At 39.0% G+C, this 144179-nt stretch overlaps 6 protein-coding genes, 1 long non-coding RNA gene and 1 other non-coding gene across 12 annotated transcripts; 5 read left to right on the top strand and 3 right to left on the bottom strand.

The window, feature by feature from the left end:
- The first annotated feature begins 11104 nt into the window (after positions 1–11104).
- LOC133560879 (uncharacterized) lies at positions 11105–20127 on the top strand. Its single transcript, XM_061913894.1, has 4 exons — positions 11105–11662; positions 12864–12995; positions 17862–18185; positions 18519–20127. The coding sequence occupies exons 1-4, from the start codon at positions 11213–11215 to the stop codon at positions 19578–19580; spliced, it is 1968 nt and encodes a 655-aa protein (XP_061769878.1). The 5' UTR covers positions 11105–11212; the 3' UTR covers positions 19581–20127.
- Positions 19689–29484, bottom strand: LOC133560876 (uncharacterized). 3 transcript variants are annotated; one of them, XM_061913889.1, is made up of 3 exons: positions 25722–29484; positions 21526–21681; positions 19689–20472 (listed from the first exon to the last, which is right to left on the bottom strand). In XM_061913889.1, the coding sequence occupies exon 1, from the start codon at positions 29482–29484 to the stop codon at positions 26665–26667; it is 2820 nt and encodes a 939-aa protein (XP_061769873.1). In that variant the 3' UTR covers positions 19689–20472; positions 21526–21681; positions 25722–26664. The 3 variants fall into 3 exon arrangements, with proteins under 3 accessions (XP_061769873.1, XP_061769875.1, XP_061769872.1); XM_061913891.1 differs by lacking the exon at positions 21526–21681; XM_061913888.1 differs by lacking the exons at positions 19689–20472; positions 21526–21681 and adding an exon at positions 25429–25484.
- A 2411-nt stretch (positions 29485–31895) lies between these two features.
- LOC133560883 (uncharacterized) lies at positions 31896–39485 on the bottom strand. Its single transcript, XM_061913897.1, has 2 exons — positions 38609–39485; positions 31896–38498 (listed from the first exon to the last, which is right to left on the bottom strand). Exons 1-2 carry the CDS (start codon positions 39483–39485, stop codon positions 38470–38472), a joined length of 906 nt encoding a protein of 301 aa, XP_061769881.1. The 3' UTR covers positions 31896–38469.
- Positions 39486–40700: 1215 nt separating this feature from the next.
- LOC133560881 (uncharacterized) lies at positions 40701–44896 on the top strand. The gene is made up of 2 exons (XM_061913895.1): positions 40701–42261; positions 43518–44896. The coding sequence occupies exons 1-2, from the start codon at positions 41011–41013 to the stop codon at positions 43545–43547; spliced, it is 1281 nt and encodes a 426-aa protein (XP_061769879.1). The 5' UTR covers positions 40701–41010; the 3' UTR covers positions 43548–44896.
- Positions 44897–47581: 2685 nt separating this feature from the next.
- trnas-uga (transfer RNA serine (anticodon UGA)) lies at positions 47582–47663 on the top strand. Its single transcript has one exon. It is a non-coding gene; the product is annotated as a tRNA-Ser (tRNA).
- A 7575-nt stretch (positions 47664–55238) lies between these two features.
- On the bottom strand, positions 55239–56934 carry LOC133560887 (uncharacterized). The gene is made up of 2 exons (XR_009808538.1): positions 55447–56934; positions 55239–55388 (listed from the first exon to the last, which is right to left on the bottom strand). It is a non-coding gene; the product is annotated as an uncharacterized LOC133560887 (long non-coding RNA).
- Positions 56935–77783: 20849 nt separating this feature from the next.
- Positions 77784–85797, top strand: LOC133560882 (plasminogen activator inhibitor 1-like). Its single transcript, XM_061913896.1, has 8 exons — positions 77784–77998; positions 78603–78847; positions 80222–80446; positions 82439–82633; positions 82706–82904; positions 82990–83090; positions 84552–84638; positions 85503–85797. The coding sequence occupies exons 2-8, from the start codon at positions 78604–78606 to the stop codon at positions 85625–85627; spliced, it is 1176 nt and encodes a 391-aa protein (XP_061769880.1). The 5' UTR covers positions 77784–77998; position 78603; the 3' UTR covers positions 85628–85797.
- A 3316-nt stretch (positions 85798–89113) lies between these two features.
- LOC133560884 (tetraspanin-5-like) lies at positions 89114–138135 on the top strand. 3 transcript variants are annotated; one of them, XM_061913899.1, is made up of 11 exons: positions 89114–89512; positions 97541–97591; positions 103699–103845; positions 103923–104093; positions 118857–118982; positions 119112–119159; positions 123548–123664; positions 123740–123801; positions 125334–125406; positions 125703–125743; positions 130869–138135. In XM_061913899.1, the coding sequence occupies exons 1-9, from the start codon at positions 89432–89434 to the stop codon at positions 125398–125400; spliced, it is 870 nt and encodes a 289-aa protein (XP_061769883.1). In that variant the 5' UTR covers positions 89114–89431; the 3' UTR covers positions 125401–125406; positions 125703–125743; positions 130869–138135. The 3 variants fall into 3 exon arrangements, with proteins under 3 accessions (XP_061769883.1, XP_061769884.1, XP_061769885.1); XM_061913901.1 differs by lacking the exon at positions 125334–125406 and having other exon boundaries at positions 89115–89512; XM_061913900.1 differs by lacking the exons at positions 125334–125406; positions 125703–125743.
- The last annotated feature ends 6044 nt before the right edge of the window (positions 138136–144179 follow it).

Below are 144179 nucleotides of genomic sequence, written 5' to 3'. Positions count from 1 at the left end.
TTGTGCTTTAAACTATGAAATCATATCAGATTATGTTGTATGGATCTTTGACTAACCACCTGAAATTAACTAATGCATTTGACCTGCTTGTGCACTTTTTTACTTCAGACTTCTGAACTGCTACACCTAAAAGCAAAAAGGAAGAGCAATGAATCTTTTTGAAATATTTATTGCAGTAATCATCTGCAAATTTAACATCTACAAAAGTAAAACAAAAAATAAAGCACCCCTACATCTCTGGGTTCTTTTATATTATTTAATTTCCATTTATGGCAATGTGGCTAATCCTATTTCAGATACACAAAACTATAAAATATACACAAAACAATAAAGCCACAGTAGTATAATAAATGAACAACTGTTGTGTGTCTGTTCAGGGAATCATTTTCTGTGAAGTAAACTGTAACGTCTTGTTTTCATTTTTGCAAAGTGGTCAATCATTCTGGACAGACACGGAAATATTACAGTAACTGTTATACAGTTGACCAGTGGTTCCCAACTGGGGGGTCGTGACATAGAAGTGGATTGTGTGTCATTTTCAGTGAGTCACAGTCACATGTGTGCATGAAAAAAAATAAGTTTAGGGAGAAAAAAATCAAATTGTGGCAACAAAACCAGATATTTTTAGCCATTTTTCTAGTGACTATTAGTGAGTATTTTAGCAAAAGGCAAACCGACTAACAAGTTGGCGGAGAACTCAGGACAGACATGGAAATATATATTTTTAAAAATCTAAATGGGGCAACAAAACCCGATATTTTCAGCCATCTTTCTGAAAACAAATACAGAAATGTTACTATTTTTTCTGGAAACAAAACCAGATGCTTTAGCTGTAGCCATTTTTCTGGTGACAAAACAAGATTATTTTAGTCAAAGTCACACCGATTAACAAGACAAGTCTACTGTGCTATTTTTCTGTGAAATAAACTTGAATGATTTAAAAATTTGGCTCACGACTTGATGATATGGAAAAATGTTTTTCTTCCCGAAGATAAACCATTTGCGGAGCACTCAAATCACACATGCTCACTCCAAATCATCATTGATGCAGAACCAGCAGACAATAACCAACATTATGTTTCATGTTTATTGGAAATTCCTCCGACAGCTCGAACAGCAAATGAATATGTTTGTCTTGATACAAGGAATAACGTTAGCTAACTTAGCATGAACTTAAGACAATGATGTTGCCTAGCTAGCTAGGACTTCACTTACAGCTCTCATTCCTCGCTGCTTCTTCTCTGCTGCGGGCGAATAACTTTCTTAAATCCATCTAGGAGTTACAGTTTGAGTCAAATCAAAATCAAAATAATGTAATTAACAAATTGTTGTTGGCTAACGTTACCTACCTCAGCAGTGATTCACATCCTTTCTCTCTCTCTCTCTCTCTCTCTCTTTCTCTTTCCCTCTCTCTCTCTTTCCCTCTCTCTCTCTCTCAACCAAAGTCTCATCCACACGTGAATAAATTACCATATTAATTAGCCATGTGCTCATTGTTACGTGGAGTGAAAACAGTAGCAATCAATTACCATACTAAGTAGTATGTGTGCTGTTGTCTATATTTAATCCATTAAAGATTTGATTTGATTATATTTGTCATTAAATTAGCAAAATGCGCAAGTCAATCAACCTATCCCCAGGTGCATGTCTTTGGAGGTGGGAGGAAGTCGGAGTATCCGGAGGGAACCCAGGCATTCATGGGGAGGACATGCAAACTCCACACAGAAAGATCCCGAGCCCGGGATTGAACCCTGACTACTCAGGACCTTCGTACTGTGAGTCAACGCACTAACCTCTCTGCCACCGTGAAGCCCGAGTTGGGAAATTGTGTTGGATGTAAATATAAACGGAATAGAATGATTTGCAAATCCATTTCAACCCATATTCAGTTGAATGCACTACAAAGACAAGATATTTGATGTTCAAACTCATAAACTTTGTTTTTTTTTGGGAAATAATAATTAACTTAGAATTTCATGGCTGCAACACATGCCAAAGTAGTTGGGAAAGGGCATGTTCACCACTGTGTTAAATCACCTTTTCTTTTAACAACACTCAATAAACGTTTGGGAACTGAGGAAACTAATTGTTGAAGCTTTGAAAGAGGAATTGTTTCACATTCTTGTTTTATGTAGAGCTTCAGTCGTTCAACAGTCCGGGGTCTCTGCTGTCGTATTTTACGCTTCATAATGCGCCACACATTTTCGATGGGAGACAGGTCTGGACTGCAGGCGGGCCAGGAAAGTACCCGCACTCTTTGCTTGGCATTGTCTTGCTGAAAGAAGCAGGGGCGTCCATGAAAAAGACGGCGCTTAGATGGCAGCATATGTTGTTCCGAAAGCCGGATGTATCTTTCAGCATTAATGGTGCCTTCACAGATGTGTAAGTTACCCATGCCTTGGGCACTAATACACCCCCATACCATCACAGATGCTGGCTTTTTAACTTTGCGTCGATAACAGTGTTGATGGTTCGCTTCCCCTTTGGTCCAGATGACACAATGTTGAATACTTCCAAAAACAATTTGAAATTTTGGACTCGTCAGACCACAGAACACTTTTTCACTTTGCATCAGTCCATCTTAGATGATCTCGGGCCCAGAGAAGCCAGCCGCGTTTCTGGATGTTGTTGATAAATGTCTTTCGCTTTGCATAGTAGAGGTTTAACTTGCACTTACAGATGTAGCGACAAACTGTATTTAGTGACAGTGGTTTTCTGAAGTGTTCCTGAGCCCATGTGGTGATGTCCTTTAGAGATTGATGTCGGTTTTTTATACAGTGCCGTCTGAGGGATCGAAGGTCACGGTCATTCAGTTATGGTTTCCGGCCATGCCGCTTACGTGGAGTGATTTCTCCAGATTCTCTGAACCTTTTGATGATATTATGGACTGTAGATGTTGAAATCTCTAAATTTCTTGCAAATGCACTTTGAGAAACGTTGTTCTTAAAGGCCTACTGAAATGAGATTTTCTTATTCAAACGGGGATAGCAGGTCCATTGTATGTGTCATACTTGATCATTTCGCGATATTGCCATATTTTTGCTGAAAGGATTTAGTGAGAACATCAACGATAAAATTTGCAACTTTTGGTCACTAATAAAAAAGCCTTGCCTGTACGGCAAGTAGTAGACGATGTGCGTGTGACGTCACGGGTTGTGGAGCTCCTCACATTGTTTACAATCATGGCCACCAGCAGCGAGAGCGATTCGGACCAAGAAAGCGACGATTTCCCCATTAATTTGAGCAAGGATGAAAGATTCGTGGATGAGGAAAGTGAGAGTGAAGGACTAGAAAAAAAAAAGACGAGGGCAGTGGGAGCGATTCAGATGTTATTAGACACATTTACTAGGATAATTCTGGAAAATCCCTTATCTGCTTATTGTGTTACTAGTGTTTTAATGAGATTATATGGTCGTACCTGTAAGTCGGAGGGGTGTGGCCACGGGTGTGGTGACCGGCAGCGTCTCCGAGGGAAGCCACGTTTCTCGACGAGGCGAAGGCAGCCGGGCTGAGATATTTTTTTTTCCCCCTCCTCCACGGTGTAAGCATCCGACGGTCGGGGGCGGCCAGTGGGAGGAGGCAAGAGAGTCCACAGCTGCAGGAGGAACGACGCAAGCTCTCCGCTCATGTCTACGGTAAAAGCCGACTTATTACCACCATTTTCTCACCGAAACCTGCCGGTTGACATGTGGTAGGGAACCATGTTCGCTAGACCCCTCTGTTCCATAGTAATGCTTCACCGTCATCTTTCGGGAATGTAAACAAGGAAACACCGACTGTGTTTGTGTTAAAAGGCGGCCGCAATACACCGCTTCCCACCTAAATCTTTCTTCTTTGACGCCTCATTATTCATTGAATAAATTGCAAAAGATTCAGCAACACAGATGTCCAGAATACTGTGTAATTATGCGATTAAAGCAGACAACTTATAGCTGGGATCGGTGCTGGAACAAAATGTCCGCTACAATCCGTGACGTCACACGCACGCGTCATCTACGCGTCTGTATAAATGCTCTTGCTTGGGTTCTTCTGGATCAGGAATGGCAGCACACTCCAGGCAGCGTTTACAATGTTTTAATCTTGTTACACACACATATAGTGATGGCTTTTTCAGCCCGTACTCGCAATCAACCAGTGTCACTTTTCGCTCCACCCATGCAGTCGGCTATTCAGCCGCTCGTCCTCCTCCGCGTGTCTTCCGCGTGTCTTCCGCGTTCTCCCTCTCCTCTCAAGGTCTCCCGTGCCGCTAATAAAGGAACAGGTGATTAGATAACTCGTTCCAGCTGAAATTTACCACTCACCTGTCAGCTGCTTCATGGCGGATCGCTGCACACACACCGCCCGCAGGGAACGTGTGGACCACACCCCGTGCCACATGCCTCCACCGCCAGACTCAGGCCGGACACCCATCTGGCCGCGCCCACTCCCCCCCTAGGCGAGAGAGGAAGTCGGCCACGGCCATCTGCGCGCCCTGGCTGTGGACCACTCGGAGGTTGTAGTGTTGTAATGCAAGGTACCAACGGGTGATCCATGCATTGGCGTCCTTCATGTGGTGGAGCCATTGTAGCGGTTTGTGGTCTGAGCAGAGACTGAAGGCGCGCCCCAGCAGGTAGTAGCGGAGGGCCCCGACCGCCCACCGGATGGCGAGGCACTCCCTCTCCACTGTGCTGTACCTCGCCTCCCAGTCTGAGAGCTTCCGGCTGATGTAAAGTACGGGGCGGTCGACGCCTCCCACCCGCTGCGACAGCACCGCCCCCAGTCCCCGGCCCGGCGCGTCCGCCTGCAGACAGAAAGGGTTGTTAAAGTTTGGCATGTGCAGTACCGGCTCCTCACAGAGTGCTGTTTTCACCTTCTCAAACGCCCGCTGGCACTGCTCCGTCCACTGGACCAGTTCTGGAGCACCCTTTCGGGTGAGCTCAGTCAGTGGGCTGGTCCAGTCCGCGAACTGAGGAACGAACCGGCGGTAATAGCCCGCCAGTCCCAAAAACTGTCTCACCTCTTTTTTCGTCTTGGGAGGTAGACAAGCCGCAATGCCCGCCGTTTTGTCCACTTGGGGCCGCAGCTGTCCCACCCCACAAGTGGTACCCCAGGTACTGTACTTCCCTCCGGCCAACGGCGCACTTTGCCGGGTTGGCGGTGAGCCCCCCCCCCCGCCTTAGGGACTCGAGCACCGCCCTCACCCGCCGCATGTGATGTTCCCAGCTGCCACTCTGGATGATGACGTCATCCAGATAGGCAGCCGCGTATGCCGCATGGGGTCGCAGCACTCGGTCCATGAGACACTGGAACGTAGCAGGCGCACCGAACAAGCCGAACGGAAGTGTTACCAATTGGTATAGATCAGGGGTCACCAATGCGGTGCCCGCGGGCACCAGGTAGCCTGTAAGGACCAGATGAGTAGCCTGCTGGCCTGTTCTGAAAATAGCTCAAATAGCAGCACTTACCAGTGAGCTGCCTCTATTTTTTAAATTGCATTTATTTACTAGCAAGCTGGTCTCGCTTTGCTCGACGTTTTTAATTCTAAGAGAGACAAAACTCAAATAGAATTTGAAAATCCAAGAAAATATGTCAAAGACTTATATTATATATTTTTTATATAGCGCTTTTTCTCTAGTGACTCAAAGCGCTTTACATAGTGAAACCCAATATCTATGTAACATTTAAACCAGTGTGGGTGGCACTGGGAGCAGGTGGGTAAAGTGTCTTACCCAAGGACACAACGGCAGTGACTAGGATGGCTGAAGCGGGGATCGAACCTGCATCCCTCAAGTTGCTGGCACGGCCGCTCTACCAACCGAGCTATACCGACTATAAAGACTTGGTCTTCACTTGTTAAATAAATTAATTTATTTTTTTTACTCTGCTTCTTATAACTTTTAGAAAGACAATTTTAAAGAAAAAATACAACCTTAAAAATGATTTTAGGATTTTTAAACACATATACCTTTTTACCTTTTAAATTCCTCCCTCTTCTTTCCTGAGACTTTAAATGAATTTTCAAGTAAATGTATTTGTTTTATTGTAAAGAATAATAAATACATTTTAATTTAATTCTTAATTTTAGCTTCTGTTTTTTCGACTATGAATATTTGTGAAATATTTCTTCAAACTTATTATGAATAAAATTCAAACAAATTATTCTGGCAAATCTAAAAAATCTGCAGAATCAAATTTAAATCTTATTTCAAAAACTTTTGAATTTCTTTTAAAATGTTTGTTCTGGAAAATCTTGAAGAAATAATGATTTGTCTTTGTTAGAAATATAGCTTGCTCCAATTTGTTATATATTCCAACAAAGCGTAGATTGGATTTTAACCTAGTCATCAAAATTCTAAAAAAATAATCTTAATCAGGAAAAATTACTAATGAAGTTCCATAAATTCTTTTTTAAATTTTTTCAAAACTATTCAAATTAGCTAGTTTTTCTCTTCTTTTTTTTCGGTTGAATTTTGAATTTTTAAGAGTCGAAATTGAAGATAATTGTCATTTTTTCTCCTCTTTTAAACCGTTCAACTAAGATTTTTTTCATCATTTATTCTCTGCAAAAAACCTTATGTAGAAAGAAATAAAATGTACGACATAATGACAGACAGAAATACCCCTTTTTTTCTTCAACATTTATCTGTTTCTATATATATCATTAAGATGATCAGTGTTCCCACAAAGATGAATATCACTAATTATCAACAATAACATAGAGTTAAAGGTAAATTAAGCAAATTATTTCTGGCAATTTATTTAAGTGCGTATCAAACTGGTAGCCCTTCGCATTAATCAGTAACCAAGAAGTAGCTCTTGGTTTCAAAAAGGTTGGGGACCCCTGGTATAAACCTTCCGGAGTGGAAAAGGCTTGTCCTCCTCCGCGTGGCTTCCGCGTTCTCCCTCTCCTCTCAAGGTCTCCCGTGCCGCTAATAAAGGAACAGGTGATTAGATAACTCGTTCCAGCTGAGATTATCCACTCACCTGTCAGCTGCTTCATGGTCGATCGCTGCACACACCCTGCCCGCAGGGAACGCGTGGACCACGCCCCTTTCCACAGCGTCATCGTACCGCGACGCTTTCAGCAGGGTAGTTCGGGCGAAATTTAAAATTGCTATTTAGTCAACTAAACCGGCCGTATTGGCATGTGTTGCAATGTTAATATTTCCTCATTGATATATAAACTATCGGACTGCGTGGTCGGTAGTTGTGGGTTTCAGTAGGCCTTTAAACTGTTTGACTATTTGCTCACGCAGTTGTGGACAAAGGGGTGTACCTCGCCCCATCCTTTTTTCTGAAAGACTGAGCATTCTTTGGGAAGCAGTTTTTATACCCAATCATGGCACCCACCTGTTCCCAATTAGCCTGCACATCTGTGGGATGTTCCAAACAAGTGTTTGTTCCTCAACTTTATCAGTATTTATTGCCACGTTTCCCAACTTCTTTGTCACGTGTTGCTGGCATCAAATTCTAAAGTTAATGATTATGTGCAAAAAAAAAAATGTTTACCATTTTCAACGTCAAATATCTTGTCTTTGTAGCATATTCAACTGAATGTGGGTTGAAAATAATTTGCAAATCATTGTATTCCGTTTATATTTACATCTAACACAATTTCCCAACTCATGTGGAAACGGGGTTTGTACATCCATCCATTTCCCACTGCTTTTACCCTTTGAGGTTGCGGGGGGCGCTGGATATAATTTTAATTAATTTTTTTTACAAGGGGCTCTGTGCTCTTGTTTCATCATTTTGTGTTCCTGATGTCCCCCTCTTGTTTTCATGTGGGGTTTTTGTTTGCCTTTTGGTTCGGGACCCTTTGGTACTGTGTGACAAGGAGTAGCACTTTGGTGACTTGTGCAGTGCTTTTTTGTGAACGTTTGAATCTGCCTTCTGGGAGCTTTTTGGCCATGGAGACCAGCTGCTGGGTCTCTGCCACCCCAGAGTCCGTTCGGTGAGACTGGAGGAGATGCGGATGAAGAGACAGGACTGCACAGCGCCGGGACGGACAAGCTTCTCAGTGTCTTGGCTGAATGAGCAGGTACAGTGGGGCAAAAAAGTATTTAGTCAGCCACCGATTGTGCAAGTTCTCCCACTTAAAATGATGACAGAGGTCTGTAATTTTCATCATAGGTACACTTCAACTGTGAGAGACAGAATGTGAAAAAAAATCCAGGAAATCACATTGTAGGAATTTTAAATAATTTATTTGTAAATTATGGTGGAAAATAAGTATTTGGTCAACCATTCAAAGCTCTCACTGATGGAAGGAGGTTTTGGCTCAAAATGTCACGATACATGGCCCCATTCATTCTTTCCTTAACACGGATCAATCATCCGTTGCATCCCAAGAACACCATAACTACTGTGAAGCATGGGGGTGGAAACATCATGTTTTGGGGATGTTTTTCTGCTAAGGGGACAGGACGATTGATCCGTGTTAAGGAAAGAATGAATGGGGCCATGTATCGTGAGATTTTGAGCCAAAACCTCCTTCCAGCTGTGAGAGCTTTGAATGGTTGACCAAATACTATTTTCCACCATAATTTACAAATACATTTTTTTAAATTCCTACAATGTGAATTCCTGGATTCCACATTCTGTCTCTCACAGTTGAAATGTACCTATGATGTAAATTACAGACCTCTGTCATCATTTTAAGTGGGAGAACTTGCACAATCAGTGGCTGACTAAATACTTTTTTGCCCCACTGTATCGCACCTGTCTCCTTGTACGAATCCTCGCTCATCCATGCAGACTGGACACTTGCCGAGAGTTGGTGGGCGTCTCTCTTGGTTGCTTTGTTGGGTCTGCTCCTGTCTCTGGCCATGCTCCCCCCACCCCAGCAGACAATGGCGTGGAACAACACAGAGGCCACCACGGTGGATATATTTTTTTTTTTTAACTTTTGTGGCTGTATGTAGAAATGGCTGGTTGCATCAGCTCTGCTCTTTTAATTTCTTTAATGTCTTTTGATGTGTCTGTGATGTGCTATGTGATTGAGTAGGCTACTTTGGATGTGGAATGCTGGTCTGATATCTTCTTAGGACAAGGACTTCGGCCAGAGAGTAGGGCACAGAGGGACTTGCAGGCAGTCTTTAATGGTGAAGTTGGACAAGTGTGGTATAGGTGTGTGTGATCTAAAGGGAAAACATACAAAGAATGATTAAGATACATTTACGCAATATAATATGTAATAATACAACAGGATATGTATAATATATACAATATACTCTACAATATGTTATAAAAGAAATATAGAAACAAATGTACATGGCCTATTAAAGCAGTCCATTAGAGATAAAAGGAGAATAAGCACCGTTGATTTAGACCAGGGGTCACCAACGCGGTGCCCGCGGGAACCAGGTAGCCCGTAAGGACCAGATGAGTAGCCCGCTGGCCTGTTCTAAAAATAGCTCAAATAGCAGCACTTACCAGTGAGCTGCCTCTATTTTTTAAATTGGTTTAATTACTAGCTAGCTGGTCTCTCTTTGCTCAACATTTTTAATTCTAAGAGAGACAAAACTCAAATAGAATTTGAAAATCCAAGAAAATATTTTAAAGACTTGGTCTTCACTTCTTTAAATAATTTCATTTATTTCTTTACTTTGCTTCTTAAAACTTTCAGAAAGACAATTTTAGAGAAAAAATACAACCTTAAAAATGATTTTAGGACTTTTAAACACATACGCCTTTTTATCTTTTAAATTCCTTCCTCTTCTTTCCTGACAATTTAAATCAATGTTCTAGTACATTTTTTTTTAATTGTAAAGAATAATAAAAACATTTTGATTTAATTCTTCATGTTAGCTTCTGTTTTTCGACAAAGAATATTTGTGAAATATTTCTTCAAACTTATGATCAAAATTCCAAAAAATGATTCTGGCAACTCTAGAAAATCTTCAGAATCAAATTTAAATCTTATTTTAACGTCTTTTGAATTTATTTTAAATTTTTTGTTCTGGAAAATCTAGAAGAAATAATGATTTGTCTTTGTTAGAAATATAGCTTGGTCCCATGTCATCAAAATTCTAAAATTTATCTTAATCAGGAAAAATTACTAATAATGTTCCATAAATGATTTTTTTAATTTTTTCAAAAAGATTTGAATTAGGGTTAGGGTTAGGGTTGGGTTTAGGAGCCCCTAAAGGGACATGGGGATTTTTTTTTTTTTTTAGACATGTATCTCGTGCGCATGAGAAACTTTTTATTAAAAAAAATGTTTAAAAAAAAAGTTTTTAAATAAAAACTATCTCGTGGCCACGAGAAAGTTTCTCGTGCGCATGAGAAAGCATTGGATGCGTGCACGTGGTTTGAGGTGTGTGTTAAAATGGCAGTTTAGGAGTTTATGCGGCTCTATTTCCAACAAAGACGTTCCCTCGCCCATAATCTCCCGTTGCTCAGCAGTTTTGCTACCTGTTATTAAACAAAGATGGCTGCAGTAGATTTATTCATGTTCCTTCAAATGCGGAATATACCTGAAAGTGTCATCAACAAACTAAAAGAAGACAAGGTGAGGATACTTATTAACTTTTATATAAAGTAAGAAATAGCCTACTTTTAATGTTGCTATTTTACTGTAGGAAATACCCTTTAGCAAACCCATCCATCCATCCATTTTCTACCGCTTATTCCCTTTCGGGGTCGCGGGGGGCGCTGGCGCCTATCTCAGCTACAATCGGGCGGAAGGCAGGGTACACCCTGGACAAGTCGCCACCTCATCGCAGGGCCAACACAGATAGACAGACAACATTCACACTCACATTCACACACTAGGGCAAATGTTTTGCTTTTTACAGATCGACACCAATGTCATAGGCATTATGACGGATAAGGAGTTAAGCAAGTATATGGGACGGCGTGGCGCAGTGGGATAGTGGCCGTGTGCAACCCGAGGGTCACTGGTTCAAATCCCACCTAGAACCAACCTCGTCACGTCCGTTGTGTCCTGAGCAAGACACTTCACCCTTGCTCCTGATGGTTGCTGGTTGGCGCCTTGCATGGCAGCTCCCTCAATCAGTGTGTGAATGTGTGTGTGAATGGGTAAATGTGGAAGTAGTGTCAAAGCGCCTTGAGTACCTTGAAGGTAAAAAAGCGCTATACAAGTACAACCCATTTATTTATCATTTATATCGAAAGATATGGGGATCGACTTGCGCTCAGAGCATTTTGCCGTCAAAGAACTGTGACAAACGAAGAGTCGGGTGGAGCCGAGACAGTGAAGTCCTCCCTCATGCAGAAATTAAGAGACAGGTTAAGAACTCCTAATACTGTACAAGGCACCGCTACTGGCCAAAAAAATGCAGCCAAAATCACCCGGCGGGTTGAAATGGGATGGCTCCACTTTGAGAGTGGAATGTATCACCAGGTTAGAACGAGAAAAGGAGGAGGAACACGGAATCTGTCGGTCCAGAAATCAGTGACTATGGGTGAACTGTTGGAGACAGGCAAATGCTTGTTTTTTGCAAATGGGCATTCATCAAAAGGACTGATAGAAGACTTCGAGTTTGACATTTGTGATTACAGTCCCAGTCCTGTGCCCCGTGAAGTCACGGTGGGCCAGCTGTACGAACAGACTAAACTAAAAATGCTACGCGTCTACACTGCCACCAAGTCTAACAACATTCTACTTCTCTCTGATGAATCATCGGACATGGAGCCAACACAGAAAACGCCGCTGAAGGTAATTATCCTCTGCCACATTTGTGATATCAATACATAGATTACTGTAGGTATTCTATTTATATTGATTGCATGCGTCGCCAGGCTCTGCTTTTTATCCACAGACTTATCAGATTTAATGTTTTATTATCTCTAGCAGGGGTGTCAAAAGTGTGCCCCGGAGGCCATTTGCGGCCCACAGCTAATGTTTTAAAGGCCCACGTCACATTCTAAAAATACTAATAAAATAAACAAAAAATAACAAAAGTGGAATAAAAAGTTTAGAGGTGAAATGTAATTTAGAAAAAGGTGCAATGTTGACTAATAAAACAAAGCTGTTTTTTCTTTAAAACTGTCATTGCTCAAAACATAATATTGAATGAAAATTTATGTTTTTATGAATTATTGACCTATCCTAGGCAGCTGAGATAGGCTCCAGCACCCCCTGTGATCCGGAAAGGGACAAGCAGTAGAAAATGGATGGATGGATGGATGTTTGTTTGCCACAAAAAAACATAGTTTTGTTTGACAAAAGGGTATAAAACAAACAAACGAAACAACATTTTAAAAAAAAACTTAGAAATGAGGGATAGATCTGAAGTTAATGTAGACTCTAGAGATTTAAGCGGAAATAAAAAATATATGTATGCCCTGGCACACCATTATCATCATTTCATGACCCAAGCAAAAAAGGGTTTACACTTTTATACTGAAATAAATACACCTACCACTTATTAAATATTAATACAGAAACAAATTAAGTTAGAATCCATGAAGGAAAGAAGAATGTGAATGAATGTTTATAACTGAAGACATTTACATATGCATTAAAATGTGTTTTCTTTTGTATTATTTGTTTAATGGATTAAGTAACGTCAATAACAACCTTTTTCCAAAACACAATACAGAATGTGAGATATAACAGGATAATGCATACATTTATCATTTGTTTTAAAAAGCTTACAAAAAAGTGGAACCCCCAAAATTTAGTGTGGGGCCCCATTTTGAAAATTCCTAGCGCCAATACTGATTATGGTTGTGTACCACACCTGTCTCATATGACGGATATGATGTTGATATTCACCTTTGCTTTCTTACCTGTGGTCTTATTCAATGTGATCTGTACTTTCACAGATGTCTTTTTTTTTTTTAGGATAAATCTAGTGTCTTATTTCTTTGTCAAGTCTGTATAAGCTCACAATTTGCTGCTCACCGTTTTATAGGCTAGGTCTAGGACAATGAAGACACGATCCTTGAGGAACAAGACCAGGAGACTCAATGAAGTGGATCATCCAGAGAGCTCCTCTGATTTAGATCTATCTCCAAGTGGCTCAATGCAGCAAAACCATGAACAAGTAAGCACTCGTATTGCATTTTTATGGAACCAGTCCGTGCTAAACAGTACTGAACTTGTGTTGTCTGAAGATTTTATTGTACCAAAATGTTCGGTATTCTTTAAAATTCAAACATATTTTTATAGTTATAGTTTCCTGTAGTGTCATTTAAATTAAATCCGCATGACACAGGAGCTATGTTTATTATAAATCACAGGTGAAATATATGAGGGCACAGAAATGGCCTTTAAGAAACCATAATTTATGATTGCATTACATCCGGAGATGCTTTCTTCTTCATTCACCTTAGGTGAATGGAGCCTTGGCCAGGAGAACTTGATATCTTCAGACGGTGTCCAGCGGTCATTGGGTGTTTCGACCCTGAACCGTAACACCCTACCGCTGGTGGGCCGGCAGTGGTGGCCAAGTCACTGCCTATCTCCTCCTCCTGGCTTCCAGCTCATCCCATCTCTCCTGCTCCATAACCAGCAAGAGGCTCTCTCCGCTGCCTCCCCCATCCTGCGAGCTGCTGTCTTTCTCTCCTTCCCTGTTATTCCCAAAGCTGTGAGCATTCTCCATACCGACTGGGCAGGGAATCCTCTGCAGCCGACCTCGACCGGGAACAGCCATGCCTGCCATCCTTTTCCCCTGCAGTCATTTAAAAGGTCCTGGTATTTAGCACTTTTCCTTTCAAAGGCTTGGTCGCAACCTTCTTCCCATGGGACTGTGAGTTCAATGAGAATTATCTTCTTTGCCTCTTCAGACCACAGCACCACATCCGGTCTCAGGGTTGTTTGTACAACCTGGGGGAACTGCAGCCTTCCTCCCAGGTCTACTTTCATATCCCAAGACCGTGCCATTTGCAGTAGGCTCTTCCTTGCTGTTGCTGTGGTTTGTGGCTTTTCTCCCTCCCTCACAAACTGGATGGATTTTGTTTTCCCTTGGGGTTGCTGTTTCTTGCATCTCTGCTGCTCCAGGGTGTTAGCCAGTGTCATGAGCACCTTGTCATGACGCCATCTGTATCTCCCTTGGGTGAGTGCTGTTTTACACCCTGACAGAATGTGTGCCATGGTACCCTTCTGCCCGCAAAGCTTGCATAGTGGATCCCCTCTCATGCCCCATCTGTGCAAGTTTGTTGGAGTCGGGAGTGTGTCATACACTGATCTCAGCAAGAAAGAGATGCGGAATGGTTCCAGCTTCCACAGATCTGCCCATGTGATCTTTCTCTTAGGGAGGTCCCATTTGGTCCAAGCTCCCTGGGACGCTAGTTCCACTGCTCTTGATATCCGACCTTCCTCTTCCAGGTTTCGTACTTCCTCCTGGACCATAGCGCTTCTTTCCCTGGGTTCTGCCTTACTCCATTGTTGGACATGGGAAGTTCCAAGACCCTGTCTCCCTGTGCATGGCATCCCTATGATGTCACGTAGCCTCAATATGCTCTCAACTTGTGCAACAGTTGTGTCAGCTGCCCACTTGCGTCCTGATCTTGTAGTGACGCCTGCGTGTCTGACTTGTTCGTCCTGGGTGTCTCTGTATGTCCTTAAGACTCTGCACTTTGCTACCTTGAATTCCTCCACCACGGATGACAAGGGAAGCTGGAGCTGTCCTGATCTTATGTAGGCCTACTGATGTGAAGCTTGGAGGGATTCCCAGCCATTTTCTGAGGTTCTTGTTGATCTTTCTTTCCACTCCTTCTACGCGTGTCATAGGGATGTCATACACTGTCAACAGCCACATGAGTCTTGGTAACAGTCCATGTTGGTAGAGCCATATTTTAAATTTACCAGGGAGTCCTGATTTTCCAATCTTCCTCAGCCACTCCTCTGTCTGTTTCTCTGTACTGGTGATGTTGTTCCTGTCAGTAAGTGAGCTGTCAAACCACTTTCCGAGGCACTTTATAGGGTTCTCCTCAATCGATGGAATCACTTCTCCTTGCACTTGCAGCTTGAACCTGTTCGTCAATTTACCTTTCCGGATCACCATGCTCCTTGATTTTTTGGGCTTAAACTTCATTCTGGACCATGTTGCCTTGTGGTCCAGAACTGTTAGCACCCGTCTCGCCTCCACATGGGTTGTGGTCGTCAAGGTGAGATCATCCATGTAACCTCTTATTGGGGGTTGTTGAATGCCTGATTCCATTGCTGGTCCTCTGGCTTCTTTCCCAGCAGCTGTTATGAGGAGGTTCATACCCATGATAAAGAGGATGAGGGAGATTGTGCATCCAGTTACGATTCCCTTTTCCAGGTTTTGCCACTGAGTTGTGAAATTGGCTGTCTTGAAACGTATTTGGATGCGCCCAAAGTAGCTGGTTATCATTCCCTTGATGTGCAGAGGGATGTGGTAATGGTCTAGTGCAGTGTGAATGAGGGCGTGAGGGATTGATCCGTAGGCGTTAGCCAGATCGAGCCAGACAACAGTCAGGTTGCCTTTGCTTGCTTTGGCCTCCCGGATCATCTGACTGAGAACTCCGGTGTGTTCCAGGCATCCAGAGAAGCCTGGTATCCCACCTTTTTGGATAGAGGTGTCAACATATCCGTTCTCAGTCACGTATAAGGTCATCCTTTTTGCCAGTACAGAAAAGAAGATTTTGCCTTCTACATTTAGAAGTGATATTGTACGGAATTGATTTATGGTTGAGGAGTTCTCTTCCTTTGGCACAAAACAGCCTTCTGCCTTCTTCCGGCATGATGGAATGGTGCCCTTTTTCCAGATTCTCCGGAACAGCATCCACAGCCTCCGAAGGAGCATCGGGCATTTTTTGTATACCTTATAGGGTATACCACTGGGGCCAGGGGCAGATCCTGTTCTGGCCTTTTTCACCACATCTTGGATTTCCTTCCAGGATGGTTCACCGATGTTGAGCTCCTTTCTTGGTTTTTCCGAGCTGCCGATGTTATGGTTGGCACCCAGGGCCTGGTTTTTGCGGATGTCATTATGGGTTTCCCTTAGGAACGCCTCCACATCTTCCCTAGAGCTGGTTAAGCATTCCGGATTTTGCTTCACCCAGTAGTTTCCTGGTGAATCTGAAAGGGTTTTGGGTGAACTGTGCTCTTCTGTTCTCCCTCTCCTTCCTCCTCTTCCGAATGTTTTCTGCTCTACGTAGTCTGCAAAGACGTTCCCGAAGTTGCTTTGTCAGATCCTTGATGCCTTCCTTTTCCTCGACAGTGGCTCTTTTGAACTGTTTGTTTAGAGTTTTGATTTCCTTCCTTAGGCGATGGATTTCTCTTTCTCTTCTGATTGGCTGATGCACCAATTTGGTGTAAACCTTCTTGTCCTCCATCCCAAAACGCTCCCTTGCCAGATTGTATGTTATTGTTGTGAGTGTATTGACTTTCTGTTCAGCTGTTCCTGCTAGAGCGGCTTCTAGCACTTTGTCAAGGTCTTCGTCTAGTTGGTTCCATTCTTTGGTGTCACTCATCTTGGGCCACTTAATTCGTTCTCTCGCAGGGTGGGTTTGGTTCTGTGAAGAGGTATGGGGTGGATCCCGCCTGAGGTCTTGAGGTGGCACCGGTACTGAGAGATCTCCAGTGCTGTGGGGTACTTCCTGACTAGAGCTCTCCTGCGTCTCACCAGGTGCTACCGCGGTGCGCTGCACCTGTGTCTCCCCTTTTCCACATGTGGTCCTGGCTTGGTGTATTTTAAGCCCTCTTGTGTTTTTGCAGGTCTTTCCGCAATGACACTTTACCTCCAACACCTCTCCAGTTATTGATGTTTGGGTGAGCCGTCTCTTTGTCCGTGATCCTTTCCTGGCTGTTACCGTTGTGTCCGTCCCATTGAGTCTCTCATCCTCCCCCCCTCTCGGGAGACTCTGGGGGTATTGCTCTTTATTGGTTTCCGTAGCTTGGGTTGGTGCCCTCTTGCGAGTGGTGTGCATGAGGTTGCTGGCCTCATCCACCCACGCCAGTCTTTCCTGGAGGTCATCTGTCTTTCCAGAGTCACCGAACTTCCTCGGTTGCCATCCAGGCTTTCCTGGAAGTTACTGGTTTCCCAGATATTTATGATTGCATTACATCCGGAGATGCTTTCTTCTTCATTCACCTTAGGTGAATGGAGCCTTGGCCAGGAGAACTTGATATCTTCAGACGGTGTCCAGCGGTCATTGGGTGTTTCGACCCTGAACCGTAACACCCTACCGCTGGTGGGCCGGCAGTGGTGGCCAAGTCACTGCCTATCTCCTCCTCCTGGCTTCCAGCTCATCTCATCTCTCCTGCTCCATAACCAGCAATAGTTATAGTTTTAGTTTTAAATCTGCAGTTAAGATGGAAGTCTGCAAATGCTTTAAATTTTATCCTACATTAAGTAAAAATGCATACACCAAATAATTTACTCAGGTGCAGAGTGTTATAGTCACATGAATATACATAGCAGCTTCCATCCATCCATCCATTTTCTACCGCTTGTCCATTTTGGGATCGCGGGGGTTGCTGGTGCCTATCTCAGCTGCATTTGGGCGGAAGGTGGGGTACACCCTGGACAAGTCGCCACCTCATCACAGATAGACAGACAACCTTCACATTCACACACTAGGGCCAATTTAGTGTTGCCAATCAACCTATCCCCAGTGCATGTCTTTGGAAGTGGGAGGAAGCCGGAGTACCCGGCAGCTTGGATGAGATTATTCAAACTATAGATTATATGATAGGTTGATTGGCAACCATAAATGGTCCCTAGTGTGTGAATGTGAGTGTGAATGTTGTCTGTCTATCTGTGTTGGCCCTGCCATGAGGTGGCGACTTATCCAGGGTGTACCCTGCCTTCCGCCCAATTGTAGCTGAGTAGGCACCAGCGCCCCCCGCCACCCTAAAGGGAATAAGCGGTAGGAAATGGATGTATGGATGGATAATACATTTGTTTGTTTTCTTGTTTTTTATATGAAATGATCAATAGAGAAGAGAGACAATCAGCCAGTCAAGATCAGCAACTCCTGAGATGGGTAACACAGAGCTCCTGCATACACAACCTACTCAGGATGTTGGCAGTCATACTCAGCAGTCAACAAGAAGGCATGGATCTGAAGATGACTGTTTAACGCCTGTGCCAAGTCAAGATGCAGACCAGTTGTTAAGTGATGTCTCAGATTCCCCTCTTAATCCTTCCATTCAACAATCTCTTGAGGACTCTGAAGTGAAGTTTGGACCCATTGTTGGTGATGATACTGATTCTCAAGACACCACACTTCCCTGGAATCCACATGACTTGAGCAGCATGCAGGTACAATGTAGCACTAACGTCTTACAGTCCTGTAAAATTGTTACATTTTACATTTTTAAAATGTACAAAAACTGTAACATTACCATCCGAAGATCTTTCATCCTAAGCATATGTTTTTAGATTCATTTTTCATCCAAACATTCCAAAACTCATTTGTAATTTAATGCATCGTAGTATGAAATAGAAAAGCGGCAAATCTAAAACCACAACATTATCACCTTTTTTGCATGCTATTTGATACATTGATTGTCAAAATCTTTGATTCTTTTCTGTTCACAAAAGGATTAATCAATCAATAATCACACCTAATTACCTTTTTAAAATATCTTGCAGCATTCCACATTCAATGATGGTCCTGTATCATCAAGCTGTCTTCCAGCATCACCAGATCCATTTGACAAAGAAATCCTTATTTTGAAATTAAGACGAGTAAACATAGTTGATGATGTCCTTAATGTCTTCATGGATCCAAAAGTACTGAATGCTAGTCTAAGAATAGAGTTTACAAATGAGAAAGCTATGGACAGTGATGGTGTGTCAAGAGAAGCGTACTCCGCATTCTGGGACCACTTCTTGGACCAGTGTGAGGGGGAAGATGAACGAGTACCCAGGCTACAACCAGACTATTCTGAGAAGAAATGGCAAGCGCTCGGAAGAGTGTGGTTGAAAGGATACCTGGACCACAAAATCCTACCAAGCAGACTGTCACCAGCCTTTGTTCTTGCCTGTTGTAAAGGAGTTAGCTCAGTGGATGAAGAACTATTAATGATGTCATTTGCCAGATTTCTTTCAGAAAATGAGCGTGTGTCGCTTGAAAAAGCACTACAGGGTACCATTGATGAAACTGTTGAGGAGGACTTACTTGATGTCTTCTCCAGAATGAGCTCACACTGCCTGCCCCCTAAAAACAATTTACGGGCTGCTATTTTAACAATGGCCCACAAAGCTCTTCTTCAAGAGCCAAAGTTTATAATTGACTGTTTCCACTCCAGTATTCATAATGCTATGCCAACGCTCATAACCAAAGACAACATAATGGAGATATATGAATCTAAGAGGCCAACTAACAAGAAAGTGGCCCAGATGATAAAACCATCACTTGAAAGCCTAAATCCACAAGAGCAGACTGCTCTTAACCACCTGCTACGGTATGTGAGAAGCATCGACCAAAGAAAATTGGAGATTTTCTTACGCTTCTGCACAGGATCTACTGTGCTGTGCAAAGACACATTTGAAGTCATTTTTAACACATTGTGTGGTTTAAGTCGCAGGCCTGTAGCACACACATGTGGAGCAGTTCTTGAGTTACCATGCACTTACATCACATACCCTGAGTTTTGCAAAGAATTTGATAATGTCTTGTCTGGTGACTGCTTCACAATGGATATTGTGTAGTGAATGGAAAGCACATCTATCTTCTACACTGAGGTTATTATGGCATTTGTCTGATGCAAAACTGTTTCTACAGATTTTCATTTATTGTTTTTATTAAAACAGAGACCGTTTACATTTTTTGAATTGTTTTATTTTCTTATTTTTTCTGTAAATTGTTAGTACAGTGAGATTCAGTTTTTTTCCACAAGACAGTTTAATAATTTTGATAAGTCAGCAGGGTCTGTTCTCATAGGTAAATGTCCCTTTTTGTACAATTATTACATTTTTATGTGCATCTTTTATACAATTGTTATTCTGAATAATGTTCAGAATTTATGTCATCATTCAACAAACAAGTTCATGTTCAATGCAAGTACAATACATTTCTAATGGTTGTTTAGTTCTGTTCATTTCCTCTTTCATGTCCTGCCTTGCTTCTCTTTGCAGTCAGTGTGCATATAGTGACATATCAATCCTATTTGCACCTCAGTTTTGCTGCAAAATGTTCTTAATGTTTGTGGCATAGCACTGTTCAAGTGTAGTCAGTGTGGACATGTTTTAGCTCTGAATAAAAATCCATCTCAAATTAGAGAGTTGATGTTATCTCATTCCTCAAGTGAAGGTACAAATCCAATGCCTGATAAGCATCACCTGGAAGATGCAGCTGTGACTCTGCCATCAGAAATTTGCAAATGTTGTAGATGTCCGTGTCACATGGCACTGCTAGTTGAAATGTGCAGTTACTCTGACACAACTGTACATCAGCTCTGTCCACTGGGGAAATGCAATCACAAGTTGTGTAGAGTTCTGGGAACATGTACATGATTCGGGGGCGACCACTGGGCACCCTGTCATTCTTTGATGGTCTGATGACATGTGCATCCCACACATTGATGGTCTCGTCTAATTCATCCTGGAAAAATAGTACAGAGAGAAAGAAAAGTACATTAATATGCAATTTGTTATTCTCATCATGTACTCTTTAATTTAGTTATGAGATGACTTCAAATAAATTATGTTAAATATTGAGGTTTTTGATGACGTTAGGAGAAAATGAGTGGAAAAGGCCAAATATAAATATATAAATTAATAAACATAAATGAATAAAAACAGTTTGCTGCCCACTTCAACTTCAACACTTTACTGCAACTTCAACACTTTACTAATACCCTCCTCCATTCACATCCCATCTCCCCGGATTATAAACAACTCAAATGTACTTCTAATGTATATACTTGTTCTTATGCTATCTGAAATCACTATTTTCTCTGCTGGCTGTACATATCCCACTAAATAAGACCTACACTGTTTCAATGTCCACATTTCTCTGTTGATGCAATTGTTGATGACTGAAGTTCTGATATCAACCAAAGCTCCTCACCCCCCCCCCCCCGGATTGAAAATAATGTAAATAATTAAATGTACATACTATGATGATTAACTTGTGTGATGACTGTATTATGTTGATAGTATATATTTGTACCATGAATTGATTAACGTGGACCCCGACTCAAACAAGTTGAAAAACTTATTCGGGTGTTACCATTTAGTGGTCAATTGTACGGAATATGTACTGTACTGTGCAATCTACTAATAAAAGTATCAATCAATCAATCACTGTGCTTGTACGGGGGGTTATTCGGGCTACAACCCCCCCCCCGACACTGAACATGAATTAATAGGGTATTGTAAGACACCAATAACAGTAATTAAGAAGACACATAGACATGATGAGACACAAGTGCTAATATTCACACCCACTGTCTGCTCATGGAAGGATGTTAAAAGACAAAAACGAAAATGTTGTAATTCAGTAGTTTTTCCATTAGATGGCACTGTTGTACTGTTGATTCATTCTATCTCTGCAGACCGCTTGTAAAAAAGACATGCACTTGCTATATTACATGTGTGCATGCCAGTAAATAAAAACATCAGAGAATAGATAAAACAATGCATTGTCGCTTACCTGAATGAAGCTCATAAAGCAGAACTGAATTAGACCTCGGTCCAAGTATGTACCACCGAACAAACCACGGTCCTTCAGGTCAGTGAACATAGAGATGTAGAACTCCATTGATTCTCTTCTGAGGAAACCCCACCAACTCTCTATGCGCTGATGTAGCTGTCAATACCAGAACCGTCATCAATGTTGCGACGGAGAAAACGCTGAAAGTCTCTGACTTTAACATTTTCAGTGCCCCGATCGCCTCTGACAATCCTCGGACAACCACCGAATCTCTTCACTGCCTCCATATAGTAGCCTGCAATGATTTTTGGGTCACTGCTGGTCGTAAATGCATTCATCCAGATAATTTTCCGGGAAAATCCGTCAATACAGCCGTTTATACAGATACCAAATGGTTTCAGTTTGTCATAAGAGTCAAAGTGCCAAATATAATTTGGCCCTTTTGCGAAATAGTTTCGACGATGGAGCCGTCTCCTTGCTCTGAGTTAAACACCCCTCGGGTCAAGTTCTTTAAGAATTAAGCGTACTTCTTCTTTCTTGACGTGTAATCCATCCTCCTTGCATTTAGTGTGCATCCACCTATATCCACACAGCAGGCCACTTGTTTGTAACTGCTGCTGAATGAAATCTACCACGCGATCCAAAGAGGTGTATCCTTCGCGCCGAAACAGATTACATGCCTTCATAATTCGTTTTAAATGTCTTTCAGACACAATATACCGATGACGACTTGCAAGCAAAGCAGCAATGTCCTTACAGTGAAGTCCGAGTTGGAAATACAGCCGAATTAACTCCTGAACTGCCATTTTAACACACACCTCAAACCACGCGGCACGCATCCAATGCTTTCTCGTGCGCACGAGAAACTTTTTATTAAAAAAAAAAAAAAAAATCTTTTTTTTTTTTTTATATAAAAAGTTTCTCGTGGCCACGAGATAGTTTCTCGTGCGCACAGATACATGTCTAAAAATAAATAAATCCCCATGTCCCTTTAGGGGCTCCGTAGAATTAGCTAGTTTGTCTCTTCTTTTTATTGGTTGAATTTTGAATTTGAAAGAGTCGAAATTGAAGATAAACTTTGTTTCGAAATTTAATTTTCTTTTTTTTACCTGTTTTCTCATTTTTTAAACCATTCAATTAAGTGTTTTTTCATAATTTTTTCTCTACAAAAAACCTTCCGTAAAAGGATAAAAAATGTACAACGGAATGACAGACAGAAATACCCATTTATATATATATACATACATACATACACACACACACTGAAAAAAGTGACTTTTTGGTGCTGTAAACTCTATTAGAGTAACTGTCATAATTTATACCTAATATTTTTAACATTCAGTAAGAACTAGTTTCTTAAGTAAAATTAAACATTTTATCAACGTAATACATGAATTATGGGGGAAGAGTAAGTTTTACTTATAATTCCTCATACTATTTAAATGTTTAATAGTTGTACGTACATAAACCTAAAAATATTACATCAGCACAGCACAATAGGCTCTGGCCGACTGGCTCCGCTCCGGCCGTTAGGATCACTTCATAGAGCACTGCAAGGTGGCATTATGGGTAATTCTTATCTTGCGTTTATAATGTGTTACAGAGTCGATGTTCTCCAGAAATGTGTTTGGTGTGGGTTCACAGAGTGTGGCACATATTAGTAAGAATGTTAAAGTTGTTTATATCACAACCCTCAGTATAAATGGTATGGCTGTTGAACAAGTATGCATTGCAATCTCTTATGAGAAGCAGCAGGATGCATGCGTCCTTCTGACACGCAGACGGTTACTTGGTATCGATACGCCCAGCCCTAATTCGAAACTTCAAAAACTATTTATCAGTTTGAACATCAAATATCTTGTCTTTGATGCATATTCAACTGAATATGGGTTGAAAATGATTTGCAAATCATTGTATTCCGTTTATATTTACCTCTATCACAGTTTCCTAACTCAGGGACACTTGTAAAACAAATGTCCCTGAGGAATGTAAGGTGGGAGCACTGTAATTACCTAACGTTATATTATTATTTTTCATAACAATATTAACCCGACGTTAAATCAGAACTAGCTATTAATTGATTAGCAATTGCCGATTCATGTAACATTAGCTTAATGCTAAAAAGCCAGGTTACTATCTGTTAAGGTGTTTGAGCTTAAGAGTTCTTTATGCGTGCACATGAACGATACTTTCAACGAGTCTTGAACATCAACGTCCTCTCACCGAGGAGACTTTTATTCTCTTCTTCTGTTGAACACACAACTGCTTCTGTGTTAAACACTACACAGTACCAGAGCGCCCTCAAGGGGATAACATGCGCTACAACATCCTACCTCTATAACAGTCACTGAGTAAGAGCGTGGATATATACAATCTTAACACCCCCACTCGCTATTAGCTCACTGTGTTAAACAATATTTTAAGAACATTTTCCATATCAAACATTTTTCAGATATCTCTCTTGTGACATTTTCACTAGTCCATGTGTTCGTTCAGTCTATTCCTAAGAAATGTTTTAGGATTCCCAAATCCTTCATTTTGAATCTCTGAGTAAACATTCTTTTTACATCCTGCATTGATTTTTCACTTGAGGTAGCTAAAATAAGGTCATCTACCCAAATAATAAGAATTACCTTTTGACCATATTTTTCTCTTGTATATACACAATGATCTGCATCATTTTGCACAAGGTAATTTTCACATAAATGAGTGTGTAGCACTGTATTCCAGTTTCTGCCCGGCTGTTTGAGTCCATACAATGATTTGTTTAGTTTACATACCAGTTTTTCACCAGTGTTAAAGTTTTTCTCGTAACCTTGTGGTTGTTCTAAATAGATTTCGCAGTCGATGGGTGCGCGTAGATACGCGGTCTTCACGTCCATCTGATGTAAGATTAAGTCCTCCTGTGCCGCCTTCTGCATGAGAATTCTTACACTTAACACGTCAGCTGTCGGTGAAAACGTCTCGTCGTAATCAGTTCCTGCTCTCTGGTCGTATCCTTTAGCAACAAATCTTGCCTTAAATTTATTAGATCCATCTATGTCTGTTTTGAGTGCATAAACCCACTTAGCTTTTAAAGCTCGCTTACCTGGTGGTAAGTCAGTCAACTGGAATGTGTCATTTTCCACTAGTGACTTCATCTCCTCATTCATGGCGTTTTTCCAGTGCATCGACTCGGAGGATAACACGGCTTCCTGATAAGTTTCTGGAATGTCACAAACTGCTCGATAACAGAAATCAACGCATGTTTGTAATCTGTCCAATGAATCATCAGTCTCATAATCTTGTAAATAAGATGGGTTTTGTTTTACTCTGAAAGGATTCTTTCTGATTTCTGTTTCGGCATTTGCCGCTGACTGTTCCACATCTTCCTGCTCATTTTAATCCTCAGTTTTGTTTTCAGGTTGAACTCTGTCCTCATCCCTCTGGTCACTGTCACAGACTGCATTGTCTCTGTTTCCAATGGCATGTCCTGCGTATGGCTCTAAAGTTTGTGTCTCTCTCTCTACACTTGTTTTGGTTGCGAATTTCACCAATCTGATCTTTTGGACTTTTTCCATTTCTGGATAATATACAAGGAATGCTGGGCTGTTTTTATCATATCCTATGAAAATGCCCTGCTCACTTTTGGAGTCTATTTTTCCTTTTTCTTGTTTGTAACTAAAACATGTAGACCCAAATTTTTGCATTTGTGACACATTTGGTACTTTTCCTGAAAGTAACTCATATGCGGTTTTCTTTGTCCATCTATTGTAACACCGGTTTCTAACAGGAGCTGCTGTTTGAATGGCATAGTTCCACAAATAGTTTGGTAGTTTGCTTTCTATCTTTAGTGTTCTCGTGAGACGTGTAAAAACGCCAACTCAACACCAAGCCAAACCGGAGTCAATGAAGAGAACGTCGTTGTAAGCTTGACCATTTACTTTTGACAATTCCTTCATAGACAAGATGGTGAAAAACTGAAAAGAACAAGAGACACAACACACAACACACTTATTGCCTCTGTACATATTCGTTTACAATGACATATAAAAATGTAACGGTATTGTCGGAAAATGTCCAGCAGAGGGAGACTCCCGTCTGCCTAAATGACTTGAACACATTGTATCTAGTTCGACAATTATATTTAACATATCGGCACTATTACACTTTTTTAACGTGTCTGACATGTTGTTAACTTATTAAAGACGACTTACGGCATTGCTTCTTCGCCGCTTTGTGTAGGATGGCAACAGAAAGTACTACAGAAGACCACAAAATGTATCTCTAGCTTTCGAACAAATACCGGAAGTCAACCAACAGGAAGTAATTTAGCGGAAGTGACATCATCTAACTGCTGTTTACCGATTATAAAGTACAATAAATATAAACAACTTTAACTCCAAATTAAAGCATTGTAGTTACTAATACAAAATATTATCAAGTAATACAAAAATATTATAATGTAATTACGTAAATAATATTAACAGTTGACTTCAGGACAACACACTCCCCGCCTGGCCTATGTGAGGCCACTAAGGTCACCAAATAACTCTAGTCTTTGGGCAGGAGTAAAACAACTTCTGTTACTGGTCTCAAAAATGTTTTTGGGGTTCCTTGGTCTGTAGTCTTCACTTCGACCTTCCTGACCAAATTGTCGATCCCGGGGAACGTGGCGGTGACCATGGCCATAGGCCAGTAGTTACGTGCAGCTTGCTTGTCCTTGAGGAGAACTAGATCTCCTACTTGAAGGTTTCGCCTTGACATATTCCATTTCTGTCTCTGTTGCAAAGAAGGAAGGTACTCCCTTCTCCATCGGCTCCAAAACTGGTTTGCAAATGCTTGCACTTGCTTCCATTGTTTGGTGTAAAGGTCCCTCTCTGTGAATTCTCCAGGTGGAGGTGGAGCTCCTGCCTTCTGTGTTAGGAGCATTGCTGGTGAAAGAATGAAGGGTTGTTGTGGATCTATGGATACAGGCAGAAGTGGCCGTGCATTTATAATTGCAGTGACTTCCGCCATCAGGGTGCAAAGAACTTCATGGGTTATACGAGTCCCATGCTGCAGTAACATTGAATCCAGGATTCTTCTTGCAATCCCGATCATTCGCTCCCAAGAGCCTCCCATGTGGGAAGCGTGTGGTGGGTTGAATTTCCAAATGCACTACTTTTCACTGAGGAAGTTCCGCACCGCCTTGTTCATTCCAAGCTCTTTGCATGCTCCCGTAAAATTAGTGCCACAATCAGAATGAAGTTGATTTGCTGGACCTCGAAGTGCGAAAAAACGCCTGAGGGCGTTGATACAACTTGAAGTTGTTAACTCGATATGAACAGCTCTCGAACTAAGACAAGTGAACATCATGGCCCACCGCTTGCTCTCTGCTTGTCCTCCTCTGGTACGTCTGGTTAAGACAGACCAGGGTCCAAAGACATCGACTCCCACATACGTAAAAGGAGGGCAGGATTTAAGACGTTCCAGAGGCAAATTAGCCATTTGTTGTTCTTGAACCTTCCCTCGAAGTCTACGACAGATTGTGCATTTGTGAAGAATTGAGTTGATTAAAGACCGTCCACCTAGAATCCACAATCCTGCTGCTCTGATGGCTCCTTCAGTAAAATGACGGCCTTGATGTTTTACCTGCACATGGTGGTGGTGTGTGAGCAACACAGAGATGTGGCTTTTCTTGGGGAGAATTACAGGATTATTTTCTAAAAGTGTGAGTTCAGAGCACTTTAGTCTACCTCCCACACAAATGAGTCCATCCTCCAATGTTGGGTTGAGTTTCAACAAAGGGCTGTTTCTTGAAACTGGCTTGTTTTCTTGTAAAGCTAAAAGCTCTCCTGAGAAGGCTGCCTTTTGTGCTGCCCTCAGAATAATATATTTAGCTTGGGCAATTTCATCTGCAGTGCGTGGTTGGTGACACTTGTGCCAGCCTTTGCATCCATCTTTTTGATTAGACCGTTTGCATGTTCTTGCGACGTGGATGAGGAATGCTACACCCCTCACCAAGGAAGTGAAAGTGGAAAATCGTTGGAAGCGATCTGGGTTGAGTATCTGACGTTCCAGGTAAGTAGCGCAGGTCTGCACTTGTGGTCGGATTTCAGAGTCGTTATCTGGTCCAATGAGCTCAAATCTTTCACTGGTTTGTGTCATCTTTGCAGATGTCTTTCGCAGGAATGCAGGGCCGATAAACCAAGATGTTTGTCCAAGGCTTGATACAGGTAAAGATCTTGACGCATGATCTGCAGGGTTTTCCTCCGTGCACACATAGTTCCACTGATCGGGATTTGAAGATTGACGAATACGCTGGACTCTGTTATGAACGTAGGTGTAGAAACGTTTTTTCTCATTGCAAATGTATCCAAGCACTACCTTACTGTCTGTGTAGAAGCGAACTTCATCGAACTTGAGGTCCAGCTCATCTTGGATGAGATCTGCCATCTCTACCGCTAGCACAGCAGCACAGAGCTCGAGCCTTGGGATAGTAGGTTCAGACTGGGGTGCCAACTTGGCCTTTCCCATCACAAATCCGACTTCGGCCTCTCCATCTTCTTGGACCACTTTCAGGTAAGCCACAGCACCAATGGCCTTGCAGGATGCATCTGAAAACACGCACAACTCTGTGAGCACCGCATCGCACAGTGACTTTGCAGTGTACCTGCGTGGAATATGAATCTTGTTTAAGCCCTGAAGAGACTCTTTCCAAGTCTCCCACTTGTTCTTTTTGGCTTCTGGCAGGGGCATGTCCCAGTCTGCTAGCTCGGAGGTAAGTTCTCTGAGAAGGGATCTTCCCTGAATTGTGACAGGTGCGAGCATTCCTAGGGGATCAAAAACACTGTTTACTGTAGACAAAACACCACGTCGAGTGAATGGTTTGTTTGTTGGTGATGCAAAGTATGTAAATGTGTCAGATGTAATCTCCCAGAGCAACCCTAAGCTCCGTTGTGTGGGTGTAAAGTCTCCACTCAAATCTAAGTCTTTGACCACAGGGGCACAATCTTGAGGGGAGAAGGCTTTGGTGACTTCCTCAGAGTTTGATACAAACTTGTGCAAGCGAAGGTTCGACTCGGCAAGTGAACACTTTGTCCTTTGGAGCAGGTCAATGGCCTCACCTTCAGATGGTAGGGATACCAAGCCATCGTCCACATAAAAGTGCCTTTCTACAAACCTGACAGTATCATCTCCATGCTGCTGTGCACCTTCCCTGATGGCCTTTCGCAGTCCATAGATTGCCACAGCAGGAGATGGTGTGTTGCCAAACACGTGGACCCTCATGCGATACTCAATAACTGGCTTCCTGAGATCATTGTCCTGATGCCACAAGAAACGTAGGAAATTTCGATGATCTTCATGCACCAAAAAACAATGAAACATCTGCTGGATGTCTGCCATAATCGCAACTCTTTCCTTCCGGAAGCGCAGAAGAACGCCCAGCAAGGAGTTGTTGAGGTCGGGTCCAGAGAGTAGCACGTCATTTAGGGAAATACCTGCGTGTTGGGCGCTAGAGTCAAAAACGACTCTGATCTGGTCAGGTTTTCGTGGGTGGTATACGCCAAAGGATGGCAAATACCAGCACTCTTCATCTTTCATCAATGGCGGCACCACCTCTGCATGCTTGTGGGTAATGAGCTTTTCTATGAATGTGACATACTGTTCCTGCATTTCCGGTTTCCTTTGGAGGGTTCGTTGAAGTGACATGAACCGCTTGATTGCCTGGGCCTTATTGTTTGGCAAACGTTGACGTGGTTCCTTAAATGGGAGTGGAGCGACCCAATTGTTGGATCCATCTTTGTAGGTTTGAATGTCCATGATCTTTAGAAAGAGGAGGTCATCCATTGATGGAGCAGGTTTGTTGTCATGTTCAGTTTGGTTGAAAACTGTCGATCCCAGCATCCTTTCTTGTGATTTGCAGGACTGGTTGAAGGTTTGTTGCTTCTTAACACACGACGCTGGTGCAGTGTAGAAGGATGGAATGACGTCCATTTTCCCATACGTTTGTTTTCATTGAATTAATTGTTGGTTTGTGTGTATTGCCTAAACACACTTCTCCCATCACCACCCAGCCTAAATCCAGACGTTGTGCAAAAGGAGCGTCGTGTGGTCCATTTACTTGCTGTCTGACCTTGTGTGCCCTGATTACATCTCTTCCGAGGAGAAGGAGTATTTGTGCTCCGGGGTCCAATTCGGGGATGTGTTTGGCAATGTGATGGAGATGGGGTTGATGCAAAACTGCAGTTGGTGTTGGGATCTCATTCCGATTATTTGGAATCTCTTGACACTCGAGGAGTGTTGGAATGAGATGAGAACTTTACCATCTAGGGACTCAATCTGGAAACCCTCAGCCTCCCTACCATGTGCTTCTACAAGGCCAGAACAAGTTCTGAGATGATAAGTGATTGGTTTGCTGTCCACATTGAACATTTTAAACAATTCTGGTCTTGCCAATGATCGATTACTTTGGTCATCCAAAATTACGTAGGCTTTGATGGCCTTGTCCTTGAAGTCTTTATGGTACATTTTAGTAAGGCATATTTTTGAGCATGAGCGCCCCCACTGACCTTGACCGCAAACATCTGTACAGCTCGTGCTAACATCAGGCATGTTATACTGTTCTTCTCTGTTATACTGTTCTTCTCCCTCCCCGCCATCCTCTTTAAGGGATGGAGGAGCCTTGGCCATTTGAGGGGATTGACCAGGATGTATTGCTGCCTCATGATGAGTGCTTCCACATTCATAACACTTCACAGAAGACTGGCATTGTTTGGCGAGATGTGAAACTGAGGAACAACATTTAAAACATATCCCTTTTTCCTTCAAAAAGGCCTTTCTATCATCCAGGGATTTGTTTCGGAATGTCCTGCATCTCTTAAGGGGGTGTGGTTTGTTGTGTAGAGGACAACATTCATTGGGGTCACTATTGGTTGTTAAAATGTCTGTTTTGTGCACTGTGATGGGTCTGTTGGAGTTAAAACCTTTTGCAATGTGTTTGTCAAGGTTAGCAGCTGTATTGTACTGGTAGGTGAAACTGGGGTCATTTCGTTTCTTTGCCTCGGAGCACACAAAAACACAGAAGTAGTGGAAGGGAGGGAAGCAACTGTTATTATGTTCTTTGTACAAAAACCCAGAAGATGTCCATTTTTCCTGAAGGCTATAAGGAAGCTTGTCCACAATCGGCCTAATTCCACGTGACGTATCCAGATAGGACAAGCCGGTGACATAGCCGTCCTCCTTGAACCCTTGAATTTCCATGAGCAAATCTCCCAGTTCGCGTAGCCTAGCATTGTCCTTATTAGAAATTTTGGGGAAATTGTCCAGTCGATCAAATAGTGATTTTTCAATTATTTCAGGGGCAGCATAACAGTCACGCAGTCTCTCCCATGCTTTGTGTAGAGCCAGTTCTGGGTGGTTTACATACATTGAGCGGATGCGTCTCACATGTTCTCCAGACTCCTTACCAAGCCACTTAGTCATGAGGTCTAGTTCTTGGGTTGTTGTGAGGTGAGCACCGCTGACCGCTGTAGTGAATGACGACTCCCATGCGCGATAATCTTCTGGTTTATCAGCGAAGTAGTACAGTCCTGAGGTGATGAGATCTCGTGTTGCCAAATAGTGGGCCAATGGTTCCACTGAAGACGGTATGCTGGCTTGTGGAACCTGCCGGGGAACATAGGACGGAGCATGTATGTTTGAGCCAGATTTTCTTTTTTCTTCGAAGTTTGTCGTGGCTTTAACTGGTTTATTTAAGTTTGGTGTGGATAAGTGAGATCCTTTATCGCTCTTAAAGTTGGTTCTATTAGGACTGGGTTGCATATATGGAGTATTTTCATCCAGATGCCAGGTGTTGATGGTAGCTTGTGTTAACGGATACGGTTGCTTGTCTATTGCTGGACACAAGGCAGCTGGAGATGACAACTGCTGTTGAAGGTCGATCTGTGATTGAACATATTCACTTGTGCGTTCAATTTTTGCCTTTTCTGATTCAGTTTTCCTGTCATCGCCAGTGGATTGTGCTCCCGAAGCTTCCTCCAATACTTGAGCTTCCGCCTCAGCTGCGTCTGCTTCTCGTTGTAATGTCAGCACTTCTAATTATGTGGTTATTCTCGTTGTTTCCAATTGATTATGAGCCTTTTCTAGTTTTAGCTTAGCTTCTTCCAGTTTAAGCTTAGCTTCTTGGCTTGCGTACGACGCTCGTACTTTCGCGGCTTCTGCTTTAGCTCTAACAAGAGCTGCGCTTGCTGTGGATACTGACGTTTTGCTGCTTCCACTGTGACTAGTTGCCATGTTGATACTTTAGGGCAGCCGGAACTTGCCTTTTTCACTTTAGTGTTCTCGTGAGACGTGTAAAAACGCCAACTCAACACCAAGCCAAACCGGAGTCAATGAAGAGAACGTCGTTGTAAGCTTGACCATTTACTTTTGACAATTCCTTCATAGACAAGATGGTGAAAAACTGAAAAGAACAAGAGACACAACACACAACACACTTATTGCCTCTGTACATATTCGTTTACAATGACATATAAAAATGTAACGGTATTGTCGGAAAATGTCCAGCAGAGGGAGACTCCCGTCTGCCTAAATGACTTGAACACATTGTATCTAGTTCGACAATTATATTTAACATATCGGCACTATTACACTTTTTTAACGTGTCTGACATGTTGTTAACTTATTAAAGACGACTTACGGCATTGCTTCTTCGCCGCTTTGTGTAGGATGGCAACAGAAAGTACTACAGAAAACCACAAAATGTATCTCTAGCTTTCGAACAAATACCGGAAGTCAACCAACAGGAAGTAATTTCTTCTTCTTCTTCTTTTGTTTTTATGGCGGTTGGCAAGCAACCTTCTGGTGTGCATTACCGCCACCTACTGTAATGGAGTGTGGACCGAGGTGGATCCCTACTCTATATTCTTTTACTTAACCCAGTATTTTTTAAATATGTGTATATTGCTTTATATCCTATGTTTTCTGAATGCAATCCTAATATATCTCCCACTTCTAACCTAATATTTTCTTTTGCTAACTTATTTTCCAGTATTTCTCTTTCTCTATTATATTTCCTACATTGTATTAAGACATGGTCAACATTTTCTATCTGGTGGCAAAAATCACACAGCCCTGTAGTATGTTTGCCTATCAATTTTAGTGAACTATTTAGATATGTATGCCCTAATCTCATTCTAGTCATAATGTCTTCTTCCTTCCTATTTCTACCCCCTCCTCTCATTACACCTACTTTCCTCTGGACTTTGTAAAACTCTCTACCTTTTGTTTCCTTATTCCAATTATCCTGCCACTTTTTATTGTGTTCTATCTTAATTATGCTCTTCACTTCTTCTTTACTGTGCTTAATCTCCATGTTTACTTCTGTTTTAGTGGTTGCTTGTTTTGCGTATCTATCAGCTAACTCATTTCCCTCAACTCCTACATGAGCAGGAACCCAGAGAAATGTTACCACACCTCCCGCTTTATTTATTCTGTAGATTGCCTGAACTATTTCATAAACTATATCTAGTCTTGTTTCTGATGTTATGTTTTTTATGCTCGTCAATGCACTGCTGGAGTCCGAGCACACGACTACTTTCCTAGCTTTGTTTTCCTCTATCCAGTTAACTGCCATATAAATTGCTACCAATTCCCCCGTAAAAACAGATAGTTTATCACTAATTCTTTTATTCAACACTATATTTCTCTGTGGGATAACTGCAGCAGCTCCTACTTTACTATTTATAGTTTTTGATGCATCTGTGTATATCATAATATTATCAAAAAACATTTCCTCAATCCGTTGTTCTATTTGGTAACTATTTAAATGTCTATTCTTCAGTAACTGCATGTCTACCTTTGGGTTTTCATACATCCACGGTGGTATTGCAGGAATTGGTACTGTAGGGCTCACTTTAATATTGTCAATTTGTGTTTTTTTACATATATCTCCTATTATCCACCCAAAACTATTCATTTTTTTCTTCCCTTTTTCTTGGCAATTTATTAGCACTTGACGGGTTGGATGTCCTTGCTTGGATCCTTTTAAGTTTGCCCAATAAACTGCTGAGAGTTGATCTCTCCTCATGTCCAAAGGTTTTTCATTCATTTCTACTTGTAATGCTGCCACTGGAGTAGATTTAGTAGCTCCACAACATAATCTTAACGCCTGCGACTGGATCCGGTCTATTTTCTCAAGTAGAGTTTTTGAAGCAGATCGATAAATAATGCATCCGTAGTCGATAACAGACCGAATTAAAGTGATATATATTGTTTTCAATGTTAACCTATCAGCCCCCCAATCTTTACCCCTCAAAGCCCTCATTATATTTAACACCTTTTTACTTTTCTCCATTATCTTGCTGATGTGGGTTGACCAGTTAATATTTTTATCAAACCATATTCCTAAATATTTAAAAACTTGTACCTCTTCTATGTTTTCTCCATAGAGTTTTATTTGGAGCTTGTTTTGTATTTTCCTCTTCGTAAAATGTATGACTTTTGTCTTTCCAACAGAGAATCTTAAACCCCAAGCCGTCCCCCAGTCTTGAACATTATTTACCGCTTTTTGAATCTTCTTTTCTATATAATTTGTATTTCTACCTCTCTTCCACATCACTCCATCATCAGCAAACAATGCCACCTCCACTAACCCTTCCACTTCACTAAAAACTTCATTTATCATGATGGAAAATAGTACTGGACTTATTATACTCCCTTGTGGGGTCCCATTTTCCACTTTGTATTCTCTACTATATTCATTTTCTATCTTTACTAATAATGTTCTACTTGTTAAAAAGTCTTTTATCCATCTGTACATTCTTCCTCTAATCCCAATCCTATTTAGTTTCATCAGCAACCCCTGTTTCCACAACATATCATACGCTTTCTCTATGTCAAAAAATACCGCAATTATACTTTCTTTATTTATTTGTCCCTTTCTAATTTCCTCTTCCAGCTGCACTGCTGGGTCATTTGTGCTTCTTGCTTTGCGAAAACCACTTTGGTAGTTTTTTATAATTTCTTTTGACTCTAAATAATATATTAATCTTTCATTAATCATTTTTTCCATTACTTTGCCCAAATTTGAGGTCAATGCAATCGGCCTATAATTTCCTGCCTCTTCCGGATCTTTCCCTGGCTTGCATATTGGAATTATTACAGCTGTTTTCCACTCATCTGGTAATTTTCCTTCTTCATATATCCTATTATATAATTTCAAGACCACTTCTTTGCCGATGCTACCTAAATTTTTGATCATTTGATAACTCACCAGGTCTTTCCCTGCCGTCGTATTTTTAACTTTTTTTAAAATTCGAACCATTTCATCCAAAGAAAATGTCATATCCACAGTGTTGATAAAACTATTATCGTTGTCTTCCTTCATTTCCTCAATATTTACACTAATTGTTTCTTCTCTCTTTTGTTTTTCTACATTTTTCAAATTATCATTACTGTGCACTTTAACAAAGGTTTTTGCTAAAAGTTCTGCTTTTTCTTTATTTCCTACCACACTCCGCATTCCATCTTTCATCACATGATTTTTATGTTCTTTTCTGAGCCCTGACATTCTCTTGATCATTCCCCACACTTGGCTTAAAGGAGTAGTTCTATTTAGTGTTTCACAAAAAGTTCTCCAATGGTGTTTTCTTGTTTTTTTAATAACATACCTTACTCTAGCTTGATGCCTTTTATACTGGATCATGTCTTGGAAATTATGTGTTCTTCTCAATATTCTAAATGCTCTATTCCGTTCTTGTATTGCATCTGTGCACTCTTGTGTCCACCACGGCACTATCTTCCTTCTTCTCCCTATACTATTCCTTGGTATGCTCTGTTCGGCTGCTTCTATTATGCACTTTGTAATATCTGTATTTAATTGTTCAATATCTTGATTTATATCTACTTCCTTTAAAGTTATGTCGGTAATTTCCCTAAATTTCTCCCAGTCACCATGATTATACTTCCATCTTCCTTCTATCCTAGTGCTTTCTGTCCTATGATTTATGTTTATGTGAATGACGATTGGATAGTGATCACTTCCCATTGTGCTGTATTTATTTACTTCCCACTCCACCTTTCCTGCTAACCCTTGTGACACTAGTGTTAAATCTATTGCTGTTTCTTTACCCGTGACGACATCTAACCTTGTTCCCGACCCATCATTCACACACACCAGTTCTTTTTCCTCCAAAAGTGCTTCCAATGTATCCCCATTCCAGTCATCCCTTTCACCCCACATTGTGCTATGTGCATTAAAGTCACCACACCAAATAATATTGCCACTCCAGTGCTCCATTATTGTTTCTAGTTGGTGAATTTCTAATTTCTTGCATGGATTATAGAAGTTTAGTACTTTGTATCTTTCTTTATTATTCCATACTTCTACTCCTACTATCTCTAGTTCTTGTTTTACTTTTAATATTGAATAATGCATATCTTCCTTAATAAATATGGCACATCCTCCTCCTTGCCCATCATTCCTATCTTTACGTATCGTTATATATCCTTTTATTATAAAGTTTAATTTTGGCTTCAGCCATGTTTCTTGAATACATATTATATGTGGTTTATTTTTCATATTATTAATATATCCCTTTAATTCCTGTCCGTTTGCTATCAGACTTCTGGCATTCCACTGAACAATTAACATGGCGTTGGATTGTGGTAACATGACTCGGTCTCGTCTACTCTCTGTAGCTCACCTTGCACCTGTTCCCAGGATAATTCTTTTAAATTTAAAAACTTTGCTGCTGCTTTGACAATTATTTTGATTTTCTCAGTCTTGTTTCTAGCCTGTTCTGTACAATTTATTACATAAGCCAGGAATACAACTAGTTTATCCATGGAAATTCCTGTATTTGCTGCCTCTTGTTTTTTATTTCTTGAACTATTTTCACTTCTGTCCTGTTCTGCACTTTCTTGATTTCTTATTTTAACTGCCTCTGCATAAGTAATATTTCGTTCAACTCTGATTTGCTGTACTTCTGTTGCCTGTTTTCTTATGATGCAGCCCCCATACGCTGCTGTGTGATTCCCGCCACAATTACAACACTTGACCTGTTCATTTTCTCCACATTGTCCATATTCATGCTCCCCTCCACACCTTCCACATCTCATTTTAGCATTACACACACTAGCTATGTGCCCATAGCGTTGGCACTTGAAACAACGTACTGGGGGTGGCACGTAAGCTCTAACATAGAAGCTTAGATACCCAATCATGATTCTCTCTGGGAGGACCTCCTCTGCAAATTGCACTAGCACGGATTCGCTCTCAGTCTTTTCACCGTTCCTAAATGCCATCAATCTTTTCATCGTAGTGACAGTTCCTCCTTTTATTTCTCTTTTCAGATCATCTAAATTTTCTCCTCTTGGGATTCCTGTCACGACTCCTCTTGCCCCCTTCCGTTCTCCCACTTCGATTTTTTCCTTTATTATTTTGTTGCACAGTTTTTGCAATCGCATTGCTTTGTTCTTTTGCTCTCCATTTTTGCATTTAATCAACAGCCGTCCGTCCCTGAGCACCTTCGCTATCTCCACCTCTCCAATGTCCTTCTTTAATCCCTTAACCAGAGTCATCAAACTAATGTCATTCATATCTTGGTTTGATTTAAATGTATAAATTATCTTATATTCATCCATCATAACCCTTTTCCTCTTATCAACCTCTTCATCGTCTTCATGCACTCTTTTAGTACTCGCCTTTCCTTCACTCCCTCCTCTCCCCTTCTTTCCTCTCTCCCCTCTAGTCCTATCCATTTCCATACTATCCTCATACATCCCGTCACTATCCCCTTCCATCTCGATCCAGTCACAAAACAGCTTATGCTCAACCGCCAAAACAGATTTAGATACTCTCGCCGCCGCCAAATTCACTCCAAATGTTTGGTAGTTCCGCCTCCCACGTCGGAAATGGTGTTGGTTGACGCGGAAGTACAACAACGGAGTGAAAACCCAGGAAGTAATTTAGCGGAAGTGACATCATCTAACTGCTGTTTACCGATTATAAAGTACAATAAATATAAACAACTTTAACTCCAAATTAAAGCATTGTAGTTACTAATACAAAATATTATCAAGTAATACAAAAATATTATAATGTAATTACGTAAATAATATTAACAGTTGACTTCAGGACAACACACTATCAGTAAGCATCTAGCCATGTCAAACAGTGTTCGCCATCCTCTCTCTGTTGTGCCATTTTGGTGTGGCAAATAAGGCGCTGACGTCTCATGTTTTATTTTGTTCTTTGTTAGTAACATTTGGAACTCTGTTTGTAAACTCAGTGCCGTTTCCTGAACGTATACACTTTATATCTCCAAAGGGTGCTACATCTGCTAAGAACTTTTCTGTCGCAGTAACTTTTTGACTTAAGGAAATATACTAATACAGCACCTGAATAGTCATCTGTGAAACATTGTGCGTATTTGTGTCCTTCTATGCTCTCAGTTTTCATTGGTCCTGTTAGGTCTGTATGGATTAACTCCAGGGGTTTGTTTATTTGCTTTAGCATCTAGCTCCCTATTTCTCGTTTGGGTAAACTTGCCTTTTGTACATATGTCACACATCTGATCCGGCTTAACATTTCCCTTGATTACCATACCTTTGACCACAGTTTGGAGTTTGATTACATCGTCATAGTTGCAGTGTCCTAGAATCTCGTGCCATGTTTGTACGTCATGACAAACTTTACACTGATCATCATTCGCATCAACAGTTGGTAGATAATACAGCTTCTCATGTTCGTGTATTTTAAATCTGTTACCATCTTTAGTGATCATGTGGCTCTGTCCTTTCTTGAAAGTTATGGTTGCTCCTCCGTCGGCTGCTCTCGCCACTGAAAAGATGTTGTGGGGATAGGAGGGCATGTACAGAGCGTTTTGTAGTTGTGCCCTGTGCTGTCGTCCATTGCTGTCCACTAGATGTATCGTAGCTGTTCCTCTTCCTTGGGCCATTCCACTGCATCTTGTCCCATCAGCTAGTTCCACTGAATGAGTCTCTGGCTGAAAAGTGTTGTCAAAGTTTGTAAAGTTATTCACATCATTTACAATGTGGGATGTCGCTCCTGCATCCACCATAATGCCTTTCATCTTTATTTTGGGTGCTGACTCACTTTCTCCTTGTGCTGCTTTGAAGAGGTAATCACTGGAATGTTCATCAGTAACCTTTCTGACATTGTCTCGTTTATCTTTCTTTTTGCATATGGTTTCTTGGTGTGTGTTGCTCTTACAAAACTTGCACCACACTTTTCGGATACAATTTCTTGCTCTGTGTCCTTTTAATCCACATTTGAAACATGTCATATCTTCATCTCCACTTCTACTTTGAGTGCTGCTGGTGTACGTCTTCTGGATATTTCTATCCTGTTTTGTGAACATTTTCATCACATTGTCTGTTGGCTCAGCAGTACTAATTTTCTCTGACTCTTTGTAAATACATAATCTCCTTTTGAAATCTGTAAATGTCACATTGTCTTCGTTTTGTGTTACATGTACAGTTAATGGTTTGTAAGCGTCAGGAAGTCCTCCAAGAATCATGGCTATGATCAAACTATCACTGAGAGTCTCACCGGCATCACGAAGTGCTGTAATCAGGTTTTCTGCTCTGATGATGTAGTCCGTAGTCGACTCTTTATCTGCTTTCCGTAGTTTTGTCAAGGACGTGTACAGGTTGATTATTCGTGGCTTGCTTTTTCCTGAGTAGTGCTCCCTCAGCATTTTCAGTGCTTTCCTTCCATCGTATGTAGCATCATGTCTAATTAAAGACAGGCTTTTATCATCGATCAACCTTATGAGCTCTGCATAGCAGTCTGGATTCTTTATTCTGTCCGCTGCTGCTTGCTCTTCTCCAACTGGTTCATTTAGAACCGTGTCTTTCAACTTTAAAATATGTAAGTGTCCCAAAAACCTTGCTTCCCAAAGGCCATACTTGCTTTCGGATCCATCGAAGTACAGTTGCGGGGATACTGCTCCAGTAGTACGAGCCGCCATTTTTGTTTAAGCGCCACACTTTAGCACTGTGCTATGCTAATTAGCTCAAACTTTGCCGCGTGTACTCTTCTTCGAGAGTACACGCTACTTCATTGGCTAAAGTCCCTTTAATGCTCCGTGTAATACTTCACGTTTGCATTACCTTTATCTTTGGTCAAGTAGTTCTCTGTTAGCTCAAGTCCACACCTGCAAACTTCCTTGGCTTCTGTGTCCGTGCGTCGACTCAACGCTACCTTGCCTTGTTTGCTTGCGTTGGCTGGAATCACTGCGGTTCCTGGGGTTGCTGCAGTTCCTGGCGTTCCTGGGGTTGCTGCAGTTCCTGGGGTTGCTGCAGTTCCTGGCGTTCCTGGGGTTGCTGCAGTTCCTGGCGTTCCTGGGGTTGCTGGGCCCATAACCTGTTAAGGTGTTTGAGCTTAACAGAGTTCTTTATGCGTGCACATGAACGACACTTTCAACGAGTCTTGAACATCAACGTCCTCTCACCGAGGAGACTTTTATTCTCTTCTTCTGTTGAACACACAACTGCTTCTGTGTTAAACACTACACAGTACCAGAGCGCCCTCAAGGGGATAACATGCGCTACAACATCCTACCTCTATAACAGTCACTGAGTAAGAGCGTGGATATATACAATCTTAACACTATCACATTCTAGGGCTGGGCGTATCGATAGTATCGACACTTGGTGTGTATCGGTATCGTATCGATACTGGCGTGATAGTATCGATACTTCACCAAATTAAGCAAATCACTCCGATTAAAAAAAAAATGTGAGCGCAGCGCAGCGCTCCTCACCACTCTACCCTCCTCCCTAATAATGGGTCGTTCGCGAACGATTTGTTCATTCGAACGAATCATTTGAGTGAACGAACTGAATCACTTAATGAAATGATTCGTTCTTTTCTCAGTGCATTTGAGTTCAGCCGCGACTGTGTCTTTTGGTGGGTTTACAAGACTCACTGATGTCTTAGTGTTTGTGTACAAGGGTCGCCTGAGCAAATAACATAAATATGAACACAATCAACAGATCATTACAAGTGAACAGACAGCCCAGTCCTCTGTGACACTGAACGGGGAGGGACCTGAGCCTGCATTATCTATTGAAAATAAAGTTGTACTGGTGTTTAATTCATGAATATGATGTTAGACAAGTCCTGTGTTGTTTTATTATCATAATCAATTAATAAAGGCAAAAGTACAAATTTGTTTTGTTGAGTAAATGTGATCTCATTGTTATTAATGCTGTTTCTGTGTATCAAGAGAGAGGCTTGCTGTTGTTGTTTTGCGCCTTCAACAGGTTATATAAGGTAGTGCAGGCTCGCCTGTGTTATCATCACGTGATCTCTTCCGGTTCACTTCGCGCGAGAGAATATGAGAGACTCACAGAAAGAAGCGCGATGAAGTTGTGTTCTATTTTCCACAGTTACCGATGTTTTGTTTCCCGGTGCTGTGAGGCATTGTACTGAACCATCCTTAAAATAAACCATCATCTTTCTTTTATATTCAACTTGAGTATTCATTGAAGATGAGTGAAGAAAGAAGAAACCCAACAGGTTATGGGCCCAGACATGCAACGGGAGGAAGATGGCAGCGCCTGGTCTTCGATGGAGACGAGGACAACTACGAACTTTGGGAAGTAAAATTTCTTGGTCGCATGAAACTTGAAGGTTTAAAGGACACAATACTTTTCTCTGGTGAAGTAGACCCAGAGAAGAATGCAGAATGTTTTGCAGAGCTAATCCAGTTCCTCGACGACAAAAGTCTCTCGTTGGTGATGAGAGATGCTGCTGACGATGGTCGCAAAGCACTACAAATTTTACGGCGCCATTATGCCAGTGATGGTAAGCCAATAATTATTTCCCTGTACAACGAATTGTGTTCCCTGAAGAAAAACTCAGAAGAAACTATTACAGACTACATCATTAGAGCCGAAAAGATTGTGACTTCTTTAAGAAATACAAAGCAAGTAATAAGCGATGAGTTGAGCTTTGCTATGGTTCTGCGGGGCCTACCGGAACCATACAAACCATTCGTCATTCACATGACACAGAGCAACGATGAAGTGACTTTTGTGGAGTTTAAGAGCAAACTACGAAGCTACGAAGAGACAGAGAAATTTGAACACAAACCAAATTCAGACAACGTAATGAAAGTGGACATAGCGTCAGCAACCTGTTATGGATGTGGGAATCGTGGACATTTTGCGAGAAATTGTCCCCACAAAACAACACCAAAGTGGTGCAACTATCACAGAAGCACAACACATACAGACGAGACGTGCAGAAGAAAAACCAAGCCTGACTCTGCTAAACAAACTATGGAGAAAGAAGAAGATTCAAAGGAAAGTGGCACCTCCTTTGTGTTCCAAGCCAGTCATTTGGTGCTTCCAGACGGCATCAAACAAAATGGACTGATGGTGGACTGTGGGGCGACGTCACACATAATCACTGAGAAGAGCAAATTTACACGATTTGATGAGACTTTTAACCCAAACAAACACTACATGGAGTTGGCTGATGGAACAAGGAAGAACAACGTGGCTCTGAAGAGAGGCGATGCAGTGGTTCTTCTACGCAACACGGAAGGTAAAAGTGTCCCCGTCACACTGAAGAACGCCTTGTTCATCCCTATCTACCCACAAGACTTCATGTCGGTGAAAGCAGCCACGACTGATGGAGCTCAAGTGATCTTCGAAGAAGGACAAAACCGGCTCATCACAAAAGAAGGAAACACCTTCAAGTTAGAAGTACACGAGAGACTGTACTACCTCAAAACGGTAAACCATCAAAAACCATACGATGACTCTGTGCATGACATGATGTCAAAAGACAAAGTGAATCTATGTTGTAATGTGAAAACATGGCACGAGATCTTGGGGCACTGCAATGTGAATGATGTGTTGAAGCTTCAAAATGTTGTGACAGGCATGACAGTTACAGGAGATACAAAGATAGAATGTGACATTTGTACACAAGGAAAATTCACTAACACTAGGAACAAATTACCTGATGTCAAAGCTAGTGCACCCCTAGAGCTGGTGCACACTGACTTGGGCGGCCCCTTTGACCCAATTGGATTAGATGGGCATAAATATTCAGTCTCATTTACTGATGATTATTCAGGAGCAGTATTTGTTTACTTCTTGAAGAATAAGAGTGAAACTTCCCTTGCGACGGAGAAGTTCATTGCAGACGTTTCCCCATATGGCAACGTAAAATGTATACGCTCAGATAATGGAACTGAGTTCACTGGAAACGATTTTCAAACACTTTTGAGAGAGAAAAGTATCAGACATGAAACTTCGTCACCTTATTCTCCTCATCAAAACGGTACAGCTGAAAGACAGTGGCGAACACTGTTTGAAATGGCAAGGTGTATGCTATTAGAAAAAGAGTTACCAAAAACATTATGGCCTTATGCTGTTCAAAGTGCCGCTCACATTCGGAACAGATGTTACAATGACAGAACAAAGAACACACCATATTTCATGCTAACTGGAAAGAAGCCCAACATTTCAAAAATGTGGGTGTTTGGCTCGGAGTGTTACGCATACACTCACACTCACAAGAAACCTGAACCAAGGTGTGAGAAAGGAGTATTTGTGGGCTATAGTAAAATTAGTCCAGCATACTTGGTCTATGATCCACAGTCAAGAAAAGTGTCAAAACACAGACTGGTAAAATTCACCAAAAAGAACACTGCAGAAAAAGACACACAAACAAATGCATATGACTTGGACATCCCAGATTGCGAAAGCAATGAAACCAAATTACCTGACACTGTGTCAGAAAAATCAGTGAGCATCGAAAGTCAAACTGTACCTCAAAATGATGTTGACAACCAAACACAAACTCTCGAAGTAGAGGAAGACGTGGTGTTAGATGATGCCACAACTAACATAGAGACTAGGATAGAACAAAGAGGTCGTTACCCAAAGAGAGAGAGAATTGTTCCTCCAAAATACTTAGAGGAATATGTAACAAATATTGATGATATCAATGAAAGCCATGACATTATTGATCACTGTTGCAGGGCAGTGTGTGGAGTCCCACAGACGTATAAAGACACCCTGATGTCATCAGAGGCAGCCAGCTGGGAAAAAGCCATGAAAGACGAATTGGCATCTCTCAAAGAAAATGACACATTTGAACTAACAACATTACCAAAAGGGAAAAATGCAATAGGCGGAAAGTGGGTTTATGCCCTCAAAGAAAACACAGAGAAAGGACAGCTTTTCAAAGCTAGATATGTTGCCAAAGGATACAGTCAAACTGAAGGTATAGATTATCAAGAAACATTTGCACCAACTGCAGACATTACTTCTGTGCGTGCATTGATGCAAATAGCTGTTCAAAATGACCTCACTGTCCACCAGATGGATGTGAAAACGGCATATTTACATGCCCCCATTGATGAAGAGATATACCTAGATCAACCAGAAGGTTTTCAGAAAACATCGGACACAGGTGAAAAACTAGTATTTAAATTGAAGAAATCAATCTATGGCCTAAAACAATCAGGAAGAAATTGGTACAAACTTCTAAATGACCATTTAGAGCAAAACAATTTCAAAAGAAACCTATCTGCTCATTGTGTCTACCGAAAACAAACAGAAAATGAAACAGTCATTGTCATCATCTGGGTGGACGACCTGATCATTGCTGCAAGTAGCAAAGAAGCACTTGAGCAATTCAAAAACATAATGAAAGCCAAATTCAACATGAAAGACCTCGGTAAGATATCTTATTTCTTGGGTATTCATTTTGAACAGAAACAGAATGAAATCAAGATGGATCAAAAGATGTACATACAAAAGATGCTTGAAAGGTTTGGCATGTCAGAATGCAAACCTAGAAGCACTCCTGAACAGAAAGTAGAACTGAACAAAAATCCAGTTAATAGACAGAGGTCCAACATATTGATGTCAAATATCATTTCATTCGTGAGGCACTCACTGAAGGGAAAATTTAATTGGTCTACTGTCCTACAGAAGACATGGTTGCAGACATCTTAACAAAACCTACTACAAGAGCCAAGATTGACAAATTCAAATTATTCTTTTTTGGAAACTAATGTGTTTCACTGTTTCATGGTCATGAGATCAAGGGGGGGGTGTTGAGTAAATGTGATCTCATTGTTATTAATGCTGTTTCTGTGTATCAAGAGAGAGGCTTGCTGTTGTTGTTTTGCGCCTCCAACAGGTTATATAAGGTAGTGCAGGCTCGCCTGTGTTATTATCACGTGATCTCTTCCGGTTCACTTCGCGCGAGAGAATATGAGAGACTCACAGAAAGAAGCGCGATGAAGTTGTGTTCTATTTTCCACAGTTACCGATGTTTTGTTTCCCGGTGCTGTGAGGCATTGTACTGAACCATCCTTAAAATAAACCATCATCTTTCTTTTATATTCAACTTGAGTATTCATTGAAGATGAGTGAAGAAAGAAGAAACCCAACATGTTTTTTAAAAGTATCGATACCCCGAAGTCCCCCATCAGATAACGACGCTTCCGGTATCGGTATTGGTATCGGCTATACTGGCCGGTATTGGATCGGTATCGATACCTGGTATCGACACATTCTGTAACAGACACATAATTTCATGTAGGCTAACGTTACCTAACTTTGTCTTTTTACCCGTTTCTCCTCCTCTTCTTTTCTCTTTTTAATTCCCTGGGCACCTGACAGTTTGGGGCGTTTTGACATTTTGTGTTGATTTTTTGTTGTGGTGACGTCCAAAAAGAGTCATGATACGGGAAGGGAGGGGGTGCACCATGCGGGGGGAGGGAATGGCGGATAGTAATGTTGTAACAATTAATATTTCTATTAAATAGGCTTTACTTTGCATTTTAATTAACGTGGAATTATTTTTTTTGTATTTAGAAATAATTACCAACTTTTTTTTTTTTTCTCCAACATTTTGCGGCACTGGCGTGGCGCCCCCTTAGCATTTGCCTATACGGCCTATGATATTTATCAAAAAAGCAGGGGTCACCAACCTTTTTGAAACCAAGAGTTACTTTTCGGGTACTGATTGATACACACTTAAATAAATTGCCAGAAATAGCCAATTTGCTAAATTTACCTTCAATAAATAAATCTATATATATATATATAGATATATAAAAAATGGTATTTCTGTCTGTCATTCAGTCGTACATTTTTTTTTCCTTTTATCAAAGGTTTTTGTAGAGAATAAATGATGAAAAAAAACACTTAATCGAACGGTTTAAAAGAAGAGAAAACAGGGGAAAAAATGAAAATTAAATTTTGAAACATATTTTATCTTCAATTTCGACTCTTTAAAAATCAAAATTCAACCGAAAAAAAGACAAGAAAAACTAGCTAATTCGAATCTTTTTGAAAAAAATTTATAATTTATGGAACATCATTAGTAATTTTTCCTGATTAAGATTAATTTTAGAATTTTGATAAGAGGTTTTAAATAGGTTAAAATCCAATCTGCACTTTGTTAGAATATATAACAAATTGGACCAAGCTATATTTCTAACAAAGACAAATCATTATTTCTTCTAGATTTTCCAGAACAACATTTTTTTTAAGAAATTCAAAAGACTTTGAAATAGGATTTAAATTTGATTCTACGGATTTTCTAGATTTGCCAGAATATTTTTTTTGAATTTTAATCATAATAAGTTTGAAGAAATATTTCACAAATATTCTTCGTCAAAAAAAAAAAACAGAAGCTAAAATGAAGAATTAAATTAAAATGTATTTATTATTTTTTACAATAAAAAAATTAATTACTTGAATATTGATTTACATTTTCAGGAAAGAAAAGAAAGGAATATAAAAGGTAAAAAGGTATATGTGTTTAAAAATCCAAAATAATTTTTAAGGTCGTATTTTTTCTCTAAAATTGTCTTTCTGAAAATTATAAGAAGCAAAGTAAAAAAATAATGAATTTATTTAACAAGGGAAGACCAAGTCTTTAAAATATTTTCTTGGATTTTCAAATTCTATTTGAGTTTTGTCTCTCTTAGAATTAAAAATATTGAGCAAAGCGAAACCAGCTTGCTAGTAAATAAATAAAATTTAAATAAATAGAGGCAGCTCACTGGTGAATGCTGCTATTTGAGCTATTTTTTAGAACAGGCCTGCGGACGACTCATCTGGTCCTTACGGGCTACCTGGTGCCTGCGGGCACCACGTTGGTGACCCCTGATCTATATATACATATATATATATATATATATATATATATATATATATATATATATATATATATATATATATATATATATATATATATATATATATATATATATATATATATATATATATATATATATATATATATATATATATATATATATATATATATATATATATAACCACACTGTGGATATATACATATACATATAGAAATATTTTTTTTTTTAAATCTTTTTTTAATCTTTTTTTTTTTACTACTTTTTTTTTTTACTACTTTTTTACTATTTATATTACTAACTTATATGCACCTTAGGGGATCCGCTCCAATTTCGTTGTTCTTTAAACCTGTTCACCGTAATAATGACAATAAAACTCTATTCTATTCAATTGCGACTCGAGGAACTGTAGCTTAGCTTAATACATTTTCCAAGAAGCTTGCCCATCACCGCAAATACGACAGTTCATTTGCACTGTATCATAGCAACATCATGTTGCTATGCCAACATGTACGAAGTTTAAATGAAAAAAAAACTGTGGGAAAATCTGTTAAGTATTGAGAAAGTTAGAAAGTTATGATGGAATTGAATGTGCTGACACTTCATCGATCTTGTCACTAGATGGGGATGTTGACTGCTTTAAGATGGCGTCGCTGTGACGATGTCAATGCGGAGTATGCGCACAACAACCGGCTACCGTTTTGCATTTCCGGGAAGAAGTCACGTGACTGAATACAAGCACTGAGCACGGGAAATGGTGTGCGTTCGTGTGTCTCACCCTAATGTTGAACCCATTACTCCGTCCGTGACTTACGGATGAAATTTAACATGACAGTTAAATTTACCGCGACAGTTAAACGTGGATTTACGCCAACCGGGTATTTTAAGGTAGAGAAAATACCTTACTGCTCCAGTGTTACACAGTCGCTGCGATGGCCGAGTGGTTAAGGCGTTGGACTTGAAATCCAATGGGATCTTCCCGCGCAGGTTCGAACCCTGCTCGCAGCGTATTTTAGTTTATGAATATTGGTAAGATTTCAAGCTAAAAAAATAGATTTTTGTGTTGTTAATGTTCAGTTTATTGACCTTAAAGGCCTACTGAAACCCACTACTACCCACCACGCAGTCTGATATTTTAAATATCAATGATGAAATATTAACACTGCAACACATGCCAATACGGCTTTTTTAGTTTACTGAATTACAATTTTATATTTCCCGTGAGTTTCGTCTTGGAAACGTCGTGTAATGATGACGTGTACGCAAAACGTCACACAGCTAAAAGTCGTCTGCTTTAACGGCATAATTACACTATATTTTTGACATCTGTGTTGCTGAATCTTTTGCAATTTGTTCAATTAATATTGGAGAAGTCACAGTAGAAAGATGGAGTTGGGAAGCTTTAGCCTTTAGCCACACAAACACACGGTGATTCCTTGTTTAAAATTCCTGGAGGTGAAACTTTCCTATGGATCAGAGCGCGGTCAAGCGGACATGGATCTCTACCAAATGTCAACCAGCAGGTTTCGGTGAGAAAATTGTGGTTAAAAAGTCAGTTCTTACCGGAGAAAAGCTGCCGTCGACTCCCCTGAGACGGCGTGTCAAGACACCCGTGGATTCACCCTTCCGACTATCAGGTACTATTAAACTCACTAAAACACTAGCAACACAATAGAAAGATAAGGGATTTTCCAGAATTATCCTAGTAAATGTGTCTAAAAACATCGGAATCCGTCCCAATCCAATCGCGTTTTTTTTTTTTTTCTAGTCCGTCGCTATCAATATCCTCAAACACAAATCTTTCATCCTCGCTCAAATTAATGGGGTAATTGTCGTTTTCCCGGTCCGAGAAAACAATGTGAGGACGTGAGGAGCCACCAACATGTGACGTCATTGTCTGCGACTTCCGGTAGAGGCAGGGCTTTTCTCTTAGCACCGAAAGTTGCGAACTTTATCGTGGATGTTCTCTACTAAATCCTTTCAGAAAAAATATGGCAATATCGTGAAATGATCAAGTATGACACAAAGAATGGACTTGCTATCCCCGTTTAAATAAGAAAATCTCATTTCAGTAGGCCTTAAAATATGTTTGTTTTGAATTATTCAAATTATGAGTGTGTTACTTCAATTTTAACATGTATTGTTTCAGTTTTTGATGTTATGTTTAGTTTATAAAATTTGGGGTCATTATTTTCAGGGGTTCATCGTTTTTACATTTTATATTTTAAAGAGTGGAAGGCCTACTGAAATGAGATTTTCTTATTCAAACGGGGATAGCAGGTCCATTCTATGTGTCATTCTTGATCATTTCGCGATATTGCCATATTTTTGCTGAAAGGATTTAGTAGAGAACATCCACGATAAAGTTTGCAACTTTTGGTGCTGATAAAAAAGCCTTGCCTGTACCGGAAGTCGCAGACGATGAGGTCACAAGGGTGAGGGCTCTGTCACGCCAAATTTCTTCCCCCTACAAAAACCTTAACCCCCCCGCCCCCATTTACTTCCGGGGTCATGATTAATACAGACGTTTTGTTAACGCTATATTATAAAAATACAGACGTTTTGTTAACGCTATATTATAAAAAAGAAATAAAAACAATTAAAAAAAACACTTTACAAACACAAGCTATGGGATGATGTTAGAGGAAACGTGTAGAAACGTGACCCCGGAAGTAAAAGCGTCATCCCATAGTTTGTGTTTGTAAATAGTTTTTTTAATTGTATTTTTAATTTTTTATAATATAGCGTTAACAAAACATCTGTATTTTTATAATATAGCGTTATATTTTTTATAATATAGCGTTAACAAAACATCTGTATTAATCATGACCCTGAAAGTAAATGGGGTGGGGAAAGTTTTTGTAGGGGGGAAGAAATTTGGCGTGACAGCTCCTCACGTCCTCACATTGTTTATAATGGGAGCCTCCAACAAAAAGAGCTATTCGGACCGAGAAAATGACAATTTCCCCATTAATTTGAGCGAGGATGAAAGATTTGTGCATGATGATATTGATAGCGAAGGACTAAAAAAAAAATAAAATTAAAAAAATAAAGTTTAAAAAAAAAGGCGATTGCATTGGGACAGATTCAGATGTTTTTAGACACATTTACTAGGACAATTCTGGGAAATCCCTTATTTTTCTATTGTGTTGCTAGTGTTTTAGTGAGATTAAATACTACCTGATAGTCGGGGGGGTGTGTCCACGGGTGTCTTGAGGCCAGTGTCTGAGGGAAGTCACAGCAGAAACAAGGACGGCGCAAACTCCACAGATCTCCGGTAAGAGGCGACTTTTTAACACAATTTTCCGGTTGACAAGTGGTCGGGAACCATGTTTGCTTGACTGTTCTGATCCATAGTAAAGCTTCAACTCCAGGAATTTTAAACAAGGAATCACCGTGTGTTTGTGTGGCTACAGGCTAAAGCTTCCCAACTCCATCTTTCTATTTTGACTTCTCCATTATTAATTGAAAAAATTGCAAAAGATTCAGCAACACAGAAGTCCAGAATACTGTGTAATTGCGCGATGAAAAGAGAGGACTTTTAGCCGCAAATAGTGCTGCGCTAATATTTCCTGACAGTCCGTGACGTCACGCGCACGCGTCATCATTCCGCAACGTTTTCAACAGGAAACTCCGCGGGAAATTAAAAATTGCAATTTAGTAAACTAAACCGGCCGTATTTGCATGTGTTGCAATGTTAATATTTCATCATTGATATATAAACTATCAGACTGCGTGGTCGGTAGTGGGTTTCAGTAGGCCTTTAAAGCTCTGTTTACTGTCATAGTGTGTGCTGAGTAAATGCAATTTGTCTTTATAGGGGCTTACTGTGAATCAGGGGTGTGTGTGTGTCTGTGTGAATGTGTAAGTGTGTGTGTGTAAGGGGAAAAGGTTATGACACTCACTTGTTCAGTCGAGTTAGAGACAATCTTTGTGAGAAAAGCAATGGAAAGTTTTAAGCGCTGCTGAGTCAGTAAGGAGAGGCCAACTTCACATATGTTACTCACAGACACTTCATTATATAATGTCAGCTCTTTTATGGGGTAGACTGTCGCCATGGTAACGGCTCATTTCACACTGAAAACATCGGGACTAACGTAACACATTTTTCCACAACATGTCGACTTTAGTGCCCTAACATGATGCCTTTTGCTTGTAAGACTTACAGCAAGTCTCCTATCATATTTCTCTCATAATAGTACAACTTTATTTTTATGACATGAAAATTGTATCATAATAGTACGTATGTATTTTTTCGATCATATGGTTGAACTGGGTCCCCTTTAGTAGGAAACAACTCAACAACACATACACAGGGCACCTCAAAACAAAAGTATCATGGATGGAAAAAAAAAATAATGCAGTGGGGCAAAAAAGTATTTAGTCAGCCACCGATTGTGCAAGTTCTCCCACTTAAAATGATGACAGAGGTCTGTAATTTTCATCATAGGTACACTTCAACTGTGAGAGACAGCATATAAAAAAAATCCAGGAATTCACATTGTAGGAATTTTAAATAATTTATTTGTAAATTATGGTGGAAAGTAAGTATTTGGTCACTTCAAACAAGGAAGATCCCTGGCTCTCACAGACCTGTACCTTCTTCTTTAAGAAGCTCTTCTGTCTTCCACTCGTTAACTGTATTAATGGCACTTGTTTGAACTCGTTATCTGTATAAAAGACACCTGTCCACAGCCTCAAACAGTCAGAATCCAACTCCACTAAGGCCAAGACCAAAGAGCTGTCGAAGGACACCAGGAAAATAATTGTAGACCTGCACCAGACTGGGAAGAGTGAATCTACAATAGGCAAGCAGCTTGGTGTGAAAAAATCAACTGTGGGAGCAATTATCAGACAATGGAAGACATACAAAACCACTGATAATCTCCCTCAATCTGGGGCTCCACGCAACATCTCATCCCGTGGGGTCAAAATGATCATGAGAACGGTGAGCAAAAACCCCATAACCACACAGTGGGACCTGGTGAATGACCTGCAGAGAGCTGGGACCAAGTAACAAAGGTTACACACTACGCAGACAGGGAATCAAATCCTGCAGTGCCAGACGTGTCCCCCTGCTTAAGCCAGTGCATGTCTTTTTGGTATAAACTCAACTCGTCGTGTTTGGAGGAAGAAGAATACTGAGTTGCACCATACCTACTGTGAAGCATGGGGGTGGAAACATCATGCTTTGGGGCTGTTTTTCTGCTAAGGAGACAGGACGATTGATCCGTGTTAAGGAAAGAATGAATGGGGCCTTAGTCCTAACATAAATAATAAATATAAATAGTTTAAGGTGCTTACTATGAGGTCCGTCACACCGCTGCCTCTATACCTGACTGTTATCTACCGACCGCCAGGGCCCCATTCGGACTTCATCAATGAATTCTCAGAGTTCGTTGCTGTCTCGTGACGCACACCGATTATATAATTGTATTGGGGGACTTTAATATCCATATGAATACCCCATCGGACCCACCGTGCGTGGCGCTCCAGACTATGATTGATAGCTGTGGTCTTACACAAATAATAAATGAACCCACGCGTCGCAACGGTAATACGATAGACCTAGTGCTTGTCAGGGTTATCACCGTTTCCAAAGTTATGTTACTCCTGTATACTAAAGTAATGTCCGATCATTACCTCATAAAATTCGAGGTTCAGACTCATGTTAATAATAATAATAACTGCTATAGCAGCCGCAACATTAATGCTGCCACAACGATAACTCTTGCTGGCCTACTGCCCTCGGTAATGGCACCATTCCCAAAGTATGTGGGCTCTATTGATAACCTCAATAACAACTTTAATGACGCCCTGCGCGAAACCATAGCACTGCTGAAGTTAAAAAAGGCTCCAAAAAAGCGTACCCTGTGGTTTACAGAAGAAACTACAGCTCAGAAATTATTATGTAGAAAGCTGGAACGCAAATGGCGCACGACTAAACTTGAGATGCACCATCAAGATGGAGTGATAGTTTAATAACTTACAAACGCATGCTTAACTTAGCAAAAACTAAATATTAATCAAATTTCATCCACCTTAATAAAAACGATCCTAAATTTTTGTTTAGTACGGTAGTATTGCTAACCCAACAAGGGACTCCTTCCAGTAGCTCCACCCATTCAGCAGATGACTTTATGAAATTCTTTAAAAAGAAAATTGAAGTCATTAGAAAGGAGATTAAAGACAATGCGTCCCAGCTACAACTGGGTTCTATTAACACCGATACGACTGTACTGCCCTCCAAAATAGTTTCTCTCATTTTGATTACATAACATTAGAAGAATTGTTACAACGTGTAAATGGACATGTTTACTTGACCCACCTCCTGGGAAACTTATCAAGGAGCTCTTTGTATTATTAGGTCCATCAGTGCTAAATATTATAAACTTATCACTTTCCTCTGGCACTGTTGCCCCAGCATTCAAAAAAGCGGTTATTCATCCTCTCCTTAAAAGACCTAACCTCGATTCTGACCTCATGGTAAACTACCGACCGGTGTCTCACCTTCCCTTTATTTCAAAAATCCTCGAAAAAATTGTTGCAGAGCAGCTAAATGAACACTTAGCGTCCATACTTGCCAACACTCCCGGATTTTCCAGGAGACTCCCGAAATTCAGCGCCTCTCCCGAAAACCTCCCAGAATAAATTATCTCCCGAAAATTTACCCAAATTCAGCCCACATATGCGGTCCTCTCCAAGGTTTCTCATAGTCATCATTGTCACTGTCACCGACGTCCCACTGGGGTGAGTTTTCCTTGCCCTTTTGTGGGCTCTACCAAGGATGTCGTTGTGGTTTGTGCAGCCCTTTGAGACACTAGTGATTTAGGGCTATATAAATAAACATTGATTGATTGAGTGCTTAACTCTAAACAACAATAAATCAATATTAAATGTCAGTGTCTATCTGTAAATAATAATATATCAAGAATGTATGTTAGTGTTTATCTGTAAATAACAATATATCAATGATACATGTTACTATTTATCTGTAAATAACAATTTATCAATGATAAATGTCAGTATTTATCTGTAAATAACAATATATCAATGATAAATGTCAGTGTTTATCTGTAAATAACAATATATCAATAATACATGTCAGTGTTTATCTGTGAATAACACTATATCAAGAATAAATGTCAGTGTGGTTATATGTAACTAACAATATGTAAATAATAAATGTCAGTGTTTATATGTAAATAAAAATATATGAATAATAAATGTGTTTATCTGTAAATAACAATGTAAAAATAATAAATGTCAGTGTTTATCTGTAAATGACAATATATAAATAATACATGTCATTGTTTATTTGTAAATAACAATATATCAATGATAAATGTCAGTATTTATCTGTAAATAACAATATATCAATAATATATGTCAATGTTTATCTGTAAATAACAACATATCAATAATCAATGTCAGTGTTCATCTGTAAATAGCAATATATCAATAATAAATGTCAGTGTTTATCTGTAAATAACAATATATCAATACTTAATGTCAGTGTTTATCTGTGAATAACAATATAAAAGTAATAGATGCCAGTGTTTATCTGTAAATAAAAATATATACATGTCTGTGTGTATCTGTAAAATAACAATATACAAATAATAAACACCATTGTTTGTCTATAAATAACTATATATACATAATAAATGTCAGTGTTTATATGTAAATAACAATATATCAATAATACATGTCAGTGTTTATCTGTAAATACAAATATATAAATAATAAATGTCTGTGTATCTGTAAATAACAATATATGAATAATAAATGTCAGCGTTTATCTGTAAATGATAATTTATAAATAATAAATGTCAGTGTGTATCTTTAAATAACAATATATACTGTAAATAATAAATGTCAGTGTTTATCTGTAAATAACAATACATCAATAATACACGTCTGTGTGTATCTGTAAATAAAAATATATAAATAATGAATGTCAGTGTTTATCCGTAAATATATAAATTAAAAATGTCTGTGTGTATCTGTAAATGACAATATATAAATAATAAATGTCAGTGTTTATTTGTAAATAACAATGTATCAATAATGTCAGTGTTTATCTGTAAATAACAATATATAAATAAAAAATGTCTGTGTATCCTTAAATATATAAATAATAAATGTCAGTGCTTATCTGTAAATAACAATACATCAATAATACACGTCTGTGTGTATCTGTAAATAATATATAAATAATAAATGTCAGTGTTTATCTGTAAATAAAAATATATAAATAAAAAATGTCTGTGTGTATCTTTAAATAACAATATATCATTAATAAATGTCAGTGTTTATTTGTAAATAACAATATATACATAATAAATGTCTGTGTGTATCTGTAAATAACAATGTATTAATAAGAATTGTCAGTGTTATTCATTATTTTTTTTTCATTTATCTCAGGCAATGACAAAAAAAGAGTAAAAGGTTGACAATACATAATAAAATAAATGAACATAATGCAAAAGGTAATGTACAATATGTAAGCATAATTGTCCAGTGTGGCGATCTCCGACCTCGATTCTCTGTTCCTTTGCAGGAAACACCACACCTTGGCTCAGTGGGTTACACTCTTTTATTATTTTTACAACAGTTTATCGTTCAGAGTTCCTTTTCAGCTTCTCAGCTTCTGTCTCTTCACGCTGAACAGCGGGCTCTTCCGTCTGGCTCTCACTCCCAGTTTGCCAGCCCCGCTCATGGTTTCCAACGCTGCTGATAAAGGAAACAGGTGATTACATAACTCGTCCCAGCTGAGGTATCTGCTCACCTGATTGCTGCTTCACGACCGGCTGCCGCACATGCTCCGCCCGCACGGGGCGCGTAGGACACGCCCCTCTCCACATGCCTCCACCGCCCGATTCAGGCCGGCATATAAATATGTAATTATATTCCAACTCCGGTGTTCTTCTTGGTCATCGCCGCCGCTGCCACCGCTGCCACCTCCCCCGGCGGCCGACCACACCACCACAAATAGATGCCTGACCTGTCAGAAACACTGCAATCCTGCTCCCCCACTCCACCAGACAATTGAGGGACAGCGGAGTTCATACTCCAGCGGAGTTCATACTCCAACAGGCTCCTTCAGCTTCGTTCCCGCACTGTGCGATTCAAGAACTCCTTCATTCCGCACTCCATCCAGCTGTATAATCACTCCCCATACAGCAATAGATAATATCCGTCCATTACCTGACAGCTTCTATGTCAGCTACTTCTCTTTGTTTTTAATGTCTATATTCTATTTTCTGCTGGATCTACTCTCTATTCTATTTTATGCTGGGGCTGCCACATATACTGTAATATTGTACATGGTAATTGGTATATATTGTATATATGTTATAGGCATAATATATCTGTATATATAATATATTGTACACATATTAAGTATACATTGTATATATTCGCAGATATGTTATATTTTATATTGCTGTATCTAGTCTATTTATACCTTTATTGTCATTTCCATCCTTACACTCCATCATTGTAACTGAACTACTGTGTTGAACATTTTCCCTTGTGGATCATTAAAGTTTGTCTAAGTCTAAGTCTAAGTCGAATGAATATACCAACAATGGTAATAGACAACATGGCAATAATGGTAAGGAAACATTGAGCACATGTTAACACTTTGAGACAAGAGTACAACAGCAGGTCAAATTAAAGACCATCATCTCTATATTTCAACCCAACCCAATGTTTGTATAACAATTGAAATCGATTAATAGTTTGGCATTGCTTGTGTTGTAAGTCCAGTTTGTTCCATAGTTTTACTCCGCATACAAACACACAGAAACATTTACGAGTGGTTTAAGCTTTCGGCAATGAGATATATCCAAAAGCCTCTCAAGTTATAAGCCTGCACTCCTCTTACAAAAAAACGTTGTAGATCAGGCGGCAATACTTTGTTAAATGCTTTAAATAAGATCATTAATGTATTATATTTAACAAGGTCATCAAATTTGAACAACTTTGATTGCATAAACAGATTATGAGGATGTTCTAAAAAAAAACAACGTTCTGAATTAGAGGATGAATTGTGTTGTGGTAAGTATTCCTCCATGCGTCAACACAGTATGTAAGGTATGGAAGTACCACGGTGCAGTATAGAGTACAAAGAAGTATACAACACAGTATGTAAGGTATGGGAGTACCAAGGTGCAGTATAGAGTACGGAGTGCATTTTCATTGAGGTATAGTTTTGCTTTGTTTATAATTGAGAGGTTTTAGGAGATTTTGTTTTAATGTGTCTGACATGAGGTTTCTATGATAGTTTACTATCAATTATTACTCCAAAAAATGTATTCTCATTTACGATTTCAATTTGGGTACTGTAAATAACAATATATCAATAATAGATGTCAGTGTTTATCTGTGAATAACAATATATCAAAAATAAATGTCAGTGCTTAACTGTAAACAACAATATATCAATAATAAATGTCAGTGTCTCTCTGTAAATAATAATATAATAATAATAAATGTCAGTGTTTATCTGTGAATAAAAAAATATAAATATGTCATTCTTTATCTGTAAATAACAATATATCAATGATAAATGTCAGAATTTATCTGTAAATAACAATGTATCAATAATAGATGTCAGTGTTTATCTGTGAATAAAAAAATATAAATATGTCATTCTTTATCTGTAAATAACAATATATCAATGATAAATGTCAGAATTTATCTGTAAATAACAATGTATCAATAATAGATGTCAGTGTTTATCTGTGAATAACAATATATCGAAAATAAATGTCAGTGCTTAACTGTAAACAACAATATATCAATAATAAATGTCAGTGTCTCTGTAAATAATATATCAATAATAAATGTCAGTGTTTATCTGTGAATAACAATATATAAATAATATGTCATTCTTTATCTGTAAATAACAATACATCAATGATAAATGTCAGTATTTATCTGTAAATAACAATGTATCAATAATAAATGTCAGTGTTTATCTGTAAATAACAATACATCAATAATGAATGTCAGTGTTTATCTGTGAATAAAAATATATAAATAACAAATGTCAGTGTTTATCTGTAAATAACAATATATAAATAATAATCAGTGTTTATCTGTGAAAAACAAAATATCAAAAATAAATGTCAGTGCTTAACTGTAAACAACAATATATCAATAACAAATGTCAGTGTCTCTCTGTAAATAATAATATATCAATAATAAATGTCAGTGTTTATATGTAAATAACATCCATCCATCCATTTTCTACTGCTTATTCCCTTTTGGGGTCGCGGGGGGCGCTGGCGCCTATCTCAGCTACAATCCGGCGGAAGGCGGGGTACACCCTGGACAAGTCACCACCTCATCGCAGGGCCAACACAGATAGACAGACAACATTCACACTCACATTCACACACTAGGGCCAATTTAGTGTTGCCAATCAACCTAACCCCAGGTGCATGTCTTTGGAAGTGGGAGGAAGCCGGAGTACCCGGAGGGAACCCACGCATTCACGGCGAGGACATGCAAACTCCACACAGAAAGATCCCGAGCCTGGATTTTAACCCAGGACCACAGGACCTTCGTATTGTGAGGCAGACGCACCAACCCCTCTGCCACCGTGAAGCCCATTGATATATTGTAAATAACAATATATCAATAATATATTTCAGTGTTTATTTGTAAATAACAATATATCAATAGTATATGTCAGTGTTTATCTGTGAATAACAATATATAAATAATACATATCAGTGTTTATCTGTAGATAACAATATATCAATAAAACATTTCAGTGTTTATCTTTAAATAACAATATATAAATAATAAATGTTGTTTTTTCGGCAAATAACAATGTCAGTATTTATTTGTGAATAACAATATATAAATAATAAACGTCAGTGTTTGTCTGTAAATAACAATATATCAATAACAAATGTTAGTGTTTATCTGTAAATAACAATAGATCAATAATAAATGTCAGTGTTTATTTGTAAAAAAACAATATATCAATAATATATGTCAGTGTTTATCTGCGAATAACACTATATAAATAATACATATCATTGTTTATCTGTAAATAACAATATATCAATAATACATGTCAGTGTGTATCTGTAAATAACAATATATCAATAATACATGTCAGTGTGTATCTGTAAATATCATTATATAAGTAATAAATGTGAGTGTTTATCTGTAAATAACAATATATAAACAATAAATGTCAGTGTGTATCTGTAAATAACAATACATAAACAATAATTGTCAGTGTTTATCTGTAAGTAACAATATATCACTACTAAATGTCAGTGTGTATATGTAAATGACAATATATAAATAATAAATGTCAGTGTTTATCTGTAAGTAACAATATATCAAAAATAAATGTCAGTGCTTAACTGTAAACAACAATATATCGATAATAAATGTTAGTGTTTATCTGTAAATAACAATATATACATACATTTCTGTGTAGTAATTTGTAATTGTATTATTATAATGAAGACGTGAGGCATAGTTGTGCTCCCAGAAACGCCACAATTAAAGCAGTGTTTACATGTGTTACCGATTATGGGATGACAAATGCACGTATTTTTGTGTATTTTTATCCCACATCTTTGACTGATGAGACACCTCCACCCTCCTCCCGCGCATAATACGTGATCGCATTTTCCGTGTTTGCTTATAAAGTCAGATAAGTAATGACTTGACCCTACATGGGGGTTGCCAAAGGTCGCATTGATGGAAAAAACATGTTATTTTCCTCCGGCAGAAGCTCAGTGAGTCATGGGTTGAGGAATGCTAGTATTCCCTCGATGTCCTGTTTTCATGTGTCACTCCACTCTACCAATGACTACAAAGACCAAGAAACAATGATTCAGATTGGGTTTTTTTATCGTTAGTTTGCCCCTAAGCATCCACACATTTTTGGGGGATGTGTATATTACTATGCATTTTGTGGAGGATGAGGATATTACTATGCATTTTTGGGTGGATCTGTATATTACTATGCATGGTAACGCTAATGTGACTGGATAATCTGTCCATACTGTCCTTGTTTGGAATATAGTTGTTATATGAACTACTGTAATTTTATGAACACTTAACACTAGGAGCTATGTTGTCCGGGGGGCATAAAGGGGCATAAAGCCCCCTGGTAGGGTCTCCCAAGGCAAACAGGTTCTAGGTGAGGGATCAGACAAAGAGCAGCTCGAAGACCTTTATGAAGATGAAAAATCATGGACTCAGATTTCCCTTGCCCGGACGCGGGTCACCGGGGCCCCCCTCTGGAGCCAGGCCCGGAGGTGGGGCACGATGGCGAACGCCTGGTGGCCGGGCCTGTTCCCATGGGGCCCGGCCGGGCACAGCCCGAAGAGGCAACGTGGGTCACCCCTCCAATGGGTTCACCACCAATAGCAGGGGCCATCGAGGTCGGGTGCGATGTGACCTGGGCGACAGCCGAAGGCAGGGCACTTGGCGGTCCGATCCTCGGCTACAGAAGCTAGCTCTTGGGACGTGGAACGTCACCTCACTGGGGGGAAAGAGCCTTAGCTAGTGCGCGAAGTGGACAAGTTCCGGCTGGATATAGTCGGACTCACTTCGACGCACAGCAAGGGCTCTGGAACCACTTCTCTCGAGAGGGATTGGACCCTCTTCCACTCTGGCGTTGCCGGCAGTGAGAGGCGACGGGCTGGGGTGGCAATTCTTGTTTCCCCCCGGCTCAAAGCCTGTACGTTGGAGTTCAACCCGGTGGACGAAAGGGTAGCCTCCCTCCGCCTTCGGGTGGGGGGACGGGTCCTGACTGTTGTTTGTGCTTATGCACCAAACAGCAGTTCAGAGTACCCACCCTTTTTGGGAACACTCGAGGGAGTACTGGAAAGTGCTCCCCCGGGTGATTCCCTTGTCCTACTGGGAGACTTCAACGCTCACGTTGGCAACGACAGTGAAACCTGGAGAGGCGTGATTGGGAAGAATGGCCGCCCGGATCAGAACCCGAGTGGTGTTTTGTTATTGGACTTTTGTGCTCGTCACAGTTTGTCCATAACGAACACCATGTTCAAACATAAGGGTGTCCATATGTGCACTTGGCACCAGGACACCCTAGGCCGCAGTTCCATGATCGACTTTGTAGTTGTGTCATCGGATTTGCGGCCTCATGTTTTGGACACTCGGGTGAAGAGAGGGGCGGAGCTTTCTACCGATCACCACCTGGTGGTGAGTTGGCTGCGATGGTGGGGGAGGATGCCGAACAGACCTGGGAGGCCCAAACGCATTGTGAGGGTCTGCTGGGAACGTCTGGCAGAGTCTCCTGTCAGACAAAGTTTCAATTCTCACCTCCGGAAGAACTTTGAACATGTCATGAGGGAGGTGCTGGACATTGAGTCCGAGTGGACCATGTTCCGCACCTCTATTGTCGAGGCGGCGGATCGGAGCTGTGGCCGCAAGGTAGTTGGTGCCTGTCGGGGCGGCAATCCTAAAACCCCTTGGTGGACACCAGCGGTGAGGGATGCCGTCAAGCTGAAGAAGGAGTCCTATCGGGTCCTTTTGGCTCATAGGACTCCGGAGGCAGTGGACAGGTACCGACAGGCCAAGCGGTGAGCAGCTTCAGCGGTCGCGGAGGCAAAAACTCGGACATGGGAAGAGTTCGGGGAAGCCATGGAAAACGACTTCCGGACGGCTTCGAAGCGATTCTGGACCACCGTCCGCCGTCTCAGGAAGGGGCAGCAGTGCACTATCAACACCGTGTATGGTGCGGATGGTGTTCTGCTGACCTCGACTGCGGATGTTGTGGATAGGTGGAAGGAATACTTCGAAGACCTCCTCAATCCCACCAACACGTCTTCCTATGAGGAAGCAGTGCCTGGGGAATCTGTGGTGGACTCTCCTATTTCTGGGGCTGAGGTCGCTGAGGTAGTTAAAAAGCTCCTCGGTGGCAAGGCCCCAGGGGTGGACGAGATCCGCCCGGAGTTCCTTAAGGCTCTGGATGCTGTGGGGCTGTCTTGGTTGACAAGACTTTGCAGCATCGCGTGGACATCGGGGGCGGTGCCTCTGGATTGGCAGACCGGGGTGGTGGTTCCTCTCTTTAAGAAGGGGGACCGGAGGGTGTGTTCCAACTATCGTGGGATCACACTCCTCAGCCTTCCCGGTAAGGTTTATTCAGGTGTACTGGAGAGGAGGCTACGTCGGATAGTCGAACCTCGGATTCAGGAGGAACAGTGTGGTTTTCGTCATGGTCGTGGAACTGTGGACCAGCTCTATACTCTCGGCACGGTTCTTGAGGGTGCATGGGAGTTTGCCCAACCAGTCTACATGTGCTTTGTGGACTTGGAGAAGGCATTCGACCGTGTCCCTCGGGAAGTCCTGTGGGGAGTGCTCAGAGAGTATGGGGTATCGGACTGTCTTATTGTGGCGGTCCGTTCCCTGTACGATCAGTGCCAGAGCTTGGTCCGCATTGCCGGCAGTAAGTCGAACACATTTCCAGTGAGGGTTGGACCCCGCCAAGGCTGTCCTTTGTCACCGATTCTGTTCATAACTTTTATGGACAGAATTTCTAGGCGCAGTCAAGGCGTTGAGGGGTTCCGGTTTGGTAACCGCAGGATTAGGTCTCTGCTTTTTGCAGATGATGTGGTCCTGATAGCTTCATCTGACCGGGATCTTCAGCTCTCGCTGGATCGGTTCGCAGCCGAGTGTGAAGCGACCGGAATGAGAATCAGCACCTCCAAGTCCGAGTCCATGGTTCTCGCCCGGAAAAGGGTGGAGTGCCATCTCCGGGTTGGGGAGGAGACCCTGCCCCAAGTGGAGGAGTTCAAGTACCTAGGAGTCTTGTTCACGAGTGGGGGAAGAGTGGATCGTGAGATCGACAGGCGGATCGGTGCGGTGTCTTCAGTAATGCGGACGTTGTACCGATCCGTTGTGGTGAAGAAGGAGCTGAGCCGGAAGGCAAAGCTCTCAATTTACCGGTCGATATACGTTCCCATCCTCACCTATGGTCATGAGCTTTGGGTCATGACCGAAAGGATAAGATCACGGGTACAAGCGGCCGAAATGAGTTTCCTCCGCCGTGTGGCGGGGCTCTCCCTTAGAGATAGGGTGAGAAGCTCTGCCATCCGGGAGGGACTCAAAGTAAAGCCGCTGCTCCTTCACATCGAGAGGAGCCAGATGAGGTGGTTCGGGCATCTGGTCAGGATGCCACCCGAACGCCTCCCTAGGGAGGTGTTTAGGGCACGTCCAACCGGTAGGAGGCCACGGGGAAGACCCAGGACACGTTGGGAAGACTATGTCTCCCGGCTGGCCTGGGAATGCCTCGGGATCCCCCGGGAAGAGCTAGACGAAGTGGCTGGGGAGAGGGAAGTCTGGGTTTCCCTGCTTAGGCTGTTGCCCCCGCGACCCGACCTCCGATAAGCGGAAGATGATGATAGACTTAAGTAGCAACAATCAACCAAAATGTTGTCATGTTAGAAAGTTAAAATTCATAAATTGAGAGACATGTTGTAATGTTAGTGAAATAGAGTTGTAATATGAGAAAAATATCGTAATGTTAATAGACTAAAAATGTTATGTTAAAAAAAAAAAATGAGCAAAATGTTGTGATGTTAGGAGAAGAGTCGTGATACTAAGAGAAAATGTCACCAAGTTAGAAGACTCGAGTCGTAATAATACAAAAAAAATGTAACGTTAGAAAAAATGTATGATCTTAGGAGTTAGTAGGAGAACATTTTTATTATGTTAGGGGAAATATGTAAAATTAGGAGATGAAGTCGTAAAATGACAAGAAAAAAGTTTTAGGGGAACAGTCATAATATTTTGAGAACAATGTTGTAGTATTAGGGGACTAAAATATGTAACATTAGGAGACCATTTTGAGAACAATGTTGTAGTATTAGGGGACTAAAAGATGTAACATTAGGAGACCATTAGGAGACTAAAAGTCGTAACAATAGGAGACTAAAAGTCGTAACATTCGCAGACGAAAATCGTAATATTAGGAAACTAAAATTCGTAATATTAGGAACCTAAAAGTCGTAGTATTCGGAGACGAAAAGTCGTAACATTAGGAAACTAAAAGTAGTAACATTAAGAAACTAAAAGTTGTATTATTAGGAGACAATATGTCATAACATTACGAGACTAAAAGTCGTAGTATTAGGAGACTAAAAGTCATCACATTAGGAGACTAAAAGTCGTAATGTTAGGAGACTAAAAGTCGGAACCGTAGGAGACGAAAAGTCGGAACAATAGAAGACTAAAAGTCATAACATAAGGATACTAAAGGTCGTAACATTAGGATACTAAAAGTCGTAAGATTAGGATACTAAAATTCAGAACATTAGGAGACTAAAAGTCGTAACATTAGGAAGTAAAAGTCGTAACATTAGGAGACTAAAAGTTGTAACATTAAGAGACAAAAATTTGTAACATTAGGAGACTAAAAGTCGTAACATTGGGAGACTAAAAGTCACAACATTAAGGTGACAAAGTCATAACATTAGGAGACTAAAAGTTGTAACATTGAGAGACTAAAAGTTGTAACATTAGGAGACTATAAGTCGTAACATTGGGAGACTAAAACTCACAACATTAAGGTGACTAAAAGTCATAACACTAGGATACTTAAAGTCGTAAGATTAGGATACTAAAAGTCATAACATTAGGAGACTAAAAGTCGTAACGTTAGGAGACTAAAATTCAGAATATTAGGAGACCAAAAGTAGTAACATTAGGAAGTAAAAGTCATAAAATTAGGAGACTAAAAGTTGTAACATTAGGAGACTAAAAGTCGTAACATTAGGAGACTAAAAGTCATAAATTAGGATACTAAAAGTCGTAAGATTAGGATACTAAAAGTCATAACATTAGGAGACTAAAAGTCGTAACGTTAGGAGACTAAAATTCAGAACATTAGGAGACTAAAAGTCCTAACATTAGGAACTAAAAGTCGTAACATTAGGAGACTAAAAGTTGTAACATTAGGAGACTAAAAGTCGTAACATTAGGAGACTAAAAGTTGTAACATTAGGAGACTAAAAGTCGTAACATTAGGAGACTAAAAGTCACAACATTAAGGTGACTAAAAGTCATAACATTAGGAGACTAAAAGTCGTAATATTAGGAAACTAAAAGTCGTAATATGCGGGCAGCACGGTGGAAGATGGGTTAGTGCGTCTGCCTCACAATACGAAGGTCCCTTAGTAGTCCTGGGTTCAATCCCGGGCTCGGGATCTTTCTGTGTGGAGTTTGCATGTCCTCCCCGTGACTGCGTGGGGAACCCTCCGGGGACTCCGGCTTCCTCCCACCTCCAAAGACATGCACCTGGGGATAGGTTAATTGGCAACACTAAATTGGCCCTAGTGTGTGAATGTGAGTGTGAATGTTGTATGTCTATCTGTGTTGGCCCTGCGATGAGGTGGCAACTTGTCTAGTGTGTACGCCGCCTTCTGCCCAATTGTAGCTAAGATTGGCAACAGCGCCCCCCGCGACCCCAAAGGGAATAAGCGGTAGAAATGGATGGATGGATAAAAGTCGTAATATTAGGAACCTAAAAATTGTAGTATTAGGAGACTAAAAGTCGTAACGTAAGGAAATTAAAAGTCGTAACAATAAAAGACTAAAAGTTGTAATATTAGAAGACGATATGTCATAACATTAAGAGACTAAAAGTCGTAGTATTAGGAGACTAAAAGTTGTAACATTAGAAAACTAAAAGTCGTAATGTTAGGAGACAAAAATTTGGAACATTAGGAGACTAAATGTCGTAACATTAGGAAACTAAAAGTCATAATATTAGGGGGCTAAAAGTTGTAACATTAGGAGCTAAAAGTCGTAACATTTGCAGACGAAAAGTCGTAACATTCAGAGACTAAAAGTCATAAAATATTAGGAAACTAAAAGTCGTGATATTAGGAAGCTAAAAGTCGTAATATTAGGAACCTAAAAGTCGTAGTATTAGGAGACTAAAAGTCGTAACATTAGGAGACTAAAAGTCGTAACATTAGGAGACTAAAAGTCGTAACATTCGGAGACTAAAAGTCGTAACATTCGGAGACTAAAAGTCGTAACGTAAGGAAACTAAAAGTCGTAACATTAAGAGACTAAAAGTCGTAGCATTAGGAGACTAAAAGTCGTAACATTAGGAAACTAAAAGTCGTAACATAAGGATACTAAAAGTCGTAACATTAGGAGAATAAAAGTCATAACAGTAGGAGATTAAAAGTCGTAACATTAGGAGATTAAAAGTAGTAACATTAGGATACTGAAAGTCTTAACATTAGGAGACTAAAAATCGTAACAATACAAGTAAAATTGTGCAATGGTCGGAGACTAAAGTTGCAATTTCTTTAGAGACCAAATTCGCATAAATATGAGAAAAGAGGGGGTGGGGGGGGGAATTAGGAGAGGAAGTCATTTTATTACAAGAAAAATGGCGTAATGTTAGGAGACTACAGTGTAAGCATTGTAGACTAAAATTGTGATATCATGAGAAAAGTGCCTTTATTTGAAGAGATGACGTTATAATAATAAGCAAAAACTATTGACGTGTCAAAATATTACAGGACAAACGTCTTAACGTAAGGAAACAGGAGTTGAAATATTATGAGATCATGGTAGGACATTGAATTGTAATATTAATCTAAAATATATTAAAGTTAGGAGAAAAAAATCTTAACAATTCAGAAAAATTTTACAGTCCTAATATTGTCATAATGTTGGAACACTAAAGTCGTAATATTAGGAAAAAGGTGTTATTAGAAAAACATCGTAGTTGGGGCCGGGCCAAATGATCGGCTACTGATCAAGATTGTGGAAAAGTATGTGATCGGCCATTGCCGATTAATGCCTTTCAATGCACAAAAGCTGACCACCTCTGGCTGATCCTTTTTTTTATTGTTGGTCCCTCAGCCGACAGAGACGGCTAGCAGCTAATTATGTAATTTTGTTAGACACTGACTCAGATCAAGCAAGAGCAGGCATGCTATTTGCTTAGATAACTTGAAACAACAAAATGAATAGAGTGTCATTCTTTTTCGTTAATGTTTACAAATCTAGGAATAAGTCCCTGGACTTTGAGGGCCAAACCAAAGGATTTCAACAGTAGTAGATAGTAGTTTTGGCTTCTCTTTACCGACGGTGCGCTGCTGACTGCTTGGCTTTCTTCAAACAGCTGTGTGGAATAAAGGATGATCAAGTGCGGGCGGAACAAGCGGTAGAAGACTTGGCACGTAATGACATGAAATACATCTTACATAACACCAGGAATTTTAATCGAAAACTGTTTTGTGAAAATGTGCATCCCCTGCTGCAAGAGTGTGCATCACCTCAGAGGGGGCGGAGCTACAGTAAGTTGTGTCTTTAGACACCAGCCACACTCCTGTGCTTAGTAGAGGTGTAAAAACAAATTCTTATCTGTAACAATTCTTAGTCAAAGAATCAAAAATCGGCCCCCCCCAAAAAATAAAAAAGTATATATATATATTCGAGGTTACTGTGGTTTATCCGTCATACATACATATATATATAGATACATGTGTCTATATATATATATATATATACATATATATATATAGATACATGGGTCTATATATACAGTATATATAGATACATGGTCTATATATATATATATATATATATATATATATATATATATATATATATATATATTGTTACGCCTGTTCGGCATTGTGATGCCGGGTTCGATTCCCTCGAGGATGCGTCGAAAATTGAACACAGCAAAAGGTATGAACTAATGATTTATTTAACAAAAGGTGCTAGAGTATAAAAATACTGGTGTAAAGAGAAAGCAAACAAAAGACGCTAGTGTGTGACCTAGGAAGTACAAACAGACTAACACTTGGCACGAAGGCACAAAATGTAAAACAAATAGAATTAGCATGAGCGCTAAGAAATAGCAGGTGGCTTAGCATATGAGCTAGTGAGAAAATATATACAGTCGTAACGTTGCGTGAAAGCAAGCTAGAGTCCCAGGCAGAAGAATGAAAAGAGGAAGGCTTATAAAGGGAAGGTGATTAACAGAGAACAGGTGTGCAGGAACTGGGAGTAACAGCTGAAACTAATAAGTAACCATGGTGATGGACTAAACGGGAAATAAACGGATCGAACGGAGAATGAGAACAAAGATGGAGAAATAAACAATAATAATAATAAGTTTGGGGCGGCATGGCGTAGTGGGTAGAGCGGCTGTGCCAGAAACCTGAGGGTTGCAGGTTCGCTTCCCACCTATGGACATCAAAGTCGCTGCCGTTGTGTCCTTGGGCAGGACACTTCACCCTTTGCCCCGGTGCCGCTCACACCGGTGAATGAATGATGAATGAATGATTGGTGGTGGTCGGAGGGGCCGTAGGCGCAAACTGGCAGCCACGCTTCCGTCAGTCTACCCCAGGGCAGCTGTGGCTACAGATGTAGCTTACCACCACCAGGTGTGAATGAATGATGGGTTCCCACTTCTCTGTGAGCGCTTTGAGTATATAACAATAGAAAAGCGCGATATAAATCTAATCCATTATTATTATTATTATTATTAAGTGATGATCCGAGTCACGGATCGCAACATATATATATATATATATATATATATATATATATATATATATATATATATATATATATATATATATATATATATATATATATTTATATATATATATCCATCCATCCATCCATCATCTTCCGCTTATCCGAGGTCGGGTCGCGGGGGCAACAGCCTAAGCAGGGAAACCCAGACTTCCCTCTCCCCAGCCACCTCGTCCAGCTCTTCCTGGGGGATCCCGAGGCGTTCCCAGGCCAGCCGGGAGACATAGTCTTCCCAACGTGTCCTGGGTCTTCCCCGTGGCCTCGTAACGGTTGGACGTGCCCTAAACACCTCCCTAGGGAGGCGTTCGGGTGGCATCCTGACCAGATGCCCGAACCACCTCATCTGGCTCCTCTCGATGTGAAGGAGCAGCGGCTTTACTTTGAGTTCCTCCCGGATGGCAGAGCTTCTCACCCTATCTCTAAGGGAGAGCCCCGCCACACGGCGGAGGAAACTCATTTCGGCCGCTTGTACCCGTGATGTTATCCTTTCGGTCATGACCCAAAGCTCATGACCATAGGTGAGGATATATATATATATATATATATATATATATATATATATATATATATATATATATATATATATATATATATATATATATATATATATATATATATACATATACATATATATATATATATATATATACATATATACATATATATATATATATATATATACATATACATATATATATATACATATATACATATATATATATATATATATATATATATATATATACATATATATATATATAGATACATGTCTATATATACATATATGTATTTCCATGTATATATACATACGTATATATATAGCTACATATGTATCTCTATATATAAATATGTATATATATATATATATATATATATATATATATATATATATATATACATATATATACATGTATATATAAATAAATATATATGTATATATGTGTATATATGTATATGTATAAATATATATAAATATATACATATACACACATATATATATACATATGTATGTATATATATGTTGTGTACACGGTGGGAGAGGGGTTAGTGCTTCTGCCTCACAATACGAAGGTCCTGAGTAGTCCTAGGTTCAATCCCAGGCTCGGGATCTTTCTGTGTGGAGTTTGCATGTCCTTCCCGTGAATGTGTGGGTTCCCTCTGGGTGCTCCGGCTTCTTCCCACTTCCAAAGACATGCACCTGGGGATAGATTGATTGGCAACACTAAATTGGCCCTAGTGTGTGAATGTGAGTGTGAATGTTGTCCGTCTATCCATGTTGGCCCTGCGATTAAGTGGCGACATGTCCAGGGTGTACACCGCCTTCCGCCGGATTGTAGCTGAGATAGGCACCAGCGCCCCCGTGTCCCCAAAGGGAATAAGCGGCAGAAAATGGATGGATGGATGTATATATACATATACATATATATGTATATATACATATATATGTGTGTATATGTATGTGCGTATTCTTATATATATGTATATATATATATATATATATATATATATATATATATATATATATATATACCGTATATATATATTTATTAGGGCTGCGAATCTTTGGGTGTAACCACGATTCGATTCAATATCGATTCTTGGGGTCGCGACTCGATAATATATCAATTTTTTCGATTCATCGCCATTCTCGATTCAAAAACTATATTTTTCCGATTCAAAAAGATTCTGTATTCATTCAATACATAGGATTTCAGCAGGATCTACCCCAGTCTGCTGACATGCTAGCAGAGTAGTAGATTTTTTTTAAAAAAGCTTTTATAATTGTAAAGGAAAATGTTTTATCAACTGATTGCAATAATGCAAATTTGTTTTAACTACTAAACGAACAAAAAATATGACTTATTTTATCTTTGTGAAAACATTGGACACAGTGTGTTGTCAAGCTTATGAGATGCGATGCAAGTGTAAGCCACTGTGAAACTATTGTTCTTTTTTATTTTTATAAACGTCTAATGATAATGTCAGTGAGGGATTTTTAATCACTGCTATGCCGAAGTTCTAACCAATATTGATACTGTTGTTGATAATATTCATTTTTGCTTCACTACTTTTGGTTTGTTCTGCGTCGTGTTTGTGTCTCCTCTCAATTGCTCTGTTTATTGCAGTTCTGAGTGTTGCTGGGTCAGTTTTGGTTTTGGAATTGGATTGCATTGTTATGGTATTGCTGTGTAGTGGTTTGTTGGATTGATTAAAAAAAAAAAAAAACATTTTAAAAATCGATTAAAAAAAAAAGAGAATCGATTCGTATTCGAATCGATTTTTTCCCACCCGTAATATATATATGTGTGTTTGTATATATATTTGTGTGTGTATATATATATATATATATATACACACACATTTGTGTGTGTGTGTGTGTTTTCAATTTGTCCTTTCCAGCCACTCAGACACATCATATTGTTGATGTAGATGATCTATAGCTACTGTACAGATTTACTTTGGACAAGATAAGTGTTGGCTACTTTTCTTGTTAACTTATTTGTATTCGACTTTATTACATGTTTGGGAAACATTTTGTAACAAACCAGTTTTATTTATTTTCATATAGAAATTGATCAGAGCTGTTCATCTATCTTATGGAGGAATGTAGTTACTTATAGAATTGGCATGCAATGTTGTAAAAAAAATATGGATTTTGAATCGAGAGTCGATTCTGAATTGAATCGTTACTCACAAGAATTGAACTGAATGGAATCACAGCAGTGCATAATACTATACAAAATGTGATTTGTACAATCATGCCTTGACTGACAAATATGATGTTGTTATTGCAGTGCTTCTCGAATATTTTCTGTTAGGCCCCCCTTAGGCTCCACCGTTTAGTCTATAAAATTGTTATAACTATACCTCTGTATAAAACTGTAAGATTATTAACCTTAAAGTAGGGTTGTTCGGTAAAACGGTACTAATAAAGTACCGCGATGTTAATGAATTGAAATAGGTACTTTACTGCCTTTGAAAAGTACATGTACCGTTCTTTCATCTGAATGCTGCTGTGCGGCGGTGACTACAGAGCCGAGACGCATGATGTTGAGTGTGTCAAAACTTACACACAAAGTGCATACACCAGGGGTCTCAAACATGTGGCCCGCAGGCCAATCGCGGCCCGCGAGACGTTATTATGCGGCCCGCGCTTTGATATGACAATTTAATGTTGGTGCGGCGCACAAGTTTAATATGTACGGCTCTTGACAGGTCATGCTTGCCCACGTCCCCAATTTTCCCGGGAGACCCCTGAATTTCAGGGCACCATTTCGGTCTCTGCTTTTTGCAGATTATGTGGTCTTGATGGCTTTATCCGGCCAAAATATTCAGCTCTCACTGGATCGGTTCACAACCGGAATTGGAATCAGCACGTCCAAGTCCGAGTCCATGGTTGTCTCCGGGAAGAGGGTGGAGTACCATCTCCGGGTTGTGGAGGAGACCCTGCCCTAAGTGGAGGAGTTCAAGTACCTAGGAGTCTTGTTCAGGAGTGGGGGAAGAGTGGATCGTGAGATCGACAGGCGGATCGGTGCGGCGTCTTCAGTAATGCGGACGTTGCATCGATCGGTTGTGGTGAAGAAGGAGCTGAGCCGGAAGGCAAAGCTCTCAATTCACGATGATCTACGTTCCCATCCTCACCTATGGTCATGAGCTTTGGGTCATGACCGAAAGGACAAGATCACGGGTACAAGCGGCCGAAATGAGTTTCCTCCGCCGTGTGGCGGGACTCTCCCTTAGAGATAGGGTGAGAAGCTCTCTCATCCGGGAGGAACTCAAAGTAAAGCCGCTGCTCCTTCACATCGACAGGAGCCAGATGAGGTGGTTCGGGCATCTCGTCAGGATGCCACCCGAACGCCTCCCTCGGGAGGTGTTTAGGGCACGGGGAAGACCCAGGACATGTTGGGAAGACTATGTCTCCCGGCTGGCCTGGGAACGCCTCTGGATTCCCCAGGAAGAGCTGGACGAAGTGGCTGGGGAGAAGGAAGTCTGGGCTTCCCTGCTTAGGCTGCTGCCCCCGCGACCCGACCTCGAATAAGCGGAAGAAGATGGATGGATGGATGGCAATTCTCTCGAAGCCCCTGTTAGTTTTTACCAGATTAACAATAATCAGGGAGTGCCATAATGGCACTGCCTTTAGCGCCCCTTACACCCTGAACTGGCAGCGTGCAAGCCCAGTTGTGTGTTGCATCTGGCCATGAGAGATGCACGTGTGTTATTGCAAGATATATTTTATCAACAGTTACACACGTCACACTGAGGGTGGGCGTAAAAATTTTTTTTAACACTGTTACAAATATGTGCCAGACTGTGAACCCACACCAAACAAGAATGACAAACACATTTCGGGAGAACATCCGAAACGTAATACAACATAAACACACCAGAACAATTACCCAGAATCCCATACGGACCTACCTCTTCTGGGCTACAATATTCACACCCCTGCTATCACCAACCCCACACACCCCAAACCCTTCCTACTTGCGTCGGTTGAGGTGTAGCCCTGCAAGGTGTTCTGGGTATCTGTTCTCTTGTGTTTAAGTTGTGTTAGGGTGTGGAAATTCTCCCGAAAAGGGTTTGTCATTCTTTTTTGGTGTGGGTTCACAGTGTGGTGCATATTTTTAACAGTGTTAAAGTTGTTTATACGGCACCCTCAGTGTGACATGTATGGCTGTTGATCAAGTACGTCTTGCAGCCATGTATGTTGTTCTGCAGAAGTCTCACACAACATGTTGCAGAGCCGGCACATTTGATATGTGATATAAAAGCGTGCGCGATGACATGTTGTGTGGCAGTAATCTTCTTTTGGGGGTGCGCGGACCCCTGGAGGTACTTGAAGGTATGCCAAGGGACAAGTGAGATTAAATAAAAACATTCTAAAAAAACAGCAGCAATTCATAAATACTTTATACATATGTTTATTGAATAATACTTCAATGACGTATGAATGTAAGTTCATAAAGTGTGGAAAAATAATACAACAATCCAACATTCAGTGTTGAAAGCTAGACTTTTTGTGGACGTGTTCCATAAATATTGATGTTAAAGATTTCTTTTTTTGTGAAGAAATGTTTAGAATTAAGTTCATGAATCCAGATGGATCTCTATTACAATCCCCAAAGAGGGCACTTTAAGTTGATGATTACTTCTATGTGTAGAAATCTTTATTTATAATTGAATCACTTGTTTATTTTTCAACAAGTTTTTTTTTTATTTTTATATCTTTTTTTCCAAATAGCTCAAGAAGGGTCACTACAAATTAGCAATATTTTGCACTGTTATACAATTTAATAAATCAGAAACTGATGACATAGTGCTGACTTTTACTTCTTTATGTCTTTTTTCAACCAAAAATGCTTTGCTCTAATTAGGGGGTACTTGAATTAAAAAAATGTTCACAGGGGGTACATCACTGAAAAAAGGTTGAGAACCACTGTTGTAGAGGACGTTAAAGGCAGTGCAGTCACGGCAGCCCTTAATAATGTCGGCCGGGTGAAAATTGGGACAAATTCGGGAGAATGGTTACACCGGTAGATTGTCGGGAGGTGCTCTGAAATTCAGGAGTCTCCCGGAAAAATCGTAAGGATTGGCAAGTATGTTGCTAGGGTGGGAAAGCCAATCATAGAAGGTGAATTCATCAAAAAGTGCATGTTAGCGTTTTTTAAGAAATCTTTTCTCGCGGCCCAGGCTCACCCAGTTTCTGCATCCAGTGGCCCCCAGGTAAATTGAGTTTGAGACCCCTGGCATACCCGCAATAACATCTTGAAGAGGAAGAATGGCAAAAAAACGACAATTATACTGGTTGATAAAGAGGGTGGTGATGTACAATATGGAGGTAGTTGGGCTTCAAAACTAACAATAAAAGGAGGGCGAAGTGTTGCTTTAAAGCGCGCCTCGCCAAAATGTGGCGATTAGTATTCCCGCCTTTGCTTCAAACTTAGGTGAACATTTAATATAATAAGCATTCAAGTCTGCACAAGGAGTTATAAAGTGAAGTGTGACAGGTAATAATGTAGTTGTTACACCTGTACTGCTGTTGGGCTCCCATGCAGACTGTAGTAGAGGAGCTCAGGGCAGACAAAAAGCCCAATGTGTTTAATGCCGTAACACTCTTCACTTTACCCGCCAATCAGTCTGCCAAGCCCAACTTTCCTGTCAGAATGACGACGCCGCCAAGTCGTGACAATCCGCTTGCTTTATTATTAGTTTTGCAGGACACAACTGGACCCATTCATCACTCTACTGCACAGTGCACTCCCTCCCCTCTCTTTACCCGCCCACTGACGTCACTCAACCAACATGTTGACATTCTCACAAAAAACATACAGTACACTAACTACTCTCATTAACCAGCTCCTCTGTTGTGCACATGTAGATACATAACATGTAGATACATAACGTAACATGTAGGTACGTAACATGTAGGTACGTAACATGTAGGTACGTAACATGTAGGTACTTAAAATGTAGCTACGTATCGTGTAGCTACGTAACGTGTAGCTACGTAACGTGTAGCTACATAACGTGTAGACACATAATGTAATTTTCCTGAAGGAACTCTCCTGACGGAATAAATAAAGTACTATCTAATCTAATCTAATCTAATGTGTAGATACATAACATGTAGATACATAACGTGTAGATACATAACATGTAGATACATAACATGTAGATACATAACGTGTAGATACGTATCATATTGATACGTAACATGTAGGTACGTAACATGTAGGTACGTAACATGTAGGTACTTAACATGTAGGTGCTTAACATGTCGGTACGTAAAATGTAGATACGTAACGTGTAGCTACGTAACGTGTAGCTACGTAACGTGTAGACACATAATGTGTAGATACATAACATGTAGATACATAATGTGTAGATACATAACATGTAGATACATAACATGTAGATGCATAACGTGTAGATACATAACGTGTAGATACGTATCATATTGATACGTAACATGTAGGTACGTAACATGTAGATACATAACGTGTAGATATGTATCATATTGATACGTAACATGTAGGTACGTAACATGTAGGTACTTAACATGTAGGTACTTAACATGTAGGTATGTAAAATGTAGATACACAACGTGTAGATACGTAACGTGTAGCTACGTAACGTGTAGATACATAATGTGTAGACACATAATGTGTAGATACATAACATGTAGATACATAACGTGTAGATACATAACATGTACTGTAGGTACATAACATGTAAGTACGTAACTTTTAGATATGTAACATGTAGATATGTAAAATGTTCATACATAACATGCTGATACATAACATGTAGATACGTAACATATAGATACCTAACATGTAGATACCTAACATGTAGATACGTAACATGTTGATACATAACATGTAGAAACGTAGCGTGTAGATGCGTAACATGTAGATACGTAACATGTAGATACGTAACATGTAGATACATAACATGAAGATCTGTAACATGTAGATACGTAACATGTAGATACATAACATGTAGATACGTAACATGCAGATACGTAACATGTAAATACATAACATGTAGGTACGTAACATGTAGATACGTAACATGTAGATACATAACATGTAAATACGTAACATGTAGATATGTAACATGTACATACGTAACAAGTAGATATATAACATATAGATACGTACCGTGTAAATACGTAACGTGTAGATATGTAACATGTTGATATATCACATGTACAAACCCCGTTTCCATATGAGTTGGGAAATTGTGTTAGATGTAAATATAAACTGAATACAATGATTTGCAAATCCTTTTCAACCCATATTCAATTGACTGCACGACAAAGACAAGATATTTGATGTTCAAACTCATAAACTTTGAAATGTGGACTCGTCAGACCACAGAACACTTTTCCACTTTGCATCAGTCCATCTTAGCTGAGCTCGGGCCCAGAGAAGCCGGCAGCGTTTCTGGGTGTCGTTGATAAATGGCTTTGGCTTTGCATAGTAGAGTTTCAACTTGCACTCACAGATGTAGCGACAAACTGCAGTTACTGACAGTGGTTTTCTGAAGTGTTCTTGAGCCCATGTGGTGATATCCTTTACACACGGATGTTGCTTTTTGACGCAGTACTGCCTAAGGGAACGAAAGTCTGTTATATCATCGCTTATGTTCAGTGATTTCTCCAGATTCTCTAAACCTTTTGATGGTATTACGGACCGTAGATGCTGAAATTCCTAAATTCCTTGCAATAGACCGCTGAGAAATGTTGTTCTTAAACTGTTTGATGATTTGCTCACACATTCGTTCACAAAGTGGTGACCTTCGCCCCATCCTTGTTTCTGAATGACTGAGCATTTCACGGACGCTGTTTTTATACCCAATCATGGCACCCACCTGTTCCCTGCACACCTGTGGGATGTTCCAAATAAGTTTTTGATGAGAATTCCTCAACTTTATCAGTATTTATTGCCACCTTTCCCAACTTCTTTTCACGTGTTGCTGGCATCAAATTTTAAAGTTAATGATTATTTGCAAAAAAAAAGTTAATCAGTTTGAATATCAAATATGTTGTCTTTGTAGCATAGTCAACTGAATATGGGTTGAAAATTATTTGAAAAATCATTGTATTCCGTTTACATTTACATCTAACACAATTTCCCAACTCATATGGAAACAGGGTTTGTATATACGTGTATATACACATATGTACATATATGTATGTATATATATATATATATATATACATATAAATATGTGTACATATGTGTGTATATATATACATACATATGTATATTCATATATATACATATATATGTATATATACACATAAGTATATTTATATATATATATATACATATATGTGTATATATATATACACATATGTACACATATTTATATGTATATATATATACACACATATATATACACACATATACAGTATTTATATGTGTGTGTGTATATATATATATATATATATATATATATATGGTTGTGTAAATGTATACATGTATGTCTCAATCCTGGATGATAGGTATCGGAATCGGCAGCATAATACCCTGATTGAAACATTCCTAATCGTAATGTCACGAGACTGAAAGATAAATGTTGTTATGTTAGGGACAAGCTGTCGAAAAGGGATGGATAGATGGATGTCAGAAGACTAAAGTTGCAATGTTTGGAAACTAGATTTGTAATGTAACAACAACAAATTGTAACGTTAGAAGCTGAAGTTGCAATATTAACAAACAAATGTTGACTTTTCCCTCTATACCAGTTGGAAATGATTATTAATTTTTTTTTTTTTTTACAATGATAACGTTTTTCTCCCACAAGAGCACAACATGTAACTAATTATAGTAGTAATAATATGTATTACAGTAATGATAAAAGAATGTGTCAGCATACTTTTTAGACATTTTTCCGTCGTTTATCACAATGAGACATTTGGGGAACACTTTCCACATGGGGGGAGGGCTCACATACCGCAACCATTTGTGAAAGTGTGTGAAAGCTCCATGTTTGTCCACTGACGCTGTCAGACGTGGAACGAGTGAGTGTGTGCGTGTGTGTGTCGTGAAAAAGGGAAGCTTTTCCAGACATTGCCAAATGACATCATCGCCGTCGCAAATAACCTCTGTGTGCACAAGGGAAGGAGGGTGTGTGTGTGTGTGTGTGTGTGTGTGTGTGTGTGTGTGTGTGTGAAGGCTATAAAAGCAAAGGAAGTCCAGCAAAAGTTCATTTTCTATTCAAGCAGCAGAAGACCAGCAACAAGACAAAAGGTAATAACTTACTTTTTTAGGGTTTTTGTTCATTGATTTAATATTTGAAAGGGTGATAAATTATTACAAAAATATATTTTTTAAAAACAGGCATTTTTATGAATTTAAGCAATTTGTTTAATTTTGTTTTTTTTCTTAACTATTTATTATAACACATATATAATTAAGAATAAGAATATTATTATACTTTTTTTGTATAATTTAAACATTTTTGAATACATACATTTTTAATTCATCAATAATTTAGTATGTTTTAATATATTAAAAAATACAATTATTTCTCGAAGAACATTTTGTTTATTTTTATTCATTTATTATCATAACACAATTAAGAATAATATTGTTATTAAACTGTTTTTGGAAGATTTAAGGCATTTTTTTAAGGTTTACGTTTGTTATTAGTGCCAATTTAACTGTAGTTGTGTACAATTGTGTTTTATTACATTTAAAATAGCATATTTACTACACTTTTTTGCAAAAAGTCTAGACTATTTGCCATTTTTATATATTTTCAAACACGTTTTTCGATTATTATAATTTTTTTTATATCACAATTTTACAATTTAGAGTACAAAAATGCACAATTATTACTTTTTCCACACAGGATGTTTTGCACGTACGTTCTCCTTGTAGTCCTACTGAGCACTGGCAGAGGCGGACAAGCATCTCTGTCAGACAAGCACACCGACTTTGGGCTGAAGGTCTTTTCCCACTTAGCAAGAGCCACCGGGGACAGCAATGTGGTCTTGTCCCCCTACGGCGTCTCCTCCGTGCTGGCCATGGCTCAGCTGGGTGCCGCCAGAAACACCCGCAAGGCCATGACGGCCGCCATGGGCTTCAACCTGCAAGGTATAACATATTAATCACTGTTCATTATCTCAAACAGGATTTAGTTTTTTTATTATTAATATCATTGTCATTATTGTTACTATCCACGACCCCTTCTGGAGATCATTTGCAAAAATACTTAGACTATTTACTATCAGGAATGTTTGGGTCCTGTTGACTTAGATTCATGTGGTTCTGTAAAACACTCAGACTTAATCAGTGAACACACTAAAACTCAAGAAGAGAAAAAAGTGCATAAGTCGCCGGGGTGGCTGGAGCCTATACCAGCTGCATTTGAGCGGTAGGCGGGTTACACTCTGGACAAGCTGCCATCTCACCAACACAGATAGACAACATTCACACTCAAAATCACACACTAGGGACCATTTAGTGTTGACAATCAACCTGTCCATAGGTGCATGTCTTTGGAGGTGGGAGGAAGCCGGTGTATGTATGTACAGTATGTATGTCCCGATACCAATATGGTACCGGTATATACATATATGTATATATATATATATATATATATATATATATGTATATATATATATATATATATATATATATATATATATGTCTTAATTGGATTATCCAGAGAATAGTGCTCGATACCGTGGTAGAGCACAATATGTATGTGTGGGAAAAATCACAAGACTACTTCATCTCTACATAACTGTTTCATGAGGGGTTCCCTCAATCTCCTGACGATTGAGGGAACCCCTCATGAAACAGTTCTGTAGAGATGAAGTAGTCTTGTGATTTTTCCCACACACACACACACACACACATACATACATAAATATATATATATATATATATATATATATATATATATATATATATATATATATATATATATATGTATATATATATATTTTTTTTTTTCACGCAAATTATGACTGACAAATATTATCCCGAGAGGTAAACCTAATTCTTGCAATATTTGAACTTCTTTACGTAACTGGAACATTATACTCTCAAAATACAACATTTTTATTATATCTATCATCTATCATGAAGGCAATCGGTACATTTTTTTGAAGGAAAATATTTTTTTTCTTGCAAACTTCTTACTTTTCATGGTGAAATTGCCACGTTTGTCTTGTCTTGGTTTAACTTTATTTTGGCGATATCTTGTGACTTTTTTTGTAAAACATTATGATTTATTTCTCGTACAATTACTTTTTGTTGGAATTTTTTGATTTTTTCACCTCTTCATAGTCCGACCGTTTTGTTACCCTTAGCCCCGTTCAACTTCCTTATCATAATTACAACTTTATTTATAATCTATTGTCGCGGCGCCGCCTATTATTTTTCTCTTACAAGCAGTCTTGTTGAATCTTTATTATTTGACTAGTACTACTATTTAAGTTGTATTGTTATTTTTTTATTCAGAGCGTGGTATGTCCAGGCAGCAGCGTATGTTGCAGTTTGAGCTGCACAACGAGGAAGGTTTGGACATGGCGAGTGGAGTGATGGTGGAGAGGAAGATGATTCTGGAGAAAAGCTTCCGTCGCGGCCTCCTCAAGGCCTTCAGCAGCCACCCTCACCAGGTGGACTTCACCAGACCCAACCAGGCGGCCAGCGTCATCAATGCTTGGGTCTCTGACCACACAGCAGGTACTTACCAAGTTACGTGAAAGTATGGCTGAGCTACAAGAGGAGGTTAGAGCGTTCTGTTGGAAATATCCGCCCTATAACAATTGCCTAAGTATTCAATGGGCCCGTAGAGATTAGTTTTTCGAATAGCGTCACCATGGTAACACAAAATGTTCCCAATTTTGAGTACCCTTGTCGGCTAAAACGAGATATATCCAGTGGTATAACATATGGGGGGTTCGTTGGCTGGTTCGTTTTGTATGAGAAGTAAAAGAAACATGCGGAACTATACAAAAAGTACCTTTTTTGAGAATAAAGGGTGGGTTTGCAACATATACACAGGTGCCTAGAGGGCGCTAACTTTCCAAAGTATTTTACACAGTATATCCCACCATCTCTTCATCTTGGGACGGCGTGGCGCAGTGGGGAGAGTGGCCGTGCGCAACCCGAGCGTCCCTGGTTCAATTCCCACCTAGTACCAACCTCGCCGCGTCCGTTGTGTCCTGAGCAAGACACTTCACCCTTGCTCCTGATGGGTGCTGGTTGGCGCCTTGCATGTGTGTGAATGTGTGTGTGAATGGGTAAATGTGGAAGTAGTGTCAAAGCGCTTTGAGTACCTTGAAGGTAGAAAAGCGCTATACAAGTACAACCCATTTATCATTTATTTATCTCACGGTTTCTCGTACGTAATGACGTAACTACGTACGTATGTAACACATTCACGCTCATTACCTTTAGGTGTTGTCAGCTAATAAAAGTGATTTATTTGGATAGTTAGTATTAACTGTCACTGATTGTGGTTTAACAGAACAAATGTTCCATAAGCTAGCTGTTTTGCTTGGAAAAATGTTGCCACCATTAGGTGGCAATATTACAGTACTAAAGTTGTACTTTTCCAAGATCAAAGTGAAAATATCATGATTGTAATAATGTAATTTAATTTTTTTTTATTTTAAAGTTGCAATATCACATAAAAAGTTGCGTTTTTGTCCAAATTGAAAGCTGTAATATATCGAGATTAAATTGAGTACACATTAAAAACGTAATAATTTTATTAGCGAGACCATTTTAGGGACATAAGGGCAAAAAGTACAACCAAAAGTAACAGCAACTTAATTTCAATAATACTTCATGTAATTCAAGCAAATGAAAAATAATGTTGTAAAATATCAGCAAAAAAGTATTAATTTTACAAGAACAAATCGGGAATATTACAACACAAGTTGTAATATCACACAGGAAGAGTGCCAATATCGCGATAAAAAGTTATATTAGGAAAACTGAGTTTTACAAGAAAGGAGTCATAGAAAATTGTCGCATTTTCAGAGACAAAAGCTGCGATATACAAAGATTACAAGAATAAGCAAAATGTTAATATTACAAGGAAAAAACACTGTTCAACTCTTGTTTTTTTCTATAAATTAGGTTGAAAAGCTCTTTTAATTATTGCCTGGTAATCAATTTATTACGATAACTACCACATTACTTCTGACGACTTTTTATCTTTTAATATTACGATATTCAATCCATCCATCCATTTTCTACCGCTTGTCTCTTCTGGGGTCGCGGGGGGTCGCTGGAGCCTATCTCAGCTGCATTCGGGCGGAAGGCAGCGTACACCCCGGACATTACTTCCAAAATGATGTCGCTGTTATTGCAAAAATAGTTTTACATTTGCAACCATGACATAATTCTGTAAAAAATTCATTTTTTTTCCTATAAAATTGTGCTTTTTTTCCTCGTAATAGTTTAATGTCGTGATTACGTGACTATTCTTGCGATATTACAACTTTTCTTCTCGTTTAGAGTTCAATATGAGGCTTGTAATATTTCTCATAACTTTTTTTCCCCTATCAAAGCGTAACTTAATTCCCGTTATGTTGACATTTTTTTTTGCAAAAATTAAGTTTTTTTCTTGCAGTATTGAAAAAAAAAACTAACTTCTTTTTTTTTTTTTGGCCTGCCGTCCTCCACGCAAATTTGTTCACTTGTTTGTTTCAAATTTTTTTGCAGGCGCCATTCCCAACTTTTTGGCGCCGGGATCGGTGTCGGATGAGACACGCCTTGTTCTCCTGAACGCCCTCCACTTCCAGGGGCTCTGGAAAGTTCCATTCGAGCCCACGCGGACCCACGAAAGAATGTTCCACTGTGCTAACGGCAGTGTTGTTCCGGTTAGCATGATGACGTTGACCAACCGCTTCAACTACGGTTAGCCTCAAATGATCTTACGAATCAACAAACGATCTTATCAGCTAACTAGTTTTGGTTCCGCGTCAACAGGTGAGTTTGTGACAACCGACGGCGTGGATTACGATGTTCTGGAGCTGCCATACGAGGGTGACTCACTGAGCATGCTGCTAGTGTCGCCCTTCGAGCGCGACGTGCCACTGAGCGCGCTCAGTAGCGAACTGAGCAGCCAGAGGATCAAGCAGTGGCGATCGGAACTACGTCATGTTCGGAGACAATTATCCATGCCCAGGTAAGGTGTAGGCCATGCCAGCTGGATTATGCTATTTATTAGTACCTTATTGACCTATCATTACTGACATTGTTGTTTTTTGTAGGTTTACGCTCAACTCTGACGTCAATTTAAAGGATGCTCTCGTCAACATGGGCTTGGGAAACATTTTCAATCTAGCTACTGCCGATTTTACACGCATCACCGGTGAGTACAACAATAAAAATACGCACACCGAGTTGTCATTCCAATAATAAGAAAAAGTCCACAATATGTCTGAGAAATTATGCAAATGTTGCAGACCGGAATACCGTATTTTTCAGACTATAGGGCGCACTTAAAATCCTTTTTTCTTTCTTAAAACTCGACAGAGCGCCCTATAACCTGGTGCGCCTAATGTACGGAATAATTCGAGTTTTGCTTACCGACCTCGAAGCAATTTTATTTGTTACATGGTGTAATGATAAGTGTGACCAGTAGATGGCAGTCAAACATAACAAATACGTGTAGACTGCAATATGATAGCAATGTGACTCAAGTAAACAACAACAACATTTTATATGTTCCATTGAAAATAGAGAACATTACACACGGCGCTCAAAAATCCATCAAAAAGTTTTAGTCCGACTTTGGTAAGCTATGAAGCCACACCGCTTGATGGATTGTTGCCGCATTAAACATACGAGTATTATTATGGTGTGTGTATAAGGTAAGACATATTATCTGGCATTTTGTTTCGCAATATTATGCAAAAGCAACTTTTCTTACCTTCTGGTACCTGCTGATTTGTATTTAGGATCTGCATAAGTTGAAATGTTCCAAGAATAAATCGGGAATATTACGACACAAGTTGTAATTTCACACGGGAAAAGTGGCAATATCGCGATAAAAAGTTAGATAAGGAAAACAGAGCTTTACAAGGAAGGAGTCATAGAAAATTGCCACGTTTTGAGGGAAAAAAGCTTCAATATACAACGATTACGAGAATAGACAAGATTATCATATAACGAGGAAAATCACTGTTCAACTATCTTGTTTTTTTATCTATAAATTAGGTCGCAATTTACACGAAAAAGCTCTCTTAATTAATGCCTTGTAATCAATTTACTTCTATAACTACCACAAGCGCAAAATCAACTTTTCTTACCTTCTGGTACCTGCTGATCTGTATTTGGGATCTGCATAAGTCCTGAAAATGTGCGCGCTTCTGCCTTTGTAGTCGATAAGCTTCTTTTTTTTCTCTAACTTCTTGTTATGCGACATTCATTCTCCGCTGTTGCCATTTCTAATATAAAATAAATGTGTTCCGAGAAAAACTTAAGAGCAAAAGTGGCAATGTTATAAGGATAATGTCAAATAGTCATAAAGATAGAAGAGTAAAGATATAATTTAGTATTATAATAAAGATATAATTTATATTGTCAATGATTTAAGAATAAAATCGTAATTGTACGAGAACAAAAGTCAAAATTCAGTCAACAGAATTAGGAAAACGGGGATTACAGACCAAACTAAAGGTTTCCTAAACATTGACGTAAATCAGCCAAAGGTCGACAGACTATTGATTATTCTCTAATGGCTATAATCAGCGGAATAAACCAGCCAACCGGTTGCTCCTTCAGACCCGAGTTCAAAACTAACCTTGTCTTGTTTCCTTGAACTCTTCAGGCGATGAGAGGCTATGCGTGTCCAAGGTTTTCCAGACTGTGAAGCTGGAGGTCAATGAGCGGGGAACAAAAGGAGCGTCAGCCACAGGTAAGAGTCGGAGATCAAAGGAGCACAATGGAGCGTATACATGCATACTATAATAATAATAATAATAATAGATTGTATTTGTATTGTACTTAACATACGTCAGGAATTCTGGGCTTCATGTAAATAAATGACATTACTTTATTTGCATATATAAATACAGTACTGTATAAATGTATACTATTTATACCTTCAGTTTTAATACATATATACACATATATATATATTATATAAACACAAAAAGGCCAAAAATGTGAAGACACCTTCTCCTCATTCAATGCGTTTTCTTTATTTTCATTGTAGATTGTCACTGAAGGCATCGAAACTATGAATGAACACACGTGGAGTTATGTACTTATTAACACAATAACTGAAAACATGTTTTAGAGTAGAATAGAATAGAATAGAAAGTACTTTATTGATCCCTGGGGTATTCTAGTTATTTTTTTCAAAATAGCCACCCTTTGCTCTAATTATTGCTTTGCACACTCTTGGCATTCTCTGGATGAGCTTCAAACACACCTGTGAAGGGAAAACCATTTCTGGTGACGACCTCTTGAAACTCGTAGAGAGAATGCCAAGAGTGTGCGAAAAAGTAATCAGAGCTAAGGGTAGCTATTTGGAAAAATTAGAATATAAATCATGTTTTCAGTTATTTCACCTTTTTTTGTCAGGTACATAACTCCACATGTGTTCATTCATAGTTATGTTGCCTTTAGTGACAATCTGCAATGTAAATAGTCATGAAAATAATGAAAACACATTGAATGAGGTGTGTCCAAACTTTTGGCTGGTACTTTATAAGTATAGTTTTAAGTCCAGTAATGTATTTATTTATTAGATAGTGACCTTTTCTTGTGCTTTTAGCTGCTGTGATGTTCTCTCGAATGGCGGTAGAGGAGATCACTTTGGATCGACCTTTCCTCTTCCTTATCCAGCACAAAGGAACCGGAGCTATTCTGTTCATGGGACACTTCAACCAGCCTCTTTAAATACAAAAGTATTTTTCTTTACTGAAATGACACTGATGCACTTCACAAAACAAAGGACATATGTTACTATGCTTCATTTTTAGTTGTTTTTTTAATAATTGTCTTGTTTGCAACACTGTATTTGTATTTATATTGTATTTATTAAAAATAAAAATATATTTTAAACAAGACTTTAGATTTGGTATTTCTTACTGTGGAGCAAAATACACTGTATTCTGTCATGATCTGTTACACCATATCGTGCCGAATTTTGAGTGTGTTGGCGTTTTTCCTGTGTTTAGTGTCATAGTTGTGGTTTAGCGCTCTTATTTTGGTTGCATTTTGTTTTGTTTGTGTTCTCCTGCAGCACCTACACACTTGCCTCTGAGCGCTTCCTGCACCTGTTTTCTTTTACAATGAAAACTATTTAACTTGGTAGCGGCTGCTACCTTTTTTTTTTTTGAATGAGTAAGTCTTTGCTGTTCTCCAGCATTTGGTTTTGTAGCCTGATCAGTTTAGTTTCGTTATGCGTAGTATTCCCTAAGCTTCAGTGTCTTTCCCTTTGCAGCACACGCCTTTTGTTTTTATCATCACATAAAATACTTTTTACCTGCACACTGCCTCTTGGTAACACACAAATTATCGCTGTGACGCGACCCATGGGTCCTAATATTCTTTAATATTAATTCCTTCTTTTAAAATATAGATTTGTTTTGTCAGTTAATTATGAGGGTTTCAACTAAATTTCTAATTTAATATATTTTCTATTAGAATTACAACTTTTTTGTCATAACAATAAGATTTGTTTCATGTCATAACTATTCCATTACATTATTATTGAAATATTAACATTTTTTCTTGTAAATTTATGACTTTTTTTTATTATCATATAATAAGACTTTAAAAAATAAATCACATTCTGACTTCATTTTTTGAAACATTACAAATGTGTGCAGTTACAACATTATTCCTTCAATATGACATATTTTTCTTCGAAGATACTTTTTTATTTTGGTATGACAAGTTTATTTCATACTATAAATGTTTTATTTATTTGTACATATTTTCTCTTGGAAAATTTGAACCTATATTATAAAAATAATTTGAATTGTATTATTTGGAAACCATTTCAACTTGTGGATTTATCATTTGCAAAAATAGACAAAGATTAATAGTACAACGTATCTGCATTCAAATCTATGAATTAATTTATTAATTCATTTTATTTTTAATATGTTTGGCAAAACAATGTATACCCAATTCATAAGTTTTCAACTCTGAAACAAATGCATTTTGTAAAATATTTTAAGGATTCAATGTTTGTAAAAATCCAAAATAACTGTAACTATGTTATTTGGTAAAATAGTTTTAGTCATTATTTGTAATATTTTATATCAAGTAACGAAGAGGGGCCACAGTTTCAAGAGCCTAATTGCAAAATAAACACATCGGCTTTCACACTGCTCTGTCAAATGAATTCATTATTCTGCCCTCGCTACTCATTTTCATGAATTGATTAACGTGGACCCTGACTTAAAGACCTACAGAAACCCACTACTACCCACCACGCAGTCTGATAGTTTATATATCAATGATGAAATATTAACACTGCAACACATGCCAATACGGCCTTTAGTTTACTAAATTACAATTTTTTAAATTTCCCGGGGAGTTTCGTCATCGAAACGTCGTGTAATGATGACGTGTACGCAAGACGTCACGGGTTTTTAGGAAGTATGAGCGCTTCGCACACACACAGCTAAATGTCGTCTGCTTTAACGGCATAATTATACAGTTTTTTGGACATCTGTGTTGCTGAATCTTTTGTATTTTCTTCAATTAATATTGGAGAAGTCACAGTAGAAAGATGAAGTTGGGAAGCTTTAGCCTTTTGCCACACAAACACAAGGTGATTCCTTGTTTAAAATTCCTGGAGGTGAAACTTTACTATGGATCAGAGCGCGGTCAAGAGAACATTGATCCCGACCACATGTCAACCAGCAGGTTTCGGTGAGAAAATTGTGGTTAAAAAGTCAGTTCTTACCGGAGAAAAGCTGAGCTTGTGCCGTCCATAAAGCTGCTGTCGACTCCCCTGAGACACTGCGCGTCAAGACACCCTTGGAGACACCCTTCCGACTATCAGGTAATATTAAACTCACTAAAAAACTAGACACACAATATAAAGATAAGGGATTTGCCAGAATTAACCTAGTAAATGTGTCTAAAAACATTGGAATCTGTCCCAATGCAATCGCGGTTTTTTTATGTAACTTTTTTTTTTTTTGTAGTCCATTGCTATCAATATCCTCAAACACAAATCTTTCATCCTCGCTCAAATTAATGGGGAAATTGTTGTTTTCTCGGTCCGAATACCACTTTTTGTTGGAGGCTCCCATTAAAAACAATGTGAATATGTGAGTAGCCACCAACATGTGACGTCATCGTCTGCGACTTCCGGTAGAGGCAGGGCTTTTGTCTTAGCACCGAAAGTTGTGAACTTTATCGTGGAAGTTCTTTACTAAATCCTTACAGCAAAAACATGGCAATATCGCGAAATGATCAAGAATAACACATAGAATGGACCTGCTATCCCCGTTTAAATAAGAACATCTCATTTCAGTAGGCCTTGAAACAAGTTGAAAAACTTATTCGGGTGTTACCATTTAGTGGTCAATTGGACGGAATATGTACTGTACTTTGCAATCTACTAATAAAAGTTTTAATCAATCAATCCATCAATCCAGCGTGTGCAGCTAGTTAACAATAGCGGTGTCGCCCTCTATTGGTCAAATTTTGCACTGCGTGTATTAAACAAGATTTGATTGTCACTGTCAAACAACAAAACAACATAAGACTACAAAATACATTGCAAAGTCATACACTTTAATACAAAACAAAATGAATATATTTATGCAAAAAGTATATTATGTATACTTAAAAATGGTTGACCAAGTTTTGTGATGAAACTTACACTGTTGCTGCTTGTCTGGATCGATGTGTCCGTCGCTTAAAAGGTCCGCCAGAAAACAATGATTCGAATACTTGCTCGTGGTAGAACGAGCAAGTATTCTTTGTTGGACAGCCGTTGTTAAAAATTTTTTTTTTTGCAATTTATTTAGATTTGTTTAATGTTTTCCAGGGTTGAATTGAGTAGTCTTCTTCTACTCACCCTATTGCTGCGTCACTGTGACACATAGCCCTCGCTGTCACCCCGCTGGCTGGCGGGAGTACTGCATGCATACACGATCAACCCAATTTTTAATGGTTTTATCGAGCCTATTCAGGTGATGTTCGGCAGGCCGAATGAAAATCTTTGGCGGGCCATATGTGGAACGCGGGCCTGTTGTATATTGACTCCTCCTGGACGAATAACGTACGTATATAGAGGAGGTTTGTTCACTAACTCAGATGCAGTAGAAGGAAATTACGTAATACAATTCTTGTGGAATTGGCTTAGCGTGCTGTCTGTCAAATACTTCCCCAGCCAATCAGTGCGTGGTACTTGCATCGTTGGTCCCGCCTCCACCTGCTCGTCGCAATATTATCAGACAAAAAAAAACGGTGTGGCGAATATTCCACGTTATTTAGCGTCAAACGGACATCATCTGTCGCAACTTTTTAGAATCTTGCTTTTAGTGCGTAATTATGACGTAAATCAGCAGGAAAGGACATCGTTGATTTTATAAAAATCCAATGATGAACCGTATACCTGCTCCACAAAGCCCGTAAACTAGCACGGAAGGCCGTTTTTTTACGGCCGCTATTATTCATGATATCTTATTCTTACTTTTACGGATTAGATCCAGTCGATGATGCCTGTTAAACATGTCGGGGAATCAATACAAAGGCCACGAAGTCAGCTGCTGCATCAAATACTTCATTTTTGGATTCAACATCCTCTTCTGGGTAAGCTTTGATGGAAGGAAGCCTTCGAACAAGGTGGACATTTTGTTCGTAACCGCCTTTAAATGTCATTTAAATCCAGGCGTAATGCCTGCTCTTGTAATCCTACTGCTGGGGATGCTAGCAGCTGCTAATCGGCTTCTTGTTTGTTGTTGGTGCCCTTCAATGTCAGCCTTGCCAGCAACATAAACAATAGAATATAGGATTCATAGACTATTAGTTTTACAGCATTATTACAATCATTTTTATTCTCTATGTAATAAAGTTGCACAATGTTCCATATGTTCTCATATAGTACACATGATAATGTTGCTTTAACCCTTGTGTAATGTTCATATTGTTCATACTCAGCCAGGGTTTGTGGGTCTGATGGACCCGTTGCATTGTGGGGCTTTTAATGCCCCAATTCAAATGTGCGAGAAAATGAAAGCAGACAGTGTTTGACAAACAATGTTGCAATCTTGTGTGGGAACCGCAGGTGCAGAAACACAATAGAACAGGGGTCACCAACGCAGTGACCGCGGGCACCAGGTCGCCCGCAAGGACCAGATGAGTCGCCCGCTGGCCTGTTCTAAAAATATCTCAAATAGCAGCACTTACCAGTGAGCTGCCTGTATTTTTTTAAATGCTATTTATTTACTAGCAAGCTGGTCTCTGTTTGCTCGACATTTTTAATTCTAAGAGAGACAAAACTGAAATAGAATTTGGAAATCCAAGAAAATATTTTAAAGATTTGGTCTTCACTTGTTTGAATAAATTCATTTATTTTTTTTACTTTGCTTTATGAAAGACAATTTTTGAGGAAAAAATATAACCTTAAAAATTATTTTAGGATTTTTAAACACATATACCTTTTTACCTTTTAAATTCCTTCCTCTTCTTTCCTGACAATTTAAATCAATGTTCAAGTATTTGTTTTTTATTGTAAAGAATGATAAATACATTTTAATTTAATTCTTCATTTTAGCTTCTGTTTTTTCGACAAATAATATTTGTGAAATATTTCTTCAAACTTATGATTAAAATTCAAAAAAATTATTCGGGCAAATCTAAAAAATCTGTAGAATCAAATTTAAATCTTATTTCAAAGTCTTTTGAATTTTCTTTTTCATTTTTTGTTCTGGAAAATGTATAAGAAATAATGATTTGTCTTTGTTAGAAATATAGCTTGGTCCAATTTGCTATATATTCTAACAAAGTGCAGATTGGATTTTAACCTATTTAAAACATGTCATCAAAATTCTAAAAATAATCTTAATTAGGAAAAATGACTAATGATGTTCCATAAATTCTTTTTTTAATTTTTTCAAAAATATTTGAATTAGCTTGTTTTTCTTTTCTTTTTTTTTTGTTGAATTTTGAATTTTAAAGAGTGGAAATTGACGATAAACTATGTTTCAAGATGTAATTTAATTTTTTTTTCGTGTTTTCTCCTCTTTTAAACCGTTCAATTATGTGTTTTTTTCATCATTTATTCCCTACAAAAAACTTTCCGTAGAAGGAAAAAAAATGTACAACGGAATGACAGACAGAAATACCCCCTTTTTTTTTTACATTTATCTTTTTCTATACATATTTATTGTGAAAACTCATTAAGATGATCAGTGTTTCCACAAAGAAAAATATCATTAATTATTAATAATAACATAGAGTTAAAGGTAAATAGATCAAATTGGCTATTTCTGGCAATTTATTCAAGTGTGTATCAAACTGGTAGCCCTTCGCGTTAATCAGTACCCAAGAAGTAGCTCTTGGTTTCAAAAAGGTTGGTGACCCCTGCTTTAACCCTTGTGTAATGTTCATATTGTTGTTACTCAGCCAGCGTTTCTGGGTCTGATGGACCGTTGCATTTTGTGGCTTTTAATGCCTCACAATCAAACACTTTTACGTTAAAATACTGAACAGATATTTATTGGGATAAGGTAAACATCTGTTCAGTATTTTAACATAAAAATGTTAAAATACATTAATATATTTATCAAATACATAAAATCCAAGTGCATACATAGTGTTAAAATACATTAATATATAAATTAATTAATACGTAAATCAAACACTTTTACGTTAAAAATACTGAACAGTTGTTTATTGGGATAAGGTAAACATCTGTTCAGTATTTTAACATAAAAGTGTTAAGATACATTAATGCATTAATCAAATACATTAAGTACAAATACATACATAGTGTTAAAATATATTAATACATAAATACATTTATACAGTAATCACAACCCACAAAGGCCGGCTGGCATTTTGTGGCTGTTGAAGCCTCAGAATCAAACACTTTTATGTTAAAATACTGAACGGTGGCAGAGGGGTTAGTGCGTCTGCCTCACAATACGAAGGTCCTGCAGTCCTGGGTTCAAATCCAGGCTGAGGATCTTTCTGTGTGGAGTTTGCATGTCCTCCCCGTGAATGCGTGGGTTCCCTCCGGGTACTCCGGCTTCCTCCCACTTCCAAAGACATGCACCTGGGGATAGGTTGATTGGAAACACTAAATTGGCCCTAGTGTGTGAATGTGAGTGTGAATGTTGTCTGTCTTTCTGTGTTGGCCCTGGGATGAGGTGGCGACTTGTCCAGGGTGTACCCCGCCTTCCGCCCGATTGTAGCTGAGATAGGCGCCAGCGCCCCCCGCGACCCCGAAAGGGAATAAGCGGTAGAAAATGGATGGATGGATATATGTTTACCTTATCCCAAAAAACATCTGTTCAGTATTTTAACGTAAAAGTGTTTGATTGTGAGTCATTAAAAGCCACAACAACGTAACAACAATATGAACGTTGCACGGAAAATTTCTCTGCCAGTTTCTGGATCACAAGGTTGCAACTGGGGCTGGGCAATATGGCCTTTTTTTTAATATCTCGATATTTTTAGGCCATATCGCGATACACGATATGTATCTTGGTATTTTGCCTTAGCCTTGAATGAACACTCGATGCATATAATCACACCAGTATGATGATTCTATGTGTCTACATTAAAACATTCTTGTTCATACTGCATAAATATATGCTCATTGTAAACTTTCATGCATAGAGGGAAATCACAATTAAGTTAAATGACCAAAACTGTATTTATTAAACAGTTATTAAGCAGTGGCACAAACATTCATGCCATTTCAAAACAGAAAGTGCAAGATTGTCAGAGACATTTTAAAACAAGCTATGAGTGCACTTTTGTGCATGATTTCACTAAGATGACATATCAAAACAACACTAAATTAAAGTGAACTTTTTGTACAGAACGCCACTACAATAGTTTAAAATATTCCATGATGTCACAGAATAGATTTCAATATCTTTCAAATAAAAATGAGCTGCATAATAGGAAATCAAATCGCTATGTGGTAGGTTATTGCGGACATTATCTCCTTTTGTTGTTGACAATTTTTTTCATACGGAATTGATCTGGAAATGTTTGCCTAAGCATTTTGATGGCGTGGGCGTGTGGCACTGAATGGAGATGTTGACATGCGCAGTAAGCACTCTTTATTCTCGAGCAGGTGACTTTTCAAATAATGCTACATATTAGCAGTGATGCTACTTTTGATAGCAACACTTTTGCCGCATACTTGACAAAATACGGTAGTCTGTTCGATATATTCCCACTTGAAGCCAGACCACCGCCAGACGATGCTGTTTTTCTTGGGAATTCTTCCTTCATTTGTTACCAGATTCGCACCTTCTTTCTCTCGTATTACCACTCGCACCACAGCTAACGTTACCCATGCTGCTACTTCTCTGCTCCGCAAGGGCGTGTACGTATGTGACATATGTAAGAAGGTGCGCTTGTGGCTGTGAGAAGGAGAGACAAGAAAGAGTGGGAAACGCATGCAGTGTAAGGCCAGCAGCTAAAAGCAACTGCGTGAGAACGTATACTCGAATATCACGATAAAGTCATTTTCTTTATCGCACAGAGACAAACCCGCGATATATCGAGTATATCGATATATCGCCCAGCCCTATTTGCAGCATTGTTTGTCAACACTGTCTGCTCTCATTTTCTCGCACATTTGACCCTCTGATATTCTGTGTACCTACACTCTGTCCTTCTCTTGTCTAGGCTTGCTGTGTGTGTGTGTGTGTGTGTGTGTGTGTGTGTGTGTGTGTGTGTGTGTGTGTGTGTGTGTGTGTGTGTGTGTGTGTGTGTGTGTTTGTGTTTGTGTGTGCGTGTGGCACACAGAACATCAATTTCTACACTTCTATTAGCCCCGTGTCCAGTGGACCCGGACATCTTATATGTAATAGAAATGTGTAGGGGGGTGTATAGTGTGTGTGGTCATTAAATATGTAGTCTGATATATGTTCTTCATAGAAAATGAGCCAAAGTCAGTGAGCCTAGGTTTGAAAAATTAATTAATTGTATCATTTTTCTTCATTGTATCATTTTTCCCACGGACCGGAACACCACACAAGGGTTAATATTATGGGAAAAAAGTTGGGGTGGAAAAATTAAAGGGAAAATAAAAAAAATTAAGGCAGTGATCCCCAACCACGGGTCCGTGACGCATTTGCTACGGGGCCGGAGAGAAACATTAAATGATTTATAAAGTACTGTATTTTCTCCTGACTTAACATTGGCCTGTCCCACTAAACCAGGCGTGTCAAACTTGTTTTCATTGAGGGCCACACCGCAGTCATGGCTGCCAATAGAGGGCCGCTTGTAACAGTAAACAATTAATGAATTTGCGTATTACTTTAAATATTTTTTTTAAATAATGTAAAGAGTAACAAAAATCTGTGGATTTGACCACTCTTTTTTTACAGTCTGGCAGCCAAGTTGCCAGACTTTTACTGTAAAATATATGATGTTATTTTATTATTATTATTTTAAAGGCCTACTGAAACCCACTACTACCGACCACGCAGTCTGATAGTTTATACATCAATGATGAAATGTTAACATTGCAACACATGCCAATACGGCCGGTTTAGTTGACTAAATTGCCATTTTAAATTTCCCGCAAAGTTTCCTGTTGAAAACGTTGGGGAATGATGAGGCGTATGATGACCCGTGCTTGTGACGTCACCGGTTGTAGTGGACATGTTCTTCCAGCCCGATCATAGCTATAAGTAGTCTGGTTTAATCGCATAATTACACAGTATTCTGGACTTCTGTGTTGCTGAATCTTTTGCAATTTGTGCAATTAATAATGGAGAAGTCAAAGAAGAAAGATGTAGATGGGAAGCGGTGTATTGCAGCTGCCTTTAGCAACACAAACACAGCCGGTGTTTCCTTGTTTACATTCCCGAAGGTTAAGCTTTACTATGGAACAGAGCGGTCAAGCGAACATGGTTCCCGACCACATGTCAACCGGCAGGTTCGGTGAGAAAATTGTGCTAATAAGTCGGCTCTTACCGTAGACATGAGTGGAGCTTGCGTCCTCCTGCAGCTGCGGACTATTACCTCCTCCCACCGGAGACACTGGCGGTCACCACACCTGTGGCCACACCCCTCCGACTTTCAAGTACCATATAATCTCATAAAACACTAGTAACACAATAATCAGATAAGGGATTTCCCACAATTATCCTAGTAAATGTGTCTAATAACATCTGAATCGCTCCCACTGCCCTCGCCTTTTTTTAGATTTATTTTTTAATTTTTTCATTTTTTTTGTAGTCCTTCACTCTCACTATCCTCATCCACGAATCTTTCATCCTCGCTCAAATTAATGGGGAAATTGTTGCTTTCTCGGTCCAAATCGCTCTCGCTGCTGGTGGCTATGATTGTAAACAATGTGAGGATGTGAGAAACTCCACAACCCGTGACGTCATGCGCACATCATCTGCTACTTCCGGTACAGGGAAGGCTTTTTTATTAGCGACCAAAAGTTGCGAACTTTATCGTCGATGTTCTCTACTAAATCCTTTCAGCAAAAATATGTCAATATCGCAAAATGATCAAGTATGACACATAGAATGGACCTGCTATCCCCGTTTAAATAAGAAAATCTCATTGCAGTAGGCCTTTAACAACATATTACTGTAGATATAAATACAGTGCCACTGTTTAATTTTCATTTTGGCAACTCAGCTGCCAGTTTTTTTACCATAGGAAAAAGTGGTACCTTAAAATCATCAACCGTGGACAAAACAAAACTGACAGCTCAGTCGACAGAATTTTACTGTAAAAAAACAAACATTGATTGTTTTTTTTTTCCAACTCACAGTAATATGCTGTAAAAATCTCCCTGAATTTTACAGTAAAATCTATTGGTTATTTTTATAGTGTACAATTTGATGGTTAACTTGCTACGAAACCATAAGTTAAGCAGATATTTAATCATTTATTTGGATTTTGACCAACAAAGTTAGATAATATAATAGGGTGTACCCTACCTTCCGCCCGATTGCAGCTGAGATAGGCTCCAGCACCCCCCGCGACCCCGAAAGGGATACACGGTAGAAAATGGATGGATGGAGTGTTTGTTGCAATATTGGACACTATTTTTTTTCCCTGTCAAACTAGAAAAAAAAACCTTATACCTTTTAGTAAGAAAATAAGAAAGTAAAGAAAGAAAATATAAGGTAATTTATTGACATTATTTCCAGGCTTTTGCGGGCCATATAAAATGACGTGGAGGACCAGATCTGGCCCGCGGGCCTTGAGTTTGACACCTGTGCACTCGACACACTAATGCGCTTGTTTATAGATGTACAATAAAACTCCTCATAGGAAGTTGCCATTTGTTATAACTTTGTGACATGATACAATGCACATTAATAAACATATCAAATATAAATGGGACAGATTGTAGCCAAATCAGGCTGATTTCCATCAGAATTTTATTGCAAAGAAACAAGCCCAGAGTTAACACTAATTCAGCCTTTATAGTGAGTTGTACTTTTCACAAGTGGGAAGCCGGTCCCTGAAAATAATACCTACATTAAACTGGTTTGTGGTGCAAAAAAGGTTGGGGACCACTGTTTTAAGGTACAATTTTTTTAAATATGTATTTGCAAATATATTTTATTGAATTTTATGGTTAAAATCACATTTGACAATCATACTTTGCTCACTCAGACCCTTCATACATGCACACATACACACTTGATGAGAGAGGTGCACTTTGGCTTTAACAACTCAAAGTTTAAAGTATTGACTTTATTAGGAAAAAGTACCCAGATATTGTTTATCTGGCTCAGGATCAGCAGATGATTCAGATAGCAAGATGGATGAATATTCCTCGGCATCAAGGATCCTCAGGAAGTGATCACTTGATCACCTCACGGGGGACCTCTCCACCGTTCACACTTAAAAAAGAAGAAGAAAGTCACATTTTTGTTTACATTGACAGATGTGTAAAAAAAAAAAAAAAAGGCACAAAAAAAGCAAGTCAACCGTGATAAAACCATATCAAAAGTGACTCAAAAAAGCAATAGTATTGTGGGAACAATAACAATAATAAAAAAAGGAATTATAGATAAAATGATAAATGGGTTGTACTTGTATAGCGCTTTTCTACCTTCAAGGTACTCAAAGCGCTTTGACACTACTTCCACATTTACCCATTCACACACACATTCGCTCACTGATGGAGGGAGCTGCCATGCAAGGCGCAAACCAGCACCCATCAGGAGCAAGGGTGAAGTGTCTTGCTCAGGACACAATGGACGTGACGAGGTTGGTACTAGGTGGGGATTGAACCAGGGACCTTCGGGTTGCGCACGGCCACTCTTCCACTGCGCCACGCCGTCCCACAACAAAAAATATACAACACTTTTTTAAAATGTCTATAAGTTATGATGTAATATGTCAGTAAAGGCTTCCAAATTAGTTTCCATTTATTCATGTTTGTAGAGTTTATAAATCATATTTTTTCAAGAGTCATTACATTCACAAGTTCAAGAGACAGGTATTTTTTGACTAAAGGTTTGTTTAAAAAAAAAAAGATTAAATATAAATGGTTTTTTTTCCACATTAAAAATCACTCTTAAGATTTTTTTTTTCTCAGGAAATGTGTGTCGTAGTCTTTTGAGAATAAAAATATTTTTTCCAAAGTTTATAATGTGTCCTCTTATTTTGCAGTTGCTCGGCATGGCCTTGGTTGGCATCGGACTGTGGGCATGGAGTGAGAAGGTGAGTCCGACTTTCTTTGATTGAACACTTTTTAGTTTTTGATCCCATTTTTCATGAAATCTGATATTATTTTCTTTGTATGTACACAAAATATATATTTCTCTCAAATACTAAATCTGTGTTGTGGCACGTCAAGATGCTGATTCAACAGCATGATGATTGCACAGGTGTGCTGTCGGTTGGCCACAATACAACCGTCAATATCTGCTGTGACCAGGTGGGCATCAAGTTCCACAATTATTTCGACTTCTATTCATAGGGTTCTTAATTTAAATCATCACTGAAATGATGAAACTCTGTTATGAAATACAAATGTACTTTACTATTACTCCTCATCATAAACATGCTATAAATGCAAACTTCTAAATTGGACAGTTTTTAAACTTTAACTGTCTCAAGTCTCAAAAGTGCCATTTTAAAGTGAAGAAGGAATTGCAAGTGAACTTGTACTTTACTTGTGCTGCAAAATTACATTACTGCACATACATTACCGTTTCTTCAAGTGTACCGTATTTTTTGGACAATAAGGCGCACTTAAAATCCTTTAATTTTTGCAAAAATCGACACTGCGCATTATAACCCGGTGCGCCTAATGTACGGAATAATTCCGGTTGTGATTATTGACCACAAAGCAATTTTATTTGGTATATTGTGAAATTATAAGTGCGACTAGTAGATAGATATAAGTCACACAGATATGTGTAGACTGCAATATGATGCCAGTAAACAACACCAAAACTTTAAATGTTCCATTGAAAATAAAGAACATTACACACTGCACTCAAAAATCTGTCAAAATGTTTTAGTATGACTTTGATGCCGCACCGCTTGATGGACTGTCGGCCCATTACGACTACCGTAGTCAGAGATACAAGAATTACTATGGTGTGTGTATATTGCCTACTAGAGATGCGCGGTTTGTGGTCTCATCCGCAGAGTCCGCGGATAAACCGCGGGTCGGGCGGGTGACATGATGAAAAAATTGATTTTAAATAGATTCGGGCGGGTGGCGGTTGAACCATTTGGAAATATTTGATATACATGGTTCAGGGATCGACAACCTTTACCACTCAAAGAGCCATTTTGACCCGTGTCACAAAGTAAAGAAGACAACAGGAGCCGCAAACATTCCCGTAAATATCTGCTGGCAGTCACCCAGTTAACAAGGATTAGGGCGTGCTATGAAGCCATTGCGTTTGACGCCTTCTACAACATGTCCAAATAGCTTGCCAGTCCAGCAACATGTTGTATGTGGCTTCCGCTGACACACGCACACGACTGCAACGCATACTGGGTGATACAGAGTACACTGATGGTTGTGATATAAACAATTTTAACACTCTTACTAATATGCGCCACGCTGTGAAGCCACACCGAACAAGAATGACAAACACATTTCGGAAGAACATCCTCACAGTAACACAACATAAACGCAACAGAACTAATACCCAGAATCCTTTGCATCCATGACTCTTCCTGACTATATTATACACCCCGCTAGCACCAAACCCCGCCGCCCCCACACACCCCCGTACGTCGGTAAGGTAGGCGGGGTTGGGGGCGCGGGGGTGTAAAATATATTCAGGAAGAGTCATGGATGCAAAGGATTCTGGGTATTTGTTGTGTTGCGTTTATGTTGTTACTGTGAGGATGTTCTCCCGAATTGTGTTTGTCATTCTTGTTTGGTGTGGCTTCACAGCGTGGCGCATATTAGTAAGAATGTTAAAATTGTTTATATCACAACCATCAGTGTACTCTGTATCACCCAGTATGCCTTTCAATCTTGTACGAGTGTCTGCGGAAGCTGCATACAACAAGTTGCTGGACTGGCAAACAGTTTTTGTACGTGTTGTTGAAGGCGACAAAGGCAATGTCTTCATACCACACCCTTATTCTCGTTATCTGGATGAGTACCAGCAGATATTCGCGAGAATGGTTGCGGCTCCCATTGTCTTCTTTACTCTGTGATACGGGTCAAAATAGCTTTTTGAGTGTTGAAGGTTGCCGAACCCTGATATATAAAAACGGGCGGGTGGTGAGCGCTTGCGGTTTTGATAAAATGTTGGTGCGGGTGGATGACGACTTAAGTGATGCGGTTGCAGATGATATAATTGCCTATCCGCGTATCTCTATTGCCTACTAACTAGGCCTACTCAGTGGCCTAGTGGTTAGAGTGTCCGCCCTGAGATCGGTAGGTCGTGAGTTCAAACCCCAGCCGAGTCATACCAAGGACTGTAACAAAGTGACCCGTTACCTCCCTGCTTGGCACTCAGCATTAAGGGTTGGAATTGGGGGTTAAATCACCAAAAATGATTCCCGCGAAGGGCATCGCTGCTGCCCACTGCTCCCCTCACCTCCCAGGGAGTGATCAAGGGTGATGGGTCAAATGCAGAGAATAATTTTGCCACATCTAGTGTGTGTGTGTGACAATCATTGGTATTTTAACTTTACTTTACTTTATTGACCGTATTATTATTGACAATATTATCTGGCGTTTTGTTTCGCAATATTATGCAAAAAATTACTTTCAGGTACCTGCTGATGTGATAAGATCTGCACAAGTCCTGAAAATTTGCAAACATCCGCCACTGTAGTCCTTGCCAATGCCGTAATCGATAAGCTTCTTCTTTTTCACTACCTTTTTGTTGTAGCGCATTCAACACTCTGCTGTTGCCATTTCTAATATAAAGTAATGTAAAGTTCTAACTTATATCTCAGTATGGAAGCGCTAAAAACTACAATTGTAGTGTGTTTACATTATTCACCCACGAAACTTAAGTTATTAGAGAGTTCCAGTCGGACGTTTTTTCACGGGACGCATTTCTAGCGTTGTTGTTGCACTAGTGAGCCACGGATGACGAGATGCTGCTCCGTTGTTGATTTAAGTAAAGTCGGAATGTCATTAAAACAGTTAGCTCCATCTTTTGACACTTCTTCCACTCCCGTCCTTGCACGCTACACCGCTACAACAAAGATGATGGAGAAAAGACGCTGTTGAAGGTGAGCCATGTAAATAAGACTGCCCACAAAACGGCGCATCCTGAAGCGACTGTCAGAAAGTGGTTTGACCAAGGAACCAACAATACATGTTTTGTAAACCACAAGGAAGTGTTTTACATTTTGAAAAAAATCATAATATGACTCCTTTTTGAAAATAGACCTGAATAGATCTGCTCATCGGCAGTGCGCCTTATAATCTAGTGCGTCATATGGTCCAGAAAATACGGTAAATTGATAATAACATTGAAATGTAAAATGTTGCACTTTTTAAACTGATCGGAGATGAATTGATGAGCCCAGCTGGTCTTGTGAGTGAAGCAGTAACAGCAGTAAGAGACTTTTTTAGGGACCACTTGAATTGAAATATCTGTATTAATTTGTACAAACTCCTGTATGAGTTGCTGGCACCTGATTATCAAAATGTAAATAATTATATTATTTAATAAGAATCATTAAAAAGTCTTTAGCTTTTTTTGGAACTGGTCAATTTTAAAAACGTTAGGTACAATGGCAAACAATTCTCAACATTTTCAACAAAATAAGCTACTGTAACAAAAACAAATACAAACACAGCAAACCATGCAAAGATTTAAAAAAAAAAATAGCATGAAAAATTATTTATATTGTGATTAATAAATAAAGTACTATCTAATTATTATAAAGTATTTTGATTGTCAAGTTCATTGCACCCAAAAAGTACAAGAAACACAAATATGACAGGATGGTGCTCTGTGAATATAGATTAACCCTTTGATGCATAACATGGGTCAAATGTGACCCAACCAAGTTTTTATTATCTGTTTCTTTGCAATAATTGAATGTAATCTTTCAGTATTCCAGGTATTCCTCAATTAACTTGTTTTTGGTCATTAAACATTATTTTATTCTTTCTCTTCATACTTTTTGAATAAAATTGATTTTTGTATTACTACCCTTCCAATGCACAACATGGGTCAAAAATGACCAACATCTATTTTCTATGTTATTTCATGTTAGCCTGAGCGTTGCTTTGCTATATATTTCAAATAACTGTATTTTATCGTTTACTATCACATATATTTGGTAAATATCATGTTTTTGTTCAGCTAAAATCATAATTTAGGGTTAGGTCGCAACATCACAATGGACAACTTCTTCACCAGTGTCCCTCTGGCTGAGAAGCTCCTTGAGAAGAACCTGACTATTGTTGGGACTCTTTGTCAGAACAAACCAGACATACCACCTATCATGAAGCCATGCAAATCACGGATGATTCATAGCTCAGAATTCGGATATAGGCAACATGACCATGGTGAGCCATGTGCAGAAGAAAGGAAAGGCTGTTGTCCTTCTGAGCACAATGCATGATGACAAAGCAGTGGATGACAGTCAGAAGAAGAAACCAGAAGTGATACTGTACTACAACAGAACAAAAGAGGAGTGTACACAACAGATCAGATGGTTGGCACCTACACATGCAAGCGGAGAACACGGAGGTGGCCCATGGTGCTATGGTACAATATGCTGGATATTGCCACCCTCAATGCTTACACCAACTTCACTACAGAACACCCTGGTTACATGGGTGGTGTCACCAATGCACGCCGACTATTCATCAAGGACCTGGGTAAAGAGCTGGTCATGCCACATATGAAGAGCAGCATGGAGGGCACGCCCACACTCCAAAAGCGTATCATAGAGGCAATGGGAAGATGCAGGATAGAAAAACAAACCATAGTCACCACCCAACCAGAAGAGGACATAAGACAGAAGGGTGCGGCGAAGAGGAAGAGGTGTGCGATCTTCCCATCTGCCAAAGACAGAAAAGTCAGCTGGTGTTCGCAGTGCAAGACGCCTGTGTGCAAGGAGCACAAACGCATAATGGTAATGTGTGCTACATGTGAGGAATCTGATAACTAACTATCCATCCATTTTCTACCGCTTATTCCCTTTTGGGGTCACGGGGGGCCCTGGCACCTATCTCAGCTACAGTCGGGCGGAAGGCGGCGTACACCATGGACAAGTCGCCACCTCATCGCAGGGCCAACACAGATAGACAGACAACATTCACACTCACATTCAAACAATAGGGCCGATTTAGTGTTGCCAATCAACCTATCCCCAGGTGCATGTCTTTGGATAACTAACTAATAAAGAATAAAAGAATCATAAGAACTGAATTGACTATTTTATTTTACGTTGGTCTAATTCACAAGACTGCGATGAGGTGGCGACTTGTCCAGGGTGTACCCCGCCTTCCGCCCGATTGTAGCTGAGATAGGCGCCAGCGCCCCCCGCGACCCCAAAAGCGGTAGAACATGGATGGATGGATGGATGGATGGATAATTCACAAGTTTATTTTTGTTACTGCCAGATGTTTGCCAAAATGACAAATAACCAGGTTTCAAATAATAAATGTATGATTGTTTGGCCCGAATCACATCTAAAACAGGCATTTGAAGTAAAATATTATTTTAATATGCCTTCATCCATTTTTGACCCATGTGTGTAAACTTGATGTAGTATTACAAAAAATACTTTTCTTCATTAAGTATAGTAGGAAAAATATAAATAATGATTTGTGGTAATCAAAAACAAGATTTTTAAAGAATAATTGAATTATTAAATTATAAAATACATTGATTTCAAAAGATACAGCAAAGAAACACTCAGGCAGCATGAAATAATATGGGAAATTGATGCGGGTCATTTTTGACCCACGTTGTGCATTAAAAGGGGTGTGGATATGTTATGCATCAAAGGGTTAAAAAAAAAAAATCAATATTAGCAAAAAAATAAAAAGTTTAAATATATTCCTACAAAATAAACTTTACACAGAAAACATTTTACATCACTGACTTTTTTTTGTAGTTACTAAACATTTTTGATAAACATTTGTTCAAACCTTATATATACACAGCCTTTAATCTTTTTATTAGAATGTAAAATAGTAAAACATATAATGGTCAACATTTGTTTTGTTGTATTATATGTTTGTTGTTTATTTTACATACATTTAATATTATGTAGTAATCATTTAATAACATGTTTGTTAAATAAATTGTGTAATAGGAAGAAAGAGTAAATGTAAGGTTTTTGTTAAGATACTTTGTCTTTGTGTCTCCTAGGGGGTTCTGTCCAACATTTCGTCCATTACTGACCTCGGGGGTTTGGACCCGGTGTGGCTCTTCATGGTGGTGGGGGGAGTTATGTTCATCCTGGGTTTTGCAGGATGCATCGGAGCCCTGCGGGAAAACACTTTCCTGCTCAAATTTGTACGTGGCACTCCATTCAATTATGAATTATGAATGGACATAATGATACAATTAAAATGTTCTGCTAATTACCGCAGTTTTCCGTATTTCTGGGAATCATCTTCTTCCTGGAGTTGACCACGGGAATTCTAGCCTTCGTCTTCAAGGACTGGATCAAAGACCAGCTCAACTTGTTCATTAACAACAACATCCGGGCGTACCGCGACGACATCGACCTGCAAAACCTTATTGATTTCACTCAGGAATACGTAAGTGTCACTCTTCTTGTTAAATGAACTACAGCAGTGGTCCCCAACCACGGGCCGCAGAAGAACTTTTTATTGAAAAAAAATAAAAAATTAATTTTTTATTTTTATTTTTATTAAATCAACATAAAAAACACAATATACACTTACAATTAGTGCACCAACCACAAAAACCTATGTTTTCCATGACAAAAACGTCCCTTTTTCATGACAAAGAAGAAAGAGAAAAAAAAAGCCCCCCCACCCCCCAAATTATTAAGCGTTGACCGGTCCGCGGATACAAAAAGGTTGGGGACCACTGAACTACAGTACATGGTGCTTAAAACACATAGCCCTCAATCCCAGGGCATTCAATTAATCACAACTGGACTATTTGGTTTGTCTTAAAAGACATTTCGCTTCTCATCTGAGTAGGCTTCATCAGTTCATATTTGAAGACTTTGGTCATATCTAGTCTTAGACTTGGATTGGTTAGATTGGGCATTCAATTGATCACAACTGGACTATTTGGTTTGTCTTAAAAGACGTTTCGCTTCTGATCTGAGTAGGCTTCATCAGTTCATATTTGAAGACTTTGGTCATATCTAGTCTTAGACTTGGATTGGTCAGATTGAGTCTTTTTTTGGACCGTGATGTCCACATTGGAGAAAACAGAGGCCTCCATGTTGTGGTTTACCAAAAACCCACACATACCGATCAATACCTGCTTTTTGACTCACACCACCCACTGGAACACAAACTGAGCGTTATCTGAACCCTACAACACAGACCTGATAATGTTCCTACCAGGCCAAAGACAAAGAGCATAGGCATTTGAGGGACGGCCTCAAAACGTGTGGGTACCCAAGCCGGTCGTTTGTGAAATGTGCATCCAGTTCCAGAAAAAACTAGAACAGAGTGGATGAGGAGGGACAAGGTGACAGATGCAAAAATATTGTCATTCCAAATGTATCATGTCTATGTGAGAAAATTCAGAAGAATATTTAACCAACCCAACATTCCGGTACACTTCAAACCAGACGACACCCTGAGACAGAGACTGATGCATCCTAAAGACCGGACATACCTGTAATGAAGAATGCACTGATTCATATATTGGGGAAACAAAACAACCACTAAGCCGACGCATGACACAGCATAGGCGGGAAAACTCTTTAGTCCAAGATTCAGCTGTCTACCTGCACCTCAGGGAAAAAACGCATTCCTTTGACATCAAACATGTACACATTCTGGACAGGGAGGATGAATGGTACCAAAGAGTGAGGGAAGACATCGCTGTCAAGGTTGAAAAAACATCCCTGAACAGAAGTGGTGGTCTGCGACAACACCTGTCTCCCACAAACAACGCTCTCCTTTCAAGCATTACTAAGACTCTGCCATTTAGCATCCAACAAATAACAGGAGTTAGAAACATTCTGCTCGCAGAAGGTGACCAGAATGCCATTAGTGCATTTGTTTACAACTGAATGGAATGCTAACGTGGGGGATTCCGATTATTTTGGACTGGTAGTAGTCGATCCACAGCGATCGTTCTGCCACACAATACCTCAATGCTAATGAGAGGAAATTACACATCGACTGTCGTTGACTTGGACACTTAAGATTGTTTGTTTACATTAAAACAGTTGTTTTTCTCACTGTGATAGGGCGAAACCATCCTTGCCCAGGCACACCCTCCTAGTTTTTGGAGTATAAATATTTGGGGTTTTGGCACCAGCCACGAGACTAGATATGATCAATCTAAGTATAAGACTGGATCTGATCAATCTAAGTGTATGATCATGAACTGATGAAGTCTACTCTGATGAGAGATGAAACGTCTTCTAGGACAAACCCTGCAGTCCAGTTGCGATCAATTGAATTTATTTATCCACAGACGGACATAGCTTTGTATTTCATTATTGTTTCTTTTGTTAATATTAGAGTCTGTTCTGCAAAAATTCTAAACACACACAGCTTGTGGACAGGGACCCACAGTTAAAATATACATCATCATATACCGTATTTTTCGGACTATAAGTCACAGTTTTTTTCGTAGTTTGGTCGGGGGTGCGACTTATACTCAGGAGCGACTTATGTTTGAAATTATTAACACATTAATGTAAAATATCAAATATTATTTAGCTCATTCATGTAAGAGACTAGACGTATAAGATTTCAGGGAATTTAGTGATAAGAGTGACAGATTGTTTGATAAACATATAGCATGTTCTATATGTTATAGTTATTTGAGTGACTCTTACCATAATATGTTACGTTAACATACCAGGCACGTTCTTAGTTGGTTATTCATGCACTTATTCAGCCTGTTCACTATTTTTTATTTTTTTTAAAACCGCCTTTCAAATGTCTATTCTTGGTGTTGGGTTTTATCAAATAATTTTCCCCCAAAAATGCGACTTATACTCCAGTGCGACTTACATATGTTTTTTTCCTTCTTTATTAAGCATTTTTGGCAGGTGCGATTTATACTCCGGAGTAATTTATACTCCGAAAAATACGTTAATATAGAAATACAATACAATACATTTCAAAATCTACCCACCAAATACCCATTTACAATTTCATTTATGAATAAAAAATGAATCTTTAAATCCACCAAATCAGTCTCAATATCTTATTATTCAAATTTGATTAAAAGCTTGCATCTTGAAGATCTGCGATAATCTCATCATACATGACCAAAATTTTGCGACTGTGATAATCTCATCAAACATGACCAAAATGATGCGACTAATGTGGATTCCTCAACCATAAGGGGTGTGTTAAAAGTACTAAGCATAACGTTGCAATACATTTAGCTTGAAACGCTTTTTAAAAATGTTTAAAATGTTATTCTTTTATATAGTTAATAATCTTATTCCAGATCGTCGGGCCTCTACAGCAGTGGTTCTCAACCTTTTTTCAGTGATGTACCACCTGTGAACATTTTTTTGATTCAAGTACCCCCTAATCAGAGTAAAGCATTTTTTGTTGAAAAAAAAAGAGATAAATAAGTCAAATACAGAACTATGTCATCAGTTTCTGATTTATTAAATTGTATAACAGTGCAAAATATTGCTCATTTGTAGTGGTCTTTCTTGAATTATTTGGGAAAAAAGATATAAAAATAACTGAAAACTTGTTGAAAAATAAACAAGAGATTCAATTATAAATAAAGATTTCTACACATATAAGTAATCCTCAACTTAAAGTGCCCTCTTTGGGGATTGTAATAGAGATCCATCTGGATTCATGAACTTAATTCTAAACATTTCTTCAGAAAAAAAGAAATCTTTAACATCAGTATTTATGGAACATGTCCACAAAAAATCTAGCTGTCAACACTGAATACTGCATAGTTGCATTTCTTTTCACAGTTTATGAACTTTTATTCATAGTTTGTTGAAGTATTATTCAATAAATATATTTCTAAAGGATTTTTGATTTGTTATTATTTTTAGAATATTTAAAAAAAAAATCTCACGTACCCCTTGGCATACCTTCAAGTACCCCCAGGGATACGCGTACCCCCATTTGAGAACCACTGCTCTACAGGCTATACTAAAGCCTGTGCACTTTTGATGACGATTTTTCCCTCTTGATAAAGGTTTACTTCTAATGTTATATATATAAGAAGTAGTGGTCACTGGAATGAGCTGGCAGAGTCTAGAATTTAATCCATATACTACGTTATACATAATTAAGCACTGTGGAATCTGTTGCACTCTGTAAGCTTCAGAAGATTTTACCCAAAGATTGTGCCAATGATAGAACACGAATTACTTTCTTCTGAAAGATTTCCAGTTTTTAAGATAACTGGGATACGTATTACACCATAAGACATTGCAATAACTTATATGTGGTTCAAATAGAGTCAGAATTAGGAGAGTGTTAAGAAGAAGAAAGTGCCTCAATTTTGAATACCCAGAGATTACGACCTGGATAAATGCGAACATCCATAGACACGTAGTCATTAAATTCCACACTTAACATTTTAAGTCAAAATCAACAAGCTATGCTAATTTCCCAGCAGCAAGCAGCATACTTGTCTTGTCCAATGTTCCCCGCGCACAAACTCCCTGAGTATTCCTTTTAACATCATGTGTGCACGGTGTGCTTTACTTTTAATATAAGTAATTTGGCCCACATGCAATTATAAAAATAACAACAAACTTGTTTTTCATGAGCTTTGTGGTACAGCCATTGTACACCTTATCAGACAATGGACCGGCTTCCTTTGTTTCAGTTTCCGTGGCTTCTGTAACCACGGAATGCCCTAAGCCTCGCCATAGGATAGCAGCTCAATGAGGCTTGTGCCATCTACATATTTCTACTCCAACTATGGATGTGCCACTCTCTGATCGTTTCACGATAAAAATGAGGTTAGCACTGCCGTATTGACCCCTCATTAAGTCTGTCCTCTGTTAATGACATTGATTGGCTGCATGAATAAACCCTTGTGACCCCTCATATCATTTGCTGTAGTATCCAGCCCCGCCGGATACCTCAACCGCTGTCCGTCATTGTTTTATCTGTTTTCCGCCATAATGAAAATGTATTTTAGTTTTGGTCATCTAAATCAGGGGTGTCAAACTCAAATACAAAGTGGGCCAAAATTTTAAACTGAACAAAGCCGCGGGCCAAGGTTGAACAAATTAACCTTTTGATAGGGACCCAAACAAGTTTTGCAATGAATATTGAACAAGCAAGGCTTAAATAGGGGAGCACAGTGGTACAGGGGTTACTGCATCTGCCTCACAATACGAAGGTCCTGAGTAATCTTGGGTTCAATCCCGGGCTCGGGATCTTTCTGTGTGGAGTTTGCATGTCCTCCCCATGACTGCGTGGGTTCCCTCCGGGTACTCGGGCTTCCTCCCATGGAACAGGCAGAGCTTATATAACGTAATAGTGCAAAATCAACTTTCAAAAAACAAACGAAAAAAATCAGTGGTATATTAAATAAAACATAATTAAAAAAATTAATGCCTCTTTTCTATTTGCAGCCTTCTGAGGTAAATATCAACATTAACTTTTTCCGCAGGCTAATAAATTCGAAAATAAAATTGAAATCAGGTGGGCGGGGTTTGGTGGTAGCGGGGGGTGTATATTGTAGCATTCCGGAAGAGTTAGTGCTGTAAGGGCTCCTAGGAATTTGTTCTGTTGTGTTACGGTGCGGGTGTGCTCCCGAAATGTGTTTTGTCATTCTTGTTTGGTGTGGGTTCTCAGTGTGGCGCATATTTGTAACCATGTTACAGTTGTTTATTCGGCCACACTCAGTGTGACCTGTATGACTGTTGACCAAGTATGTGTGTGTGAAAGCCGCGTATTTTATGTGACTTGCCCAGCACACTGTTTATGTGGAGGAAAAGAGGACGTGACGGCATGTTGTAGAGGACAGTGCCTTTCAGGCACGCTCCCAATATTGTTGCCCGGTTGGAAATCAGGAGAATGGTTGCCCAGGGAGATTTTCGGGAAAGGCACTAAACTTTGGGAGTCTCTGGGAAAATCGGGAGGGTTGGTAATTATGAGTATTAGTGGTGAATGTGGTGTTACCGGCGGGCCAGTTCTAATGTTAATTTGATATTGCCTCAAGGGCCAAATGAAATTAAACGGCGGGCCAGAGTTTGACACCAATGATCTAAATTAATTTACTTTTAGTCAACTAAATTCCTCAATATCTTAGTGACAAAAATACATTAAATTCTGTCGACTGAAACATAAAGTATAAGTCATCTTTGAAATTGTCTTGAAACCACTTTTATTAGGGTTTTACTGCAGAACATCTTAAAAACCAAATCCTCAAAAAGATCTGAACTCCATGAATATTTTAATAAGTACATTTTACACTAACTTTACTGTGTTATTTTTTAAGCTGGAATTAAGCATATTTTTCAAATGTTGTATAATATATGACTAAAATGATCATGTGAAGAAATTAGTTTTACTCTCTATTTTGTATAACTACCAGTGTTGGGTTAGTTACTGAAAACCAGTAACTAGTGACAGTTACTAGTTACTTTATTTTAAAAATAACTCCATTAGTTACACCAAAAAGTAATGTGTTACTGTGAAAAGTAACTATTTAGTTACTTTTTTTTTCTTTTTAATTTTAGGGCTCCCATTAATGCCCTTTTTAGCCTTCATTTCAGTACTGTCATTCCACTGGAGAATAATACAATCTGTTGATTTGAATCATTGAACTCTGCTAAGCAATGTGGTCTACATACAACACACAAAGACAAAGATATGTTTGAAAGGGCCAATTTATTTCGGGCCAGAACAAATTGACAAAACTATTGTAAATAGCTGCAACATTACATACATAAGTAACAAACCGCATAATAACATGTCACAACATAGCTGTAAACATGGCTTCACCGAAGGAAGGCACACATGACATGATCATTTCATGTAACTATATACCGCACACATACTGCTATACACATGCCTAACCAGGCATTTTTTTCTCTCAAGGAATTGTGAAATAAAATCATGTTTTCAGGAGATCAACACTATACTGAAGCCCAGAACACTCTACGCCAGGGGTCACCAACACGGTGCCCGCGGGCACCAGGTAGCCTGTAAGGACCAGATAAGTCGCCCCCTGGCCTGTTCTAAAAATAGCTCAAATAGCAGCACTTACCAGTGAGCTGCCTCTATTTTTAAAATTGTATTTATTTACTACCAAGCTGGTCTCGCTTTGCTAGACATTTTTAATCCTAAGAGAGACAAAACTCAAATAGAATTTGAAAATCCAAGAAAATATTTTAAAGACTTGGTTTTCACTTGTTTAAAAAAAAACATTTATTTTTTTACTTTGCTTCTTATAACTTTCAGAAAGACAATTTTAGAGAAAAAATACAACCTTACAAATGATTTTAGGATTTTTAAACACATACCTTTTTACCTTTTAAATTCCTTCCTCTTCTTTCCTGACAATTTAAATCAATGGTAAAGTTTTTATTTTTTTTTATTTTTATTGTAAAGAATAATGAATACAGTTTATTTTAATTCTTCATTTTAGCTTCTGTTTTTTCGACGAAGAATTTTGTGAAATATTTCTTCAAACTTATTATTATTAAGATTCCAAAAAATTATTCTGGCAAATCTAGAAAATCTTTAGAATCAAATTTAAATCTTATTTCAAAGTCTTTTGAATTTCTTTTACAATTTTTGTTCTGGAAAATCCAGAAGAAATAATAATTTGTCTTTGTTAGAAATATAGCTTGGTCCAATATGTTATATATTCTAACAAAAATGCAGATTGGATTTTAACTTATTTAAAACATGTCATCAAATTAATCTTAATCAGGAAAAATGACTATTGATGTTCTATAAATTCTTTTTTTAATGTTTTCAAAAAGATTTGAATTAGCTAGTTTTTCTCTTCTTTTTTTCGGTCGAATTTTGAACTTTAAAGAGTCAAAATTGAAGATAAACTACATTTCAAAATGTTATTTTCATTTTTTTCGTGTTTTCTCCTCTTTTAAACCGTTCAATTAAGTGTTTTTTTCATCATTTATTCTCTACAAAAAAACTTCCGTAAAAGGAAAAAAAAATGTACAACGGAATGACAGACAGAAATACCCATTTTTTTTAGGTATATAGATTTATTTATGAAATTGAGCAAATTGGTTATTTCTGGTAATTTATTTAAGTGTGTATCAAACTGGTAGCCCTTCGCATTAATCAGCACCCAAGAAGTAGCTCTTGGTTTCAAAAAGGTTGGTGACCCCTGCTCTACGCAAACTTCTGTCTCGAATGACCTACGTCTGTAAATAAAAATGTCGTATTAAACATTGTATCCAAATAGATAATGAAGTAAAACATTGAGATGACGATAGTTTGTTAGAGTTAGTAAACACAACCTTTTTCATTCCCACATCTTGGCGGTGTGCAGAGCGACTGCTTTAGTGATCGCTCTACATTGTGTTTCTTTCTCAGCATACATGGTATCATGATTCATGGCATCATCATACATGGCATCGTCATACATACCTGCTGTGAATGATTCCACCATAGTAAGGTGATTTTTTTTCAGCCCGTAGTGTGTTTTGTTGTTGCGTCTTGTTCAAATATGTTATTTCCCCAACTCGACTGGAGGCTTCGGTTTCAGATGCTGCAATAATTTTGTTGTGCGGATGACTTTTTGAAACGCTTTGCGGCGTGCGGTCATTTGTACCACGCCTGTTGCCACGAAGCCAATGTACTGACAACACTTTTCTTGGGAACAAGCGTCTCGCTCTCGTTAGCGGTAGCATTAGCCATGTTGTGTCACATGTAGGAATGTCCGGTAATATTGATATTATCGGCCGATAAATGCTTTAAAATGTAATATCGAAAATTGTCGGTATCTGTTTCAAAAAGTGGCTTCACGGTGGCAGAGGGGTTAGTGCGTCTGCCTCACAATACAAAGTTCCTGCAGTCCTGGGTTCAAATCCAGGCTCGGGATCTTTCTGTGTGGAGTTTGCATGTGAATGCGTGGGTTCCCTCCGGGTACTCCGGCTTCCTCCCATTTCCAAAGACATGCACCTGGGGATAGGTTGATTGGCAACACTAAATTGGCCCTAGTGTTTGAATGTGAGTGTGAATGTTGTCTGTCTATCTGTGTTGGCCCTGCGATGAGGTGGCGACTTGTCCAGGGTGTACCCCGCCTTACGCCCGATTGTAGCTGAGATAGGCGCCAGCGCCCCCCGCGACCCCAAAAGGGAATAAGCGGTAGAAAATGGATGGATGGATGTTTCAAAAAGTAAAATGTATGGCTTTTTAAAATGCAGCTGTGTACACAGACGTAGGGAGAGGTACAGGGTGTCAATAAACCTTTAAGGCACTTCCTTTGCTTGCCGGCCCAGTCAGATAATATCTACGGCTTTTCACACTCACAAATTAATGCAAGGCATACGTGGTCAACAGCCATACAGGTCACACTGAGGGTGGCCGTATAAACAACTTTAACACTGTTACAAATATGCACCACACCGTGAACCCACACCAAACAAGAATGACAAACACATTTCGGGAGAACATCCGCACCGTAACACGACATAAACACAACAGAACAAATACCCAGAAGTCCTTGCAGCACTCACTCTTCTGGGACGCTACAATATACACCCCCCACCCACAAACCCACAAACCCACAAATCAACACTAACCCCCAACCGCCTTACACGTCAACCTCCTCATCATCTCTCTTAGGGAGACCATGTCCCAAATTCCAAGCTGCTGTTTTGAGGCATGTTAAAAAAAAGTAATGCACTTTGTGACTTCAATAATAAATATGGCAGTGCGATGTTGGCATTTTTTTCCATAACTTGAGTTGATTTATTTTGGAAAACCTTATTACATTGTTTAATGCAGCCGGCGGGTCATCACAATAAAATTAGGCATAATAATGTGTTAATTCCACGACTGTATACATCTGTATCGGTTGATATCGGTATCAGTATTTAAGAGTTGGAAAATATCGGATATCGGTCAAAAAGCCATTATCAGACATCTCTACTCACATGTGCCACAAGTTATGGAAGCTCCTAAGGGGTAATAAGTATGCCGTAACAAGAGTAGAAAAAAATTGATTTTTACATTTTTGAATCGTCTGGGGAAAAAAAAACCCTCAAATATATCGATAAAATCGATGTATTGTGCAGGCCTAATGTAAGTTAGGATTGGCGTATGTTGTTTTTAATGGTGTATTCAGGTGTACTGGAGAGGAGGCTACACCGGATAGTCGAACCTCGGATTCAGGAAGAACAGTGTGGTTTTTGTTCCGGTCGTGGAACTGTGGACCAGCTCTATACTCTCTGCAGGGTCCTTGAGGGTGCATGGGAGTTTGCCCAACCAGTCTACATGTGCTTTGTGGATTGGAGAAGGCATTCGACCGTGTCCCTCGGGAAGTCCTGTGGGGAGTGCTCAGAGAGTATGGGGTATCGGACCGTCTGATAGTGGCAGTCCGCTCCCTGTACAATTGGTGTCAGAGCTTGGTCCGGATTGGCGGCAGTAAGTCAGACCCGTTTCCAGTGAGGGTTGGACTCCGCCAAGGCTGTGCTTTGTCACTGATTCAGTTAATAATTTTTATGGACAGAATTTCTAGGCGCAATCAAGGCGTTGAGGGGATCTGGTTTGGTGGCTGCAAGATTAAGTCATCTTTTTGCAGATGATGTGGTTCTGATGGCTTCATCTGGCCAGGATCTTCAGCTCTCACTGGATCGGTTCGCAGCCGAGTGTGAAGCGACTGGGATGACAATCAGCACCTCCAAGTCCGAGTCCATGGTTCTCGCCCGAAAAAGGGTGGGGAGACCCTACCCCAAGTGGAGGAGTTCAAGTACCTCGGAGTCTTGTTCACGAGTGAGAGAAGAGTGGATCGTAAGATCGACAGGCGGATCGGTGCGGCGTCTTCAGTAATGCGGACGCTGTATCGATCCGTTGTGGTGAAGAAGCAGCTGAGCCGGAAGGCAAAGCTCTCAATTTACTGGACGATCTACGTTCCCATCCTCACCTATGGTCATGAGCTTTGGGTTATGACCGAAAGGACAAGATCACGGGTACAAGCGGCCAAAATGAGTTTCCTCTGCCGGGTGGTGGGGCTCTCCCTTAGGGCGAGAAGCTCTGCCATCCGAGAGGACCTCAAAGTAAAGCCGCTGCTCCTCCACATCGAGAGGAGCCAGATGAGGTGGTTCGGGCATCTGGTCAGGATGCCACCTGAAACACCTCCCTAGGGAGGCGTTTCGGACACGTCCGACCGGTAGGAGGCCACGGGGAAGACCCAGGACACGTTGGGAAGACTATGTCTGCCGGCTGGCCTGGGAACGCCTCGGGATTCCCCGGGAATAGCTGGACGAAGTGGCTGGGGAGAGGAGCATCTGGGCTTCCCTGCTTGGGCTGCTGCCCCCGCGACCTGACCTCGGATAAGCGGAAGAAGATGGATGGATGGAGGGGTTTTTAATGGGCAAAGTCTCTTGTTGTCATGCATCAGTCAGTCTGTGAGTTTATCAATCTCAGTTTTTAGATCATTTTAATTTTAAAGTGTAATACTAACTGTCAGGAGTAGAGCTGTCTGAGATATCCGAAATTCCGATATTGTCCAACTCTTAATTACCGATATCAACCAATACCGATATATACAGTCCTGGAATGAACACATTATTATGCCTATTTTTTGTGATTTCCTGCTGAATGCATTAAACAATGTAAAAAGGTTTTCCAAAATAAGAGAACAACTTTAACTCAAATAATGGAAAAAAGTGCCAACATGGCACTGCCATATTTATTATTGAAGTCACAAAGTACATTATTTTTTTAAACATGCCTCAAAACAGCAGCTTGGAATTTGGGATATGCTCCCCCTTGGAAACACCATACTTGGAATTTCACAAAGTCTAAGTCTAAATCTAAGAAAGTGCATTATTCTTTATTTTTTTAAAACATGCCTCTAAACAACAGCTACAAAACAATGAAGGCACACAGCTTCAGTCCAGAGTATACTAGAGTAATAAAGTAAACAATAACATAGTCCTCATTTAGTGCAAGACGGTCTGGCATACTGTATAATGGCAAATTATGAACTGGGCTCAATCTGCCCTGCTCTAACTTGTTTGTATGAGTAACAAAAATGTGCTGCAAGCTAGTGGTGAGTGCTTGAAGTGGCTTACCAGTCAGCCAGAGCTTCTGAAATGCTGTGTTGAGACAGGGCACCTTCGCTCACTGCAAGCTGCAAAGTGTGCGCCATGCAGGGCAGACTATCCACACCAAACTCCACCGTCGTGCATTGTCCCTGATCACAAAGTGGGCTTTCGCCCCAGGGTGGGTTTTGTTGTCTTTTTGTTTTTTCTCTGCGGAGTCTTTAAGCGACAACTGTGTGTTACTACTTTTTTTCCACTGTTTTCTTTTCATCCATCTTCCGCTTATATTCATCGTGTATCTCCTTATGATTCTTGAAAAGGCAAGAGATCAAATTGCTCGTAAAGGAAGACGTTTTAGTTCCTCCTCGCATAACCAACTTTTTGCAGTCATCGCAAATTGCCAGTTTTTTATCCGTCAGACACACTTTAAAATAATCCCAAACCATACACATGGTGTCGTTCATCAGTCATCGAGCGAGCTCGCTTGTTAGAACGGGCAACAACACATTCTTGTCGCTGTTGTGCTGTGCTTGCGGCGGTTTGATGAGGTAATCAAGTGTCGCCAGTAAACCTCTCATGCTGCAGTCGTCAACTCCCGTGCTGTGTGTGGGAGAGGGGAGGGGCTGCTGACTGGGTTAATATCTGTGTTTTACCTGACATGTACCGCGCGGTAAACGGCGTTTTAAAAAGTCATTAATTTTACTTTTTGAAACCGATACCGATAATTTCAGATATCACCTTTTAAAGCATTTATCCGCCGATAATATCAACAGGCCAATATTATCGGACATCTATAGTCAGGAATTTTGTCGTGGTTATCATTTATAGCGTTGTTTCCCAGTGAAAAAATACAAACACCTTTTTATTAGTTGTAGTTGTGATTGGATCTCCACTGTGATGTACCACCCGCCCCTCCCCTGCATGCTACTGTGATTGGATAGATTTCTTATTTGTCCCTTCCGCCTAGAGACAAAATTAAATACAGTATGATTGCATTTTCTCTTGTCAATTATGTTTGTCTCGTTTTTATTCGTCGACTAAATTGTCAATTAATTTTGTCATTGTTTTCATCATCGTGCAAATAAGATGAACATTTATAGTCAATGAAATTAACACTGATTCCGAGCAGAAAGCAGTTGTGGGGAGTGGGGATCATGAATTAGGTAGCTCTACAGCAGAGGTTGGCAACCTTTACCACTCAAAGAGCCATTTTGACCCGTTTCACAAAGTAAACAATGGGAGCCACATAACTCTTTTGAAATTTATAATGAAATAATACTGCATACAGAGTTTTTTTTTTTTGCTTTGTGCTATGTATAAATCAGGGGTCTCAGACACGCGGCCCGCACCCAATATGAAAATATAATGTTAGTGCGGCCCGCGAGTTTTATATGAATGCCGCTTGACAGCGTCACACCTGTTAACCCTCCCAATTTTCCCGGGAGACTCCGGAATTTCAGAGTAATTATTCTCTCGAATGTACGCTGGTGTTCACCCAATGAACAATAATAAGGGCGTACAATGATGGCACTACCGCTAGCGCCCTCTACGTCTTGTACAAATGGTTTGCCAGCCCAAAGAATTGTTTGACGAGGCTAATGCAGACTCACGTAAGAGACTGCAAGGCATCCTTATTCAACAGCAATACAGGTCACACTGAGGGTGGCCATTTAAACAACTTTAGCACTCGTACTAATATGCGCCACACTGTGAACCCACACCAAACAAGAATGACAAACACATTTCAGGAGAACATCCGCACTATAACAAAACCGAAGAAATACCCAGAATCCCATGTATCCCTGAGGATACCGGGCTATATTATGCACCCAGCTACCACCAACCCAACCGCGCCCCTCCGTGCGTCGGTTGAGATGGGCGGGGTTGGCTAGGGCGGGGCTGTATAATGTAGCCTGGAAGAGTCAGGGATACATGGAATTCTGGGTATTTGTTCTTTCGTGTTCATGTTGTGTTATAGTGAGGATGTTCTCCTGAAATGTGTTTGTCATTCTTGTTTGGTGTGGGTTCACAGTGTGGCGCATATTAGTAAGAGTGTTAAAGTTGTTTATATCACAACTCTCAGTGTGACCTGTATGGCTGTTGAGCAAGTATGCCTTGCAGTGGCGTATGCGTTCAGATAGAGGTCGCAACCAAAATGTGACCGGCCGGCCGGCACGCAGATAGCGTGGTGAAAATCCTGGCGTGATGAAATGTAGAAAGGGTGTTAGAGGCATTGTCATCACAGCACGCCCTCAAAGTTGATGTCTGAAAAATATTTTCCCGGGAGATTTCTGATTGAGACACTGAAATTTTGAAATCTACCGGACTTTTCCGGGCGGTTGGCAAGTATGCGGCTGAGCCACATCAGAGTGGTAAAAGAGCCGCAGGTTGCCGATCCCTGCTTTACAGGCACTGACCGAATTCCTGAAGAGGAATTTCTACACCATTTTGTTGCACCTGGCGAGCAAACACGCGTATGAACATCTCTAGGTAAAGTTGACAGTTTCCGTCTTAACAGAGCAAGCATGCCTGATAGAAAAAGTTCAAAAATATGGTTTCACTTTTAAACATGTCCAAGATTAATGCAAATTTGGATATGCTAGATGGGTGTAAAAATAATGGATTTTCAAATGAATTGCAATTCTTACTTGTAACGATTCTTAATTGACCTTCAACTTTCAAATTTGTTTAAGTGACCAGACATGCACGTTGCAATCAAACAGCTGGTGCTGAATTAGTACAATACTTACAGCGCAAACACTTTGTAGGGTTCAATGACTGGCCCATTCAACTTTGTGCCAATAGACGACAGTACTTTTTGACTACAGCAAACTGAAATAAAAGCATGTAACCAGATGAGACTCAGATGTGTAACAAAACCGGATCCAAAAGATAGAATTATCAGCTCAGAGTAAAATTGAGATGTAGACACAAAAAAGTATTTAAAATTGGTATCATGTCGATTTGCAAGTACTGGTAACCGGTACCATATCGGTTCAAATGTGACGGGTACACATTCTTTATCTGGAATTTGTTAGTTCCAGAAAAATCCTTTAGAAATCATTGTATTATTGAGGTACCCGAAAGTGTTTTTTTTCTTGCATCTGCATGTTACACATTTTAAAATAATTTTTTTAAATTATTTACATGTTTTTTTTCTCAGTGGGAGTGCTGCGGCGCCTTTGGCGCGGACGACTGGAACCTCAACATTTACTTCAACTGCACCGATACGAACCCCAGTAGGGAAAAGTGTGGTGTTCCGTTTTCCTGCTGCACCAAGGATCCAGCGGTAAAAAAAATATATATAAAATTAAAATGTAAATATTCATTGGAACCCTTTTTTTAGTAAGAAGCAATAGGAAATATTCGTAGTATTGATATTGTAGTGAGATTGACTATACTGTTTGTTTTTGTTCAGGAGGACGTGATAAACACTCAGTGTGGATATGACATCCGAGCAGAACCGGTAACTAACCTCTAATTGTGTATAAGCAGCACTTTATCTGAACATTTGGTTTGAGAAACATGTCATGCACTGCCCTGACTATTCTAGAATAACACCAACATTTTTTCTGTCATCTTTCACTTATGCCTTCTCCCTCCGTCAGTTTTGACTTGAAATGCATGAAAATCTGTCGAGGAACCCTTATTTCCCAGTGAACAACATATACTTTTCTTTAGCGCTTCAGTGCAATATTGCGTTTTTGCTTTCTCTGTCTGTTTTCCCCGCCGCAGACTTTGGATCAAACGTAATCATGACAAATTGTGATATATTTTTAAGAAGCAGATAGCAAAACAACACAGTTGAGACTAATCTGTCATAATACAAAACCCAAAACCAGTGAAATTGGCATGTTATGTAATTCGTAAAAAAAACAGAATACAATAATTTGCAAATCCTTTTAACTTATTTTCAATTGAATAGATAGGGACAAGCAGTAGAAAATGGACATGGATGGGTAGACTGCAAAGACAAGATATTTAATGTTCGAACTGAGAAACTTAATTTTTTTTTTTTAAATATTCATTAACTTAAGAATTTAATGGCAGCAACACATTGCAAAAAAGTTGGCACAGGGGCTTTTTTACCACTGTGTACATGGCCTTTCCTTTTAACAACACATAGTAAACATTTGGGAATTGAAGAGACCAATTTTTGAAGCTTTTCAGGTAAAATTATTTCCCATTCTTGCTTGAGGTACATCTTAAGTTGTTCAACAGTCTCTGTTGTCGTATTTCAGGTTTCATATTGTGCCACACGTGTCTTGGCACTGTTTTGCTGAAATAAGCATAATACCTATGATAATGTTGCTTTGATGGCAACATATGTTGATCCAAAACCTGTATGTACTGTACCTTTCAGCATTAATGGTGCCTTCACAGATGTGTAAGTTACCCATGCCTTGGGCACTAATACACCCCCATACAATCACAGATGATGGCTTTTGAACTTTGCACCTATAACAATTTGGATGGTTCTTTTCCTCTTTATTTCGGAGGACACAACGTGCACAGTTTCCAAAAACAATTTGAAATGTGGACTTGTTAGACCACAGAACACTTTTCCGCTTTGCATCAGTCCATCTTGGATGAGAGCTCGGGCCCAGCGAAGACGGTGGTGTTGCTGGGTGTTGTTGATAAATGGCTTGGCTTTCGCTTTGCATAGAGGTTTAACTTGCACTTGCAGATGTAGCAACAAACTGTAGTTACTGTCAGTGGTTTTCTGAAATGTTCCTGAGCTGTACCGCCTGATGGATCTTAGGTCTGGAATATCATCCCATACGTGCAGTGAATTCTCCAGATTCTCGGAACCTTTTGATGATATTACGGACCGTAGATGGTGAAATCCCTAAATTCCTTGCAATAGCTCGTTGAGAAATGCTGTTCTTAAACTGTTCGACAATTTGCTCACGCATTTGTTCACAAAGTGGTGACCCCCGCCCCATCCTTGTTTTATGAATGACTGAACATGTCATGGAAGCTGCTTTTATACCCAATCATGGCACACACCTGTTCCCAATTAGCCTGTTCACCTGTGGGATGTTCCAAATAGGTGTTTGATGAGCATTCCTCAACTCTCTCAGTCTTTTTTGCCCCTTCAGCCAGCTTTTTTGACATGTTGCAGGCATCAATTTCCAAATGAGCCAATATTTAAAAAAAATAACAGTCTTCCAGTTTGAACGTTAGATATCTTGTCTTTGCAGTCTATTCAATTGAATATAGGTTGAAAAGGATTTTGCAGATCATTGTATTCTGTTATTTTTCACCATTTACACAACGTGGCAACATCACTGGTTTTGGGGTTTGTTCAACAAACGGCCTTTCTTCAGCAATGTGTCTGAGGTTTAACGCATTTTGAGGCAAAAGTGCTAATTGGTCAATCAATCCATTCTTTCTCCTTAAAAAAGTAATTAGTTACAATTACAAATTACTCTGCCAAAAAGTAATTGAGTTAGTACCTCATAGTAAAAGTAATTAGCTGCTCAGTAACTGTGGTGTTATTTTTCATTTTAATTTCAAATTACTATTACATTTGATGATTGAGGAATAAAATCGGTACATACACTATTTTACAACATTTGGCATTTGTCTTAACTCAAAGGATTCCAGTGTGCCATATGATATGCAAAGAAATAAATATGCATAAAAAAGAAATATTCTGTAAAGCAGGGTGTCTTCAGTATGGCCCGCAAGACGCCATGAGTTTAATAATGAATCTGGCCCGGAGGGGTGTTTCCGAATTAATATTGTATATACTACAATATGTATGCCAAAAATATGCCACCATGTTGTGGAAAATGTGAGTAAAGCAAGACAATGACCAACAATTGGGACCTGATGTGATTTTTTTTTTTTCATTGTCATTGTCATTTTATTGTCATTGTTCATTAAGAATAACGAAATTGTAGAAAACAGCACAGCAAGCACTTATATGACCCAATACTAACAACCTTCACTACGAATGGCGCAAAAAAAAATGCAACCAACACAAAAACTACGCACTTGGTCAAACATAACACAACCTGCTCACTGAACTTTGTTGTTTTATAAAAAAGAAAACGTCCACGCACCATAAAAAAAATTCTAAATTACACCCATATAAATCCATCTTAATGCACGATGGGAAAAATGCAAAACACTCTCTCCACAGTTTGGCACATTTTAGTTGCTTGATATTTCTGATTGATTACAAAACTTTAAAGAGGTCGTCGCGGAAGTAAACTTTAACATACTCTTAATATCCAATTATATTAATTATATATCCATTATATTATAATATGTTCACACACACACATATACTGTATATATATGTATATATATATATATATATATACACACACACACATATATATATATAAATGTTTATATGTATGGAAATATATTTATATGTATGTATATATATATATATGTATATGTATGTATATATATATATGTATATACATATATATGTATTTGTTTATATATGAAAATATATATATGTATATGTATATGTGTTTATATATGAAAAAATATATATATATATTTATATATATGTATGTATGTATGTATGTGTGTATATATATATATATATATATATATATATATATATATATATATATATATATATATATATATATATATATATATATATATATATAATATGTATGTGTGTGTTAGTTTCCATGCTTTCGGCCCCTGACAAACTTTTTTAGCCCAATGCGGCCGCCAAGTTAAAAATGGGGCGCATTTGGCCTTTAAGTAATGCAATTCTCTGCACCTGTATACCAAAATACCATAATCTAAATGTTATGTTATCACTGCACCTTAACTGTAATCTAATTGTTATGTTATCACCGCACCTAAACCGTAATCTAAATGTTATGTTATCACCGCACTTTAACCATAATCTGAACACGGAAGTGAAGCACCACCCACCTCTGAACGACACACGCAGCAGGCGTTTGCTGCAGGAATGTTAAAAATGGGGAGCATTTGGCCTTTAAGTAGTGCAATTCTCTGCACCTGTATACCAAAATACCGTAATCTAAATGTTATGTTATCACTGCACCTTAACTGTAACCTAAATGTTATGTTATCACCGCACCTTAACCGTAATCTAAATGTTATGTTATCACTGCACCTTAACCGTAATCTAATTATTATGTTATCACTGCACCTTAACCATAATCTGAACACGGAAGTGAAGCATCACCCACCTCTGCACGACACGCGCAGCAGGCGTTTGCTGCAGGGACGTCATCTTCTTACGGCGAAAAATAGTCCTTTCCTGTCGGGAGATAGTTTCACAAGGTACACTTTCTTTTGTGTATTTTTGCTCACTTGTGGCTCATTATTAGCAAGTGAACTGCATCCAAGTTCCGCCCGCTATAGCACGGGACGAGGGTCGAAAAGGAAATTTTGGTGTTAATTGCCAATGTCAAAAAATTAGCGCAGTTATTGAAATTTATAGTAAACGTGTTATTATCGTGTTAACTTTGACAGCCCTAGTAATAATGCATTCCAATTTCCACGTATGTGCAGATTTTGGGTCAAACGCGATCCCAGTTATCTGATAGCCTGATAGTGTTTCCTAGCGACCAGCAGCAAGTAGTCCGTCTCAGACACTGGTAACTACTCCAACATAAAAGTGTAATTGGCTTTTCATCACTCTTTCTTTGTCACTCTGTGATTTTTGACACATTTGGGGTAGAATCAACAATCCAGCTCTTCTCACTCAAGACAGAAAGCATTCTCATTGACCTTTTCAGTGCAATTGTCTGCAAACTTTCAGTTAAACGTCATCTTGTAATACGGAAAGCAGCAACCGTTTTTGTGTAATCCTGCCAACTAAGTTACAATGAAGCAACTCCGCAGGACTCCGAGCAAAAAGACTACATCAACGTGAAAGGCTGTGTGCCGCAGTTTGAGAAGTGGCTCCAGGACAACCTCACCTTGGTGGCCGGGATATTCATCGGAGTGGCGTTACTCCAGGTTAGTATATCCGGCTAGAAGGTTCCCTTTATTGTAGTAGTCATGTGTTTTACAGAGTTGTGTCAAATCTTGCAGATCTTCGGGATTTGTTTGGCGCAAAACCTTGTCAGCGACATCGAAGCCGTGCGGGCAAGCTGGTGAGAAAACTATAATTATTTCTCATTATAAAGTAACATACTTGTTTACATATTTTAAAGCTATCTGTCTTTATCTTACATCGTAGTGCATCAATCTTCTGCTGATGAGTAGAAAAAAGCTAGATTTGACTTTGCTCCTTTATTAAGTAAACACTGGGTATCTCTAAAGTCAAATTTTTTTTCGGATGTTATTAATTTGTTGTTAAATATTTATTGCTGAATGTAATAAACCACAATATCTTTTTCCACGCCAGTCATTAGCTATGATGCTTGTGGTTATGTGCTATTTTTACGATAACGTCTGGTTTACGTAAAATTATTTTTGCAGTTTTTTTGCAGTTTGTTTAGTTTTTTTAAAGCAGTGGTTCTCAAATGGGGGTACGCGTACCCTTGGGGGTACTTGAAGGTATGCCAAGGGGTACGTGATATTTTTAAAAAATATTTTAAAAATAGCAACAATTCAAAAATCCTTTATAAATATATTTATTGAATAATAATTCAACAAAATATGAATGTAAGTTCATAAACTGTGAAAAGAAATGCAACAATGCAATATTCAGTGTTGACAGCTAGACTTTTTGTGGACATTTTCCATAAATATCGATAAACATTTCTTTTTTTGGGAACAAATGTTTGGAATTAAGTTTATGAATCCAGATGGATCTCTATTACAATCCCCAAGGAGGGCACTTTAAGTTGATGATTACTTTTATGTGTAGAAATCTTTATTTATAATTGAATCACTTGTTTATTTTTCAACTACGTTTTAGGGTTTTTTTTATCTTTTTTTTCCAAATTGTTCAAGAAAGACCATTACAAATGAGCAATATTTTGCACTGTTATACAATTTAATAAATCAGAAACTGATGACATAGTGCTGTATTTTATTTCTTTATCTCTTTTTTTCAACCAAAAATGCTTTGCTCTGATTAGGGGGTACTTGAATTAAAAAAATATTCACAGGGGGTACATTACTGAAAAAAGGTTGGGAACCACTGGTTTAAAGGACAATTAAAAAGATAGCTACTCCAAATTTAGCACCATGCTAATTTCCACCTGTGGTCCTTTTAAGGCACGGTTAGCATCCACAATCAAAATGACACAACAAGATTAAAAATATATAATATTAAAGTTAAAATTTAAAATGCAGGTGCAACATACAAATACAAGGTGCTACATTGTCTATTGTCACGCTAGTCAGTAGCTGTGATGCTTGCGGTTATGTGCTATTTTTACGATGGCATCTGGTTTACGTCAAATTATTTTGCAGTTTCTGTTCATTTTGTTTAAAGGACAACTAAAAAGATGGCTGCTCCTAATTAAGCACCATGCTCATTCCATCTGTGGTCCTGCTAAGGCACGTTTTACATCCACAATTAAAATGACACAGCAAGATTAAAGTCACAATTTAAAGTACAGGTGCGATATACAAATACAAGGTGTTAGTGACACATTTGTGTGCACTGTTGTCAAGTTACGGCATTTTAGCATTGATCTTCTGAATTGTAATGCGTTTATTGTTACTCCATCAGGGTGCCCCCCACCCTCTCGGTGCGACAACCACAACTGCCCACGAGCAAGAAAGCGTACTATGCGTGAGACATTGTGCGTAGTTAGTTAGTGGGTGGTAGAAATCCTAATAGCTTTCGCTTACTTGTGCTGTGTCTTGTTTGTTGTGTTGTAGTAATATTAAGCTATTAAATTAGGAATGTTTTGTGGTAGCGCTGGCATCAGTGCGTTAAAGGGCAAGATGAAGTAGCAATACATAAAATGAATATGATATTCCTGTTCCTGCTTCGACTTTGTGTCGATTTAGTGCTAGAATTTGTAGAATTGTACGTAGTAGACTGGGGGGCTGTAAGTTCCAGTGTTTACTCATTATATCTGTCTTTCTCTACTAGTTTCTTTACCTAAAGAAGAAACAGCACTTTATTTTGAACAGGTAAGCAGGCAATTTTTCCCCCAAAATTCCAGAATTTGGTTGAATGTGAGTGTGAATGTTGTCTGTCTATTTGTGTTGACCCTGTGATGAGGTGGCCACTCGTCCAGGGTGTACTCCGCCTTCCGCCCGATTGAAGCTGAGATAGGCACCAGCGCCCCCCGCGACCCAAAGGGAATAAGCTGTAGAAAATGGATGGATGGATGGTTGAAATTGACAATAGAGATATAGTGTTTGGTCCATGTTGATATCTGAAGTACTTTTAGCGACAAACTAGAGCTGGGCGATATTATCGATAAACTCGATATATCGTGGGTTTGTTTCTGTTCGATATAGAAAATGACCATATCGTGATATTCGAGTGTATATTCTCACACAGTTGCTTTTAGCTGCGGGCATTACACTGCATGCTTTTCCCACTCGTTCTTGTCTTTCCTTCTCACAGAGACATAAACAAGCGCACCTTCTTACATGCGTCACGTGTGCAATGTCACACGCCCTCCCAGAGCAGAGAGGTAGCTACATGGGAGAAGGTGCGAATCTGGTAACAAATGAAGGAAGAATTAATTACCAAGAAAAACAGCACGGAGTGTATCGTCTGGGGGTGGTTTGGCTTCAAGCGGGAACATGTTGAACAATTATGCGGCAAAAGCGTTGTAACAAAAAGTAGCAGCACTGCTGATATTTAGAATCATTTGCAAAGTCACCCGCTAGAGCAGGGGTCGGGAACCTTTTTGGCTGAGAGAGCCATACAAGCCAAATATTTTAAAAAGTATTTCTGTGAGAGCCATATAATATATTTTTTTAACACTGAATACAAGTAAATGTGTGCAGTTTTAAGTAAGACCAACATTTCTAGAGTATTATAAGTCTCTTATACGTTTTAATAACATTGTTATTCTGAAGCAAACCAACGATAAATAAAATAATTTTTACCGGTAATGCGACTTCTTGAACAGTTGCGGTAGGAACCGGATGGATGGATTAAAATGCATGAGAATGTTTTATATTTTGAACGTTATTTTTGACACTGTGATTACCAGCGGAACTATTAATTACTTACCGTGTTAAGCAATGTCAGCTAAGATTTATCTGGAGCCAGGTGCAGTCATCAAAAGAGCCAGGTCTGGCTCTAGAGCCATAGATTCCCTACCCCTGTGCTAGAGAATGAAGAGTGCTTGAAACTGTGCATGTCAACATCTCCGTTTGGTGCCACACCCACTTAATGCAGAAGCAACAATTTCCAGATCAACACTGTATGAAAAAAAAATCAACAGAAGGAGTTAACGTCCGCAGAAACCTACCACAGAACGAAGGACGTACACCGTTTGATTTCCTATTATGCAGCTCATTTGTATTTGACCGTTCTTGAAATATCTTGCGTGACATCATGCACAAAAGTGCACTTTATTTGTTGTAAACTATTGTAGTGGCGCTCTGTACAAAAAGTGCACTTTAATTTTGTGTTGTTTTGATAAGTCATCATAGTGACATCATGCACAAAAGTGCACTAATTGCTTGTTTTAAAATGACTCTGACAATCTTGCACTTTGTTTTGGAAATTAAATGAATGTGCCACTGCTTAATAACTGTTTAATAAACACAGTTTTGGTCAATTGACTTAGTTGGGATTGCCCTCTGCATGAAAGTTTAAAATGAGTATATATTAATGCAGTATGAACAATAATGTTTTAATGTAGACACATAGAATCATCATACTGGTGTGATTACAGTATTTTTCGGATTATAAATCGCTCTGGAGTATACGTCGCACCGGCCCAAAATGCATAATAAAGAAGGATAAAAACATTTATACGCCGCACTGGAGTATAAGTCGCATTTTTGGGAGAAATTTATTTGATACAATCCAACACCAAGAATAGACATTTGAAAGGCAATTTAAAATAAATAAATAGTGAACAACAGGCTGAATAAGTGTACGTTATATGACGCATAAATAACCAACTGAGAAGGTGCCTGGTATGTTAACGTAACATATTATGGTAAGAGTCATTCAAATAACTAACATATAGAACATGCTACACGTTTACCAAACAATCTGTCACTCCTAATCGATAAATCCGATGAAATCTTCTTCCTCGATGTTGCTTCTAAACAACTCTGCCAACTCCAAAGGTGTGCACCGCTTCCTCTTGTTGTTTTCTGCTGCATATTTCACTACATCCAGCTTGTAATCTGCAGTACATGATTTCCTTTTCGGTGCCATTTTTGTTTAGCCCTTCTCAGTTTTTCTAAGTTACCGCCAAAGATGAAATGATCAATTTTAATAGCTACGGCAGTAGCATATAGCAGTTAGCATTCCATGACCCACAATGCACTTCTGCCATGACCTTCCCCCGCCGAGTTCTTATTGGTTGACGTGTATGTGACGATAGCTGACGTGTGTGTGTGACGATTGCTGACATTTTCTTCGTCTCCTCTGCGAATGAGATAAATAATATTATTTGATATTTTACGGTAATGTGTTAATAATTTCACACATAAGTCGCTCCGGAGTATATGTCGCACCCCCGGCCAAACTATGAAAAAAAAATTGCGACTTATTGTCCGAAAAATACGGTATATGCATTAAGTGTTCATTTAAGGCTAAGGCAAAAATATTGAGATATATATCGTGTATCGTGATATGGCCCAACAATATTGAGATATTAATAAAATGCCATATCGCCCAGACCTACGACGAACACATTTTTATTGCGACCCAGACTGTTCTCTGACCCATAGGGATGGGTACCTTTCGCAATTGAACTGATACAGCATCGATTCCCGGTACCTGTCAATCGATAACAGTACCAATTTTCTGTGTTTTGTGTGTGTTCGTGCGGTACTAAATGTTTTTATATTTACCTTATTTTCCGGACTGTAAGGCGCATTTAAAATCGTTTTTTTTCTTTAGTGATTTACGGAATAATTCTGGTTTTGCCTACAGTCCTCAAAGCATTTTTGTTGGTACGTGGTGTAATGATAAGTGTGACCAGTAGATGGCAGTCAAACAAAAGAGATACGTGTAGAGTGTAATATGATGGCAATGTGGCTCTTTTTGTGCTGTATTTTCCATTGAAAATATAGCACAGCGCTCAAAAACTATCAAAATGTTTTAGCACGAGTTTGGTAGGCTATGAAGCCGAACCGCTTGATTGATTAAACATACGAATATTATTTTGATCTGTGTATAAGGTAAGACATTATCTGGTGTTATGTTTCGCAATATTTTGCAAAAGCAACTTTGCTTATCTTCAGGTATCTGCTAATCTGTAATTGCGATCTGCATAAATCTTGAAAAATTGCGCGCGTCAGCCTTTGTAGTCCGTGCGACCTTGTAGTCGATAAACTTCTTATTTTTCTCTCTATTTTTTTTGTTTTTATTATGGGACATTCATCCTTTGCTGTTGCCATTTCTAATATAAAGTAGTGTAAAGTTCTTACTTATATCTGTCAGTAAATTCGCCATGAAAGCGCTAAAACATACCGGTGTAGTGAGTTTACATTATTTACCCAAGGAACTTTAGTCATTAGAGAGTTCTGGTCGGATTGTTTTTCACGGGACACAATTCCTGAGTTGTTTCCCAATAAGGAGATGCGGCTTCGTTATTGATTGAAGTAAAGTCTGAATGTCATTAAATCAGTTTGCTCCATCTTTTGACACTTCTTCCACTCCTGTCCTTGCACGCTACAACAAATATGACGGGGAGAAGATACTGCCGAAGGTGAGCCACTTAAATCATACAAAACGGCGCATCCGGAAGCGACTGTCAGAAGATGCTAGAAGATGATTTGTAGAACATCATTTCTGCAACATTTTGACCAAACAACCACCATTACATGTTATGTACACCACAAGGGAGTGTCTTTAATGCGCTTTATAATCCGGTGCGCCTTTTGTATGAAAATAGACCTGAATAGACCCGCTAATCGGCAGCGTGCCTTATAATCCGGTGCGCCCTATGGTCCGGAAAATATGGTAAATTGATAGTAACATTGCAATGTTATAAAATAAAATTGAAATTAATATGACTCCTTTAATGCGCCCTATAATCCAGTGCGCCTTATATATGAAAACAGATCTAAAATAGACCATTCATCGGCAGTGCGCTTCATAATCCGGAGCGCCCAATAGTCCGGAAAATACGCTAAAATTTCATACTGTGCTGTCCAGTTATGTATTGTTTTCTTCCAGTCTCATCTGTAACTATTACATTGTAGACGTTGCGTGCATTCATAATTCCAGGACACTGGGTGGCGATAGTGTACAGACTATAAATGAGAACAATGAAATTGTCAGGACCTTGTAAATAAAGCCAGCAAAACTCCAGATAAATTTCTCTTTGAGTGGATATATCACAGCAAGTTTGCATTCATTTCGGTTTGTCTTCAGCATGTTTCTGTAGTCAGGAAATTTGTCTTTCAGTTGAGCCTACAAAGTGTTTATACTGTAAGTATTGTACTTTTTACACACCAGCTGTTTTGAATGTAACATGCAGCTTAGTTGTGGTTTTAATTACCAAATTTGGAATTGTTGAATTTGCCATGTAAAATTACTGATGCTAATGAGTAGTATGTTTATGCCATAGCCTATGTAAATTAGTATCAAGCTAAAGCGCTTTCTATCGGGCATGCTTCCTTTAATTTTTTGACATGAAAAAATGGCAACACTACCTCGAGGGTGCCCGTTTGAGTCCGCTATGAGTTTTTGAGTGCTCGATTGCCCGACAAGTGTATCAAAATGTGGTACCGTTTGGTTTTACGCTAATTGTTACCCAGTAGTACCTATAGAAGAACTAAATTCTGTACCCATGCCTAATGATGTGTTTTGCACAAAAATCTGAGTTTTGTCCAACCTGTAGAAATATTATTTAAGTATAGTACTGTTATTAACTCACACTTTGTTTAACTTCAAGAGATAGCATATTTTTTAAAATCTCAGGTACAGTTAGACTTTTTGAAGTGTTATCCAGTTAACGGGGCACTATTTCTTATAGCCACAAAAAAATTTACCAAAATGTTAAACAGATACGATAATATAAAAACACCTTTGAAGAGCACTTTTTAAGACGAAGGAAAAAAAAATTGCTGAAGGATTTTTTTCTTTTTTTTTGTCTTGGTTAAGCGGATTTTACGAACTCAGCTCCTGCACTTGAGGCCTCCATGAGGACGTCAAGAGCAGGACGGATGACTCCACTGCTCACCTACACCGCGACAAGTATGGATCCCAATGCACTACACGCAGATTGTAACATGTTTTAAGATGAAATGATCTTCATGCTGATAACATAGTTGTGTTTTTGCCATTCCACTGTGGAGGAATTCTTGTGTTTGCCGTACGACTGAATGCTATTCAGCGCCGTGGTACGGATCACTTGCTCTGGTGTGCCAGAGAGTCTCGGGACAAAACACAGTTAACCGTCTTCTTTCGTTACTTGTTTGACCTTTTCAACATTTAAGTTTTTTGCGGGAGAAATCGAACCAGACCATTTTGGTAAAAGTCAATCAGATCCATGCCAATTAAAGAGACTGTGCAACATTTCCATTCCAACCTTTGGAGTAATTGTGTGATGTGTTTGCACCAGGGCTTGCACAGACCAGTCGGCCTTAAAGGGGAACATTATCACAATTTCAAAAGGGTTAAAAACAATAAAAATAAGTTCCCAGTGGCTTGTTTTATTTTTCGAAGTTTTTTTCAAATTTTTACACCTCCCGGAATATCCCGAAAAACTGCTTCAAAGTGCCTGATTTTCACCATCGCTATATCCACCCGTCCATTTCCCTGTGACGTCATACAGGGCTGCCAATACAAACAACATGGCTGTTACCACAGCAAGATATAGCGACATTAGCTCGGATTCAGACTCGGATTTCAGCGGCTTAAGCGATTCAACAGATTACGCATGTATTGAAACAGATGGTCGGAGTATGGAGGCAGATAGCGAAAACGAAATTGAAGAAGAAATTGAAGCTATTGAGCGAATAGCTATTGACACTATTCGGCCATAAAATGGGTGTACCTAATGAAGTGGCCCATAGCATGGCTGCCCTATTAGCATCGCTGGTAAAATGTGCGGACCAAACAATCAGGACTTTCGCATCTTGTGACACTGGAGCAACTTAAATCCGTCGATTGGTAAGTGTTTGTTTCGCATTAAATGTGGGTATCTAGTATTCAAATGTACATACAGCTAGCGTAAATAGCATGTTAGCATCGATTGGCGTAGCATGTTAGGACCGATTAGCTGGCAGTCATGCCGTGACCAAATATGTCTGATTAGCACATAAGTCAACAACATCAACAAAACTCACCTTTGTGATTTCGTTGACTTAATCGTTGCAAATGCATCTGCAGGTTATCCATACATCTCTGTGCCATGTCTGTCTTAGCATCGCTGGCAGACACTCTGGCAAATTCAATGGGGGTCTGGCGGCAGATTTCTTGAATCCCTCCCTGTTAGTGTTGTTACACCCTCCTAAAACACACCGACGAGGCATGATGTCTCCAAGGTTCCAAAAAATAGTCGAAAAAACGGAAAATAACAGAGCTGAGACCCGGTGTTTGTAATGTGAAAATGAAAATGGCGGGTGTATTACCTCGGTGACGTCACGTTCTGACGTCTTCGCTAAAAGACCGATAAACAGAAAGGCGTTTAATTTGCCAAAATCCACCCATTTAGAGTTCGGAAATCGGTTAAAAAATACATGGTCTTTTTTCTGCAACATCAAGGTATACATATTGGCGCTTGCATAGGTTTGGTGATAATGTTCCCCTTTACGAGGCACAATGGCGTTTATTTTCTGACGTCGACTCGTCACGCTGACACATCCTTGAGACAATTGTAATGTGGGCCAGGACATCCAAGTAGAGTAGAAAAGGAGAGTTGGACTTGCTTGGATTTGTCTTCTTTTTCTTGATTTGTGTGCTTTTAACATGGTTAAGTAGCATATTATTACGTATAATTCTGAAAATCTCACCCGGTTAGTAGGGTGGTGAATCTTTGGGCGCCACACGATTCTATTCTTGAGGGTAACAATTCGATTTAGAATTGATTCTCGATTCTAAAACATTTCCCGATTCATAATGATTCTCAATATAAAACCAATACTTTTTAGTAAAATTACGTGCCAGATAAATGGTAAATTGGTTGTACTCGTATAGCGCTTTTCTACCTACAAGGTACTCAAAGCGCTTTGACACTACTTCCACATTTACCCATTCACACACACACATTCACACACTGATGGAGGGAGCTGCCATGCAAGGCGCTAACCAGCACCCATCAGGAGCAAGGGTGAAGTGTCTTGCTCAGGACGCAACGGACGTGACGAGGTTGGTACTAGGTGGGGATTGAACCAGGGACCCTCGCGTTGTGCACGGCCACTCTTCCACCGCCCTCCCGGGGCCATAGTTATACGATTTAAATACAGAACAGCTCTGATCGATACTTTTTCAAAATACGGGTTTTGTTGAATAAAATTCTACCCAAATTTTCAATAAAGTCAAATACAAATAGGCATACTTGCCAACCCTCCCCAATTTCCGTGCCCCTCCCGAAAATATCCCGGGGGAACCATCCTCCTTAGTTTCTCCTGATTTCCACCCGGACAACAATATTAGGGGCGGGCCTTAAAGGCACTACCTTTAGCGTCCTCTCTCACCTGAAAAGGAGACTATTATATATGTCTCCGTTATCCATAGGTTTATCTGTAACCCATAAAGTAGGCTGGCACAGAGCTATTTCTTAGCGTGTGTTTATTCCAGCTGGCACGTTAATACACTGACACACAACATCCGGATTCCCATCATGCATTGCACCAAAACTACAGCCAGTAGTAATGGCCGACAACATAACAGAGACAAAGCAGAAGAACGAAGAAGAGACATGGGTACGACGAGTAAGAAGAAGAAGTACGCTGGCAAGTTCCAAAATGATTGGAAAAAATTATTTCAGTTCATCCAAGACAGCTCGAAGGAGAAGGGGTATTCTGCCTGCAAATTTTTTTAGATCAGCTTTTTCTATTGAACACGGTGGCCGAACAATATACTCATTCATGAACTGATTACTTTATTTATATATATATATATATATATATATATATATATATATATATATATATATATATATATATATATATACACACACATATATGTATATACACATATATATATATATATGTATGTATGTATATGTATATATATATATGAGGTTGAAAATATTTACACGAATTTGGAGGTCTCAAGGTTGGCAAGTATGCATATAAGGCAACAGAAAAAGTATCCAACACTTCTCTTTTCTAAAGTAAATCTGTACAGCAGATATAGATCATCTACGTCAGGGGTGTCAAACTCATTTTAGCTCAGGGGCCACATGTAGGAAAATCTGTGGACAAGCGGGCCTGACTATTAAACTCATGGCTTTAAAACAAAAAAATAAAGACAACTTCAGATTGTTTTCTTTCGTCTTACTTTGGCCAAAAATAGAACAAACACATTCTGAAAATATTACAATGAAAATATAGAAAAAAAGCGGTAAAGTTTAGATCCATGAAGGAAAGAAGAAAGTGAATGAATGTTTATAACTTTTACATATGCATAAAAAATGTTATTCTTTTGTTTAATTTGTTTTGTGAATTAATTAATGTTTGACAGCCTTTTTCCAAAACACAATATAGAATGTGAGATATAACAGGATAATGCATACATTTATCATTAGTTTTCAAAACGCTAACAAAAAAGTGGGACCCCAGAAATGTACTGTGGAACCCCATTTTGATGACTTGATGGGGTCATCAAAACACGCGGGCCGGTTCTAATACCGATCAAATATCATCCCGAGGGCCATAGATAATTAATTCGCGGGCCAAGTCCGGCCCGCGGTTCTTGACTTTGATATCCCTGATCTACATCAACAATATGATTAGTCAGAATGGCTGGGCGTATTTTTTTTTTTTTTTTTTTTTAAATCTTTTTAATTAAGAATTGTTACAAGTAAGATTTGCGATTCATCCGAAAATCAGGTGTTGTACTTCCTGTCAAGTTAGACCCTTATCAAGGCAAAAATTGGTGCAGGACCTTTTCGCTGGCATTTTGTGAAAACACGCTTTGCATTTTTCTTCAAAGTTTTTGAGCATGGAGATGAGACTTTTAGACATGCATGTGTTTTTATTTATGACGAGGAAACAACGTCATCAGTGACTTATCGGCCTTCAACAATTCTGAAGTCCTGCACGTAAATGACTGATGATATATTTTTTTCCACGTCAAGATGTGGGACGCTTCACAAACCCGTAACGTGTTAACGTGGGAAGAAAACCCGGACTGGTGTTTTCCACAGTGAAATGTCAGAATTTTGAACACACTTCAAAACACTGTTCTCCCCACACAAAAAAGGTGAAACTCAAAAGTCGAGATGTTGGATACAGTAACAAAGATGGCGCATGTTGAGATCTCAAATACACACATGCCAAATGTGAATGTGACCAGAATGGGGAATGTCACAACTTTGTCAAGCTTGAAGACGCTTGTTGTCGTCTCATGTGGAGGTCTTAAATGAAACACTGGCACAAACATGAATCTACACACCCACCAGTCTCACGCTCACAAAAGTCGTGACGAAAATTTAAAGGGGAACATTATCACAATTTCAGAAGGGTTAAAACCCAGGGACGTGCACATGATTATAGAGGTGCAGGGGCTCAACGTCAGAAAAGAGCAGGAAATGTTTTTTTCTGGTCCTTTACACAATATGGAAATTAATGTAAAATTAAATTTGCTAATAGGAAGCTAACTACTTAGCTGTGTGTCCTTTGTAGATAAAAGTGATTGCCATTTCTTTTGTGTCAACATATTATTGTCATAATGAGTTAATTCACATTATAATAGGCCTGGAAGACATGAAAAGCAACAAAACACTGGTTTATTGTTAGGCTATTTATTGTTAAAGATAAGCACTTTAATATTGAACATTGAACAGTGCAACATGAACTTCGAAAAAATTAAATAAATAAATACCCAAATGGAAAAAACTTAAATGTGAAAATCTGTCCTTCTTCCCTTAACTTGATATAAACACCATCAAGTTGTAACTTACGGTCTTTCTCACTTAATGCTCAGACTTAAACAACTGAAACGCAATACAACTTTATATCTAAACCTCTACTGTGAGAGAAATGTGATCCGCCGTAAACACAGTGCATTTTATTTAGAAAATTAACCCGGTGTTTGTTTTTGTATTTTGTACACTACTTCCTGTCCCGCACGACCTGCTCTGCTCTGTGCGGAATTGATGTGCCGTGCTCAGTTGATGCGCTGTGCTCCGACGTCCGGCAAAAACAGAAGCTGACACATTGAATAATAGAATAATACAGCGTTGTTCTGAAATATTACCCATATTAGATGCTGAATAAGTGGACGGCGAGTAGACCATAACTCACAGGTTCAAGTACCTCCACTGTCACGTGTCCTCAGGGACGCAGTTGGCTCTCTCTCCTCTCTCTCACTCACTCACTCGCCCTCTCTCTCTCTCTCTGTCGGAAGCGGCAGGCTCAAACAACCCGGTATTACAACAAGACGTGGAGTTTTTGTACCGCTGTTTTTTGTTTTGTTTTGTTTTTTTACATCCCAACAGGAATTTATTAATGTTGTTTAAAGAAAAAAAAAAAAAAAACACACACACACAGGCAGAGGGCACTTTTTAGGACAGGGCAGGGGTTCAAGCACCCATAGGGCTCTATGTGTGGACGTGCCAGTTAAATAATAAAAATCAGTTCCAAGTGGCTTATAGCACAGCAAATTATAGCGACATTAGCTCGGATTCAGACTCGGATTTTAGCGGCTTAAGCGATTCAACAGATTATGCATGTATTGAAACAGATGGTTGGAGTATGGAGGCAGATAGCGAAAACGAAATTGAAGAAGAAACTGAAGCTATTGAGGGAATAGCTATTGACGCTATTCGGGCATGCATGTCTGCGTTAGCATCGCCGGTAAAATGTGCAGACCAACCGATCAGGACTTTCGCATTGACACGGGATCAACTTAAATCCGTTGATTGGCAAGTGTTTGTTTCGCATTAAATGTGGGTGGAAGGAGACGCTAGATGTAAATATAGTTTCAAATGTACATACAGGTAGCCTAAATAGCATGTTAGCATCGATTAGCTGGCAGTCATGCCGTGACCAAATATGTCTGATTAGCACATAATAACATCAACAAAAGTCACCTTTGTGATTTCGTTGACTTTATCGCTGGGAATGCATCTGCTATCCAGACATTCTTGTCATCTCTGTGCCATCTCTGTCGTAGCATCGCCGGTAAAAAAAAAACGAGGGACTTTCGCATCTCTTGACACTGGAGTAACTTAAATCTGTCGATTGGTAAGTGTTTGTTTGGCATTAAATGCGGATGGAGGGAAAGGCTGGATGTTAATATAGCTAGAAATGAGGCGTAATGCTGCAATATGTATACACAGCTAGCCTACATAGCATGTTAGCATCGATTAGCATGCCGCGCTAATTGATGCACATTCTACGTAAATCAACTTGAATCCGTCCCTGATCGTGTTGTTACACCCTCCGACAACACACCGACGAGGCATGATGTCTCCAAGGTATCGCAAAACAGTCAAAAAAACTGAAAATAACAGAGCTGATTTGACTCTATGCGTGTGATGTGGTAGGTAAAAATGGCGTTGAGTACCGATGTGACGTCACGTTCTGACGTCGTCGCTCAGAGAGGGATAAACAGAAAGGCGTTTAATTCGCCAAAATTCACCCTTTTAGAGTTCGGAAATCGTTTGAAAAAATATATGGTCCTTTTTCTGCAACATCAAGGTATATATTGACGCTTACATACGTCTGGTGATAATGTTCCCCTTTAAGAAACACTATTGTCATTTATTGTTTTCTTTATGGGGACGCATGCCCATGTTCTTACAATTCATGTTTGTGTTTGTCAGTGAAACACTTCAGTATTTTCCTAAAGTTGTAGCACTGTTTATAAATGTGTAAATAAACAAAGGCTTCCCCATTTGTGTTCATATTTTGGTTTTGTTGTATTTATTTCTTTAAATCATTCAATCCATACAGTATGTAGCTGTGCACTCATGATTAGCCAATAATTTATCAATGTTTGATTGAAATATCATCTGTATATTTTTATCACCACCCTTACACGCACTTGAAGTAAACCTGGAGCGCTTGTTTTTTTGTTGGAAATGTTAAATGACGTTACAATTGCATTGTGTTTGTTGATTTGTAATTTTTGTTTTTGGTTGTTACTGTTAGGGTTACACAGTATGTCCCGTGAAAACTGTTACTTATTGTATGCTTTTGTCCATTGCATTGTTCAAAACATTTGAATGCTTTTGGAATAAAAGCTGATTTTCAAACATTTGTTCTGTGTTCTTTTACCCCATTAATGTCTTTTTGTGAGTTTTACTTGAAACATGAGCTTTTGTAAGGTTTGCAATCGTAAAAATTTGTTTTTGACTCAATATGACCGTAATGTTCTTAGTAGGGTTGTGAATCTTTGGGTGTCCCACCATTTGATTCAATATCGATTCTTGGGGTCACGATTCGATAATGTATCGATTTTTTTCGTTTCGATTCGCGATTCAAAAACGATATTTTTCCAATTCAAAACGATTCTGTATTCATTCAATACATAGGATTTCAGCAGGATCTACCCCAGTCTGCTGACATGCAAGCAGAGTAGTAGATAAAAAAAAAAAAACCTGCTTTTATAATTGTAAAGGACAATGTCTTATAAAGTTTTTACAATTTGTTTTAACTATTAAACGAACCAAAAATTCGACTTATTTTATTTTTGTGAAAATATTGGAAAAGAGTGTGTTGTCAAGCTTATGAGATGCGATGCAAGTGTAAGCCACTGTGACACTATTGTTCGTTTTTTAATTTTTATAAATATCTAATGATAATGTCAATGAGCGATTTTTAATCACTGGTATGCTGAAATTATAACTAATATTGATACTGTTGTTGATAATATTCATTTTTGTTTCACTACTTTTGGTTTGTTCTGTGTTGTGTTTGTGTCTCCTCAATTGCTCTGTTTATTACAGTTCTGAGTGTTGCTGGGTCAGGTTTGGTTTTGGAACTGGATTGTATTCTTACGGTATTGCTGTGTAGTGGTTTGTTGGATTGATTAAAAAAAACAAAAACATCGATTTAAAAAAAATGAGAATCTATTCTGAATCGCACAACGTATTCGAATCGATTTTTTCCCACACCCCTAGTTCTTAGAATAAAGAGAAGATGCGTTTAAAGCAATACAAAATTGTTTCAAGGATAACTCCTAAACCAAACATGCAATATGTCTAATAATGCCTGTATTCATGTGTCTTTGTGATTTTAAATAAAAAAACATGCTTTTGTCAGATTTCAAAAAGAAATACATTTTTTTACCACAATATGACAGTAATGTTCTTAGAATCTGAAGAAAACGCGTATGAAGCAATAAAACAATGTTTCTAAGATAATTCCTAAACCAATAATGCAATATTTCTAATAATGCCTGCACTAATATATCTTAGGGAGTTTTACTAGAAATGTGTGCTTTTTGTAAGGTTTTCAAACGCAAAAATTAGTTTTTAACTCAAATATGACAGTAATGTTCTTAGAATCCGGAAAAAATGAGTTGCAAGCAATAAAAAAATGTTTCAAGGATAATTCCTAAACCAAACATGAAATATGCTTGTATTAATGTATCTTTGTGAGTTTTACTAGAAACATGTGCGGTTTGCAAACGCAAACATTTGTTTTTTACTCAATATCACAGTAATGTTGTTAGAATCCAGACAAAATTTGTTTAAAGCAATAAAATAGTTTCAAGGATAATTCTTAAACCAAACATGAAATGTGCCTATTGATGCCTGTACTAATATGTATTTGTGAGTTTTACTTGAAATGTGTGCTTTTTGTAAGGTTTGCAAACACAATTTCTTTTTTAACTCAATAGGACAATAATGTTCTTAGAATCCAAAGATGTGTGTGAAGCAATACAAAGTTGTTTCAAGCATAACTCCTAAACCAAACATCCAATACATCTAATAATGCCTGTATTAATGTGTCTTCGGGAGTTTTACTAGAAATGTGCTTTTGTAAGGTATAAAAAAGAAAATAAATGTTTTTACAGTAACGTTCTTAGAATCTGGAGAAAACGTGTTTGAAGCAAAAAAAAAATAGCTTCAAGCATAACTCCTAAATCAAACATGCAATATGTCTAATAGTGCCTGTATTCATGTGTGTTTGTGAGGTTTTTATAAGGTTTGCAAACGCAAAAACTAGTTTTTACCTTAATATGACATTAACACTCTTAGAATCCGGAGAAAATGCAGTTGAAGCAATAAAAACTTGTTGCAGGGCTAACTCCTAAACCAAACATGAAATTGATTAACGTGGACACTGACCTAAACAAGTTGAAAAACTTATTGGGGTGTTACCATTTAGTGGGCAATTGTACGGAATATGTACTGAACTGTGCTATCTAAGTTTCAATCAATCAATCAATCAATCAATGCACTACATACAAGAGACCAGCAGGTGGCAGCACTACATACGAGACCAGCAGATGTCAGCACTGCATACAAGAGACCAGCAGATGTCAGCCCTGCATACAAAAGACCAGCAGGTGGCAGCCCTGCATACAAAAGACCAGCAGGTGGCAGCATTGCATACAAGAGACCAGCAGATGGCAGCACTGCATACAAGAGACCAGCAGATGGCAGCACTGCATACAAGAGACCAGCAGATGGCAGCACTGCATACAAGAGACCAGCAGGTGGCAGCACTGCATACAAGAGACCAGCAGGTGGCAGCACTGCATACAAGAGACCAGCAGATGGCAGCACTGCATACAAGAGACCAGCAGATGGCAGCACTGCATACAAGAGACCAGCAGATGGCAGCACTGCATACAAGAGACCAGCAGGTGGCAGCACTGCATACAAGAGACCAGCAGGTGGCAGCACTGCATACAAGAGACCAGCAGGTGGCAGCACTGCATACAAGAGACCAGCAGGTGGCAGCACTGCATACAAGAGACCAGCAGATGGCAGCACTGCATACAAGAGACCAGCAGATGGCAGCACTGCATACAAGAGACCAGCAGATGGCAGCACTGCATACAAGAGACCAGCAGGTGGCAGCACTGCATACAAGAGACCAGCAGATGGCAGCACTGCATACAAGAGACCAGCAGATGGCAGCACTGCATACAAGAGACCAGCAGATGGCAGCACTGCATACAAGAGACCAGCAGGTGGCAGCACTGCATACAAGAGACCAGCAGGTGGCAGCACTGCATACAAGAGACCAGCAGGTGGCAGCACTGCATACAAGAGACCAGCAGGTATACACACATGCGGTTTGGTACAGATGAATTTTGTATTATTGTTGTCATGAATGACTTCTTGTTGTCTAGTAGTAAGTACTAAAATAAAACAGTGTGGACTTCATGGAAAAGACATACAGTACTAATTCCAGGGAACCTTGGATTCGATACCAGCACCAATTTGAAGTACTTTTTGTGGAAGGCTGGGTGATACCGCTGAAAACTGTATCACGATATCAGTGTTGTATTGGTGCATATCTATAAATTTTTATATCTTTTTTAATGAGAAAATATGTATTAATTCAAATGTAACTTCCTCTGATTATAATCCCTCAACTATCATGGAAATGTCAACACAAACATGAAAACTCAAGTAATGTCGACAAAATATTAAAATCAAATCAAACACTTGACTATAAGATCTTAAAAATAAGGAATATGTACGAAATGCTTTGATAGAGTGTAAAAAAATAGTGCGAAGTGTGAAAATGTAAACAGAGAAACCTGAGAAGGACTATTTTCTGCAGGTCTTGTGGCAGGAAGTTGCAGCGGTGTTGTCAGACCACCTTGGTCTGACTGCGGGTCCCCTTTAAAAACATCAAAAACTGTCCAGGTGACATTTCCTCTTTTATCCACAATTTCTTCATTTCACTTTCTTATCAAACAATCGAGGCTTCACAGTGGCAGAGGGGTTACTGCGTCTGCCTCACAATACGAAGGTCCTGAGTGGTCAGGGTTCAATCCCGGGCTAGGGATCTTTCTGTGTGGAGTTTGCATGTCCTCAACTCTGGCTTCATCCCACTTCCAAAGACAGGCACCTGGGGATATGTTGATTGGCAACACTAAATTGGCCCTAGTGTGTGAATGTGAGTGTGATTGTTGTCTGTCTATCTGTGTTGGCCCTGCGATTTGGTGGCGACTTGTCCAGGGTGTACCCCGCCTTCCGCCCAATTGTAGCTGAGATAGGCACCAGCGCCCCCTGCAACCCCAAAGGGAATAAGCGGTAGAAAATGGGTGGATGGATGGATGGATGGATGTCAAACAATCAAGCACCGGACATGCACACTTGACAGGGGAGAGTGCCCATCTCAGCCATTGAACATTTTAAGTACAATTAATAAAACATCCAATGAAAATAAATGAATACATAAGTAAAACATCCAATGAAAAATAATGAATAAAAATAATAATAAATAAAACATCCAAAGAAAATAACAAATAAAACATCCAATGAAAAATTCTGAATGAAAAAATAAAGCATCCAATGAAAAATAAAAAATAAATAAAATATCCAATGAAAATAATAATAATAATAATAATAATAAATTAAATATCCAATGAAAATGATAAAGAAAAAACAGTCAATGAAAATGAATACATTCATAAATAAAACATCCAATGAAAAATAAGAAATAATTAAAGCATTCAATGAAAAAAAAATTAATAACATTTCAAAAGAAAAAAATTAAATAAATACAACATCCAATGAAAGGTATTAAATAAATAAAGAAAGCATCTAATGAAAAATAATACATCAATAAATAAAGCATCCAATGAAAGAATTCTAATAATTATAATTAAGAAATAAAATATCCGATGAAAAATATTACAGAAATAAAAACATCCAATAAGAAAAGAATAAAAAAATCATCCAATGAAAAATATTGAATAAATAGATAAAGCATCCAATGAAAAACAACAAATATATAAAATATCCAATGAAAGATAATAAATACATAAATAAAGCATTCAATTAAAAATCCATCCATCCATTTACCACCCCTTGTTGCTTTTGGGGTCGTGGGTCTGCTGCATTCGGGCGGAATGCGGGGTACATCCTGGACAAGTCACCACCTCATCGCAGGGCCATAAGACTAATAATAAATAAATCAAACATCCAATGAAAAATAACATTAATAAATAAATAAAACATTCAATGTATCATTGTTTTGTTGTTAGCATGCTAGGATTATTATTTCCAAATTACTGTGGCGAGAGGATGAATAGCATTCTGGTGCTAAAATAAGCCAGCATCTTTTACATATGCGCTGAAAAGAAGTACGACCAGGGACGCAGCACTAAATCCAGGCCAATGATAAGTGCCTATTTAATGAAAATTGTGTGTAAAAGCCAAAACACTCGGATCTCAAATCAATCTCGCCCACGGAAATTAATTGAAATCAAATTAATTTGTGATGGTTCCAATTTTTTAATTTAAAAGAAACTTTTAGATCAGAGGGCACCAACCTTTTTGAAGCCAAGAGCTACTTCTTGGGTACTGATAAATGCGAAGGGCTACCAGTTTGATACACACTTAAATAAATTGCCAGAAATAGCCAATTTGCTCAATTTACCTTTAATAAATAAATCTACATATACAAAAAATCGGTAATTCCGTCGTACATTTTTTTTTCCTTTTACGGAAAGTTTTTTGTAGAGAATAAATGATTAAAAAAAAACACTTAATTGAACGGTTTAAAAGAGGAGAAAACACGAAAAAAAATAATTTTGAAAAAATGAAGAGAAAAACTAGCTAATTCGAATCTTTTTGAAAAAAAAAAAATTTTTTAGAACAGGCCAGCAGGCTGCTCATCTGGTCTTTACGGGCGACCTGGTGCCCACGGGCACCGTGTTGGTGACCCCTATTTTAGATGATGAATCTTGTATCAAAAACATCCATCCATCCATTTCTACCACTTGTCCCCTGTGGGGTCGCGGGTGGGTGCTGGAGCCTATCTCAGCTACAATCGGGCGGAAGGCAGGGTACACCCTGGACAAGTCGCTACTTCATCACAGGGCCAACACAGATAGACAGACAACATTCACACTCACATTCACACACTAGGGCCAATTTAGTGTTGCCAATAAACCTATCCCCAGGTGCATGTCTTTGGAGGTGGGAGGAAGCCGGAGTACCCGGAGGGAACCCACGCAGTCACGGGGAGAACATGCAAACTCCACACAGAAAGATCCCGAGCCCGGGATTGAAACCTGACTACTCAAACAATCCAATATAATAAACAACTACAGTAGTTTAATGAAATAATGTAAACAGGTGCAGGATTTACTTTAAAAAGTGAA

Source organism: Nerophis ophidion, linkage group LG10 (assembly GCF_033978795.1).
Source record: "Nerophis ophidion isolate RoL-2023_Sa linkage group LG10, RoL_Noph_v1.0, whole genome shotgun sequence".
In the NCBI taxonomy this organism is placed as follows: domain Eukaryota; kingdom Metazoa; phylum Chordata; class Actinopteri; order Syngnathiformes; family Syngnathidae; genus Nerophis; species Nerophis ophidion.
The sequence above is the reverse complement of the archived record's forward strand: the minus strand, read 5'-3'. Positions and strand labels throughout refer to the sequence as shown.

Excerpts from the sequence above, each read along its gene's own strand:
- LOC133560883 (XM_061913897.1), bottom strand. The coding sequence starts at position 39,485 with ATGGCGGCTCGTACTACTGGAGCAGTATCCCCGCAACTGTACTTCGAT. Across the intron at positions 38,499-38,608 it reads CAAAGCAGCACAAGGAGAAA|CCAGAGACTCATTCAGTGGA; the intron begins GTGAGTCAGCAC and ends AACACTTTTCAG.
- LOC133560882 (XM_061913896.1), top strand. The coding sequence starts at position 78,604 with ATGTTTTGCACGTACGTTCTCCTTGTAGTCCTACTGAGCACTGGCAGA. Across the intron at positions 80,447-82,438 it reads GGTCTCTGACCACACAGCAG|GCGCCATTCCCAACTTTTTG; the intron begins GTACTTACCAAG and ends ATTTTTTTGCAG. Across the intron at positions 82,634-82,705 it reads GACCAACCGCTTCAACTACG|GTGAGTTTGTGACAACCGAC; the intron begins GTTAGCCTCAAA and ends CCGCGTCAACAG.
- LOC133560881 (XM_061913895.1), top strand. The coding sequence starts at position 41,011 with ATGAGTGAAGAAAGAAGAAACCCAACAGGTTATGGGCCCAGACATGCA. Across the intron at positions 42,262-43,517 it reads GACTGTACTACCTCAAAACG|GGCAGTGTGTGGAGTCCCAC; the intron begins GTAAACCATCAA and ends TCACTGTTGCAG.
- LOC133560884 (XM_061913899.1), top strand. The coding sequence starts at position 89,432 with ATGTCGGGGAATCAATACAAAGGCCACGAAGTCAGCTGCTGCATCAAA. Across the intron at positions 119,160-123,547 it reads ATGACATCCGAGCAGAACCG|GACTCCGAGCAAAAAGACTA; the intron begins GTAACTAACCTC and ends GCAACTCCGCAG. Across the intron at positions 123,802-125,333 it reads GAAGCCGTGCGGGCAAGCTG|GGTGCCCCCCACCCTCTCGG; the intron begins GTGAGAAAACTA and ends TTACTCCATCAG.
- LOC133560876 (XM_061913889.1), bottom strand. The coding sequence starts at position 29,484 with ATGGACGTCATTCCATCCTTCTACACTGCACCAGCGTCGTGTGTTAAG.
- LOC133560879 (XM_061913894.1), top strand. The coding sequence starts at position 11,213 with ATGCAGAAATTAAGAGACAGGTTAAGAACTCCTAATACTGTACAAGGC. Across the intron at positions 11,663-12,863 it reads CACAGAAAACGCCGCTGAAG|GCTAGGTCTAGGACAATGAA; the intron begins GTAATTATCCTC and ends ACCGTTTTATAG. Across the intron at positions 12,996-17,861 it reads TGCAGCAAAACCATGAACAA|AGAAGAGAGACAATCAGCCA; the intron begins GTAAGCACTCGT and ends AATGATCAATAG.